Here is a 136,967-nt window from a genome sequence, read left to right as displayed (position 1 = left end):
GAGAAGCCCCGGGAGCCGGGGCCGCGTCATGGGCCGGGGCCGCTGCGGGCGGGAAGGGGGCGGCGGGGGCTCGGCCGGGCCCCGCTCCGGGCCGCTGCCGCGGGGCGCTCGGAGCCGGCGCGGGCGGGCCCGGGCAGCGGCGGCGCCGCGGGGAACGGTGGATTGTCAAGGATTCGGTGAAAATCGGTGCTCACCGAAAGGTGCGGTGCCCCGGGCTGATACCGAACTCGGCCAGACGCAGCCGGCGGGAGCAGCGGGCCGGGCTGCGCTCAGGGGGCTCCTCCAGCCGCCAGAAGTTGGCTCCGCTTGAGACGCGAATTGTTGTGCTCAGGCTCGGTCGGAGAAATTGTTAGCGTGAAGTGCGGCTCGGGAGTCCATCAAAATAGATTCTCCTTTATGGAGCTCCCCCGAGTTCTCATTTGCCATTCTTAGCCCAGACAGCAACATGTAAAAACAAGCAAAGGAGTTGGAAGAACTCTTTTTCAAAAGGAAAACGTTGTTATGAGGAGCTGCCATGACTGCGTTTGATTGATTAATTTAAATTAATTTAGATTTGGACTGTATGTCCTGTATAAAGAACTGCTTATGGAGGGGATCTTGTGCTTCCTAATTCCCTTTTCAGCTTCAAGAGAGGTGCTAGAATTAGACTTTCAATTGCTCTAAACCAGATCTTACTCATACTTGCATATTGGCAAGGAAATTCCTGCTTTTCTAAGTTTGGAGTTTCATGGCTTCATGGGCTACAACTTAAACGTTTCTTCCCTACAACCAAGTTTAGTTTTCTAAGACTCTCCTTCATTTAGTCTGTATACATAATTAACTTTTATACTTTGAATTCAAAAAGCATTGCAAATGTTATTCCACAACTACTTCAATATCTCTTTATTTTGATTTGTTAAATGCAACAAATTCATGGAAACCAATCTCTAGATTTCTCTGCTAGAAGAGGAATAGTGTAATCCCCTCTGTTTAGAGCAGCAGGGTGCTTCATAAACTTAAAATGATTTAGAAGTAGGAACTTGGATTTCCATGAAAGTGTTTTCCAATGGCAATTGGACCCGTGTTTGTAAACATGTGAGAGCAGAATGAAAAAATACAATTTCATGGCCCACTCCACCATAGCATTGTGTGTATCACGGCACAGCTGCAGGCAGATTTTCCCTTTGCAGCGGGAAAAACCTGAATTCATTCAGCAACTGTGACCAAATAATCTGATTAATAAGGGGTGATGGGCTGTACATCACGCTCTGACTCCCTTTGATCTGGTGTTTCATAACCCACCTGAAGGATGTGTGGAGTGCTGATGCCGGGGCTCACCTGGGACAGTCCCTGAGCTTTATTTGCCTCCCTGGCAGGGTGGAGAGCAGGGAGCTGCAGCCCTGAGGTGTGCAGGGGCAGCGGGGCTGGCTTTGGGGAGCAGGCCCTGCTCCCTGCAGCCTTCCCCTCCGCTGGCTTTTCCTGCCTGTGTCACTTCCTTCCCTTGGCTCACACGCACCCAGTGACACAGCGGGGCTGAGCCTGCAGGTTAGGACCGGCTCAAATCCCAAATCCCAGCCCTTCCTTTCACTTGTGGATGAGAAGAGAGACCCTGAATATATCCTGCAAGGATAAGCCTCCTAGAACTCTCTGATTTTTCCTCTCACTCTACAAACCAGGCTGTTTGTGATTTCCTAAGCCTTGCACACAGCAGCATTTTGGTACCACTAAAACTGCCCACAGCAAAGGACTCAAAGTGAAACTCTTTTCAATGCTTTTTTGAGACCTCTAACATAGACACAATTTGTCTAAAATTTCCTCGTTGCCCCAGGATCTGCCAGTCACTCACCCAAACCAGCTATCTGGTAGATAACAAATACACAAATGTGTTCACTTCTTTCTCTTTTACACCAATGTGGCATCATGTGTCCCACAATGACACCATCCAAATCATGATCCTGGATAAGGGGTTTCACAGACATATGCAGATACTTTCACTGTTCTAACTGGGATTTTTTGTTTTCTTTTTCTGAACTGTTTCCATTTCTGACTTGTTCAGACCTGTGTAACAAACCAGGGATTGGTTGAAGTAAATGTTTTGTGGAGAGGAACAACTTTCCCTGTGAGCAGCAGTTTGCTTTTATCGAAGTTATAAAAATCCTTGAGTGTAGTTTTTAAAACATGAAAAGCATTTCCTGGACAACATCTTTCCCGCACAAAGCAGAACTGTGTTTCCCAGACCTACTGGAGACCAGGCAAAACAGGGTCTCTCAGTGCTCCAAAAATTGCTTCATTTTCATTTGTAGCAGCTTCTGCATTGTGCAGTTAATGTAAGGCTGCTCCACGTGCTTCTCCAGGTCAGTCTATGGAAATCCTCTCTTGGGATGGAACTAAAGAAGTATTCATGCTTCTCAGCATTAAATCCATCACAGTGCTGTGACACAGATCCACTTTTTCCCTGTGCAAGCTCAGATCAGTATTTGGTTTTATCCTTTTAAGAGATAAATACTCTGTCATGTCCTACCTCATCAACATAGGGATGGATTACAGGATGTATGGCAGCAGTAAGGAACCAATAGCTCAGTGTAAGACTATTTAAAAATGTGTAAGATTCAAACTCAGCTGAAGTTGTTCCATCCTCTTTGTTAGAACATCAACTGTTCCCATTTTATGAAGATAAATGGTATTTTGGTGTTAGAATGACCACAGTGAATAAGATACAGACCTTGCAGGGCACTGAGTGGGGTTTGTAGAATATCCTGAGTTGGGAGGGACTCACAGAGATGGTGGAGTCCAGTTCCTGGTCCTGCTCAGGACACCCCAACAATCCCACCCTGTGCCTGAGAGCGTTGAGCTCTGGTGTTTTCCAGATGCTGCCCTTCAGAGTTTGTGTTGTCAGTTCACAAGTTGCCTCAGCTAATCAATAAATTCACTTCATAGCCAAGCTGCAATCTGTAATAACACACAGTTGGCTGGATGTGTCCTCTGTGCCACAAGTGGGTGACTGCTGACTCCACACAGCCTGGAACCTGGGCTAGAACACCTGTAGCCAACCCTTGCAACCACTGATCTTTGTTTTCCAGTGATGATACTGTTTAGAGGAGAATTCTTATTCCCAGACCTTGATTTCTTGTCATCAGCCCTCAGCTACAAACTGCTTTCATAGCTCCTTTGCTTCTTGCCCAAAGGAACTCTGCCAAGACAAGCTCTTCTTCATCCTCCTGATATCTGGCCAAACCCAAACTGCACTGTAGTGGAAAACTTGTATCCCAGCTCTTCCCTGAGTGTTTTGGGTGGTAGGAACATCAGGGATGTTCCAGGCCATAGGTTGTAGTATTTTGTTGTGCATGGTTTCAGCCTTTGTCTGCCAGGTGACTCCAAGGCTGTTTTTAATACCATCAAAATGAAAGAATACCAGTAAATTAGAGACACTCCAGTTAAGGTAAAAGGTTAAATGTTCAACTGTAAAGTTGGAAACTTAAAAAAAAAAAAAAAAAGGAAAAAGTTGTGCCATTGCCTACCTGGAACTTTAGCTTCATTCACAGCTGTTTCTTCACATTTTCATCCCACAAGGGGTTACTTAGTGCTGAGATAGATCCCAGCACTTATTTCCTTTGGCTGATGTGCTTCTCAAAAAGCAGCCTCTTGCTTTGGTTGTGTTACTTACACCACTTGCTTCTTTTACATGCAGTTGGAATGTCAAGGAGTGCTCTCCCTTCTCCACTGCCACAATGTGGTTATTGTCTCATTTGGCTTGTCTTGGACAGCAGAGATTTGGTGGGTTTTGATTTGGATTTTTTTCTATTCTCTGCTCTGCATTCCTTCTTTAAGATTTTTTTTCTGTAATTAACACCTTCTGCAGATGCACTGGGAGATTTCTTATCCTTCCCTTTCATAATCTGGTCCAGGCTTGATGTTTCTGGTATAACATTGTGGAGTCCACAGTGGATGTATCTCAGATGTTGGGTGATCTCAGGACCAAGTTAGGACTCACCTTCCAGTGCCTGAAGAGAGCCTGCAAGAAAGATGGAGAGAGGCTTTACAAGTGGAGAGGACACAGGGAATGGCTTCCCACTGCCAGGGGGCAGGGATGGATGGGATGTTGGGAAGAAATTCCTCCCTGGGAAGGTGGGGAGGCCCCTGGATCCCTGGCAGTGCCCAAGGCCAGGCTGGATGGGGCTGGGAGCAGCCTGGGACAGTGGAAGGTGTCCCTGCCATGGCAGGGGTGGCACTGGGAGGGATTTGAGATCCCTCCAACCCAAACCATTCTGGGATCCTGTAAAAGCTAAAACAGACCTGGGCAGAAACTATTGGTTTTAGCAAAGATAATCCTAGTGTGACTTCTGTTCTGACTGGGACTTCTTCAGCTGTTTCCTCAGTGTGTTTTTCCCATTCTGCTTTTAACTTTGAGCATGATCTGCTCCCAGCGTGCCTTACAAGCCGTATGTGTCCCACATCTGTCATCTTTAAAGCATTGCGAAAATCTAGTTTGTTATTCAGACATTGATTAATTATGAAGCCAGTCTTCTGCATAAAACATAAGCTGACTGCTTTGGAGAGACTGGTGAACAAATGCACGACATGAAATTGCAGAAACAAATAGTCCCACTGAGTCCCTTTTACAGGGAAGTACCAGTGTGAGCCAGTGCATCCTTTGATGTTCAGCAGCTGTTCCCAGGACAGCTCTTCCAAATGCAAGTGATTACCTATCAAACCAGTGCCATGAATCAGGGATGAGTGTATAGCCACGGTGGATTCTTAAAATGAAGTTTCAGTTATTTACAAATCAGCTTCAGAAATGCTCATTTCAATTCAAACTTCTCAAAGTGATATAGTGAGGGAAGAAAGGAGGAACTGTGATAACCTCATCTGGCTCACATCACTTCCAAAAGTCCCAATTATAGAAAAAAAAAAAAAGGTTTTGTTTCAAATCTAGGGTTCAGGTCCTCCCAAACTCTTTTAGAAAGGGCAGATTCTCCTGGGCATGTCCAGAGCTGATCAAATAATTGCTTCAAATTCCATGCCTAAATAATGCCTTCATATCAGGAAGGATTTAACTGAGTGTATTATTTGCCAAGGAAACAACACTTTATCCCTAAAACCTTTTGGAGTCTTGCTATGTGAGACAGCAGCCAGGCAGTCCAGAGGGCAGGAGTGTGCCAGCAGCAGTGACAGCATGAGGTGCTGCTTTGTTGGCTGTGGCACAGTGCCTGGCAGTCCCACTTTGGACAGAACCTCACTTGGCAACTTCCTTCACCTTTTGCAATATCAAGGAATTTAAGGTCCTTACCCTTGCTCAAGGAAAGGATTCATTTCCATGGCTTTCAGACCTTCATTTACCATCCATCACAACTAATGTGCATTTCTCTCCTTTTGCATCTTTGTTTTTTTTCTCTAAGCACAAAGTTCTGCTAAGTACCACTTCTCAAAATGAACAGGCACTGGGAGAGAATACTTCAAATTGGTCACATCAGGAATCTTCAGAAAGTATTTCTTAGTCAGTGGAACATACAAGGAAAAAATCAGTGTGTGTTTTTATATTGCAGACTTGAATTGAACCTGCTGAATTGCACTTTGCCAGCAGACAGTGTTCCTAGTGCTGGACAACTTGAACCTGTTCAGCAGATCTTGAAATCTCATGAAATGGTTTGAATTTTATTCCATCAGCTTGTTCTGAGGGAAGAGAGGAACGTGTTGGGGCAATCAGTGCAAATGGATTTGTGTTCACAGATACTCCAAGATGAATCTTCATCCAGATTTTCATTTCTCTTTCTACTGGCTGTGGTTTGTTCCACTAGCAGGCAAGAATTCAGAGTTAACAGGATAGAAAATGGGAAAGAACAGACTTTTACCAGGTTTTCCTTGGCAGAAGCACATCAGTTTGGCCTTCCTAAATGACCTGTGATGCTCTAGCAAATCTGTCCGTGTTTTACTGTTTGTTGTGAAGACTTTTGAACAGAATTAGGGGCTGGGGATATTCATTCTCATCTGTACTCTGCCCAGATCCTTCTATGATATTGGACAAGTGATTTAACATTTATCTGTCAATTTATTATGTCGTGATATTCAGTGAAGTTTGGCTTTTTTCATGACAAAATTAAATCACAATTTGCAAAGATCCTAAAAAGGATCTCAGAAAACCAGTGTAGAAGTGTCAGAGCTGCAGAAATGTCATGGTTCTCCCCCAGACAACTTATTCCTAAAATTCTTGTGCATCACAGATGAACAAGAGGCCTTGAAGTCCATCATGAAGGACCTGGTGGCGCTGCAGATGGGCCGGCGTCACCGCCTGCCTGGCTATGACACCATGAAGAATAAAGACACTGCTCACTCCAACAGACAGGTAAAATGGTTTGGGAGTGCCTGAACTGGGGGCAGAAGGGACAGAGCAGGTGGGCAGAGGATCTGACTGGCTCAGATCCTTGGCTCTGTCCTGTGCTTGCAACAGCCAAAGCATCAGATGGGAAGCAGCTCCTTGATCCTGCTCAGGCTGTGACAAATGTGGTGGCTTTTATATTTTTATATAAGATTAATGAATATCATGTCATATAAACTGTCTATATTATATATTATACATTTATGTCGTTGAATAAAATATTTAATAAGTATAACATTATATATGCTGCATTATCCCCATTATGGGGTTTGGTCTGCACAGCTAAAAAACTTAGCAGGTGGCTTTCTCATTTCACAGTCATATTTCCATTTTTTAAAGTGATTTTATTCTTTTTTAAAGAAAAAACACAATGCCAGCAGTCCCCCCCTCTTGGGCAGCCCTGCAATAATGAACCAGTGTGCCTCTGCAGTGGAAGAAAAAAAAATTCCAGTAAGAAAACTGACTTCATTTCCATATTAGCAATTATAAATTAGGAGTATGTCTTCAAATTGTGTGCAGTGACTTCATGTTATTCCTGTGCTGTGTTTGCTGCATTGTTCCTTTTCTGATCAATTCAGATGAGTTCTCTAGATTTTTTTTTTTGTTCATTTTGGAGTAATTCTAGACTAAGTTCTTTCTCTTTCTACATCTAAAAAACCACTCTTTAAAGTGACATGTGAGTGCCCCACCTGCAGCTGGTCGTGGCTGGGATTGGGAAGGTCATTTTCACTGCAGGAATTCCTTGTGCTCCCAGGGACTCAGTGGGTCCTTTTGAACTGCATTCTTGACCACTGGGCCTGCCAGAAACTTCCTCCAGCTAAAGAGCATTTCCTGGCCACGTTTTTTTTGAAGTTCCTAGATGTATGATTGCCTATTGTCTGAGGCTTTCACAGATGGCTTAATCTATTCCAATCACATAAATTGTGCAGCAGAAATGATGGAGTCTTATCAGAGTAGATTTTTTTCCCTTTTATTTTTATCTTTCTGACCTAAATTGGGATTTGAATTTCAATGTCCAGAGTTGAAAGTTCAGCTTGTTGACCCTTGCATGCCACCCAGCATCTTCTGAGTTTACAGTGACTGCACAGGTTGCAGATGGTGGTGATGAAACCTTAGACCTTTAAAAGGTGACATAGAATCAGTCTGACTTTCAGGGGCTTCATTTTTGCAAAAGGAGAGATTTAGCCCATGTCTTAAGAATAAAGAATAATAAATAGGAATAAAAATTCAAAAATAGAAGTAGGAATAAAAAATGTAGCACATTCCCTTTGTGTTTTCTGCCATGCATGCTTTGAGATTAATATGCTCAGATTAATAAGCAGTTAGGACTGAATTTCAAATTTTTCCCGTGCAGTTTTAAAGATAGATTAACTTTTTTTCAAAGTTTATTTCAATGTCCTCTGTTTAAGTGTCAATTTACAAAAATTACAGCTTAGTTTTTACCCCTTTTCTTCTCTTTCTCCTTCAGCAGTTTCTCCATTCCTCACGTGCTGTGTTCATCAGCCACTTGTTTTCCACAATCTGCTTCAGCTTCCATGGAGAAAGTTAAAATACTAAAATCACAATAATGCTGCATTTGTGTGCTGTTGTGTGTGCCAGGATTTGATTGTGAGCTCACCTTTTGTTCTTTCTCCTGCAGAATGATGTCAGGATAAAGTTTGAACATAATGGGGAGAGAAGGTAAGTTGGCCTTCACTGCTTTGATTCTTTGCTTAGGAGACTATTTAATCATCAGAAATTTAGCTTAAATATTTTGTTGGCTTTGCTTTTCTTTTTCCTGAATGCAAATCACACACTGAAGGCAATAGCAAACAGCTCACACACAACTTGGTTATTTTTGGAGATCAGTGTGTCATAAAACACTGATTTATTTCCATAATAAGTGAACTGCAGCATTTTTAAAAACTGTCCAGCCTGAAAAAAATTCAGCCTGAAAATCTTATTTCAGATATGTACCCATTTTTTCATTTAACTGAAACCAAATGAAGCTGATCAAATCAGCATCATTCTTTTCTAGTTTCTCACTTCCTGATGCCCTGTCACTATCACTGCCCTGCTGTGATTGAGCAATAGGTACAGCAAGATTTTTTTTTCATTGGTGTAAAAGCTTCTTTGTTATTTCCTCTGATATTTGGTTTTGAGAGACATTCTTTTACAAGAAAAAAACCCAGAAATAACTGAAATAGCAGTTTCAGTTTTTACAGCATTGTTTACAATGGATAAAATTGCTGAAGTATTTCAGAGTAGGTCCCAAAAATCTCTTATTTGCCATCAATTCAAGAGGAACTCTTGAAACATTTAATGACTCGTGGCTGTGTGAACACTCAGGAGGGCTCCAGGCTTGTCTGTGGTCTCTGGGTCTGCTCTCACTGAGGGCAAACATGATCTGGATGCTGGGCTATAATATCTATATTTTGGAAGATATTAATTGGGTTTTTTGTAAGCAGGAATGTATGTGCCATCTTCACAGCAAAATCCTTTGGTTTCTCCCAGGCCAGGCAGTACTTCCAACATGAAGTAGTTCACAAATTCATGAAAAAATGCAAATTTAATGTCAGTGGCACAGGACAAGGTGTCTGTAGTGATCCTCACAGCCTGTTCTAGGTTCTTGGCCAGGTTGTTGAAGCTCCTCCTTTGTCAGATTTTGGAATTTCTGTTAGGAAAGCAGAAGTGTTCTTTGTTGGCAAAGCAGGCTGTGGAGAATGATTTCTACTCTTCCTCAAAACTTGAACTGTTTCTTTGACTGAAATCCTCTGTGATGAATTCTCTCAGTGACTTTTTGTGCTGTGGGAGAAATTTTACAGGTAATCATCACTGGGATTTGCTTCCTCCTTTGTCAGCCAGGTCTGCTCAGCACTCTTCTGTGTCAGGGGCTTTGTGGGGACAACAAGAGAGCCACAGTGGGACATGTCACAATTCCTTGTCACACTGTGTCAGGACAGGGGAACTCTCCTGTCACCACAGGCTTATCACCTTGCCTGTCTGCTGGGTGCATTCCAGGGGGCAGAAGGGTTTTCTCTTGGTTTTTTGGGTTTTTTTTTTTTCCCTAAAATGAAAAGGTTGATTGTGTGTCAGTCTAATTATGCAGTTGTGCTGGCCTGAATTCCCTGCTCCCAGCACAGTGTGCAGTTCCAGACAGGGAGCTTGCACCAGAATGTCAGAGTGTGTGCTTGGTTTCACAGGAGCTGCCAGATCTAACCACAAATATTTAAGGTGGTCAGGCAGGAATGGGCTCCTTAAACCCTGCAGTCCAGGATTTTGTGTTAGAGGAGTGCACAGAGTTTTTAAACTAATAAAATTTGTGGCACCTGAGAACAGCTCTGCTTTTGAAAGCATTGAGTGTAGAATGGGAGCCTTTATAAGGGACTGAGAGCCACATGGCATTTGTGTGGTGCCAGAGTACTGTGATTTCATGGATGGGTTTCTTAGGAATATGTAGAAAATGTTATTGTGGGCTGCTTTTTAACAAGGACAATTATTTCCAATCAGCTGAATGTTGTAGGTGTGACAGCAAGATAAACTTCATGGGAAGGGGCTGAGGAACACAAGGGTTAATTTCAAACAAAGCTGCATCTCTTGAAAGGATACCCAGGGTTGATGGATGACTGGGAAACTAAGCCTTCTTTCCAAAGGTTCATCACAGAGCCATAGAATCCCAGGATGGTTTGGGATGGAAGAAAGACCCAGTGCCACCCCATGCCATGGGCAGGGACACCTCCCACTGTCCCAGGTCACTCCAAGCCCCAATGTCCAGCCTGGCTTTGGACACTTCAGGGATCCAGGGGCAGCCACAGCTTCTCTCTGTGGCCCTTACACAAAGCCCCTTTCTCTCCCTTTCCCCACAAACTCCTGTGAGATAATTCAGGGTCTCACTGAATGAGCAAGAACACATCTTGAATTTCCATGGTCCACTCAGTGACTTGGAAGTCCAAGCAGTCCCTTGATATTTGTAGTGTGCTGATGTAGCAAAAGAAATAGGAGGAAGATAAATATAAAAAAACTGAAAGTTTTTGCATCGCAAAAGATTTTTTTTTCTGAAAGTTAACCAGCAGAAATTGCATTGGAAAAAACACAAATCTTCCAAGTGAGGACAAAAAGTATAACCAGATATTTTAATAGTTTATGTGTGAAGAGGATCTTGGGTTGTTTAGCCTGGAGAAGAGTAGGCTCAGGGGAGACCTTGTTGTATCCTGTTATTTCTGCCTCGTGACAAGTTTGTTAATTGGTGCTCACAATCCAGCTCTTTGTGGCAGTATCTCATCTGTGCCAGAGCAGGTGGTATTTTTTAAGCCAAGGTGCACAGGGCATTTGTATCCTGTTATGTGAAAGACATTTATTCAAAAAAGGATTCTTTTTCTGCCCAGGGACAAAGGGATTCTATTTGAAATCTCCAGCTGAATATTGCATTTTGACAAACTGTATGGAAATGGGCCAGAGATCAATAATTCCTTATTGAAATAATACATAGAAATTTAAATTTGAAAGGTTCCCTACTTGCTGGTGGATGAAAAGAGACCATTCAGATGTGGTTTTAATGGTGCAGCCATGTGATTTGATTGCATTATCAAGTGTATCTCTGGAGTGAGGCAGTGGCTGTCTTTCCCCCCAGGATTATTCCGTTTGTCCGTCCCGTGCGTTACGAAGACGTGCAGCAGAAAGTGAAAACAGCCTTTGGGCAGCCCCTGGACCTCCACTACATGAACAACGAGGTACTGAGCTCTCAGTGCTCTCTGCATGACACCTCCTTTCCCCAGCACCAATTCCCTACCCAGAAATTGAATTTTGGGGTCTTTCTTTAATACAAACTCTTGTTGAATCCCTGATCCAAATGTGCTGATCCTGATAAAGCATCTCACAAACATCAGCATCTTGTTGCCTTTTTCTGGTCTTGTTTAGGACACTCTTTCTACATGAAACCAAATTTTCACTTCATTATTCTGGATTCATAGTATTCTGAGACCATTTTCTCATCAGAGAGTCAGGGGCTGACAAGTCTCTGTTCTTTGCAAGCAGCAAATCCAGGTAGCAATTCATACTTTTGTGGGTGATGCTTTAGAGGAATTTGCATTAGGGTCAGCCATCTCTCTGACTTGGGAGGAAAACCTCATTAAAAAGGACAGTAAGACAGCATTGGAGTGAAAATTTGGGGAATAACTGAGCAATCAGCATCTGGTGTTTTTCTAATGTTTGTTTAAATACCTATAGTAGAAGTAGACTGTTTTTTGGGGGTTTTTCCCTGTCTTTTCTAATGATTTTCTTCCATGCTCTTTATTTTGCAGCTCTCCATTCCTTTGAAAAACCAAGATGACCTGGATAAAGCTGTGGATCTCTTGGACAGGAGCTCGAATGTGAAAAGCCTGAGGATACTGTTGCTGTCCCAGGACAGAAACCATGTGGGTAACAACTTCTGGGACTGCAGCAAAATCGAGGCTCTAAAGCATGATGGAACATTAACTGAGTGGGACAGGGATTATAAAATCACTCTTGCCAGGCACAAATGCATGTGTTTATCCTCTTTGCATTGGCTCAGCTATAGGTGTCATTTTGTGTTGGGTTTTTTTTCCCTGACTTCAGCAGCTGTTTGGGGGCTAAAACATTGCAGCTTTTTAAGCAGGGTGACCTCTGCACCCTTTATCCAGCTCCCATGGACCTGCCCATGGTGGAGTTTATGTGACTTAGATCAGTCTCTTTCCTTACTCCTTTCAGGTGTATGCACTCATTAAATGTGCAACCATCCAGTAATTTAATGTTGAATTAAAGTATTTGAATTATGGCACCTTCTTTGCCTGTCATGTTCAAATAATTTTCAGAAGTCAGAATTTATTCCCTTGAAGTGTCTTTGGTTATGTTCTTTTCAAATAAGATAAATTCTATAACTCAAGAGGAGGGGAATATTGCACCTTCTTGTAAAACTAGGTGTGTTGGGTCAGGGGTAAAATTGAAATGTCTGCAGGTATTGAGCCCCTGCTTTAACACAAAATCTCAGTGGCTTGGGGGAGGTTCCATGTGTCTCATTCCTCTTCTTGCTTTGAATGAGATGAGGGCTCTGTGGAAAAATTACCTTTAATTAGATAATATCTAAGTTCAGGGGAAGGATGAATAAATTCATCTTGGCATCTCCAGACTGTTGGTGCTATTAAACTCTCCAGAATTTATTTTTACTTAGTCTGAGTTATGAATTTACTTTTTAAAGGCTGTGGGGAGTCAGGTTGCTTCTGAAACAGTGCAAGATTCAGAATTTATCTCTGCTGGCCAAGGTGACTGATGGAAATTGGAGGTGCTTCTGTATTCTGGTCTCAGGGGGGGACAGGAGCCCCTTGTGTTTCACAGGTGGTGTCAGACACAGACCTGCAAATCATGCCCTTGAGCTGAGCTGCACTTGTTCTACTTCTCTGACTCCTGTTTTACACCCTCATTGTAAACCTGGCTCTTTTGCTGTCTTTTTGTTTGTGTTTCCTGAATTAATAAGATTTCAGGCTCTAGAACTGTTGCTCAGCACTTTCTTGGTACTAAGCATAATATTCTTTTAAACTGTAGCCAGACTGCTTGAGCTCCTTCATCTCACTTTATTTTGCTTTATTCTTTTCATTTTACCCAACAGAGCAGTTCTTCACCCCACTCTGGACTGCCCAAGCAAGTCAGGATTAAAACTTCCCAATCTGTGGGGGATGTGAGCACACCCTACCAACAACCAGAACCCAGAAGCAGGCATCTGTCTGTCAGTGAGTATTTTTGCCACTTCTAAGTGTTTTTGTTTGTTGAAATGTAGCTTTTGGGCACTAGTGTTTATGGTACAGCATTTAGGAGAGCCATGAGAAATTGAAAGGTTATTCTAGGACAAGGCAGTTCATTTTCAAAAGCTCTTAATATGTTTACAGTAGAATGTTTCAAAGTTCCTTGCTAAGTTGTGGAACAGCTGAGGAGCTGCTAAAGGGGATGTCCTAAAGCCAGAGCCATTGTGGTTAGAAGTTTGGAAAGCTGATGTGAGTCTATGAAGCTTTTTATTTAGATTGGCAATTTCAGTTCATGTAACCTAGATTGGATTTTTTTTTGTGTTGGGCTTTGGAATCTGTCCTGACTCCTGTAATCAAGCATTTTGCTGGGAATTACTATTGCATATCCAGCTAGTGTCCTACATTCTGAGTTGCCTCAGCTTTCACTTCTAGAATTATCAGCACAAGGCAAAATCACAGGTGCACAAAAGAAAATCAGAAAAATCGGAGTGATATGTACCTTTGTCTCATTTCTTTGGGTTTCTCTTAGCCCAGTGAACTCCTGTTGGAGGAAAAGTTCATCTAAGACTTCTGTAGTTTTTATGACTTCCATCTCTGGCAGATTTGTCTGATTTCTCCCAATTTCTGTGTTACAACATACTCTTAAATGTGCATCACAATTCAAATCTGTTCTTGAATGATTCTCAAAGCTGTTAACCTTTATATGAAAAACTAAAACATGTAAAACACCTTCAAGGATTTATGGGCCAAAAAAAACCCAGCAAAGTCTGTGGTTTAGGGTTTGACTCCTTGGTGTGAAGCTCAATGAGCAGAGGGAAGGTGAGAGTGTGAAGGCCAGAGCCTGAAATGCTGCTCTGCATATTTCTGCTTCAGAAAGGAGAGAAGGTAAATTCTGCTGGAAGCAGAAGCAGAGGATGACTCTGTTTGTTACAACAGCTATTTTGGGGCTTGTCAGAGCTAATGCCTGAGGACAAGTGATGCCAGTCACACAGGGCAGTACCAGGAGCTGGGAATGTCAGAGTTGTTTTGTTTGCAAAGGAGTGCTTCAGTTTCATGAACTCTGTGATCTTGAGGCAGAATGATTGCATGATTTTAGATCAGTATTTGCAGTGCAAAGTATCAAATAATAAATCAGCTTAAACCACAACAGTCTCCATATTGGGGGGTCAAAATCAGAGTTGGATCCACACTGCCCTGAGCAGAGGTAACTGAGAGAGTGAGCTCAGAGGGAAGGACTTCTGGATAGAGCAGCAGTTCTCAGTGTGGCACTTGTCTAACAAACCTGCTTGTATCCTGTGGAGAGTTTGCTGATACCCTTCTGTACAATTTGCTTTTATGAAGCAGCAAACAAACAAAGTACTTGTGAAGTATGTGACTGAAATGGGGGCAGAAAGACTTTTACTATTCTTCCTAGTTTGAAGTTAATATGCATAAAAGGAGCAGCATTCCTTGGTCCTGAGAAGTGGTATCCATGCATGTCTGAACATCATGTTTCTTCTGTAACAGACAAATTGAATGCCAAAATAATTTCATTTAAAATATATCTAGATACATATTTTTCTTTACTGATGTTCTGAGGTATCCAGATAATGGTGCCAAAGCCAACAGACTGTAGCAAGTGTCTGTCATGGCTAAACTGTACAGTGATAAGGGGCCCCAGTTACACACTCTTTCCTGAATAACTTGTCATTCATCAGTCAAGAAACCTTTGCTTTTATTTTCTGAACGTGTCAGTACCAGACTGTTACATTATTAAGAGGTCCAGAAGAGTTCCAGTTGTGTCAGAGGTCTGCTGGTAATTTGGCAATAGCTTGGTCTTGCATCAATTTCTTCTTCCTTCTCTTTTCCTCTCTTGGGTTTGGAAGGGGAATGTGCCCTGTTTGCTGGTGTTTCAGCCAGAGAGACTCTCCAACTCCTACCATGTCATGCAATTAGAGTCCACAGCAGTGTTCAACTGAAGCTTTTTGCAGGAGGGAGAGGGGACCTGTGTAGTTCCTGAGCTCCAAACATCCCGAGCCCATTGTCACCAGTTCAGCGCTTTGGAAGTAAAGATAACTTTATTTAAAAGAAAAAAAAAAAGTTACTAAGCATTCTGGCAGAGCTTGTGTTTTTTCCACTCACTTCCTTTGATATACATGGATTTAGTACTTTAGGCTTCCTTTTCCTGCCCAGGGATGGGGCCTTTCCACAGCAGCAGCTGGGCCGGTGCCAGCAGCGCCGGGCTGGCTCTGCCCGTGGCATCTGTCGGAAGGAGTGAAAGTGCTCCCAGGGCTGGGGCAGCCCAGGCACTCCCAGGGTTATCCCACCCCTCCCAAGGGCTCATCAGCCCTCAGAGCTGCTTGGGACATAGCTCTGAGCAATAGATTGTGGACTTGACAATCTTGGAGGTTTTCTCCAGCCTTAATGATTCTATGATTTTATTAATCCCTTTTTTTTTTCATGTAGTTCACCCCCCTTGCGCTCTAAGTCATTTTCCTTCTGCAGCCCCCTGAAAGGTGTGTGCTCTGCTTTTCAGTCCACTTCTCCCAGCTCTTCCCTCTTTATTACAAATTCTATAGAAAATATTTTCCTTGGGAGAATATTTGCTGATCTTTACCCATCTTTCCTAGCACCTGAGTACACACAGTTAATTAAAGACAGTGTTGTGAGGGGCACAGCTTGAGAGCTGATCTCCACCTGCTGCCTCTGGCTTCATGTGTGACCTCAGGCAGATTGGCCTGGACCACAGCAGTTCTTGGAGCTCACAGTGGGAATTGGTGACAGCTGCAGGTGGATAGGTCACTGCAAAAAGGGTTTTTTTATTCTTGTATCTAAAGTTTCATCATCTTTGAGATCTGCAAGGAAGAAATAAACCCTAAGAGTGAAGTTTCTCTCAGTAGGTAGCACAAGAGAAACTCTTTAGGTAGTGCCACTAACAGATGATTAAACTGGAATTAAGCTCAGAAGGTTGAGCAGAAGAGGTTAAAATAGGTGACTGCTTTGTCAGGAGCTTCAGCAATAATCACACAGCATCTGAGACATCAGTACAGGTGCACATCAGACAGTTTGGTTTCCCTGGTCCCATGTCTGTAGGGTTCACTCTGGAGTTACTGGGGGATTATTGTATTTGCCCGTTGCCCCCAGACAAAGGAAGGAATGATGAATCTGACTGCATGTTCTCAGAAGGCTAATTTATTATTTTATGATACAAAATTATATTAAAGAATACTAAACTAAACTATACTAAAGAATACAGAAAGGATACTTACAGAGGGCTAAAAAGACAATAATGAAAACTCGTGACTCTCCAGAGTCCCAACACAGCTTGGCCCTGATTGGCCAATGAGTGAAAACAATTCACAGAAACCCAATGAAACAATCTCCAAACACATTCCAAAGGAGCAAAACACAGGAGAAGCAAATGAGATGATTACTGTTTTCATTTTTCTCTGAGGCTTCTCAGCTTCCCAGGAGAAAAATCCTGGGCGAAGGGATTTTTCAGAAAATGTGAATGTGACAGGGGATAGAGGTGGTGGGGATGGTGCTCATCAGACAGTTTGGTTTCCCTGGTCCCATGTCTGTCCACACTCTAGGGTTCACTCTGCAGTTCCTGTGGGGGGACAGAGGTGTGCTGTGGTGGGGGTGGCTGCTGCAGCAGTGTCCCCAGCAGCAGTGTGTCCCTGTCACAGGTTCCCAGAACACGGGCCGCAGCTCTCCCCCTCCCGGCTACGTCCCCGAGCGGCAGCAGCGCATCGCCCGCCAGGGCTCCTACACCAGCATCCACAGCGAGGGCGAGTTCATCCCTGAGACCAGCGAGCAGTGTGTGAGTACCCACCTGCCAAGGGGTTCTTGCCAGCATCTGGGCCTTCCTTTCCTCTCCCAAATATTCACTGGTTGTGGTTGCATCAACACCTTGAAGTGGTGAGGCACGCGTGGCTGCCCCGTCCCTGGAAGTGTCCTCAGAGCCTGATCTAGTGGAAGGTGTCCCTGCCCATGGCAGGAAGTAGAATTGGATGACCCTTAAAGTCCTTTCCAACTCAAGCCATTCTGGGTTTATAAAAGTGCTGCTTTGTGCATTTAAACAGCTTCAGATTGTAGCTGTGTAAGTTCAAAGCCTTTGTTGGGCTGCCAAAAGCAGTTCCCTGTTCTGGGCATTGCCCCTCCACCTCTGACTGAGCAGTTTTGGTGCTGTCACACATGTGACAAGGTTTCCTATTACCAGGTTTGTGTGACCCTCTTGCTTTTGAAATTCTGCTCTCCATTCAGAAAAGTGGGAAGTGAGGCCAAAGGGCGACTTGCAGGTGGAGGCAGCAGCACCAGCAGAGACTGTTCCTGAAGCCAGTTGGGATCAAAATGCAGCACAAGGCTGCTAAAGCTTGCATTTTTCACAGCGGAGTCCTTCAACAGCTAACAACTAAAGCAGTGCCTCATATTTTATATGAACCTAATTTCTGTGGGAGATAAAGGAAAATTATACATTTAAATAGGCCTAGACTCCCTTCTTCAGCTGGAGGCAAGCAGTCGTGGGCTCTGCTCCTCTGTCACAGCCTCTCCTGGGCCTTGGGCTCCACTCATGTTGCTGTGTGGTTTCTTCTGTGTTGCAGATGCTGGACCCTCTAAGCAGTGCTGAAAACTCGGTGTCAGGAAGCTGCCAGTCCTTGGACAGGTGAGCAGCCAGGTACAAATGTACAAACTGGTGAGAATGTGTGTGCTCAGGTGGAAATGCCAATTGTACTTACATAAAATCCTGTTTTCTATCTCATGCATTTTCTTGGAGGGAAACAAGGGCATTAACAAGAGCATTAAAGAGCATTAACTATGTCTTAAGGCTGTGTTATTTTCTGGCACAACCACAGACCAGCAAACTGGTGCTTCAGTAGCTTTAAGTTATAAATACAAAGTTCTGAAGCAAGCAGCCTGTTTGGAGCCGCCCCTCTGAGAACATCTGGCTGCAGGGTATTTAAACCTCTTTTAGACAAGGCTCTACTTGTTCATTTAGAAAATAAAACAACAACAACAACAAAAAAAAAAAACCCAAACAACAGCAAAACTTACTCTTGCCTTCTTTCTCTGTCAGTCCTTCTTTTCGGAAGTCACGGATGTCAAGGGCACAGAGCTTTCCTGACAATAGACAGGAGTTCTCAGGTATGTCTTTGCTACAAAGATTATTTGACCCAGACACTTTCTGCTCTTGGCTGGCTGCCCTCCCTGCTTGCTGGGATTGTATAAATAGAAGAAGTGGGGACACGATGATGGAAAAGCTATGAAGTTATTTATTGCCCCTTCCTAAAAACCTGCTGTTACAGGAAAATTCTGTTATTAGAAGTTATGTTTTTTTGAAAGAGCCTCACTTTTGTCTTTGCTTCTCCTGGCAGACCGTGAGAATCAGATCTATGACAAGGCAGGCAAAGGTGGCACCTACCCTCGGCGCTACAACGTCTCCATGCAGCACAAGGACTACAACGATGGTGAGTTGGTCTCACGGCTGGTCTCACACCTCCCATTCCAGGCTGGCAAAAAAAGATGAGACAGTGGCAGCCTCTACACGAGGGTAACTCCTATTTGGAGAGCCTGGAAGTGCCCTGCTCCTTGCAGTTAGTGCTGAGGTTGATGCCACATTTTCATGGAGACCAATGGTTGTTTGTAATTCTTTGTTTACTTTGTAATTCTTTGTCCTTTCTGGTGTTATCCAGGCTGAGTAGGGGATTGTGGATGTAGTTGTTAGACTTGGCCCTATATAAGTGCTTTCCTACCACAGAGATTCGTTATACTTTGCTAATTTGCATTGCAAACTTGCTTCTGGGTCTTTTAAATATAGCAGGGACTTAAAGAATTACATCTCTGCTCAGTCAGATGGCTTTATGCAAAATAATCTCTCAAAATTTCATGAGGTGCAAGTTGGCATAATCTTTCTTTGTGGTTTTTATTTGCAAGTCCAGGCACGTTATCTAGAAAGTCATTTTGTATGTAGTTGTTAACAAAACTCAGAGCTTGTGCTTAGAGCCTGTAAACCAGATTTTTCCTTTGGAAGGTAAGTTTAGATCTTACAGCACTGAGGGCATTACAAAGTGTTCTCTGCCTTCTGCTTTGGGAATGATCCAGGGCTGTACTGAACTCAGGCAGCACCAGCCCTGAGCTGTTATATTTTTGCATCTCGTCTGTTTGGCAGCAGATTCCGCTCCATGGGAACAGAGCAGAACTTGGGATTTCTCTCCCTTCTCCCTGCTGCTCAACCCCCAGCCATTACCTCCCACTTGCAAGCATTTATTTAAAGATATTCCTTCTCCCCAGGCCGGAGGACGTTTCCCAGGATCCGACGTCACCAAGGGAATCTCTTCACCCTGGTGCCCTCCAGCCGCTCACTGAGCACCAACGGGGAGAACCTGGGGCTGGCGCTGCAGTACCTGGAGCCGCGGGGCCGCCTGCGCAGCGCCGACAGCGAGAACGCCCTGGGAGTGCAGGAGAGGAACATTGCCACCAAGTGTAGGCTGGGCTCCTGGGGAGTGCCACAGGGAGGGCTCCAGAGCCAGGGCATTGCCAGAACCTGCCTTTAGCAAGCCCTTCCAACCACCTCATTCCCTGCTTTGAGGCTTGTTTGTCACACACTCAGGACGAGTGTTTTTGTCTTGGTTAGGAAAGAGAGGTGCCTGCTAAAGGAGACAGGAGCCTCCCCTGAAATGGAGAATGCAAACCTTCCCTACCCTTTCGAATTGCTATGAATTTTAAATTAAGGGGCTCTCAGACAAAAAATATGGGAGCAGGAAATAACAGTTCTTTAATAGGGAAGGAAAAAAATTAAAAAAGGATAAAATAAAACAATGCAATATATTAGAACAACACTGACAGAGTCAGAACTCAACCTGACACCCTGTGGGTCAGGGTGTTGGTGGCAGTCCAGTTGGAAAAGGGGCTGCAGTCCTCCTGGAGTGTCAGGCGTGGTTCTGTTGGAGCAGGGGGGTCCTGTAGGAAAGGATGTATTCTTCCTCCACAGATCCCTGGAAGAAGAAGCAGCTGCTGTTCCTCTGGGGAATGCAGTGGGAAGCTGTGCTGGTGTGTCAGAACCTCCAGATTATATCTGGGTAGCAATGCTTGGCTCCTCCCTTTGGGCGGAGCATCTCACAATGGGATGTTACAGTTCTTATCAGCCATGGGGTGACGTTCAATAGCCTCTTATCAGCAGATGTCCCCTGCCAGGGAGGAGTGACTGTGATCACTCAGAGAGAGAGATAAGGAGAATTGCCCACTTGACACAAGACAACTGCCATACAGATGATAATAGAATACATCTTGCCTTGCAATCTGGAACAGTTTTTCTTCTCAGATTTCTTCTGGGAGCTGGCCTTTCCCTTAAAAAGCGTTGCAAATTCAGCTAAGAAGTAAAAATTTGCTTGATCTAGATGATGTACAGGGTTCTTAAAACAGGCAGACAAGCTTGTTTATTTTCTTGCTATGTTAACATTTTCAGTCAGGCTTTTGGGTTACAGTTATTCTATTCGTTGGGAGCTGTATGTATTTCACTTGCTCCTTAGTAGAAGGATTTACTCCTGTATTAATGGCATCCTTGAGCTGTTTTGTTGAGCAGCTTTCTATTATAAAAATAAAAAAGAAGTGGAACATAAGTCATTATTGAAGAACTTTGTATATCCCATACAGTAATTTAAGGATCAAAATGAAGAGTAAGCTTGGTAGCAGAGTAAGGAGCATACTAAAATACTGACTGGCAGTAAATCTGATTAAATTAGTCATGTCAAAGCAAATCTCTCAGCTCTTCTGTATTTTCACACTGTTCAGATGGCTGGTTCTTGTCTTTGTTTTTAGAGTTTCTTGTTAGATCCAACATAATTGGATCCATTGAACTGCAGGAGTCTGGTAGTGTTGCTTTCAAAATTGGAGCTAAAGCACTTGTCTTTGAGTAATATGCTTTGGGATTAAGGGCAGTCTGAAAAACTGGGCTCAGATATTAATCCCTGGGTCAGGAGACTGCTGCTTATGAATGTGAGAGCTCCCAGTGCCCTGAGGATGGAACTTCCTGCTGGGGTGTTGGAGATGCTGCTTTACCTGGGTCTCATGGGTGTTTTTATAAAGTCTAACTGTTTAGCAGGTGAAGAAGATGCCCCCACAGTGCTAACACAGTCCCTACTCTATCAATGTCTAGTGGGTAATCATGACTTCTAATCTTTATGGTTAGAGAGAGCCTTCCCACAGAGGTTAACCCCAAACTAGCTTGGCAAATAAGCTCAGAATAATGTCCTTCAAGTTGTCCCAGAAGTTTTAAGTCATTCCCAGCTGGCTGGGATTGATTTAGCAAGGCTAATCCAGCTCTTCTTTATCTGATGCATGTGATAACTTCAGATCAAGGGTTGGAAGCTGCTCTTTAGTTGCTGCATCATCTCTTAAAGTAATGTTTTCATAGAATCCACCTGGTGGAATGAAATTTCACCAACCCCATTGAATAACTGGTCTGTAAAAGACATTTGCAAAATGTTTTGTGGTGTCATATTAATGGAACATCAGTCAGCAGATCCTTGAGTCTGGACGGTTGGATTCTGCTCAGAGCTCTGCCGCTGACACCCTACTCATGTTTATTCAACTACAGAATACCTGTTCAGTCCCAGTATGATGGAGATTGATCCTTGAAAAGCCCACCTTTGTTTTTAAAGAGTGTAATGAGAAGAGAAATGACTGGTGTTCTCTTTTAGCTCCGAGTGCTCCGATAAACTGGCGCAGGGGAAAGCTGCTGGGCCAGGGCGCCTTCGGCCGCGTCTACTTGTGCTACGACGTGGACACAGGCAGAGAGCTGGCAGCCAAGCAGGTCCAGTTTGATCCAGAGAGCCCTGAAACAAGCAAGGTAATTCTCATCTCAACCCTCTAAGATGCTGTACAATGTCTCTCTCTGTCTGTCCTTGAAAGCTGGCGTCTTATTTAGTTCCTACTAAGGTTTCGAGTCATGTGGAGAAGAATAGGAGTCATTTAAAAGTTACTTTTCTGTGTTATTAACTTCAGCTTGAAACTAAAATCCATTTTCTTGCTTCATTCTTGGCTCTCCTTTCTCAGCTTTTTGGGTTTTTGCCAGATTGCTTGAGGAATACTAGACTGCCCTGTGTTCCTGGTTAGACATGGATGTGAATGAAACTAAATCCAGCAAGAGTAGGGTTTTTTTTTCTTTTTTGAACAAAAAAAAAGCTGCTTGCACATGCAAAACCCACTTCTGGGTTTATATGGTGCACCCTGTATCAAGTGCATTAATTACCAATTTTCACTTCTGAATTCTCTGTGTTCTTAAAAACAAATGGAGCTGTGGGTTGTAAATTAATCAAGAGCAGTGATGTGACAACACTGGAGATGGGACAGGCACCTTGAAATTAGGGAACAGCACTCAACTTCCTGCACAGAGGATGCAACTGGAATGGCTTTTGGGTTCTTTGCTAGTGTTTTAAGAGTGTACCAGTTTCCCAATATTGAACAAATTCACTTTGAGCTAGAATAACTGATCCATGAAGATTTAATTATTCTGATTTTATATGGGATATTGGTGCCAAGATACGTCCTAAATTGGGAAGTTCTACTATGTCTGTGTTGTAAATCAGACAGTAACTCTGAGCCAAGGAGGAACAGGCTGAAATATATTTTGAAGGCACTAAAACTCCAAACCTTATACTATTATTTGGTCTGATGAAGCAGCTTCCACTGGTTCCATGTGTGCCTACAACACCCAGGTTCTTGCTCTAAGGTTCTGCATCCTCTCCCAGAGTGAGAGAGCTGAACCTGATACCTTCCCATGGCAGGGCTAGAAAGGTAAAAAATGGGGCTAATCTGGGGAGAAAACATTGTTCCTTTTTCTGTAAATCCTCATGCTTCAGTACCTTTGATGTTCCTCCTGTTCAGTCCCTGGATTCAGCAAGAACCTGATACTTCTTCTGAGCAGCAAACATTTGTGATTCCATCTGAAATTCTTGGAAAACTTCTTTGCACTGTGATACCCTGTTGTCTGTGGCAAGAGCAAAGCAAAGGATCAGTTTCATGTGCAGAGCTGCAGATTCTTTGAAGTAAATAGGAGAGGAAGCTGTTTGTGGGGCTTGATTCCAGTAAATCATCAGTGTGATCAGAACAGGACTGGGTGACAGAAACTTAGCAACTCTTAGCACCTGTTGTTTTGCTCTCCAGTGGTTTGTGGTTCCAGTTCTGTAACTGTATTCAGAGCTGCTTCATAATGACACTCACAGCTTAGTGAGAGAAGTGAGGTTATACCTGTGTTGTGGGTGGAGAATCCTTTCAGCCACCCAGGATAAAGCCATGCACATGACAGAATCAAGGCAAGAAGCAAAGTTTTTCTGGTACTAAATCAGTGTATGATACAGCCTGTGTTCTATCAAAGCTTCCACACCAACACTTACCTGCAGATAATGCAGCAAAAATGAACAGGAAGCCCTGGTAATGTTTGCCTTTTCCAAGAAGCAGATAAATGATGTCATGGATTACACTTCTCAGTGTGGTAGCGGTCTCATCCTGCCAGTGACATGACAAATTTATTATTTTTTTATATTTATTATATATTTCCTGGGGCTGCAATCTTATTTTCTCCTTCAACATCCACAGGAGGTGAGTGCTCTGGAGTGTGAAATTCAGCTGCTGAAGAATCTCCAGCACGACCGTATTGTGCAGTATTATGGCTGCTTAAGGGATCGGGCAGAGAAGACCTTGACCATCTTCATGGAGTACATGCCAGGGGTAAGAACAGCACAGAAGGCTTTGTTAGTTGCTCTGATCCCCCTAACTGTGTCATCTGCCTCAGACCCTCTTAGAGCTGTGCCTTCTCAGGCTCATAATGTCACCACTTTCATTTTATTAATGCCCTCTTTGGTTTTTTCCTTCAGTGTCTTCTACTTGAAATGCATTCTCTGTAACAGTCATTAAAGCCAGTTATTTTTTTCAATCTAAATTTGTTCTACCAAAGTACCCCAAAGGACTTGGGCCAACCTGTAAGTCCTGGTAACTGAATTTCCAGAATCATGGGACAGTGAGGCTAAAAGTAACTCTCCAAAAAACGAGGCTTTTGACCCAGATAAGTCTGCTGAGCTATTTTATTGCTTGTCTTCACAACAAGTTGTACCAGCAGACAGAACCTCCTTAGGCTGTTTTTGCCATGAAGCCTGTCCTTGCTGTCCTTAAAAAGAGCTTCTTAGGGCAAGATGCTCATAGAAAGGCTTTAGCAGAGGGCAGAGTTCATTGCAGGGCCAGCTGGTGTGTAACACCCAGGGCTTTTGGGAGTTGAATGGACACTGCAAGGTCTGTGCTTTGTCACCTCTTTGCCAATTCTTTCCCTTTCTTTGTGGCAGGGGTCAGTGAAGGACCAGCTGAAGGCGTACGGGGCGCTGACGGAGAACGTCACCCGCAAATACACGCGGCAGATCCTCGAGGGCGTCTCGTACCTCCACAGCAACATGATCGTGCACAGGGACATCAAGGGTGAGAGCAGGGCCAGAGAGCTCTCCCTGTCACTTTGAGAGCAGAGGGGTTTCATGTGGGCACCTACAGTGGGGTTCTTGAGCTCGTTGCAGTTTTGGAGGAAGAATTGGTTTTGGTGTCTAAACCTCAGTTTGTGTCCACATAAAAGCTAAGCTCTAAAGTTTGCTTTTTCCCTGGTGCTTCGTGTTCAGGACCAAGTGGAGATTGACTTGTTTATTGTAGGAGTTCAAAGTGGTTTAATTAGCTACATCTGTTACCCAGCTGACCAGAAAGCAATGCTTGCACTCACCAAAGCAGCATCCCAATAAAATCCTTCTCTACACAGCTCTGTTCTCCCTCAGCCCTTGGCCTGGGGGCCCTGCTAGGCTGGTTGAGCTGTTTACAGGCACTGTAACAATGCTGGTGCTGACTCAGCTCTCATTTCCCTCCCCCCTTCACTTCCTTGTGTTTTTCCCTGAAGTTTTTCCCATTTACAGCCATTAGCAATTGGCTTGTCTACAACCTGAATTAAAGAAATGATGTTTAGCAGGTCACCTGAGGCTTAACGGGGAGAGAGCCATACCATGAGCACGGCTATTTGTGCTTGGATATCCTTCTGTCGGCTGCACATCCAACAGCTGGATCTCATGAAAACAGCTGTCTTGGGTTTTTTTTTGTTTTTTTGCTTCTGTCCAGGTGCCAATATTCTCCGTGACTCTGCTGGGAACGTGAAGCTTGGGGACTTTGGGGCCAGCAAAAGGCTGCAGACAATCTGCATGTCGGGGACAGGCATCCGCTCCGTCACGGGCACCCCGTACTGGATGAGCCCGGAGGTGATCAGCGGCGAGGGCTACGGCAGGAAGGCAGACGTGTGGTGAGCCTCTCCCTTGCTGCCCACAGATCACTGCACAGATCTGCCATCTGAGCATCCAGATTCACACCTTGTCTGGATGAAAAGTTTAAAGAAAATTGAAGCCACTGGTTTGAGTTCAAGACATAATCTTCCGCAGGCTGTGCTTGGCAGGGTTGACACCCAACAACTCATTTCGTTTTTCAGGAACAGTTTCCACTCATTCCTCACTCAAACTGATAGCTGTTTTTTTGCTTTCTGGCTGGTGCAATGTTTTTATCCTTGTGCTCTCAGGCACTTGGTGGAATTCCTGGGTGTCCTAAGCAGGGCCAGGAATTGGGATGATGATCCTTGTGGGTCCCATCCAGCACAGGACACTCTGTGATTCTATGATATCCCTTAGAAGATTGTCTAGGGAAAGCCTGTTCATTTAGATATAAAATGAGAGTTATGCTTAAAATGTACTGGAAATTAATAGAATTTTAGCTTTAAAGGAAAGATGCTCAAACCTGGAATAACAGAAAAGATCCAGGTCAGATCACAAGTGATCTGCATGAATGGAAACTGTAGCTGTGCTATTATTGGCATAGCCAAGGAGGAGCCTCTATCAAAAGAGCAAAATGGTGCTGTGCCAAAGTGTTAATTTTGGGGACCTTAAAAAGGTGAGATTATAAAACTTAAGTAAACAACTGGGACAAAAGGTCTGGTTGTGCCTCCACAGTAAAGCAGGACCTGTTTCCTGTCCAAGCAGCAAGTGGAAACACGGCTGAAACTTTTCTTGTCTGCAAAGAGTTAAGTCCTGCAGACTGTCCCAGTTGGGATGCTTGGGGAGAGAGGGGAGCACGTGCCCTTCCCCCTGGGTTGGTGCAGTTGTGGATTTCCTCTTGGTGCTGACATTGGTCCATTCCCATCAAAGAGTGGCTGCCCTTGGCCAGACTCCAGTTCCTACAATCCCAATCATTATTTTGGGGGGGTCACAATTTTCCAGTGCAGCGCTGCTCCCAGGGTGGATGTGTATGGCCCAGAGGCTCAAAAACGTAACAAATCCATCCACCTGGCTCTGTGCCACTGCTGCAGGCCCCTCTCCAGTTTTCTTTTTCCTAAATAGCAGAATATGTGAGCTATTTGTTATTGCTGGAGTGACTTGACATGAAAAACATTCCTGCTGTTTGCTGAATATCTTAAAGAAACCGGATCTGCTTAAACGGTATAAATCAGTCTAAACAATAATATATCCCTGCTTGCTTTTGAGCAAGCCCCCAGCACTTCAGCACACATGGTTTGCATTTTCTGTACTCTGTTCTAGTAAGCCTGAAATGGCTGGAAAACTGTAAAATTTTCACGTTGGATTTTAAACCTTGTCGAGAAATCAGTTCTTGCATATTCACTGCATTTAATTCCTTTCCTCCTTGTCTTGGCAGTTGATGCAAGTCTGCCTCTCACCATGCCTTTTCCTTGCATTTCACCTCAAAAGAGGGTTTAGTTTTAAGGTAGAGGAGGCAGTTTTGCCTTTTTAATGTAAAGACGTGATAAAACCACAGGATTGGATATTAAAAACTCACTAATGACTTTTACTTAATCTGTGGCCTGGAGGAAGCAATTAATCCTTTTTGAATAAACCCCAATCAGTGCAGTGCTACAGCAGCCATCTTCCCTGGGAAGGTGCTGGAGTCACATTGCCTCAGAAAGGTGGCTCAGCCATGTCCCCAGGATCACATCCTTGCCCTGAAGTAGCCTGCAGAGCCCCATTAACTTTACAAGGAATTTTTCCTTAAGGTAATGATGCATCTGTCCCACAGGGATTTAACTTACTGCCTTCCCAGTTTGGAACTGTTAAGATTTCAATTAATTTTTGACTGATGCTTGGTTTCTTGTGGAGATATTATTAGGTTATTTTTTCCCAACGTGGGCATTTTGAGGCTGTGACTGAAAAGAGATTTTGCTGAAATGGCTTTGTGGGGTCAACAAGCTCTGATTCACTGAACCTTGAGTGTTAAAAAAATCTGTTTTCTACCTTGCAACTCAGCAAGTTGAGCCTCTGAGCAGCCTGGTCTAGTGGAAGGTGGAAGGGGGTTGGAACAGGATGGTCTTGAAGGTCCTTCCAACCCAACCCGTGCTGTGACTCAGTGATTCTCCAGGTGCTTTTGAGGTACAACAGGAGCAGCAGCACCTGGAGGACCAGCGAGCTCAGATGTCCCTCTGACCCCTCTCATCCTCTGATAACACAAATGTTTCCTGAGAGTTTGAGCAAAGGGGAGCAGGGCACTTCCCTGGCAGCAGGAAAAGCAGCTGTTGGCACCTCTGGCTCTGAGCACACACTCCCCCAGAGCTGCACCTCGCTGTTGGCTGCTGGGGAGCTCTCCCTGAACACTGGGCATTACTGAGTGAATTCTCATTTGGTTTTTTTTCCTGTTTGCTTTCCAGGAGCCTGGGCTGCACCGTGGTGGAAATGCTGACAGAGAAGCCCCCCTGGGCAGAGTACGAAGCCATGGCAGCGATCTTCAAAATCGCCACGCAGCCCACCAACCCCCAGCTCCCCTCCCACATATCAGAACATTGCAGGGACTTCCTAAAGCAGATCTTTGTGGAAGCCAGGCACAGACCCTCTGCTGAAGAGCTGCTCAGACACCAGTTTGCACAGCTCCAGTACTGAATTACCTCCCTTGCTCGCAGCTCCTGCCGGGCTCTCCGTGCCCTGTCTTGTCTAGTTGCAACTGCCCGTTGTGGTGCTGCATCTTCAAAATGCCAACTCAGCTAGGCCTAGTCCTTTGGGAAGTTCTGCCAAGGAACTTAGGGTCTGCTCTTGTGCCTGATTCCTTCGTTTGCTGGACTGATGTTCATCCTGCCGACAGCTGTCCGAGCAGAGCTGCATTTTTGCCCCAGATTTTGTTACCTGGATGTGACCTTGCAGCTGGCTGGGTGTTTTCTGCAGGAAGGGGAATCTGACAAGGAACATAGGAGAAACCTGAACCCAACTGGGAGCTGGAAGAGCTCCACTCTGTCCAAAACAGAAACATGCACCAGCCTCCAGACCAGCTCTGCCTGTGGGAGTCCCTGGTTTTCCCCTCCTGGGGCTCCAGAGGCATCTCCAGTACCTGAATCCAGCAAAAAGCCATGTGTCATGCTCACTATAGTATGGTATATTTTTCTTCTTGAGTATTCAGCATCTGAAGGTGTTCAGAAGATATTGATTTCAAAGTATGTGAATAGTGTTATTTTATAATGAACCCGTGGATTTGGGGCTGGGGGTGAGGGAGGTCTTTCCAGCTAAATGTCAGGATAATCAGACAAGTTTCAGCAGAATGCAATCACTCCAGGGCCTGAGGGAAGGGCTCTCCCATTAACATTGGAAAATCTGGAGCTAGGTTTGATCTGACAGTGTCATTTAGTTTGTGTCATACCAAACAAATCTGTGCTCCTGCTTCCTCTCTCTGGAGCTGCTGGGTGCAAACAAAACCCCTCTGGAAGGGAATTCAGTGGAATTCAGCTTCCTCCTGCATCTGTCTCTTTGGCTGGTAACTTTTTACCATCCTTTTAACCAAAGATAGCCCATCTGGTGCCCAGGAAATTCAGAGTTTCTTTGAGAACATGGCCTAATGGAAAATGGAGAGTTTCTTGGGGAAAATTACCTGGACACTTGTTGTGTTGTGCACAGGGAGCTGGAATCAAGCTCAACCCTTTGCTGTGCATTGTTTGAATTACAGGTGTGCAAGTGATCATTTAAGAGTTCCATAAAAATGTTACAGTCTAACTTAAATAAGCTTTTGTAGGAGTCAAGTCAAACAGGGAACCTCAGACAACATTTAAAATGGTAGCAAATATCTAAAATTACCTGGAGATCCCCAAACAGGTACCAGCAAAGCATATCCAAGTGATTGTGCACTTGGAAGACGGCACGGGTGAGAGGACTGAGGTCCTGATGGCCTCAAATCCTCTGTGCTGATTTGGGCACTAATAATCTTTATTTCAGTCGGGAAAGACCAGCAGGTTTTAAGTGCTGGGGATTCATGGAGTGATTATAAGTTACCTCTGAGAAATGAAACTAAGAAAAGCAAATGTTAATTAACTAAAATATTGCTTTATAGGGCAACACTGAAGGTGTTCTGCTCTTGTATTGGAAACCATATTAAGGTTCCACACACCTCCACTCTTCTCCCCCATAAAAAATTGAAAATTGCTTCATAATGCAGTAAAATTAAGTTTTTAAGTGAATACTAATAGCAGGATAAGGCAAGTTTTAATGAAACCAAGCTCCTTCAACACATGAAAAATACTGTGTTGAATTAAAAGAGGAAAAAAAAGAACCCTGAAAGCCCCAACCAACCAAAAGTCCTGAAAAGCTTTAACGATATGAAATGTTTTATCTGTGCCAAACCCAGAGCAAAGTGTAGCCAATAAAAACTGGTGTTGGTTTCCTTGCCAGGCTCCCTGCACTACTCCAAGGATGCACTGTCCCACTTGTGGGCACTTAGGGGATCCCTTTTATGAAAGCCCTTGTTCCATAATTTATTTAATTATAATGAGAGCACTTCAACTGATCTTTTCCCAGCCAGGAACTTGACTCCAGATTGTCCAGGCCCTCGGCCTGACTTCTGGCTTGCACTTCACTGTTGCCATGAAGGGAGGTGAGGGTGTGAGCTGGGGAGCTTGTCCCAGCACTCTGCTGGGAGTGTGGGACCATCCCTGCAGTCTGCATGACAGAAGGAGGGGGATCAGCACCAGCTCTTGGAGCCTCGCATCCTGAATGTACCAAAGATTGGAGTCTGCACCCCCTGCCCATCACCTGCAGGAATCAGGAGCACCGTGACATCTGCATCCCTCTATCCTTGGCTTCTCCTCACCAAATCCAGACCTTCTCCCAGGGTTTTTTCTCTTGCTGTCCCACGTGCTGTGATCTGGGAGAGAACAGGGCGCGAGGAAAGGGCAGAACTTCTGTCAGAGCACCTCAATCCTCAGGAGCTGCCGTGGCTTTTACCTCACCCGCATCCCGGGAGGCGCTTCCAGAGCAGAGCAGGAGCAGGCAGGACTGATGGCTCAGCGCTGTCCCCGCAGTGCCAGCCCTTCCCTGGGCTGGCTGTGCCTCCTCTGTGCCAAGGCCAGCCTGGCATGGGAGCAGCACCCCCTGTACAGTGACAGAGAACACGGGGCCAGCTCGGACTGGCGCGTTCGGCACAGGAACAAGCCAAAGCATTACCTGTATGTTTGGAGATGCACTTTTCTGAATGTAGTTTATATCGCTCTTTTTTAGCTCTTTTTACATCATGTAAACGGTGATGCCTCATTTTATTTTATTTTTTTTTTTAATTTATATCGTAAAAGATCATATTTGGTGATTTTTATATATATCGACTGTTATGGGGTGGGGGGGGAGGTGGGGAAATAAATTTGACGCCTTTATGAATTTAAAAAGGAAAAAAAGCAGCTGGTTTTGCAGAGAATTTGCTGATGGTTTATAATGAGTAGAGCCAAGCCAAAATGCCTCTTTGTTTCCTCACAGCCCTCTTGATTATGGAAAAGGAAGATCTGGATTCCTGAGTCCACTGCTCTCATTAATAACTTGGGGCTGACATTAATACCAGGGGCTTTTAACAGCCCTGGCAGCAAAAGAGTTTCAAGTGGACAGAAATGTAATTATACCTCAGAATTGAATTATATCTGGCCTCTTTATCCTGGCAGAGTAGGAAAAAACTGGGAATAAACTCATTTAGGGAAGAGTGGAAGAGGAGGAGTGCCAGACTGACAATAAGCTATTGTGTCAATTCCAAATGTCATGTTGGATTTCCTGCTGTTCCTTCCAGGGAGGGATATATAGGGAATATTGACTGTTGGGGTCCCTGATGGAAGGTGCTGCAGAAATGGAGAATATTCTGTTTGACAAAGAATTTCTTATCAGAGTCCCAGTGTCCTGAAATTATTAAAACTAATCAGAAAAGTGTCCAAGATTCCCATTGGAGAGGAACTTGGGGGAATGTGGCTGTCCCTGAGGCAGTTAGGGAACAAAGCAGACACATTTTGGTCTTGGTGTGACGATTCTGTGCATTCCAGGTTATTTGCTTGTTCTCCAGAAAATCCCATCTTTGCCCATTCTGTGGCAGTTAGGTTGCATCAGTTTGGATGGGGTTTTGGGGTGGGTTTTTTGCCTAATTTGGAATAACATTCCAAAGGACTGGAAGCTGCTCCAAAGAGTTCCCATTGGTACCAGTTACCAGCATAGTCTGACCAGGAGGGAAAAGACAAGTGTGCCAGGAGCAGTTCAGAAAGGAAGAAAAGGATTTTGTTATCACCATAAATGATGCAAAGCAGGGAGAAAGGGCTTTAACCTGGATTGTGCAGAAGACCTTGACCCAGTAGTCTCTATTTACCGACCGGGGGCTTGCAGTGCAAAGCCAGGCCAATGTATCATTTTATTTACAATAAAATTATCATTTATATGAAAGCCTCTTTTGGTGACTGTCCTTTTAAAAAGCAAAAATTCCGAGAAGGAAAGCCTCTGTATTTCAGACAAGTGGAAGATAGCATGAGCTCCCTTGCAGAAATGGAGGTTCCCAGCTGAAGTGGAGGGATCTGGATGGTCTTGCACTGACTGTACCAGTGATTTAGGGAGAATAAGCTTTGTCCCTGAGTAGGGCAGGAGAATGGGAAACCACATCTCCAAATACTTTCAGGTTTGATTTTTTTTTTTTAGCTTGCTGTGTTAGGAACAAACCAAAATAGTGCTGCTATAAAATTCATCTGCTCTCCTTGCTGAAAGGCTGGGTTTTGTTTCCTGTTCATGCAGCTTCTCTCTTCATTGTCACTGTCACCTCATCAGTGTTTGGGTGCCACTCTGTCCCTTGAGGAGCTGGCCTCACCACAAGCAGCCTCCAGCCACCTTTTCCTGGGATGTAACACTGGAATATTTGTCAATGTGAAATGTGAACAGATCAGAGAGGGGGGAACCAGCTGATACAGCAGAAACCCTGCCCATGAACCAAGCACAGGTGTGACTCTGGGGGCTGTGCCAGCACAGATGAGACCCATCAGGGGCAGTTGTCTCAGACCAGAAATGTCTCCTGGAACCAGAACAAACCCCTGACCCCCCCTGTGTGTCAGAGCCACAGCTCCTGCCTTTGCCCAAGGAGGAACTTGCAGCTCTCACTTTGAGCAGGTTCTTCCCAAAGAGGGAGGAGGAGGGAAGGAAAAATCATTATTTTTCTGGTTTAATGTTCTCTTTCTGACTGAAAACCCAACCTTAAAAACCTGGGGGTTCCATGCTTCCCTACCCACCCCCCTAAAATCCTCCTGCATTGTTGAAATGCTGCTGGTCCTGCTGGGCAGCAGCCTAGGAGCTGAGGGGATGGGAAGTGAGGCCAGCCAGAGGCAGGAAGGGGAACCGAGGGCTCTGCTTTCATTTTCTGAGCCTTGTGAAGAAAGAAGGGGCCAGGGAAGGGGCCCCAAGCCTTCAGCAGGGCTGCTCAGGGGTGGCTTTTTTGGGCTGTAAATCCCAAAAGCCCCCTGAGAGCCTTGCCAGGGTCTGTGTGCACAGACCCTGTGGTGTCCCAGGCCATGGCCACCCAGGAGCCCTTGGAAAAGATGTTCAGTGAAAAGGAGAATTAGCTTGTCCAACATCAGCATCCTGTGGTCACTCAACCAGTGCTGTCCCCAAAATCAGATGTCACTGAGATATCTCCACTGTGGAGCTGCTGCCTGGCCTGGGAAGCACCACAGGGACCAGGGGCTATTTCTGCCATCTCTTCCTCCTCTGGACTACCCATCCCCATCTTTCTCCCTCTTTCATCCTTATCTCCTGTTTCCATGGCTGTGTCTGGCTTCTCCCAGACAGGACGTGCTGGGCAGAGCTGATGGCATCAGTCAGGGATGTTGATATCAAGGCTGTTGCTCTATGTGGGGGCTCTGAAGAGCCCAATTCCTGTAGAATTTGAAAGACAAATTGGGGTTCCTGAGCACAAAGTGTGCCTGGAGGAAAGAGGTAAATAATAATTAAAACCAGACTCATCCACTTCCTCTGGTTTTCCTGCATTTGTGTCTCCAGCCTGGCAGGGCTTGTTGGGCTCATGAATTTCCATGGGCTGTGCTATCCAAAGCAGGGGTTGGGAGTGTGCTGGGTCCAGGGCATCCCAGCACTGATCCCATCCTGCCCCTGGCAGAGCCACCGAAGGACAGGGTGTGATGTGCAGGGGAGAGTGTGAGACACGGCAGGGCAAAGGGGTGCATCAAATCCTGGGGGATCCCCAGGCTGCTGAATGCCTTTTGAGGGTGGTCTGAGCTCCATGTGGAAGCTGGTGGAAAGTTCCATCTGGGCTCTGCAGATTGCAGACCAACACTGATGTGGAATTTGAAATCCTGGTTTGGTTCCCAAAAATTTGGGGGCTCCAGGGGGGCTCCAGGTCATGGGCCTGCACCCTGCTCACCTCTGCCCAGTCCTGAGGGTGTGCAGGACCCCTCTGAGCACCCCCCAAAGAAGGGAGGGCTGCCTCTTTCCCTTCCCTGCCTCCCCTTCCCCCCCACACGCAGGTATCCAGGAATATTTCCCTGATCCTGGGCAGTGAGAGGCAGACCTGGCCCCTAGTGCCACCTCCCCAGGCCCCTGGGAACACAGGACGAGACAGGGAAGGCTGGGAAACCTTGTATTACAAAAATAAAGGGTGGAGCTGCCGCGAGGCTCCAGCGCAGAACGTACCAGTGGAAGGCAAATATAAAAAACAGACACTGAAACCGTGGCAGGGCAACATCCTTAAGGCTGAACCATCCCAGCTGAACCGAGCTGATGTAAAGCAGGGACCCTCCTCACCCAGAGCCCCAGCAGCAGCTGGGAGCTCTGCAGGGGCTCACAAGCTGGGTAACCCCCAACTCATGGATCGACAGGGCTGGGGGTGCCACGGGGGGCATCGCTCTGCTCTGATCTCACTGCGGACAGGAGCCTGCACAGAGAGGGCTCCAGGGCTGGGGGCTGCCCCCTGCTCACTCTGCCCTGTCCTTACAGCCTGCAGGACCCCTCTGAGCACCCCCCAAAGAGGGGCTCCCCCCTCTCCCCCGGCCCAGGTCCTGCTCTACATCAGCTCAGTTGGTCCGGCTCAGCCCCTCCGGCTCCGCGGGGCTCCGGGCGGGGCTGGCCCCGCTCACGCCGACTTGGTGCTGCTCTCCACCTCCTTGTGCACCCACAGCTCCTTGTGCTGCCTGCGCCCGAAGCCCTCGTCGTAGTTGCCTTTACTCTTGAAGAGCTGCTGGAAGTGGGGCTTGCAGTAGAACTCGCCGTGGAGCGCGGCGTAGCTGCCCAGGCTGGGGAGGGAGGGCAGGGTTAGCAGGCAGGGAGACTGGGGACACTGTGGGGGCTTGGGGACAACATGCAGGAGGGGACCCTCGGGGCCAACAGCTCCCTCCCACCAGAAGAGGTGCTGAGAGTGGGAATGGGGGTCCCAGGGGAGCTCAGCCTCAGCCCTGAGTCCTCTCTGGCTCAGCTCCGCGTTCCCCTGGGGCTGCTCTCAAGGGGATCATCTCTCCTTCCACACCAGGCAGGGTTCAGCTGTGACCTGGGCCCAGGTGTGCAGATAAACCTTTGCTCTGCTATGATGGGTGGGCTGGGGGGCTTTGGCTACTGGCCAAGCCAGGGGCTGTGATGGGGAGGGGATGGATCCCCACCCCTGTTCCTCCTGCCTTTGGGAGCGTCTGCAGAGCTGCAGTGGCACCTGTGGCACCACGGGGACAGCCTGGCTCACCTGAGCTTGGTGTGGCAGTGCTTGCAGCAGAAGCAGGAGTTGTGGAAGACGAATTTGTCAGCCACCAGGCGCTCCATGGGGTACACGGTTTTCTGGCAGGCAGTGCACATCTCCTTCACCTGTGCCTTCAGGCTGAAGGACTGGCCAAGGGCAGAGCAAAGGCAGACAGAGGATGAGGAAGGAGTTTGGGACACCCTGGATCCCTCCACTGCCCTCCTCCCTGCCCTGCATTCAGCAGAGCACTGGGGAGCAGGAAGCAGCCCCACCTCCCTCACCCTCCCTGGGCCACTCCACAGGTGCTGGGCTGGGTTGGAGCTTGCCCCGGGGGCTTTGGGCCCTTCCACCCTTGCCCAGAATCAGCAGGATGGCACAGAGCAGCTGTGGCTGCCCCTGGAAGAGCCCAAGGCCCGGCTGGACAGGGCTTGGAGCAGCCTGGGACAGTGGAAGGTGTCCCTGCCACGGCAGGGGTGGCACTGGGTGGGCTCTGAGGTCCATTCCCCCCATTCTGGGATGACTCTGTGGTGTGGAAAAAGCAGAGGTACCTTGGAGCGCTGCACTGTGCTGCCTCCTGAGCTGCTTTTGGCCTCCTAAAAAGGGAAGGAGAAAGCAAAATGAGAGCTTGGCACCAGACCCTGCCCAAACCCCTCTGTACCTGCAGCTGTAAACCATCACCTGTGCCCCATGCACCCCACAAAGCAGCTCTGCCCCTCGCAGGGGGTGATGAACTCCTTTGTTGGAGGGGCTCAGGGGGCAATGCTGCCCTGTGGGTGCTGCCCAGGCTCAGGGGGCACTGGCCCATTCCCCCTGGGCACAGCTGGGTGCCCCTTGCTGTCCCAGAGCCTCTTGGGGCTCTGGTTTTGTTTCCAGTTCCTCAGGCTGGGGCCGTGCAGGAAATGCAGCACGCAGCCCCGGGGGTGTGGGGAGGGCACAGGAGGGCACAGGAGGAGCTCTGAGCTCTGGGGCAGCTGCTGCTGCTCAGCCCTGCAGCACCAGGGCACAGCCCCAAGCGCTGAGCAGCCTCTGCCTGTGCCCCAGGTCTCTGCACCGTGTCCCACCTGCAGCTGCAACAGCTCATCCCTTCCAAATCCGCCCTGCTCCCCCTCCCCAGTGCACATCCTGCACCCACCCCACACCTGCTGGCTCCCTGGCAGCCACCCCTGGAGTTTCACCCTCCTGGGCACTGAGGGAAGAGCTCCCTCCTTCCCAAAGTCGGGCTCCAAGGGGCAATGGCGCTCCAGCAAGGTGACCAGGCAGGGCTGGCTCATCCCCCTCACACCTTGCTCCCAAGGTCAGGGCAGTGTCACCCCAGGACGTCCCCCTGCTGTCCTTGTCCTTCCCCTGCCCAGCACTGCCCCTCTCTGCCTGATCCCCACCCCTGCTCCTCCTGCCTTGTCCTTCCCCATCGTTTCTCCTTTGTATTTTTGGAAACAGTTTGTCCAAGGGAGGCACAGGAAGCTCTCCCCTCGCTGAGCTGCCTCCTCAGAGGTTTCCCAGCTGCTCTCACTGCCTGAGGTCAGGGACATGATTTTGTGATTTTCCTCCCAGTCCCACGAGGCTGGAAGCAGGAGCCAAAATCAACAACGGGACATGGGCAGGAGGAGGCTCTGGCTGTGTAAAACCAGTTGCATCCCTTGGCACTGGGAGAACAACCACAGCTGCTCTCCTGGGGTTAGGGTTTAATTTGCTGTTTCCAGGCTCAGCTGACCAGAGCTGAGGAAAAGCTGCCTCTCTGGAGCTGAGACATCCGTTCCCAAGGCTGCAGCAACCCAGGGCTGCTGTCACTTCTCGGCAGCCTCCTGGCTGGCCAGGCACGCTCTCCACTCCGTATCTGACAGATCTTCCCTCGGGGAAGGGCCGTATCCTGTCCCAGCAGGAGATGTTCTTGAACCTTGATGTTTTTCCATCTCCAATCACTCCAGCCCTCGGCAGCTCTCAATTGTGATCAGGGAAAGCCATGGAAACACAAACAAACAGACAGCAGCTCCAGGAGCTCTGGATGGAGCAGAGCCCGAGTCCAGTGTGCTCAGCAAACAGCACCTTCTGCTGGAACATTCCTGTCCCCAGTTCTGTTCTTTGAGTAGCTGTGACTGTGCCTTTGATCACCCCAAAATGTCAGGTCAGGAACACAGCTTCTGTGTACAGCCCTCCCCCCTGAGAACCCAAACCCAGCTGAAATTCCCACGCAAACCCCCGGGTACAAACCCCACGTACATGAGCTGGGGTTGGGCTGGCAGCTCCCGTGGCCTGGAACATGGCTCCTTTCCCTTCTCCCTCTGTTTAATCCTCAGCTTGAAGGCTGTGGGTCGAGGTTCCCTGCAGAAGTGTCAAAGACAGACCTCTTGCAACACCTGGAAAGGAAATGTCATCAGGAGTGGGGTTGGTTTCATCACCAACCCCAGCAGCCCTGCAGGAGCTGGTGTGTGCTCAAAGCTCCCTCCAGGCTCACATCAGCCCTGCTGGCCTGGGGCTTCCTGGGGCAGGGACCTGGATGGGAGATGCAGGTCTGCAGGACTGTGACAGCAGCTGGAGGGTTTGGGGGGCTCTCAGCACCTGGAAGGTGATGGGATGGCAATGATGGGGGGCTCTCAACACCTGGAAGGTGATGGGATGGCAATGATGGGGGGCTCTCAACACCTGGAAGGTGATGGGATGGCAATGACCTCGCCACTGGCAGCAAGGCTGGCCCCAAGCCAAGGCAGCAAAACCAGCACCCTGTGTTTCACTAATGCAGCCACTCAGGACTGGTGCTGCTGGAGGAAGGACTGGGATTTTAGTCTCCTTTTAGCCCAGAAAAGTCTTGCTGATCCCAGCTCAGCAGAGCAAGTGATGGGGATTTTGTCTTCTCGAGGAGCCCAGCTGAGCCCTGTGTGATGTGCCTGGGAGGATGAGGCTGACAGGGCTGGGACCAGCACAGGAAAAAAACACCAGCATTGCAAATCACCTCTTTTGGTAAAAAAGAGCTAAAGAGGCACTGACAGCTCCTCAGGGGGTTTTCCCCACCACACTTCACCCTCAAAACACCCGTGAAAGATGAGCCCTGGTTTGAATACAGAGGACAGAGCTCTGGGGCTGAGTGATGCTGCCAAGGGAGGAGCAGAGCAGAGAAAAGGAGGGTGAAGGGGTGGCTCTGCAATGATGGGGATGAGCTGGAAGCTGGAAAACCAGCACCTGCCTGTGCCTGGGGCTGCTGTCCTGTCCTACTGAACCCCCTTGGCCTCACATTGCCACCCCAAAAACCTTCCTGCTGCCCAAGGACTGAGCTAGACCCTGAGAGAGTCCCCAGGGCAGAGACACGTCAGGATGGAGGGTTTGGGGCAGGGGCATCCCCTCAATGCCCACCTCACAGGGACATTGGCAAACATGTCCTGAGTTTTAGGGGGGCTCTTTGCCTGCCAAACCCCCAGCAGCTCACGGCAGCCTTGAGTTACATCAGCAAAGCACCTAAAATCCATGGCTGCTTTCAGAGCTGAAAGAGCATTTCCCCAGGTCCTGGGCACTTGGTGGGTGCCCCTCTCAGCCCTGGTTGCAAACGTTTCCCAGCCCCAGCTGAGGCCCAGCCCTGCTCTATCAGCATCATTTCCCGTCTCGCTGTGGTTTCGTTGTTATTTCCTGCTCTCCGAGCTTGCTCGCAGGCAGCTGCTGCTGCTGCTGAACCCAGCATCTGCTTGGGGCCACCCCTCCCTGCCCCCATTCCTGGGACAGGACCTTCTCTTTGTGCCTCCAGGGGCTGTCAGGTCCAACAGACCCTGCAGGGAACATGAGGGACCCCAAAAACCTGCTGTCCCCACTGCACACACACCTCTGAGACAGAGCACAACCCTCCCTCCCTCTTTTCACCTGCTTTTCACCTTCACCCCTGCCTCTGTTACAAACATTTGTCCTCTCCTACCCCAACCACCTTCTTTCCCTGGGTTTTTCCAGCCCCTCGTACCCTTCCCCAGGAGCTGCCCCAGTGGAAGGTCCCTGCCCATGGCACGGGGTGGGATGAGATGAGCTTTAAGGTGCCTCCAACACAAACCTTTCAGGGGTTCTCTGATAAATGCATTTTTAATTCCACCCACTCTTGGTTTCTTTGCTCCTCGTGCCCCCCAAACCCCTTTCCCTTCAATTCCACCCACCCAGCCCCTCTGCTCACCCTGCACAGACCCTCTGGTGCTTCCAGCGAGCCCCAAGCTGCAGCTGCTGCCCTTCAGCCTTCAAACCTCCTTCCTGCTGCAGGGCAGGAGGCAAGAGCAGAAATCTCAAAGGGGAAGGGTGTGCTGGGGTGATAAGGGAACCAGAACAAGCGAGAAACTGCAGGAGGGACTCTTGGAGGCTCTTCCCAGGAGCGCAGCTTGGGGATGGAGCCCAAGGCAGCCAGCAGCAGCCTCCAGGAGAGGGGGAATGAGGTGACAGGGGCAGAGCTGAGGACACGCTGCCACACTGATGCTGCAAAGCCCTCACAAGGGCTCAGGGAGCCAAAGCTGTGCCCCACAGTGGAGACTGGCACCAAAACTACCCCAAACCTCTGCTCCCTAAAGCCCTCAGCCACTTCCACAGCCTGGGAAGAGCAGAGCAAGGACTGTCCTCCTCTCCAGGTCATGGCAGCAGTTTTGGGTTTTGGCTCAGGACAAGCTGAGGACCCTTTTGCCTTCCAGCCTCTCTCGTCCTGCCCCTTGTAGGAACTGAGAGCTCCAAGCAAGGAGGAGTTGGAGGGGAGGAAGGCAACGCTGCCCCATCACAGAGCTTTTCCCCAACAGCCTCCTGCATCCCCTCTCGCCTTCCTGCCTGACCCTGGGGCAGATGGAGGGAGAGGGAACATCTGGGGTGGTCCCCTGGGGCAGTCCCCCCATCCTCAGCCTGGAGGATCAGGTTTCCTGCAGCCAGGAGGGTGCAGGGAGCCTTTCCCTGTTCCCCTCTCCAGAGGGGCCAGCAGGGCTGGATCCCAGTGCAGACCTGGCCTGTTCCCAGATCCCAGTGCAGACCCAGCTGCTCCCAGTGCAGTCCCAGCCCATTCCCAGTGCAGTCCCAGTCCATTCCCAGTTCCCAGCGCAGTCCCAGCTGCTCCCAGTGCAGTCTCAGCCCGTTCCCAGTTCCCAGTGCAGACCCAGCTGCTCCCAGTGCAGTCCCAGCCCATTCCCAGCCCGGTGGGTTCCAGCAGGGAAGGAAAGTGAGTGCAGAGGGCGAGGGGCCCCTCTCTGCCAGATGGTTCCCATTAGCAGCCCTGGGAAGGGTTTGTTTACTGCAGGGATCACTGCTCCATTGCAGGAGCCTTTCCCAAAGGCAAAGCACAGCGTGGGGGATCTGGGCCCCCTTCCTCCTCCATCCTCAGAGGACGTGGAGTGACCCCAGAGCACAGCCAGGCAGCTTGGAGAGGCTGCCAGGCCTTTCCCCAGGAAATCTTGGCCTGAGCTGGTGGCTGTGGGGATGGATGTCCACAAAACCCTGTGCAGGATCAGTGAAACCCACACACATGGCAGTGCTGACCCTCCAGCTCCACAGCCATCATCCCTCTGAGCTGGCCAGTGTGGGAGAGAGGTGAACAGGAGCTGGAAGAGCCTCTCCTGAGCCTGGGAATCACCCAGCTCCCAAGGCTCAGTTGACTCACACCATGAAACCAAGTGTGGTGCAAAACCAGCCCCAAAGAGAGCCAGGCACAGCAGTGCCAGGGAAGGGATGATGGAGCCAGCCCAGTGGCCACAGCTCCTGCTTCAGGACAGAATCCCTCCATCCTGCTCCAGGCATGGAACCCCTCCATCCTGCTCCAGACATGGAATCCCTCCATCCTGCTCCAGGCATGGAACCCCTCCATCCTGCTCCAGACCTTGCCTCTTGGATGGCTTTGAGCCAGCCACTTGTCCCCATGGCACTGGGGAGCCAGGGCAGGTCCCTGCTGGCTCAGCACAGGCTGGAGGACTTCAGGGAGGAGAATCCAGACATTTCTGGGGACAGCCCTCCCCTGCTGGAGAGATTCCTGGGCAGTGGGCCTGACCATGTCCCACCCCACAGCCAGGAGCCACCTTCCAGCAGCCTGCTCCACTAATCCCCTTTCCACCCACGTTCTGCCTCTTGAGAGGCTGCCAGTGGGCAGGAAATCTGCAGCCAAAATGCTGAGGGATGCTGACAAGGAATAGCTGTGGGGAGGAACAGGGCTGCCTTTGTCAGGGCAACAATGGGGGACCCACAGGAGTGAGGGGGAGCCCGAGGGAAGCCCCTGCCCACCCGTTCCCCTCTGCCACTTTCATCCCTGCCTCCCCTGAGGAGGAAGTGCACAGCTCTGGAAGCACCAGGGACTGGGCTGGTCCCTGCCCTGCCTCTCAGGGAGGGGCCTGAAGGATGCTGCTGGGATTCACCTGCTTCCCAGAAGCAGAAACTGAGGCAGCCACTTCCTGGGACTGTGGCTGTGTTTAATGGGATCCATTAAAATCATGATCTGAAGGGAGTCTCTGCTCCCTGGGCTCTCCTGTCTTGCTGGGGGTTCAGATAGAGCAGAGAAGCACAGCAGAAATCCTGCCAGGAGGATGAGAAGAGGCTTTTCCAAGCAGAGACAGCAGTGCCAGACAAAAATTACAGGTTGAGAGGTTCAGGCTGGACATAAGACAGAAGTGCTTCACTGGGAGAAACCTTGGAAGCTCTGCAGAAGGGACTGAATGAGGTGCAAATACCAACCTGCTGCAAACAAGCACAAGAGGCAAACAGAAGCTCTTCCATAATCCATGCTCCACCTGGAAACATCACCCTGGTCTCCTACTCAAATGTACAGCAGACATCAGTTCTTCTCCCATCATATATTGGCCTCTCAGAGGGATTAATTAAGATTAACCACATTCAGGAGAAGCAGATTCCTTTTAAGCTGGTCTCACCTGGTGGGCTCTCTGTGATGCAAACAGGTGAGCTGGTGTGGCAGCTCCACAGTGGGAGACCTCAGACCTTGGGATTCTGATACAAAACTCCAGCACCCCTGAAAACCTCAGGCCTGCTGTGTCCTTACATCCCTCCTTGCAGAAGAATCCAAGTGTCTTCCTTCCAATTTGCTCTTTTCCCTATTCTTTTTCCTGTCTCCACCTGAAATAATCATTTCCTTGGGGCTCTACCACGAGGCCCTGTTGTTTCAGAAATCATTTATCATATCCAAGGAAGACACTGAGCCAGCCTGACACAATCTGTGTTCAACCCTGTAAACTGATTACTCTTCCAGAACCTGGTCTAGAAACCAACCTTTCCTTGTGCTCTGGTTAATGGAGCTGTAATTGCCTGTAATTTCCTCCTTCCTCCAGCACAACCTCTCAGTGTTGCCTTGGCTGATTTCCTCTCCTGGAATATCACCTGTTACTCACCAGACTCTTCACTGGCATTTCCTGGGCTGGAGTCCCCATCCCTGGAGGGGTTTAAGGCCATGAGGAGGTGGCACTTGGGGACATGGTTAGCAATGGCCTTGGCAGAGCTGTGGGAATGGTTGGACACTCTGACCTTAGAGAGCTTTTCCAGCCTGAAGGATTCTCTGATTCCATGGGGTGACCCCATCTCCTGAGCCCCAAGAGACCCCACAAAAAGCTTTTGGTGTTTCATCACCTGCAGATGCAGTAAGAGCAGGAGTGGGTCCAGTTGCAGGCACTCCAAAACACAGCACAACCCCTTTCCATGGTCCCTGCCTCCACACAAGCCCTACAAAATCCACTGTTTGCTGTCCAAATGCAGATTGCATAAGAAGAAAACACAACCAAAATCATATTGGTAGTTAAATCTCTGCAAATATCATTCTTTTTGAGCTGCCCCAGCTATTTTCAGCCTTCATCTCTATCCTTCCTTTTAGGATCCAAGGTGCCATAGAGCCCAGCATAGGATCTGGCTCTCTGAAATCCACAAGATTGCAGTGGGAGCAATGAGTGTGCCAGGAAAAGTAATCCCTGGAGAGGCACATCAGAGGATGCTGAGGCATCTTGCCACTGAAAACCCTGAGCTGGACATATGGAGAGGGTTATGGGCACACCACAGGAGTGAGAAATATGTCTAAAGTGTGCTTAACATTGATATTGCAATAATCCTTTTGTCCAGATTTAATGTTTTCCATCCCAGGGCTTTTGCTAAGAGCGAGGTAAGCACTGCAACACCCCCAGATGGCAGATAAAAATGACTTAACTGGGAGGAAAAAGCAGACATGTCTTGGGGGGACATGGCAGCTGCCTGGCAAAACCTGCAAGAGCTGAGAGTGGGAGAAAAGGAAAAGAAAAACTTCATCACCCTCCAGGACTAGAGGGGTAGTTGAAGACTCCAAGGAGTTACCCACTGAAGGAAATCAGAAGAGGAATTTTCCCCTTCCCTAATGAGAAGTCTCCTGGGATTTTTGCTGACTAAAAAAGATCAGGAACCTGGTTTGAGGCTGTGTAAGAATGAAGATGCTTCTGCCACTTTGCAAAGCCCAAGAGGTTGGTTCTGACAGACCCTCTGTTTGGAACTGGGAATTTGCTTCTTGCAGGACTCCCATTTAAAAAGGACATTAACACTGGGGCTGTGTCAGACTAAGCTTGGTCGATTGCCCTGCAATTATTTTGTAATCTACATTAATAATGCTGCAGATGTGCTGCTCCTGGCCTTAAACACACAACAGCTCAGCTGAGGCACCAGATGTCCTCCCTGTGAGAGCCCTCACACGACGCCTTTGGTGGACAAAGCCCAATTTTCAAGGCTGGATCATCGGCTTTTTTTTCAAAACTGATACCCACCATGAAAAAAATCAGCAGAAAATTGATCATAAATATGATCTACAAGGTATCTTAGCTTGCTTGAAGTGATCCAAGGGGATTAGACAGATCAGGCTGGCTCAAAACACAGTAGTTACAGCACCAGACTGGGACTTGGGAGACCTGGGCTTGATTCCTAAATCTGCTGCTAATTTTGGGTGGCAGTGGATAAATAATTTCATTTTTTCTGTTCCCCTTTTCCCCCTCCCCTCGATGAAAACGGAGCTGCTCTCCTTTGTGAAGCCCCGGGAGATCCCTGGCTGTTAAGGGTTATGTCAGAGCCCAGGGCATTTGTGTTGTTATTAAATCTCACAGCCGTGCAACAGCCTCCCCAGGGAAGTGATGAAAGACCTGTCGCTGGAAAGGTTTAAACGCAGCCTGGACGAGGCGGTAGGAGACACAGCACCGGGAATTGGCAGGCATTAACCAAGGGGATAAGGGAGTCGGGATCTAACAGGTTTTTCTACCATCTCTGCTCTTTCTGATCAGCTCAATAAAACGGATCTGTCCAGCCGCCCTCCGGCACGTACTGCAGCACACAACAAAGAGCCGACTGCAGCCCGAACGGGAACGTGAGCCCCCCAACACACCCCGAACCCGCACCCCCGGAGCGGGTCCGGCCAGCGCGGGCCTGCCCGCCCCGCCGGTACCGGCCCCTCCCGGGGGCTCCGCGGGCTCGGGGAGCTGGCCCCGATCCCCGGCTCCGCTCCGGGGCCCCGGCCCGCTCTCCCCCGTTCCGAGCCGAACCTCCTCCCGCCCCCCGAGGCCGAGCAGCTGCCGGTGCTGCGGGGCGAGCCCCGAGTGCGGGGCGGCTCCTGAGCGGCGCAGCCTCTCCCCGCTCCTCTCCATCCCCGCTCCTCTCCATCCCCGCCGCTCTGGCTGCCCCGGCTCCCCCCTCCCCAGCCCGGCGTGCTCGGGAACCGGGATCCCCGGTGCGGCCGAGCCCCTCAGCCCCGCTGCCGGGGCCGGCATTGTCTGGCCGCCGCCGCCTCCCGCCGCCCCCGAGCCGAGCTCACCGCCGAGCAGGAGGGTCCGCAGGGCGGGGCCGTGCCGTGCCCGGGGCTCTGCTGCCGGTGCCCGGTTCCCTGCTGCCCGTGTCCCGCCGCAGAGGCCGCGGCCGTGCAGCGGAGCCGCTTCCTGCGCTCCCCGCGCCGGCTCCGAGCCCTTTTATCGCGGGGCCGCAGCAGCGATTGGCTCTCGGCGTCGAACCGGCTTCCAGCCGCTCGCTCCTTTGTGTGGAGCCAACCTCTAACCCCGAGCCTTCCCCGCTCCCTCGGCTCCCGGCTCTCTCTGCCTGGTCGCCCGCAGCCTCCCCGGTCCCACCGCGCCGGCCCCGGGGCGACCCTTCCGCGCTCTGGCACAGGGTGCAATTACCTCCCCCCGGTAATTAGCTCTTCCAGCCTCTCTCCCTTGAGCTGCGTGTGCAGATTGGCTTCGCCCCAAGCTTTGGACGCGGCCTTGGGATCTCTCCGAGTGGCACTCACGCACCCCGGATCCATCCTGACCCCGGTAAGGGATCCTGGAGCATCCCAAAGGATCCATCCTGACCCCGGTAAGGGATCCTGGAGCATCCCAAAGGATCCATCCTGACCCCGGTGAGGGATCCTGGAGCATCCCAAAGGATCCATCCTGACCCCGGTGAGGGATCCTGGAGCATCCCAAAGGATCCGTCCTGACCCCGATAAGGGATCCTGGAGCATCCCAAAGGATCCATCCTGACCCCGGTGAGGGATCCTGGAGCATCCCAAAGGATCCATCCTGACCCCGGTGAGGGATCCTGGAGCATCCCAAAGGATCCATCCCTCCAGCATCTGCAAAAGCCACATTCCCACACCTCAGCCCACTGCTTGCATAGGAAGGATCTTATCAGGCAGCAGCAGGAAAGGAGGGTTCCAGTGCTCCCCACTCCTCACCCTCCAGCGGGGTAAAACTGATCTGTGGTGGTTTCAGAAATCCAGGGTTTATTCCATGGAAAGCTGGTGAGCCAAGCGTGGGAGCAGGGCTGTGCAAGGTGAGCAGTGGATTTGCCTGAGCAGGGTCCTGTGGGCTGAGCAAAAGCACTGCCCGGACTGTAAGTGCAGCTTCCCTTGGTATTTGGAGGGCTGGGATTTCCTCAGGAGCAGGGCAAAACATCAGAAATAAATATAAATATTAATAGTTAAAACCTGGAGGTGGTTTCATGCTAGCCAAGGAAGCTGGAATGGCCGTGGGTCAGGAGAGAGGCAGCAATAACCTGTAGCTCTGAGGACTTTACCTTAAGCTCTCAAAGTCCTCCAATGGGCCGTAAATGGAGGAAAATATACAATGGAGTGATGGGAATATCTTTGAAAATGATGATGCTGGAACAAATATTCTTGTTTGGCTCCTGAACACAGTGTGGTGCCACTGGAAAGAGCCAAATACTGGCTGGAGGTGGCCTAAAGCCTGAGCCCAGCCACAGAGACAGGTGTTCTGTGTGCAGTCTGCCTGTGATTCCCCGTACAAAAAACATGACTGAGGAATTCAGGGGAGTGATTACTGGACAAGGAGACAGCAGTGATGTGATTCACCACCTCTGTCACTCTGCGTTGCTCAAAGAGCATCTGTGCTGAACAGGCTCGCTGCTATCGAGTGCAAATTAATGAGGAATTCCTCTCCAGATGTGAGCCAGCGGTGGGACAGCCACACTGTAGAGAGGGCAGGGGGCTGTGCGGAGGGCAGAGAGCCGTGCAGAGGGCAGAGAGCCGTGCAGAGGGCAGAGAACCGGGCTCCGGGGGGGCTCAGGGTCCCGAGGAGATCCCCGGGACCCCCGGCCCCGCCCGGGGCGCTGAGTCCTCCGCGCCCGCAGAGGGCGCCACCCGCGCCGGCCGCTCCGGCGCCGCTCTGTCCAGCGCCGCAGTCTCGGCGGCACAGGATGGCGGAGGAGAGCGGCGTCTGCAGCTTTGTGTTCAAGAAGCGGGTCCGGGCCGCGGGCAGCGGCCGGCGAAAACGGCCCGGCAGCGACCAGGAGCGGGGTGAGGGCTGGGGGACCCGGGCGGCGCGGGGAGCCGAGCTGGTGCGGTGCGGTGCAGCGGGGAGGCGAGGGAGGGCCTGGTGCCGCCCCCAGCGCTGCCCACAGCCCCAGGGCGTGAGGGACCCCTGCAGTTGTGTCACGGGGATTGAGGTTGGATATTAGGAGAAGGGTCTTCCCCTGGAAGGCGGTCGGACACTGCCCAGGCTCCCAGGGAACGGTCGCGGCCCCAGGGCTGCCCGAGCTCCGCGGGGAGCCTTTGGACCGCGCTCCCGGGGTGGCATTGTTGGGTCTCCGTGGTGTCCCCAGCCCGCCGGGGCAGCGGCTGCCTCAGGCCCGGGCCGTGCCACTCATGCCCGGCTTTCCCCGCAGAGAGCAGCGGGGAGGAGGGCAGCACCGTGGTGCGCAAGGAGCGGCGGCGGGACGCCCCCAACCCCATGATACAGAAGGTAAGGGAGCTCCGAGGGAGCGCCTGCTCCACCCAGGGCTGCCCGCAGGGGCCTGCCAGGCTCAGCCAGGACAGCGCTGGAGCCTTTCCTCCCCCCCCCAGACCAGGCGCTGCACGAGGGAGAGACCGGACTATGCGCCGAGCAGCAGCGAGGATGAGGATCCTGCCAAGGAGATCGGGGTCACCTACAAATCCACCAGGTCGGCGGTAAGGACAGGCAGCAGGGGGCCTGGGGTGTCAGCTCACGTGGGGCTGGGGATCCCACTCCTCATAGACAGAATCTGCCACTCTAAACATGGGATTGGACATTCTTTCTTATTAGTGCACCTCCCTCTCTCCTCTTAATAGCCAAGCACCTTGTGCTGGGTTTACTCTGACAGTCCCTCCCTCCATGGGAGGCCATCAAAGGTTGGCCTTTCCCTTTCAGAGGTGGGAGTTAAAACTCCAGGATGCCACTGGACTTGCCCAACACTGCAGAGATTTTTCAGGAGAGGGAGCAGTTGGATCAGGTTTGCTCAGCTGTTGGGTTTGTGTTTTTAGCATTAGACCATCTTTGGCTGCTCCCAAGGGAGGCAGCCTTTGTTTTGCCCAGCCTTCTGGAGAGAATGGGAAGGGATGGAAGGAGGTGACAGCTTTGGCACTCTGCAAGCTTTTGGCACTTAAGTTGGATTTGTATCTAATTGAGGCTGGCTGTAATTATTCTCTGGTTTCTGTGCAGCTGTTCTTGAAGATATGATAAAAGCTAGGAATAGGTATCTGCTCAGTCCATTAAAGAGGAACCTAAACCAGATCACTGTGTTGAAACTGAATTTTGGCCATCCCCAGCTGGGTCAGAAGCTCAGTAACATCCTGTGTGTGGGCAGGAGGGTCCGTGATTGAAGTGCTGGGTGAACTGACACCCACCTGAACTGGGTGACATGGGTGAACTGAGTGGGGCTTCTAGCTGAGCTGGGGCTGAGTGTGAAGAAGTAAAATAAGTGTTCCCTGACTGCAGGGAGCAATGAGGAATTAACACTCTGGCCTCTGCACACACTAGGCTGGAGCCTGTGGTGAATTCTCCCTAGGGAAGCGACAAAGCAGATGTGTCCAGTTCTTGCTCTGTGACAATCCTTCAGGTAGACAGGAGCTCTCTGTCTTGTCCAGGTGTTCACTCCACTCTTGCCACAAGCTTTCCTTGCTTTTCAGAAACCTGTTGGCCCAGAAGACATGGGAGCCACAGCAGTGTATGAACTGGACACAGAGAAGGAGAAGGATGCCCAGGCCATCTTTGAGCGCAGCCAGAAAATCCAGGAGGTGAGTCAGCCTTGCTCCTCAGGAACTCCTGCTCTGCAGCAGGAGAGCCTGTGCTTTGCTCACCCCCTTCTGCACACCAAGAAGAGTTAGAGTCTCATCTTCCCTAGAAGTTGGAGAAGCCAGGAGTGTAATCTTGGCAAATAGGGGAGTTTTGTGGCTTTATTGGTGTCTTCATTGGTGTTAAGGAAGGCAGGGTGGGGAGGAAGACTGGTGTCAGAGTGGTGGCAATTAATTCATGTCATGAAGCTCTCCTGATCCTTAATCATCTCTTCTTGCTCTCCTAGGAGCTGAGAGGAAAGGAAGATGATAAAATTTACCGTGGCATTAACAACTACCAGAAGTATGTGAAGCCCAAGGACACATCGATGGGAAATGCCTCCTCAGGAATGGTGAGGTGGGTTGGGATGAGCCTCGGGGTCTGTGACCACAGAGGAGCTCAGGCACCATCCCAAAGGCAGTGTTTGGGGCTGGAACTCTGCTGTCACTGCCAGTTTCTGCCTGACCAGTGTGGTGTCTGGTTCTGGCCAGGGCCCTGCTCCAGGGCCACTTTGCAGCTGGGCTGAGCCTCTTCTCCCCTTTCAGGAAAGGCCCCATCCGTGCTCCGGAGCACCTGCGGGCCACGGTGCGCTGGGACTACCAGCCCGACATCTGCAAGGACTACAAAGAGACCGGCTTCTGCGGCTTCGGGGGTGAGTGCCCCGTGCTGCAGCTGAGCACCAGGCATGCCAAGGCAGCCAGTCCAGCTGTGACCCCGTGTTTGGGGTGCTGAGTCACAGACCCTTCTGTGCAGAGCTGTTTGTGTAAGGTTGTCATTCGTGCCATCCCTTCTGAAAGCCCAGGGCCTCTAATTAGTGGTTATAGGAGTCCTGGAAGGGACCCCTGGGATGTTCCAGTGACCCACATTCTTACAGGTATTGTGTGCACTGAGACCATGTGAGGGATGGGTTTTCCTGCTCCTTATCCCACTTCCCATGTGCATAGCTGCTGGAACTGTCCCTGTGGCACAGAGAGGATGCCACTCACAGCCTGTCAGCACTGAGGGATCCTGTACCTGCTCCAGGAGCTAAGTGCTGCCCTGGAGAAGGAACAATCAGATTTCTCCTGCTGGGCAAAGCTCAGGCTGCCCTGGAATTAGGTGTCCTGGTAAGACTCTGCCCTTGCAGCCTGTTTCTTACTTCCTCTTTCTTTGTGCTGCTCAGACAGCTGCAAGTTCCTGCATGACCGCTCGGACTACAAGCACGGCTGGCAGATCGAACGGGAACTGGACGAGGGCCGCTACGGCGTCAACGGTACGGCCCCTGTGCCCTCACGGGACTGCTGCTCCAGGATCAGCTGAGGGCCAGCAACCACTGACACTCTGAACAGAGCTGCTCAGATAACCCTGGCTCTCTGGGAACGAGAGCACTGCTGTGTGGGTCCCAGCAGCGAGCTGTGTGGAGCTGGGAGATGGGACTGTCTGTCCCCCTGGACAGAGGTGGGGTGTCATTTGTCACTCAGTGTCCAGAGCTGTGGCCCAGGGCTCATGAGTGCTGCTGTGCAAATGGGGGCTATTCTCTGCTCAGTTGGAGCCAGAACTTGGTGGCAGCTGGTTTGGAAGAAAGTCTAAAAAACAGGAGGGTACTGGAGGATGTTTCTCTTTATAGCAGTGAGTGGGTGAAGTAGAAAAGAATTTTCTCCTGAGATGAGCAACAGGCCTGCTGGTTCATTAGCCCTAATTATAGCACAGTCCCACACGTGTTACTGACATCAGCAACACCCAGATGCCAGAGCTCCATTGTTTCCAGCAGAGTTTGAATCCCACCTGCTGTTCTCTCCCCTTATTTATTATTTTGTGCCCCACACGTGGGCTGGGCTAGCTTCTTCTCTCACTCCACTCTGGTTCACTTTCTCTTCTGCAGATGACGAAAACTACGAGGTGAGCAGTGATGAGGAGGACATGCCTTTCAAATGCTTCATCTGCAGAGGTTCCTTCAAGAACCCCGTGGTCACCAAGTGAGTGGTTGTTTGGCACGAGCAGCCACGTGTGCTGTCGATGCAGCTCAGGAGTCACTCATTCACTATTGAGGCAAAGACAAACCCAGCCCACAGGCTGTAGGTGGAACGTGCTTGTTGTCTGCCCTGCTTTTCTGGTGGGTGGGGGAATCCTGTGAGAGCCAAGGAGTCTCATAGCTGCATCTGGAGTATCACCTCGGAAGGGATCTCAAGCACTTAAGCACTTTTTAGGTTTTCACAAATGCTGCTTCATTGCTTCATCATTCTCTCTTAACCTTGAGATTTTGTTTTCATGCCATCATTCCTGGACACTGAATGGCAGATGCACTGCTTGAGCAGAGAAATGTGAATGTGGGGAAGCCAGGAGCTTGATGAGGATGAGGCTGAGGACGAGGCTGAGGACAGCCCTTCCTCATATCCTGTGTCTGGAAGAGCTCACTGGTGGCTCTGTGCTGTTGCTGCACATCAGTGAAGCAATGCTGAAACACCTTCCATGGGGACAGGGATGCCTGCAGCTCACTTTTGCCTCCCTTGGGGACCATGAAGAGTTGTCAGGCAGTGGAAGGGGCTGCCCAGGGAGCTGGTGGAGTCCCCATCCCTGGGGAACAAGGAACAACTGGACATGGCACTCAGTGCTCTGATTTGGGTGACCAGGTGATGTTTGGTCAAAGGTTGGACTCAATGGTGGAGGGCATTCTCAACCTTGATGTTCCTGTGACCAGCAGTCAGTAGTTTCTGACTCTAGGACACAGTGGTTTGTCTGGGGACTTGCAGTGACCTCTGTGTCTCCATCCAGGTGTCGGCACTACTTCTGTGAGAGCTGTGCCCTGCAGCACTATCGCAAATCCCAGCGCTGCTACGTCTGTGACAAGCAAACCAACGGAGTCTTCAACCCTGCAAAAGGTAACGGGCACCTGGGGTGAGGGGCTGCTGGGGGAGCACCTGAGCAGCAAAGGCACCAGGTGCAGCTTCCTGGTGCTGGGCCTGGCCCTGAGCTGCAGTTCACAGTTAGTGTCAGGAAATACTGAATCACAGATGCAACTTGAGCATCTGTACTTGCCCAGGTGGGGAACCTGGGGAGCAACTGGAGAGCAGAGGCAGCAGCTTGTGTGGTCAGTAATGCTCTGAGGGAATGACTGTAACAGCTCCTGCCTGGGCTCAGCCAACAGGGGGGCTCCGAGCTGAGCCTCTGGAGGCAAGGGGTTTTTGGTAGCTGCCCTGGTCCTGGGTGTTCACAGGACCTGGACCCCTGGCTCGGGGACAGCCCCTACACCTGGAGCCTCATTGTGCCTGTTCTGTTTTTCAGAGCTCATGGCAAAACTGGAAAAACACAAAGGGGAGGAAGAAGAGGAGCAACAGTCAGACCAAGAAGGGGATCCACAGTAGCAGAACACATTTTGTACATAACTGAATAAAGTTTTTGTAGGAGAAAAAAAAACTACCAGCTGTAGCCAGGGGTTCTGTATCCAACCAGCAGCTATGAACCGTGTCCACCTGTGCAGGACTCTGCTGCCCTGTGGGGGCACAAGGCAAGACAGGTAAGACATTAAGTTCATCCTTCACCCTAAAAATGCTAATTCAGGGAAAGCAGGCTGGAGCACTGCAGTTACTGGGCATTTATTCCTTCCTGTCTTGGCTCCTAGAACTCAGGGACAGAACTTCAGTGGGCTATACACCTTTTGAATCAAGGTTTCCTAACAAGCCAGGAAATCAATTATCTTCTTACAGTAAGATTAAATCAGGAGCCAAACCTGATCATAGGGAGGAAGCAGAACTGGGCCTGGCCTTAACAAACACTCCTGCAACTGGGAGAATTTTACTGAAACTTTCAGAAAAGAGCAAGTGCAGGTTGCTTTAGTTGAAGTATGTTTCTGAAGCATGAAGGCAGCTGCCATAAACTGGTGAGCTGTATGAAACTAAGGTGAAAGCAAGCATGCACTGCCAGCCTATCACCCTCTGTGATTCACTTCATCATCCTGCACAAACAGCAGACTTAAAAAACAACTTCAGAAATATTTTATTTGTTTTGGAAAAAAAACTAGAGTAACAAACTTTTATCTGGGTTCAAGTACAATTTATAAACACAAGAAGGACCTGTTGCCAGCACCACTACTCCCATCAACTGCACCTATACAAGGATTCTCAGTGCTTCAGTACAGAGCAGATGACCTTCAGCACCACGGTCCTTGGAAAAAAAGTCAAACTAAAAGCCTTAAATACACCTCCAAACAAACCAAACACCACGGAATGGGGGAGAGCTGCCACAGCAGCAGGGCAGAGTCACACAGCCATGAATCACAGGGAGCCACGTGAGCAGCTTTTACCTGTCAGTGAGGGAAGGCAGAACAGCAATGGTAATGGAGAGGTTAAAGTTCAATTCTGTACAGGAGTTGTGAGCAAGAGGATCAGCATGAAAATCAATTTACTTTTCCTCTGTGCCAGGGTTAGGTCACTGAGAACAGGCAGGTAAGAGTGTTTTGTGCTGTGAAACATGAAGTTCAACTGGAAGGGGATAAAAAAGCTGGTACATTGCCCAGGCATCCCCACTGCTCTGGTGACCCAGGAAGCTGGAAGGGGAGCTGGAAGGCCCTGTATGACCTGGAGTTCAGAGTGCTCAGCATCAAGTGACAAGTCTTCAAAAGCCCTCTCCAGATTGGAAAGATCCAGTGCTGCAGAGGAATGCCCAGTGCAGCAGGAGTGCCTGGAATGGCATCAGCTTGTCTGTGATCTCCTGTTTTCCATCACAAAGCAGTAACTAAGAATATAATCCCCTTTTTCCCCCCTTAAAACTTGCCCTGTGACAACACTGTTACAGGAACTTGACTAGTTCTAAGAGAATGCCCAAAACTAAAAGCTGCCCACCTCCCCTCAACTCTAAGGCACCCTTAAATGAGAAAGAACCAAAGAGGGCAGGGACATGCAGCCTCAACTGTGAGGAAGCCAGTGATTTTTAGAAATACATAAATAGAGACCATAACTACACAGACTCACTCAACACCCTCAAGCACTCTACCAGAGCTCAGCTGGAAGAATGGGGGCTCTGGGCACTGCACCTTCTGGAATACTCCACAGCTCCTTGGGTTGATCCTTTTCCAGCTCAGGTCTGTCCATTTGTATCCAGGCTACTTCTTAAGTAAACAGGCAGTTGAAGTTCCTTCCCAAGGACCTGTAAACTCTTCTGTGTGTAACATTCATCAGCTTTTATGAACAGGACCAATAAATTACAATGTCCAGAAAGCTCCTCCTCAGTGTAGTCCCTGTTTTTCTAGAATTCCCAGTCATCCACATCCAGCTGCTCCAGATTTGATACCAACCCAAAAATGCCACTGGGATCCTGGGGCAGTGTCCCTTCCAAATTGGTGATGGGGGTGACAGGGCGCAGAAGTTCAGGGAGTGCTTCGGAAGCACGGCGCTTGATCTGCACAGGAAGGACAGAATGAGACACGGGGCTGCTCAGGTGCTGCTCCACACCCAGCCCTGCAGGCAGAAACAACAGGCAGGAAACGCACGGGGCACCCTTTGGACTCCTTAAGGAGCAGGTTAGAACTGCCTCACCCCAGAACTCAGCAGCCTGCACGGGAAGAGCTGTTGTGGCTCCCAAACAGGCAGATTTAGAATCTCTCTTAGATAAGAGATGCTTCCCAGATAAGAGCACCTCCCCAGATGTGACAATCACCACACTGCACTCCAAATAGTCAAAAATCTGACTTACTCTTCCCGATCACAGGAAATTCAGCAACTCAACATCCCCACCCTCACAGCAAGACAAAGCAAAGCACTTACCTGTAGCTAAATTAGTTCCTTACCTGCTTAAAAAAGGGGTGACTGAGCAGAGTGCCTGCGCTTGGCCTGTGGAAGGGAGGTAGAATGAGGGAAGCAGACAAGAACGTGAATCAGTGCTTGAAGTTGGGTAGTGGGAATAAGAAAAGATCAGGGTCCTTCCTGCCTCTCCCATTTCTCAGCTGTTGGATACTTCCCTATTTTCAGCAGCAGCACTGCTTATTAAGCATTTACAGTCGTGTAATGTTTTATGCAAGGAGTTCAACCTCCTTCTTCGAACCTTTAAGCTACATACTTGCACCCCCTACATCTGGCCAAGGACAGTACCTGAGCAGTGGGGCACCGCTGGAAAGTCTGTCATGGCTACAGGTTGCCCTCACTACAAAGAAAAACGCAGCTTTGATCACTTTCCATCACTGCTCTCTGCTGGCTGAAGAGCAGCCATTTGCAGTGATGGGACCTGGGTAAACACGGTCCCCCAGGGGCCAGAAACACAAGTTGTTTATTTTCCTGATGTGCAGCACCACTCATCCTCCAAGAAAGGTTGCAAAGGAATTCCTCAGGTTCTCATACAGAAAGTGCTCAAACTGTTAACACTGGTTATTCTACACACTTGGACTGCTCTCCTCAACAGATGGGGCACATCCTCACTCCACTACACTTTTGGAAAGAAAACTGTAAACAATATCTGCTAACTAACTCCCACAGTTTAACCAGTCCTACAATAGCACAGGCAGGGAGAGCAGCTTTCACCTGGCTTTACCTGAAATCAGGGTTCCTCTGGAGGCACTGCTCCACAAAGTTATGGAAGTAGGTGGAGAAGGTGCGGAGGTAGGGGTGCAGGGTCGGCTCCCCGTTGGCCGCGCGCGCGTTGCTCACGGCCGTGCTCTCCCCCATGCTGTAGTTTGCGCTGGAGCGGGATGTCTTCATGGTCAGCTCGTCAGCAGGAATCGTGGTGGTGTCCAGCAGGCAGGGAACAGTTCCATTCAGCTTTTCCAAGAGCATCTGCAAGAGCAGGGGCACAAGCAACAGCACAGTTAAGGCTTCCATTCATGCACACTTCTCTGTGCTCACGTGCCAGAGCAGGGAAGCAGTTCCAGGTGCCAGGATGAAGGACGAGAAAGGAGCTTGCAAACCTTACCTGAGTGGAAGGCATGTCTTTAAATGGGACATGTCCATTTGCCAGCTCACAGGCCGTTATCCCCACACTGTAAATGTCAGATTTTGCATCGTAACCCTGCAGATTCTACACAAAAAAGAAAAGAAAAATTAGCTTCAGGGACTTGGATGTGATTGAATGGGCAATACCCATAATTCTGACTGCAAGTCAACAAACCCAGATGATTAGAACAGGAACAGCACAAGCCACAGATACACTGGTTTATAGAGGTGAGGGTTTTTTGGTTTGTTAAAACACACAGTTAAGGGCAACTTTTATGTAACTGAAAACAGCCAGCCTGTAGGGATGGCATCTACCCTGGGAAACTTGCACCTGATGTAACACTTTGTTAATGAGACAACCTGTAGAGGTGCCTACAATTAAACTGTTGAGTCAACTAGATCAAATTCTACCCACTTGCCCATTCACCCCAGATCTGTTTCCTTTAGCCTCTCCACTTCTTTTCCTTGCATTCATGTACCCTTCCCCGTGTTAGGGGTCACTAGTTTTGAGAGAAAAATAAGAGAAAAAAGGACTAGAGCTCATCACAAGAAAGCAACTCTGCAGGTTCTCTCATGTCTCCCACTCTACACCCCTTCAATTTGCCCTAAGAGCTCACAAAATTATACAGATACAACACATCATTAAACATGAGCAGTTTCTTTTAAACACACCTGCTGCAAAACCTCAGGACTGAGCCAAGGCAGCACTTTGATGCTGTATTTGGGGAAGTCGTGAACAACTTTGAGTCGCTGCCCATGGTTGATCATGCTCAAGTTACTCCGCAGGCCAGAGAGGTACACCTTCCCATCCACAGAGATCAGGATATGGCTGGCTTTAACACTCCTGGGCAAAAAAGGAACAAAACAGTCAGGTTCCCTGGCCTTTAGTAAAAAACCCAGTACCTTATCAGCTTCCTACCAGGAGGCTGACACTCCCAACAACCATCCTTGGATGCTGGGCAAAATCAGTTAACAGGATTCTATTCATCACCTTTGCAAGTTCACAAAGAATGTTTCTGTGGTGAGGAGAAATGCAGGACTAAATGTTATGGACTGTGATTTTAGACACACAGTGGTCTTTGGGTAAGTTTGCTCCACAACAACACTTTTGTGCAGCTTAGTAAGAACAGTGATGTCACTTCCCATGAGTATGAAACTGATTTGCTCTAACAGCAAAGTAAAACAAAACTTAATGTTGTTTTGTGTTTCCTGATTCATCCTCTGCTCTACTTTGAGTATTACTTCCAAGAACTCCCACCAGAAGGAAAATGACCAATGTATTTTTCAATACCTATGTACATAGCCCATATGGTGGATGTAGTCAAGTGCTTTCAAGACACCTTGGAGAATGTAAGCAATGGCCAGTTCAGTCATCCCATCCGTAAAATGGGTACAGATTAAATCTTTTGCAGAACCTAGAAAGAAACAAAACACCACCTGTCAGAACAAAAGCCCCAAGCACACTTCAGCTCTTCAATTTCATTTCACAGAACATGAGGGTCAGAAAAGGGTGCCCCTCTCCACTCACCATAGGCCATGAAAGAAGTCACTACCCACAGCTCATTGTCAGCTATGAAAGTTGCTTTGTATGGCACGATGTTAGGGTGGTTGAAGAGTTTGGAAACATGAAGTTCCCCCTAAAATAAAAGATACTTTGATTAAATTTAGTAAATGCAGAAACATGACTGCAGTATTGATAGGCATTGCTCTTGCTGTCTGTCCTCTTCAAGCCTGCATGATGAGTGGTATTACCTGCAAGAATGTGACCATTTCATTCGTGCAGGCCTCCAAGTTCACTCTTCTGACTGTGACATACTCTCCTGTGGGTTTATACCTGGCCAGGTTCACAACCATCAAGTCTTCAAAGCCTCTGCCTGAAAGAGAAAGCATGAAAGCTTCAGTAATGCTTTTGGAAGCACTGAGAACTCCTCTGGCCCCTGCCTATTCAATAATCTTTACCCTCACTCACTGAAACTACTTTTGACCTTGTAAAAAAGAGTAATTGCTCCATCAGATACCACCTTCCTTGGCATGTATCCCACTGAGAGGAATCCTCCTAACCAGTAGAATTATCCTGTCCTTCCAATTGAGGACTGAGGCAAGAAAAGTGATTAGGAGCACCAAGGACAGGTTTCAGGCTGCTTCTCCTGACTGTACTGCACCCCCAGCATCACTGACCCACTACATGTCCCTCTCAGGTGAAAACCTTTAGGACTGGCATCTCATCTTTTATTCAAATGATTTAAAATCAAAGATGCAGACATCCAATATCAAAAATAAGCAATCAATCAAGAAAAGGATAAATCTGCAGAAATTATTTTCTTGACAAAGCAGACTCTGATCCCTCAGCCCTCAAGAATTACCTATGATAGTGAGCAACTCATAGCAGCTGCTGTCTGGCAGGAAGTTGCTCATGGTGTCCCTTTTGGGGGAAGAAGCTATCGACTCGGAGCTCGCCTCATTTGTCTGAGGAAAGAAAATGAAGTCAGGTCAAAGGAAATACAGATCACCTGCTGAAAAAATCATCTGCCCCACATTATCATACACTTCAAAATAACAGGAATACAGAAGAGGATTTAGTTGCTGTTGAAATAATTTTAAATAGTCATTTATCAATTGAAACTCAGGAGATGCCTCATTTCAGAAGATCCAGACATCTGTGTTACAAAACACGTAACAAGTAGATTTTTAATCAATGTAAGTGAGAATTTGTTCAGGAATATTTTTATGAAGCCAATTATTATTCCCCAGGACAGCCTAAACTCTGCTTTACAGTAACTGCCTTTCTCTTATAATTACAAACTTCTGTGCCACTGTCCTGTTGCCTGAGCCAGAGCCAAAGGGAAGCTTTCTTAGCCCTTCTCTGCACCATAACAGTTGGTGTTCCTGGTGGATGCTGCGGGTTTTCAGCTGCTCACCTGGGATAAGCCCAGCACAGTTGAAGCTGCTTAGCTGAATGGTACAAGTGATGAAGAAAATCAGACAGACATGAAAAGAGAAGCTCCAAATGAAAGCAAAAACTGCAAAGCATAAGTGCTTCTGAATTTAAAAAAAAAAAAAAAAAAGGGGAAAAAAGCACCCCCAAACCACACAGGAAAGCAGCATTCCCAAGCCTGTCAGCTTTCCCTCACTCCATCTGACATAAAGCTTTCTGCCTTATTTACATACACTGAAATCTTCCCCTGAAGGATTTTGCAGATGATAAACTTCACTGTTCTTTCAAGTTCTTTTATACCTTCCAACTCCTTCAAATGTCCAAAGTCACAAGGAGAGCTATCTAAAGGGGATTAAAATTTATGTGGTATCTAAAACTGTCTTTAGTTATCTCCAATTTCCAGCACATTAACTCCTCCTGGCATTTGGAACACCAGCTCAATTTTTCCACCTCATTCTTCATCAACTGCAAATGCCCTTTATCAGACCTTTCTCATGGTACATGAAGCAGAAGAAGTTTGTGCCTTTTCCTACAACGACAGCAGACTCTGTTCTTTATTTCCATCACTGAGAGATGGAAATGACACAGTGACAGCTGAAAAACAAGGAAATTGCTGTTCCACCCTCAGCCCAGGGTAAATGCAGTGCAAAGAGCACTGCAGACAGAAGTTTGCTGTCAATTACCTCTGGGTGCCAAGTGTACTTTGGGAGTAAATTAGAGCCACACTTCCCAAGTTCCACCTTTTCAACTGGTTTGAAGATCACGCTGCCTACCTTTAAAATAGGTGAATTTTCCATTAAGGGAAAAGGCAAAAATTAAGATTTGTGGTGCTTTGGTATAATTTCAGCACAAACAACTCAGTCCTATCTCAGCATAGCTAAAGCCCCTGGGAGCAGCATTCCCAGATCCTTTTCTTTAATGAACACTACAGTGCTCTTTCTTGGCTCAGAACAGGCAGCAACTTCCCACTCAGGATTTCAAACTTCTGCTGAAGAGGCCTGTCCATTCTGATCTCAGCTTTATCATTCATTACTTCTTTCAGCAATTTCACACAGTCCTGTCAACAGCAAGATTGCCAGCAGAGACACACAGGCAGATAGAAAACCTCTGAAGCACAAAGGCACCACCAAGGAGATGGAAGCAGGGGGCTGGGAAGCAGTCATGGAGCAGTGACAGCTGGTGAGACACTGAGCAACATGTAAGTGGTTTGCTTTATTAAAGTCCACTCCAGGGACAGCATAAGCCAACAAAACAGATGCAAAGAATTAAATAAATTTAATCTTATTAATGGTGTAGGCTGTGCAGTAATGGAAAAATACTGTGAATTCCCTATTGAAAAGTCTTCCAGTTTGAGGTCTTCACTCACCTCTCCTCATGTTAGCAGTGACCAATAACAGAGTTAATGCAAAAGGAGCTCAACCAGAGATTTATCAACATCATACAACAGTTTAAAAAAAGAAAGTTAAACTGAAATGTCATTTATGAGGTACTGCAAAAAAGCTCCTCAGTGGTTTCACACAGGACAATTTTTGGTGTATGGTCAAAAGCAGCTGCAAAATGAAGTCCCATATGACCAGTTTTATGGCATGACATTCATTTAGAGCTGGCTTTTGGCTTGGGAGTCCAGTTTAATTTGAGATAGATTGAAAGGAAATTAATCTTTGAAAGGCAACTACTGGTATAAATGCCATAACACAATCACTTCTGTGATACTTGCAAGGATCTGCATTTGCCAAATGACATTCATCTGAGACAGGAAGAGAGAGTATCAGTTTTGTTCTGCTGTCTTCCCCTCCATCTCCTCACTCCCTCCCTCACTTCAGCATAAGCAACCAAAATCTTCCTCCCACCCCCCTCCCCAAATTATGTGCCTTTCTCTACAGCCCTGGTGGAAAAAAAGGCTTTTATTTAGATGTAAAAAGATCAAAATGAGAATCAGCATGTATCTAAATCCCAAGAAAACCCTTGGAAAAAAACAAAACAGATGCTAATATCAATTTGCTTCCAGCCAAGCATGTCTAACACTTGGCAATTTAAAAAAAAAAGTGTGAATTTACTCAATTTTATATAAAACATTCCATATACATCTCCTATTTTGAGCTTTGTTTGTGCCAGTAAATTACAGACACTGACACAAAAATCAATTATAAGCAGCTTGAACTGACACAGTTATGACCAAATCACACTTAATTCGTTTTTGTAATTAGCTTAAACTAGAGCAACACCTGCACACCTGTGGTGTGGGGAGGTGAGGAATCATTTAGATTAAGATACTCTGTTGTTAATTGTGATATTTTATGTGTTACATGCTCATTATGAACCAGACAGTGAGCACTCAGGGCCTGCAGAACAAATGCTTTTCAGAAATCCCATAAAATGAAACCCTTCTTTCTCTGAAGGATCAGAACTAAATCACCTCAAAAAGAGACCCTTGAGGGGCTGGGGGGAGGAGAATGACAAACAAGTAGAAATCCAAGAGATGAAGTTTAAATTTTTGAGTTATAGTTTGAAAACCACACACCAAAATCTCCACTCCAGGGTGAAACCTGTTTCCACACTTGTAGAGCTATATATAGAGATGAGATATATAACTAAGATAAAAAGAAAAATCAAACTTCCACAAGGAATAATCTCCATGCAATGAACCACAGCACCACAGCCTGCACAAGTCACTTACTTTTCTCCGAGAGTCACCCGGAGGCTGCTCTGGAGTAAAGAAATTAATTGTTCACCATGTTGTGTTCAACAGATACCCATTCAAATATAATTGGAAAATTAAGTAAATAACCCTGGATGACCCTTTTGGGTCTCAAATATACATGATTTTTTTTTGTTTTATAGAAAGACATTTAATTTGCACAATAAATTGCAGCACTAGTCATACTGCAGCACATGTACAGGATCAAAGAGATTCACAGAGTGCTACTGTTTGTAAATTTGGCATAAATGTAAGGTGACAATTTTTTTTTTACTGTAACTCTAAGTATTAACCCTCTGTCATGTCCCTCATTGCAGGGGGGGAGGGCTTGGTGATCTTTAAAGGTGCCCTCCAACCTGAACAATTCTATGCTTGCAAACACATTCAAAGACGACTCTTACATACAGAAGAAACTACCTAATATTATTTAAAGTAATAAAAATTCCTTTACTCCACCTGGAAGCTCAAAATCTAGATGTTTGTCCTATGCTCTGTTTGTTCTCCATGTCATTGATCAGGAATTCTGCATCCTAGTGGGCAACTTTGTATTTTATGCAGAAGCAGAGCACAAACCTGTCAGCTCCTGCTCCTGGGGAGCCATCAGCAGCTTCAAAATCCATTTTTACTCAAAAAATTTTAATCAACCTTCCCAAACCCCAAATCCATCTTTTGCATACAAAAAAAAAAAAAATGTGGTTATGCTAAGCAATACAGAACTATCTTAGAACTGTTACCAACATGGAAATGATTTCCAAATAACTTCCTACATCTTGGACACTTCCATGTTAAATTTCTGGGCTTAGACAGCTTGAATACATGGATTTACAATGAGATTAATCATCTCCCTTAGTGATAAAATGCATCTTTACTAACAAATTACCAAGCTTTACAGCTGAAATAAAACATTCTAGCAATGTCATTTAACAAGAGGAAAACTTACCTCCAAACAGCTCGAACTCTCTTAGTCCCTCAACAATGAACTTCTCAGACACCCACCGCTGAAAGAAATAAAAATTCTCCACATAATCAGTTATTCCATCTAGAGAAAAGTTTCTTTACCCCTTCCCCACAAGAAAAAAAAATTCAATGAATCTTATGTGTTGTGAAACTGATTGCTATATCACCAGTGACATCCTTATTTTGGACAAGGATATTCCCTTTTTGGGCCAGTGACATGCACCCAGCACCCACACAGGTGCTGCTGTTATTCCCAATCAACATGCACTTGCAATAAAGTTAATATAATTTAATCCATTCAAACAAGTTTTTATACATGCACATACAGCAAAAATAATCAGTATGCAACAACCCCCTCATACAGCCAAATAAAAGTTGGCTTTTTAGGTTTAAAAAAAATGCTTTCACTATTTACAAAGAGGTGGTATCTCTGAGAATTCAAATATTTTGGTTATATCATCAATCACAAACACTCCCATGACAGAATTTACTATTTAGCAAAACTGTTTAATAAACAGCTGATGTTGTTCAGTGCATGAGAAGCCGGTCCTAGAAAGCACCAATGAGTCTTTAGGTGATGGTGACTCAAAACTTGTAAGAATACCATTGAATGCATCAGAAGTGGTTCTGCTGCTGGAAATTTCCTCATTTTCTGCTGAAAAGCAGAATCAAACAAAGCTGTTCTGTTTAGCTTTGCAAGCAAAGTGAAGGAAAATAAACCCCATAAACTGTGACACAGGTGACAAGGCTATTTCTTAAAGAACGACTGAAAATAAGCAGCTTTATGGCCCTTTTTCTTCACTGCAAAGCTCATTAGAGCCCTCTGCACCGCACCCCAAGGAGATACAGGTGAATGTGCCAGCAATAAAGGCTTTAGTGCAGGGTTTTCAACCAGCGCTGGTTGCACACCGAGCAATGTCCTGTCATCAACCCCAAAATCAGCTTTCCTATGCCCTTATGGTGCTCTCCAGGCCCGGCCGCTCTGCACAAGCGCAAGACTCGTTCTACCGAGACACGAGGGAAGCTGGAAGGTCTTCAACACTCACCCTAATGCGCTCGGGTTTACTTACAAGGAAAGACATGGATCCGCCGCTGTGGGAAACGCGCAGCAGAAAGGGCGGCACACCTGCGGGCACAGGGCGCGTCACCCCAGCGAGCACCGAGCCGCCCTCACCCCCGAGGCCCTCCCACACCGCGGCCCGGCAGCCCCGGAGGGCCCCGGGAGAGCGGCAATCCCGGTAAGCACCACCCGGTAACCCCACAAAGCACCGACACCTCCGAACTCCGCCCTGGGCCCGGCAGCACCAGGAGAGCGGTAACTCCGGCAAGAGCTGCCCGGAGCCCCCCAGAGCGGCGACACCACCGGGGCCCCTCACCCGTGCGGGGCCCTCCCGCACACCGTACTCCGTTCCCTGGGCCCCTCACCCGTGCGCGGCCCTCCCGCACGGCCCCGCTCCGCTCCAGGGCCCTCCCGCTCCGTCCCGAGCCCCTCACGGACCCCTCAGGCTGCGGCCGCCGCTCACCGGCGAGAGACGCTGCGTGTGACGTCACTGCGTCGACACGTGACGCGCGGGCGCGCTCGCGTGACGTCACGGGCGGAGCTCCCGCGAACGGTGGGGAAGGAGCCGGCGCCATGTTGGGCCCCTCAGCGGGTCCTGGACCTTGGCCACATCCAGTCGCGCAGCACTGCGGGCAGGAGAGAGAGCCACTGGAAAAAAGCTGAGGGTGATGGCTGACAGGCAGCCGAACGTGAGCCCAGGTGGGCAGCAAGGCCAATAGCACCTGGCTTGTCAAAACGTGTGGTCAGCAGAGATTGACCCCCTGTGCCAGGCACTGGTGGGGCCACACCTCAAGTTCAGTTCTGGTCCCCTCACTTTAAAAGGATACTGAGGGGCTGGAGAGTGTCCAGGGAAGGGAACGGAGCTGGAAAGGCTCTGGAGCACCAGGAGAGGCTGAGGGAGCTGGAAAGGGGCTCAGCCTGGAGAAAAGGAGGCTCAGGGGGGACCTTGTTGCTCTGCACAACTCCTGACAGGAGGGGACAGCCGGGGAAGTCGGGCTGTGCTCCCAGGGAACAGGGACAGGAGAGGGAACGGCCTCAGGCTGGGCCAGGGCAGGCTCAGGGTGGACATCAGGAGGAATTTCTTCACAGAACGGGTTCTTAAATATTGGAACGAGCTGCCCAGGGAGCTGGTGGAGTCCCCATCCCTGGAGGTGTCCAAGGAACAACTCGTGGCACTCAGTGCTCTGGGGCTGGGTGACAAGGTGGGGATCGGGCACAGGCTGGACCATCTGGGAGGTCTTCTCCAAACTAATCAATCCTGTGACCCTGTGGGTCCCTCAGAGAGTGGCCAAGGCTGTGCCCACTTGCCACACAAACCCCAGGGGCAAATCCTCCATGTGGGCCCAGCCCAGCCTGCCCAAGGGGGACACAGCTCCTGCAGCCCTCCCCAGCAGGAACCAGCCCCTCCTGCTGCTTACAACCCACACCAAAACTCACCAGCACAAAGGAGGCTTTCAGAGTCTACTGAAGGAAAGGAACACTGAGACAAGCCAAGTAAAGCAGGAGTGTTTCAATTATATTTTACTCTTCATTAGATTGTTCATTTGAATGTTTGTATTACAAAATTAGCTGCCATGGCCCACAACTGGATGGGACTTCAGGAAAGCTGTCCACTTACTCAAAAGAGCACAAACTAGTATTTCCTTTCAAAGAACTCTGTGAAACAATAACATATTAATCTTTAAAGCTAAATAGTGCTAAAATTTCACATAATCTACATTAGTTTGGTTTTAAATAATTTTACCAACCATTATAAAATTAATGTATTTGCATGTATCAGGTTACAGACATTTGCATTTCAGTCAGGGTGAAGTATCCCATGCTGGAACAAGGAGTTTAAGCAATTGCTGTTTCAACAGCAGCTAATTCTTATTGCCTCAGAACCAAGTTTCCATGAAGTATTGAACAAGAAAATGCGGGACATTGTTTCCCCACAAGTCTGTTACAAGCAACAATAAAATGCCTTCTGGACAGGAAGCATTTATAAAATGCAGAGCTCTCCCAGCGAAGTGCTTGCACAGGGCATTCACTTCATTCTTCCCATTTAGATTCAAAACCCTGAAGAGATCACTGACCAGATGAAGAGGACCAATATCCTCTGAAACGTTTCACTGGCTTGGGGAGATCAGGAATTGCAGGTACTCCACTAGATCTGGCTCCTGGCTGAAGTGAGCTGGGCAGCAGCTGCTGAGATCAGGAGAGAAGGGGTTGAGGCAAACTTGAACTTTTAAAAATACTGAAGGAAAGCTGGCTGAACTGCTAACTCACCATGCACTCACTCCTGAAGGAACACTGCTGACATCACAGATTCCACATTGTTAAGTTTGCACCATCCAAACACACAAGTAGGAAACTGTCCATGTGTTCCAGTCCCTTGGTTCTAACCATCTCTATGTTTTACACAAGCCAACCATGCCCACAGGTGACCTAATACTGCTTCAGGCCTTTGTTTTTTAAAAAAAAAATGAAGATAAAAAAATCTTCTACTTCTATTAGAACTTCTACTCTACTGGGCTTAAATCCCTGAAGAATCCATACTGTGTATGGAAGGCTCTAAGTGTTGTGCCTTGATGCAAATAAATGCACACAGTAAATGTTTATTGTGCAGTCTGCCTCCCCCTAAGTTCTTCCCCTTTCCCCCTTTCCCTCACAATAACTAAAACCAAAGTTTAAAACCAAAGCATGAATATGTTACCAGCACACATGGACAGGTTTACAATCTTCTGTTTTTAAAGAACAAATGACAAAAAGCATTCAAGAATATTGCAATTTTTTTTTTAACAGACAAGTAGCAAAACTTTGTACCACCTGGAACAGAACTGCTGAGACAAAGCTCTCCACACATTTTGCTGTAATACTTAAATAAGTAACACCAATGCAAGAACTTTTCTCTTAATGGGTACTAGTGTTCAAGGAATCAGAGGCTTATGGAGTTATGTAGGTCTTTGTACCCTGTGAATTTACAGTTCCACAGGTGGCACCGAGACACTTCTCACAGCACAGTCACATGGCTTTCACTTTGATTTGCTTCATCTTCATCTGCTTCTTCTCAAGCTTCTTCTGCTCACGCCGCAGAGCAGCTTCCTGTAGGCAAGGACAGGGATCTGAATCAACACAGGTGATCTCTTCAAGGACCAAGCAGATCCTTTCAGAACCAAACAACAAAGCCCTGCAGCAGCCCGTTCACAGCTCACTGGGAGCCTTCGTGTGTTTCAGAAAGGAGCAGCAAAGAGAAATCAAAGTTGCCACTGCTACTATCCCTGCAGGCAGCCCTGGAGATCTCCCAGGAGGGATGTGGCAGCAGCCTGTACCAAGGGGAACGTGCCCTCACCTCCAGCCGACGCTGTTTCTCGGGATCCTCTTCGTTCATGATTCGCTCCTTCTCCGCACGTTTCTTCTCCTCCCGGCGGGACTGCGCAGCCTCCTGTCTCTGCACGTGAGTCAGCTTGAGGAAGTTCTCTTCCACCCGAGCCCTGTTCTTGTCAGCTTTTTGTTTACCCTTTGCACAGAGAAAAGCAAACGCAGGTTGTACTGATTTCCCCACAGGCAGGATGCAGGATCTCTACCAGTCATACAGGAACAGAAGGATCCAGTGGATCCATAAGGGCCCAGTGGTAATGGTTCCAATTTCACACAATGTCAGAAGATAGAAAACCAGGCACTACTTACTTCTCTGTTCAGCCTGAACTTCTTTGCTTTGTCAATGGAGTAGATAACCATGCTCATCAGAGGCAGCAAAGACTCCATGTCCTTTGGGGAAGTGTTGCCTGAACCAGGCACTGAAATAAAGAGTTCCTTGTTCATTCACACAGACTGGCAGTACTCATGTGCTTGCTGTGATGCTCTTCCCTTATGGCTCACACTGTTCATTAAATAAAGATGCTCTTATCCTGCTCTTTAGGAAGCTTCATTTAGAGCTATAGGCTTCAATTTTGAAGAGATTTGAAGATCTATTCTTTTCTAGAATTCTCTCAACAGGCCACTTTTATTTCAAACCAGGGTAAACCAACTGAGCCTGTGCAAGTTCAAACTGCAAGGCTTGTGGTTTAAAAACAAACCACCCTGAGAGAGAGGAGTGTGAGCTGAGGTCAATAACAGCAAGACTGAGTGTCCTGTTATCATGACAATAAGCTGCTCAGTCTCCAGTGTATTGCTGCCTTCTGTTTATCAACCAATGATCCTGCTAAATGCACTGAAGTCACTCATCACACATTATCTTCCACAGGTGACAGATGGAGAGCATGTGACTTACCCAAATAAAGCCACACACTCCCCCAGACACACACAGACAACAGAGCCCTTACCATTAAATGTAAACAAAAGTGTCTTTTTAGTTTCGGGCAGTTTTGTAAGCTGGCCCTCCCTGGAGGAAAGAAACAAGTGTTTGAAAAAAGTAAAGCAAAATACAAAGTAACTACCATTGGTCTGAAAAACCATCAAGAATCAAAAGACACTTGGAAAGTACTTGAATAAAATAAACACTAAAAGCCTGGCTATAATCCAAAGTTAAGTTTCAAACTAATCAGATTCCAGAAGTGTTTTACCCAAAAGCCTGCAGAGAAAAGGGATGAGTGTGAAAACATACAGCACCAGCCTCTCTAAATGTCAAGAGGGCATGCAAGCACTAAGAGAAGGCCGGTATATTTTGAATTACATTCAAATTCACACACCCCCTTGTTGTTTATACCACTAAAGATCTCTAAATATTTTAGGAGAACAAAATATTTTCTCAAGAGTCTAAGTATTCACTGCCCAAAATCCCACAGTATTCTAACGTGAAAATCTCAGGCCTTCATTTCACAGATCCTCAACAATTGTAGTACAAGGTATACACATAAAATGTTTTATATTTAAATAAAAATATGTTCCTTTATGTTCATTCATTTATATGCCTGTGAGCATAATACACAGGCATGAGCAAAAACCTACAGAGTCATTCAGATAAAACACATCACCCAGCACTTGGCAATTCTGAAGCAGCCTCTGAAAGCACCTCTGGACTAAGAGGCTCAGGGAAAAGCAGAGCTGCTGCCTGTGTGTTGCTGAGGCACAGCTGACAATCAGCCTTTATACCTACTCTTGCATAAGTTTTGGACCGGAGAACTGGTCCGAGAATTGGACAGAGTCAATCTTGTCAGCGTAGTGTGTGAGGAAATGGATCATCTGAAAGAGAAATGGGGGTTAGTTCTTCCCAACACCAATCCAGCTGCAGCCTGCCCATGCCATAGGGGTTTGCCAGTTCCCTGCCCATGGCAGGGGGCTAGGACTGGATGATTTTTAAGGTCCCTTCCAACCAAAACCATTCTACAGTTCTGTGTATCACTCAGGAAATTGCTGTGCCCAGCTTGCCACAGTGACACTGATAAAGACATGAATTTTCCCCTTTAACTTCTAACTTTTTTAGAACACACAAGTTGCAAATGCCAGGATTACCAAGAAGTATTTGTATTAATTCATTCAAGTTTACCTTAGCGTCCATCATTCCCTCTGTGACCTCCCCCATCTCTGACAAGATGGCCAGCGAATCTGGAAGCCCATATTTTGCACCAGACTTAGGTTTATCACTGCAGAACTCACTCTGTTTCAAAGAGAACAATGCAAAGGAAAAATAAACACAAGCCTGTAAGCATCTTATCAGACTGAACTGTTCTGGAACAGAGGGACCTCTAAAAGTACCTGAAAAGAAATAATAAAAAATACACTCACTCACTCATCCTGGCTGGGGACATTTCAAACAAAGTAAAGCACACAGCATCAACAGTCTTTAAGCTAGTATTTTCCTTCAGAAGTTAGCACTTTAAGGAAGAAGATAAAACAATTCTAATACATACATACTGGAGTGTTCAAAGTGGATTAAGGCATTTTGCTTACATTGTTTGATAACAGAACAAAAATTGGCATTCTACCAACCACACATCAAGCTATTACTTGAGAGAAAAGATTTTTTTAGTATTACTTGTTATCACTGTCTTTGCAAGCTCTGCAATTCTTTTCATGGCTTGAACATATGGAAAGTTTTAATTTCAGATCATATAAAAACAGATGACTTAAACCTAAATTTTCCACATTACAAATCAGTAATTAAGTTTACTTTTCAATCCTTGAAGATGTCTTTTATGCAAATGAAATGAGGTGAAGTGACACTCATGTTTGCTGACAAAAATCTGCAGCCCCTCTTAAACCAACTATACCCCAAGAGAAAGGTGTAAGCTGCTTTCCACTGCCTCTTTCCCTGCAGGTCTGATGGGGGGAGCATTTCCGATGCTTGATTCCATTAGACTTTTATCTGTAAATCGAAATATCTTTTCCACACAAATTCCAACAGGTCAGTCACAGATTTTCAGCTGTTCCCAAGAAAACAATGAATATGTAGATTAGATTCTTATATGCTATTATTTATCAATGTGCATGTACATACCAGGTCCTGCATCTCTTTCTGAAGCCTCACCAGTGCTTTTCTGGTTCCAACAGCAAACACATACGTGTCCATATCTTCATCATTCATTGTCACTTTTATTTGCTGTGAAACAGAATGTTATTAGCCCTGGTCAGATTTCAATGTTTGTCTGATACTTTGATTCCTAAGAACAAGGACAATGCAAGGACAGACACAGCTAAGAAAAAGGTGGTTGATTTAAAGATTTTCAGTATGTCTTAAAGCTTTTTAATTAGACTGAGCACACCAATCAGTATCATGCTGTAATGACTAGAACAGCAGAGTTGTAAAAATAACTTGCAATTAAATATTTTGATGTAATTAAATACAATTACAGATGCATGGGAAGATGCAGTGCACACAGTCACTGTTCTTCCAAATGTAACCTCTCTTGGCACTTATGGTCTCTGAGAGCAAGTTGGAAGGCAAAAGGTAACATTAACAATATAATATCCGGACCAACATATAGGTTTAAGCAGTCCTATTCAGGCAGAGTGAACAGACAGATGAACAATCACTAAGTATTTCAGATTGTAAAACCACTTTTATCAATATGACCTCTTGAATCATGACAGACTCACAAAACCACTCGAATGATAAAATCCACAGATAAAGCAACTTCCAGTCATCAGCAGTTTGCATTTTGCAGGCAGGAAAGAAATACAAACAACTCTTTGAGGTTGTTTCAATAGTTACTGAACTGGAAGATATGGAATACTACAGAAATCACCTGGAACAATCAAAAGCAGCAGAGCAGAACTGAAGGAATGCAACAGTTTATCAGAGCTAATCTGAAGGGCTGAGTACGCACCACTTGGTCTGACGCCGGCCTCATCATGCGTGCCAGGACATTCAGCAGGTCCTGCCTCTTGAGAAACTAAAAACACAAGGTGGTAAACACAGAAAACAGCTGAACAGACAACACTAAAAAACTCCTTCCTAATATCTAACCTGAGTTTTCCCTGTGTGACCAATACAGCTCAAAAGCAGGCCCACTTTCTGCATTGCAGGAGTTTCCCTGAAGTCAGAACATGAACTGTGGGACTGGTCCACCCAGGTCCAGGGCTTTGTATTTGTCTTTGCTGTACTTCATTGGAATTCCTGCTGGTCCATTTATCCCTCTAAGTGGCAAATGGGCGCTTCAGCCGACAGTTACCTCTGTCCACACTACACCTCTGGTTTTTATACTCCTCCTGCAAGCACTTGCTCTTTGGTGCCAACTTTAAGAGCCAGAATACAGGTCTGTACAGACCTTCAGATGACCAGTTTTTCCTCATGTGTGTGTACTCAGAACTCTGTGTATGAATGTGAGCACAGATGCCACGCTGGGATTCCATGCTGCCCACACAGGAATGGAAAAGCCTCTAGAACCTGACAACTGGTGACACAAACAGCACCACAAACTCCCTCATTCTTACCTTTAACTGGATGAGCATTCCTTCACAGCACACCCTTCCAGAGCACCACAAGTTATATATGTGTTCATTTTCTTGATTTAGTTTCCCAGTGCTTGTAGCTTCTTTATTAGTGCCATCATCCCCTGGGGAAAACAACAGTCAAAGAACCTCAATCTAAACTCACAAATTGAGACACCACAGTTCAGCAGAAGGCTTACAGCTCACAATACCACACAGAAGGATTCTCTGCAGCCTAAATGCCAGACTAAACCCAGCTTTATTCAAATACTAAAACCAGATCCTTGTCATTATGGAACTCACCAACAAGAGCAAAGTTACTTTCTAGCAGCTCCCTGTGAGTGTTGAACCAGGCATGAGCCAGGCGGTTGTTTTTGTTCTTCCCAATGATGTAGTTCATGATGTAAGCCAGGAGACCTGTTACCATCAGGATCTCCATGTAATAACTCTCCCAGCTGTTTTGAAGGTGAGCAGGGACCTGTGTAAGGGAACAGAAGCTGTGATTTACATATTGAACAAGTGGATTTTATACACACAAAAATTTGGGAAATATAGAGAAGTTCCATCCCCATCACAGCAAAAAGCTCCACAAAGGCAACAGGAGAGAGCTAAGCCTACATAAAGCACTTGGCTTACTGGGGCACAGTAATCATACAGGAAACAACTGATAACAGCATTCCCAAAATACCTGCTTAACAGAAAAAAAGTACTCACTTCCAAGTGAGCCTGGGCTAGCACACATCCCTCAGAGGAAACAGTCCAGCACTTCAATTCACTGAGCATTTGAGCTTGATACCCTGCCCATCACAGCATGATCTGATCATCATGTAAATTCTTTGCAAATCCAAACACCCAATGCCCAGGAACATTCTCAGGATGCCAGCAAGAGCCACAGATTCTATGGGGCAGCAGGGAAGCCTTGCTGACCTTGCCACCTCAGAGGCTAATTAGCCATTCTGCTATCACTGAACCACCCTTGAGTCATAAAAGTACCCAGATGTTAATTTTCACTGCCAAGGTCAGCTATAATACCTAAAAAGAGATCTCAGGGGTAATAAAAAGGCAGACCTCGAGCACCTGATCATTCTGTGAAAGATTATTTTGGGAGGCAAAAAGGTGCTGCAGGGTGGGCAGAGAGATTTGCTTTAAAAACCAACCAAGCTGACAAGTTCTAATCTGACACTTAAGCCACAGACAAGCAAAAACCACACTGAGTTCATTGTCTAATACCCCAATGACATTCCTGGCATACTGTGTTAAGAAAATAAGTGATGAAACTACAAATAGACACTGGATCAACAGTTATACCTACATTAACTATTGTTATGGGGTCTTTATTTTTGCTATGAGATGCATCTGGTTTCTCTTCATACCCTTCAAACTCCTCATCATCATATGGCTCACTCTCGGTGTCACCTTCCTAAAGGATGAAATCACAAACAGCATGAAAATCCAAAGCCCAGCAAGTAAAATCCAAAAAGAGAAAGAAAGTTGCAGAGACACTATTAGGAAACACATTGAGGAAGGAGGCAAGGCCTTACCTGTGTGTCTGCATCATCAAAGTCTTCCTGATTTTCATCCTGACCTTCAAGCTCTACAGTGGCTTCTTCTTCATCATCTTCTGTAGTGATGATCCTCTGAGGAGACTCTGTGACTGTATCTTCACTCACATCTTCAAATTCAGCAAAGTCATTATCATCATATTCCATAATATCATCTCCATCCTCAAATTCATCATACTTTGCCAAAGAAAAGCTCCATGGGATGAACAGGACAGCGATAAAAATATATAAATTCTTCATTTTCACTGGAAAAAAAAATTAAATCATTGCAAAAAGTCCTCATCAATTCTGTTACATCACACCTCCAGTAACCCCCAAGCCACAGTGCACAATTTGAAAACACTAAAAAAAGAGTCAGACCAGCGACAGAAATAAACCTGTGCCTGATCTTGCCACCTTCTCTATAAAGTGACTGCTGGTACAGGAACAAAGTAACTCTGAAGGAGAGGTTCTGGACTCTGTTCCTTGTGGCAGCAGCAAATTCACATCTGGCCACACTGTTCAAATGAGCTGAGATGAAAAGCAGGGATGTTCTGCTACAAAATTGACTCTGCAATAGCATCTCCCAGCCAGCTCTGCCAGCTCACTTCCAAGACCACATTCTGTGTCTACAGTTGTTATTAATTAGCAATTAGGCACAGTCGGAGTATTGAATGTGTAACAGCAGCAGTAAATCTTAAAATGCACTTGATTCACTTAAACAGCAATGCTCTGACAGCCTCTGCTAGTCCAAAAGTGCTCATCTGTGATTTTCTAGGCTGCACACTCAAAACTAAGCTCCCACAGTGTCCCATCATATTTCTGCCTACAGACAAGATCTTTTGCTGGAAGTTGTGCCAAAAATAAAAAAGGAAGAGGACAGATATTGCATTGCTACCCCTTATCCCAAAGGGGTAAACTGGGGCTCACGAGCCCAGAGCTCTCCCCACATCAGCCAGAACCCTGCAGAGTTTCCAGTTCCCCTTCTTTTGCCCCCAGCTTCCTGTCTCTTCTGCTTGAGTTCAAAACAGTCCCAACCTCCCCTTCAGGTCGGAGCACCTTCTCCAAGGTCCAAAAAAGGCAGCAACCCCCCAGCTGCACTTCACAACCAGGCACAGAGGATCAGCTGCATCAGGCTCTGCTGTCAGGCTCATTTTACTCCCTCCCGCAACCAGATCCGAGTGGGAACCTGAATGTTAATCAGAGTGTTCTCTCACAAACTTAGAATAGAAATGATTTGTTTCTAAATTTGACCAGCATTCCTCTGAGTGCCTCGTGCAGGGAACCCTGTTATGAATGACAAGGACGACTGAAATAAACACCTTTGTCAAACACTCCTCACTCCAGCAAAAACCTGCACAGAACATGGTTACCAAACCTTAATTAGGATGGAAAGTTCAGCAAGGCCCAGGAATTTGGAACATTGTGAGGGAGCGTCACAATTTTATGTGAGTTTAAGCAAAAAAAAAAAACCCTAAAATATTATTTCAATAGGACAGAATTTACACACTGTTGAAAATGACAGGACAACAGAGCCACCTGTTTGACCAATCTCTAACATTCCACAGTAAGAACTCCAATTCTATTTGAGCACATCCCCCTTCGGAAGACCCAACAATGCAAAATAAGCTTCTGCACCCAATTCGAAGGATACAGTTGAACCAGAGGTGGGTGAAGATGGAGCACCCCCTTAGGTCAGAAGTCTGTCAGAATGGCTTCCAAGTTCAAATTCCAGGAAGCAGAACATCCTCGGCAGGCCCTCCACGACCCACACGCCACCGACTTTCCCTTGCCAGAGGAACCGATTCATTCTCCAATTCCACACCGGCTGCCCAGACCCCACTGGCAAGAGAAACTCCTTCCAACAACCCGAAGGCAAACACTGCTGCTGCTGCCTGTGCTGCACAGTCACCAGCTCGGGCTTGCTCAGTAGATCTCGAGCCCAGAGCCGAGCTCGGAGGCAGATTTTGGAGAAGCGCCCGTCCGCAGCAGGTCGGGCCCTCACCGTGACCCCCGCCCGCAGCGGGGACACCACCCTAGGTGCTCGTTATCCCGCCGCTCCAGGGACGCTCCCAGCTCCTTCCCGGAACACGAGTCAAGGTTAACAAGATAAAATCAGCGATCTGCGCCCCCAGCCTCGCCGCCAGCCCCTCCCGCCCCGCGGGGCGCAGCACAGGCCGCGCACGCCCGGTGCCCTCGGCGCCCGGCTGCCCCTCCCGGGGAGCCTGCCGGTACCGAGCACGCCGGAGGGAGCGGGCCGCTCCCGGCAGCCCTGGGGAGGTGGGAGCGGGGTGTCCCGTCCGGCGGGGCCGCGGGGGCCGGAGCAGCGTTACCTGAGTCACGGGCCCGGCCCCCACCCTCCGCTCCGCGCCCGCCGTACCGGGGCGCCTGCGCAGCGCGGGCCCCGCCGCATGTGCGGGGGTGTGCGGGTACACACGCGTGGGGGGGGGCGAGCCCAGCCCTGCAGCGCGGGAACCACCCGAGAACCAACCGGAAACCACCAGGAAAGCAACACGGTCCCGGGGCCGCCGCTGACGTTACCGTCTCCCGGTTTCGCTCGCGGGGTCTCGCTCCCGCCTTTGCCCGGTCCCACCGCCCTCACTCCCCGCCGCTTCACCTGCGAGCGGTGCGCGTGCGCCGGGGCACGCGCGGCCGCCGCGCGTCACTCACGCACAGTGCGTGGGCACGTCGGTGCGTCCGTCCCCACCCCCCGCCCCGGTAACCGGGGAAGTGGCGGCGGCGGCGGCTGCGGGTGAGTGCGGGGGGCTGAGGGAGGGGAGCGGGGCCGGTCTGGGCATGTCGGCGGATTCTCCCTCGCCGGCCCGCGGGGCCTCTCGCGGGCGGCACCCGCCGTAGCCGCGGCCTGGAGCGGGCGCGGGCAGCCCGGGCCTGCCCGGCACAAAGGGCCCGCCCCGCACCGCGGTTCCGCGGGCGGGAAGGGCCCCGAGCAGGGCCCGGTGTGCCGGGACAGCGCCTGCCCGCGGCTTCTGTGCCCCCCGGCCCGGTCCCTGCCGTGCCCTGCGGAGGGCGGTCCCGGCGGGCGGGGGTCCCTCCGCCCTTCCCCCGTGGAACGGGAGCGGCCGGGGCGCATCGCGGCCGTGCCCGCGGGTCTCGGGCGCCGCCGGCGGGGTCCGTGTCCCGCGAGTTCCCTCCCGCAGAACGGGGCCGCAGGCCAGAGAAGCCCTCGGGGTTTTCCTGCGGTCTCTGCGTCCTGTGGGAATCTCTCCCTGCTCGCTCGCTGCTGGCGAGTGGGCGAACTGACCGTGTTTTGTACTTTTGCTGCTGTATGACAATCAAAAAGCGGTCCTCCTTATTTTTGGAGATAGCGGAAGGGGGAAAAAGGTGGATAAGTAAAGTGAGAGAGAATTCTTACAATCAGATTTTAAATTAACAGTTTTCAAACATTCCCACTGTGCTCTGACAGCAGAAATATGGTTCCACCTCTCACCCCTCTATTGTACTTTTTGATCTCCCAGTGCCACGGATCCGCAGGTGTAAAAGCTACAGGGTGTCAGGACAAGAGGGAAAACAGGACTCCATGGTCAGCTGCTGCCGTGGAGAGCTGAACAACAGAGTTTCCCCCAAAACCTACTACTGAGCTTTGGTCTTGACTCAAGATTTATTGAGCAAGCCCCAAGTTGGTAAATGTTCAGCACAGGAACCAGCTGCACTATTTACCTTTGGATTGTTTTGAAGTTGCTTTTTTGCCAGTGAGTTCTGATCTCATTGAAGATCCTCAGTGTGAGGATTTGTATAATAAGACTTGTAGCCTTTGGACAGTCAGTTATAATGCCTTGGAAAGCAGTGGCTGTCTTGCTCTCTTTCCTGTCTTGCAGGCATGATTTGCTTGACCATGCAGGTAACTGAATGACTCAAGAATGGAAACTGTAAATATTAATATATCAGTTCAGTCATCATCTTAGAAAATCAAGTTCTGGGCAGACACTGTTATGTGGAATGTTTAAAATATTGTTTGAAAAACAGAGATGGGGGAGCATATAAATACATTAGAGATTATATATATGGCTGAAGGTGGTTTAAGAGGCAAAGGGAGCTGGCTTTTGGCACAGATGTGCCTGGGCTCACACAGGGCCTTGTGCTGCTCTGGGCCCATTTCTCTGGAGGTTGCTGGGTTGCAGGAGTGAGGTATTGACAAGCCATGAAACACTTAGAGATGGGACAACATGGACATGCAAAATATGCACTGAGCTGCCTTTTCTTCTCTTGTTCCTCCTGGTGTTCAAAGTTCTGGCCTTGGGTTTGTTTGTCTTAGACTGCAAACAGGACAGGTAACATCTTAAATGTGTTTAAGCAATCCTTGAAGGACATGACCTGTTCTGGAAGACAACCACTTTGGTTTTATTCTTCTTTGGAATTATGGGTATGTTCCTACTACTGACAAAAGACCAGAGCCCCATCCTTTTTGGGAAACAGATTAAACTCTTGTCACTCACAGTTCCACAAGTCCCTGTGTCATGACTGCAGTGATCAGCTAACAAGAAAAATCATGCCAATTACCTATAACTGCCTGAATCAGAAAGAGCATTAATTTGTCTTTTGTTCTTTTAACAGGTACATCAGGGGCATCATGAATTGGAATAAGGGTGGACCTGGTACAAAGAGAGGCTTTGGCTTTGGTGGCTTTGCCATAACACCTGGCAAGAAAGAGGAGCCCAAGCTGTCTCAGCAGTCCCACAGTGCTTTTGGCACCGCCGGCTCCTCGGCAGCGTTTGCGAAATCGGGGCCTCCTCAGCTGCCTTCCTTCTACAAAATTGGGTCAAAGAGAGCCAATTTTGATGAGGAGAATGCGTGAGTGCATTCACTTCTCGTGTATATGCAGCTCTAGATTTTAATGTTTTTATGTTTCTGAGGTTGGGGGAAGTATCTGTGACATTTATGTAAATAAATACAGAATAATAGAAGACTCTGAGATGCTACAGTAGCCTGCAGGAGCTTTCCTCCTCCAGCTTTCCCCTCTCGAGAACGTATTTTATTCACTCTGTGAGTTGAATAAAACTCAGAGTTGGAGCCAAGTAGGATAAATTTGGGTGTCTTTTGCACAGGAAAATTTTGGTCTCCAGAGTTCTTTACTAACCCTTCTCTTGGTTGCATAAATGTATAAATAAGGCAGAGAAAGTTGGGATTATTCAGCCTCGAGAATTTGGGGCTGACCTAATTGTGGCCTTCCAGTACCTAAGGGGAGCCTACAAGAAAGATGAAGAGACACTCAATTTTATGATATCTCTGCCCTGCCATTGGTTCCAACTTTTAACATGAATAATTGTAAATAAATAAATCTCAACATCTTCTCTTGGCCATGTGGGTACCTTGACTCAACCAGAAACCATGAAAGACAGCACAGTGCTGTAAACCATGTGCTGACTGGGCTGTTGTTCACTTTTTTCCAGGTACTTTGAGGATGAAGAGGAAGATTCCAGCAATGTGGAATTGCCCTACATTCCTGCAGAGAATTCCCCCACTCGGCAGCAGTTCCATTCCAAATCAGCAGACTCTGACAGCGATGATGATCCTCTGGAGGCATTCATGGCTGAAGTGGAGGCAAGAGCCAGCTTGGGGAATGTTTATTCATTACTGTGGCTGTCCCTTTGTGCAGTCAGGGGCAGCAAATGTCACTCAGGGCTTTGGCAGCTGCAGTAAAAATGCCACTTAACTTTGTGGTTTATGTAGGATGGTGTTAGTTAGACCTCAGAAATGGATTAGATAAAGAGTGGATGTGACTTACAGTAATTTAACTATTTGACTGCTTTTAGAACAATACAGCATAAAGCTCTGCTTGTTTCTGAATATCAAACTAAGGTTTTCTGTGTTTTTCACTACCTAAATGGAAATTTATGATGAGCTGATTTTTAGCTACAGTTCTGTTATTAGTTGGATTCAGGAGGAATATGGGGAATTTATTTTTTCAATAGCACTGTCACAAGCTTAGAGTAATATATAAATTCAAAGGTGCTAGTAGGAGAATTTATTTAGCATAATCAGATATGGAACAAGACAAGTCCAAGAAGTGTTGTCTCTGTGACATAATGGTTTAATTATTCAGGAACATTTTTCCCTTCCTTGCTTTACCATCTTGGTCTTTTTAACATGTGACAACTTTATGACCTACTAGGATCAAGCTGCTCGAGACATGAAGAGACTTGAAGATAAAGACAAAGAAAAAAAGAACGTTAAGTAAGTTCTCCTTTATCATTGCCATGCCTGCCTGTGTCTTGTATGGTGCTCAGAGAATTCCAGTGCATTTTGTTGATGGTGGTTGTTCATTAGGCAGTGTAGTAGATACCTAATAAACATCATTAACCTGTGCATGAGATGCTGTGGGTAATGATTTGTGCTGTAAAAATGGGGAAGAATCCATGGCAGCATCCCATGGCAAACTGCAACAATACTGAGAGTTATCCCTTGCCAGAAGCCTTTCTAGGTCACAGAAATCAGGGCAACATGTTGTACTCCTGCCACTTTCCAGATCAGCCTGGAGAGTTTTTCTGCTTCCCACACCCTTGGAGAGATCAGAATGGTTTAGCTTAAAATTGCATTTTTGTGAGTAAAATAAGTCAGTGCTGCTGTACCTGGACTACTGGAGACTCTTCTAAGCTTGGACTAGGTTTTAGACATTAAAGCTGATAGGTTAGGTAGCACATGATGATCAGGGTACTATATTTGGAGTTTAAAACAGTTTAAATTCGTGCAGCTTATCTCTTTTGACTAAGGAATATAATTATGCTGTTGATTCTTGATAGAAATGTCAGATGTGTTGGTAGAGGTTACATTGCATGGGGTTGATCAGATTATACGTGGTCCTGACACAGAACACCGGATCCAAATCACCACCTGGGCAAGTTCTGAACTGGATTTGCACTTCCTGGCTCATATTCCTCTTCAGTTATGGGACTTCTGTAGCATCAAGAGCTTAGACCAGGATGATCTTTGATGTGGCTGGGAAGATGGAATCCTAATCTTTCAGTCTCAGTACTAAAGAGAAGTCTTTGCAGGGTCACTGCTATGGTTGGCAGCAGATATGAAAACTCCATGGGTTGGGAATATAAATGTTGCCCTGTTGATAGTGTTGTGTCTTCCACAAAATCTGGAGCTCAGCACTAATCAAATGAAACTATTGAGCTGAGTCTGTGGAACACTTGCAGGGAAGTTTTTTCTCCGCTTGTTTTTCCAGGGGTATTCGAGATGACATTGAAGAGGAAGATGACCAAGTGAGTTCCTATGCAGTCTTTCTATCTTCTTTTTTGTTGTTTTGTATTTTTTAACTTTCCCTCTCCAATCACCTAACTACTAGGGACAAACAAAATTCCAGTGTCATGCACAGTATCAGGACAATTCAGCAGGAAGCTGTACTGGTTTCCCTGCTCTCTACCCTTCCAGGTGTTTTAAGAAGAGTATTAGGCAATTGCATTCACTGAAGAAGATATCTTTCAGTCAGTTTGAACTTAAGTTTCCTGTACAGGTTGTCAGTGTCTGAGGATCTTACACCTTGCAATTAGCACAATCAGCTCCAGCAGACACCAGGGAGAGGCTGTTGGACTGTGGAGGGTCCTAGCAGTGAAATGTGGGGTCTGTTCAGGGCAGGAATCAGGCTTTTTGTTCCCTGTTGTCAGAGGAGCTCCAGTTCTCATTGAGCTTTATCACTGTAGCAGAAATACTAAAGAGAAAATACTTAATTTCAAATTGTACCTTCCTACTGAGTTGTAGTTACTAACACTTGTGTTACTTGTATTAGTGCAGAGCTTGGCAGGGTTGTCTGGCCTTGAGGGCCTCTGCTCCCAATGTGGTGGGTGTAGCTGTGCCAGAGTTGGAGCAGAGGTGACTTTAGGCCTGGGGGCAGCTGTTGTTCAAGTGTATTGTGTGCTTAGCTCTGTGACTGGGGAATAATTGGCCAGAAAAATGGAAAATCCAGATGAGTATATATGTGTATTTGTAACTGAGCCTTGCTTTATGAATCTGATCTTAAATATTTGCTTCAAGTCAAGGAAGAGTGGTGTTTTCTCTATGAGGAAGTCTCACACTGGTGTACCAGTGAGAATCTGGGAGACACAAACATCTTTGTGAGCTGTGAGGATGGCACGTGACAGGGTGACAGTGTCTTAACTCAGGCTTGTCTTGAAGGACTCTTCTGAAATACTTTCTTTCACATTTGTTGTTGACTCTCTCAATGAAAAATAGATATCTCTTCATTTCCTGAAGTCTAGTTAGGGAAAGTAAAGGAACTATCTTTGGCATAGCATTTTTTAAAAAATCAGTATCATATGCTTAGTAATAATGTGTTTTCTGCTTAGAAACCTACAGTGTTTTGTGCTTTGTTCCTGTGGAAATAGGAATAGATCCTTCTGTTGGAAAACATAACAAAACTTGGTAGAAGGAGTTGTTAAACAGGCACAAGAGAAGTTTGGCTTTTAGGAGCATTTTGTGGTGTAGCTGACACTGGAGTTGTTTTCTTCATTTATACTTCTTGTCCTTCAGGATGTATCTGTTGGTGTTTATTAGAAGAATCAGTTCTAGTGAAAGTAGTTACCTTTTTCCTCAGTGGTGGATGTGAAAGCAGACAGCCACTTAGCACACACATCACTTCACCAAACAGAAGTACTTTTGCATCCTATTGTATGTGAGTTTGCTGATCTGTTTTGCTGCAGGAGGCATATTTTCGCTACATGGCAGAGAACCCCACTGCTGGTGTGGTGCAGGAGGAGGAGGAGGATAACCTGGAGTATGACAGTGATGGGAATCCGATTGCACCCTCCAAAAAAATCATTGATCCTCTTCCACCTATTGACCATTCAGAGGTAGGAGGGACTTCTCTTCTGTTCTGTTTGAGGCACTCCAAAAAGCAAGTGCTGAGGGGCCTCTGTAATATTTCAGTGCTTTCTTAGGTAAGTCTTACTAAATTTCCTTGAAATGGCTTCATTTAAGCAAATGTTCTGGCAGACAATTAAGAACTTTAGGGAAAAAAAATAATTTTGCATCTGGACTAACTGAGTAATGAATTAATTACATTGCAGATTGAATACCCTCCATTTGAGAAAAATTTCTATGATGAGCATGAGGAGATCACCAGCCTGACCCCTCAGCAAGTGGTGGAGTTACGGCATAAGCTGAATCTCCGGGTAAGCTGGCCACAAAACTGCTCTCCCAGCAGCTTTGAACTCTCTTCCAGCTTTGGGCTATCTTAGTTTAAATGAAGATTTCCACTGGGAGCTCCAGCTTTTGAATCCAGTCCTCTCAGAAACCTGCAGTGACGTTGATTTCTTGGAGGTCTGCTATGGATTTGTGAAAGTGGGCAGTGAGAAAAGCTACTGGGACTAAAGACCTCCAGAGCTAGGAGTTAAAACTGGAAATAGATGCAGGAATTAGTTCTTTGCCATTTCTGATGTGTTTGTGGGGTGACCTTCTGTGAAGGGAATTATTTGGGGTAGAACATCAGTTAAACACAAGGAGGTAAAAACGATGTTTAGTAGCTCATGGTGATTGACAGATAATTAAATTTTTATACCTGAAAGTCGTATTTACACAACACATCTGGAATTTGTACCCAGTTAAATTTAATGTCCACTCAAAAAGTATAATTCTTTTTCAGAGGCAGAAAGACCCTTTTTTTTTCTTCTTTTTTTTTTTAACAGATTGCTCTTTGTTTTTCTCTCACTGTTCATGAACAAAGATCTTTTTCTCTTTCCAAGGTCTCCGGGGCTGCTCCTCCAAGGCCTGGCAGTAGTTTTGCTCATTTTGGGTTTGATGAGCAACTTATGCATCAGATTAGGAAATCTGAATATACCCAACCCACTCCAATACAATGTCAGGTGAGTGTTGTTACTTCTCAAACTTGTAAAGGGAACGAAAATAACACATGCAAAGCTTCCTCATCAACATGAGGAGGAGACAAATGCAATTCTAGTTGCCTGCAGAGTGGGCTTTTCTAGAAAAATGGCTTTGGTATTTTTTAAATAGAAGTTTGGCCACTTTTTTTCTTGTTGAATGACCACTGTAACTATATCCACATTCCTTTTTCATTGTTTGTTTTGGTGAACAAAGAACATTCAAGTGATATCTTTTGCCTAGAGAAATGTATGAAAAGTTCAGGGGTTTTTTGGGTTGGGCTTTCCTCGTTACCTGAGTTTTCCTGTACAAGGATGTGCTAGACTGGGCATAATGTGGGCTTAGAATCTCCTTTTTTTTAGGGTGTCCCAGTGGCACTAAGTGGCAGAGACATGATTGGGATAGCCAAGACTGGAAGTGGGAAAACAGCTGCTTTCATCTGGCCAATGCTGATCCACATCATGGATCAGAAGGAGCTTGAGCCAGGGGATGGTCCCATCGCAGTGATCGTCTGCCCGACCAGGGAGCTCTGCCAGCAGGTAGGTGTGTAGCATTCCTGGATCTACCAGCCAGTCTCCTTGGAGAAGGAGGCAAAATTCTTGGCAGAAATTATCAGACAACATCAGGAAAGTATTTGAAAAAAACTGCTTTGTGCATGAGTAGCCTGGGTCCAGCTCACAGCTCTTTCTTACCATGGTTTTCTCGAAGAATCATGACTAACCTAAAATTTTAAATTTTTGCACCATGCTCCTATATTATTTTTAGGTATAAGAATGCTGTGTATGCATTGTGACAAATTGTATGTGCAGAATGATAAAGCCTGCAGGTTAAATTATTGTTGGATGCCTAAGTAGGTTTCTCAAGTTGTTGGAAATCATCCACATATGTCGAAGTATTCACCCCTGAGGAGTTTGGAATTGAGTTAGTAGCTGAAGAGTGCATTTCAGGCTCCATGCTGCATTCCAGGGTAGGTGTGTTGTCTCAGAGCTGTGTGATGTGAGCTGTGCTGTGTCTGTGTCACACCCTCAGATCCACTCCGAGTGCAAGCGCTTTGGCAAGGCCTACAACCTGCGCTCTGTGGCCGTGTACGGAGGAGGGAGCATGTGGGAGCAAGCCAAGGCCCTGCAGGAGGGGGCAGAGATCGTGGTCTGCACACCAGTAAGTACCTGTGGGCACCAAAAACAGAGTTTTGCACTGTTCAGCTTGAAAAAAAGTTGTCAGAATCTGTTCTATGATGTGAATATTGACACTAGACTGAAGGCTTAAGATGTTTTCTGTTGTAAGTCTCTGGTAAGTCAGGATGCAAAGGAGCTAGGTGGTTGTATATATTAACATATGGAGTTTTTTCTTACTAGGGTCGTTTGATTGATCATGTGAAAAAGAAAGCTACAAACCTGCAGAGAGTCACTTACCTTGTGTTTGATGAAGCTGACAGAATGTTTGATATGGGGTTTGGTACGTATTGAACCAAAGTCACTATTTTGGAAAGCAGTGGTGCCCAGTCCCAGCTTAGGGGGTCTGTAAAATTAAATAGTGAGTGAGAAGCACTCATTCTTTCTGTGATTATATGTTAAATAAAGCAAGGAAACTGCATTTTGACTTAGTTTTTCTAAACAATGAGTTTACAGGGTTGATGAGAGCATTTCTTCTCCTTTGCAGAATACCAGGTCAGATCAATCGCAAGCCACGTACGTCCTGACAGACAGAGTGAGTAAACAGTGAGTCTGGAGCAGAGCTTGGATTTCCAGTTCTGGACACAGCCACACCAGGAGACTTGTGCCAAAGTCCACTGGTGTTATTCTCAGCGTGGGCTGTTGGGAGGGAGCAGTTGTGACATGTGGGCATTCAACTCATCTCTCTGTAATCCCTCCACCAGCTGCACTCAGAACAAAGATGATTAGCTGAATTCATGTTCATATGCCTTGAAATTCAGTGTTCTGAGGTGCCATGAGAGAAAGTTCACAGCAGAGCCCTGTATTATCAATATTTCAGATGCTATGAAATGTGTTTCCATTTTGTGGTATTCTAACAGTGGTTGGTAATTTCCATTAGAACCCATAAAACCTCAGCTTCAGTTCACTGACACTCAGGAATCCAGGTCCTCCTTCACAACATCTGTGCAGTGTTTTTACAGTTCTGAAAGGAAATTTCTACTTCAAGGCATTTGAAGCCTGTTTCTCTTCCAGCCCTCTTGTTCAGTGCCACGTTCCGGAAGAAGATTGAGAAATTGGCTCGGGACATTCTGATCGACCCAATTCGGGTTGTGCAAGGAGACATTGGAGAGGTAATTCCATAATACTTGAGGCACTCAGAGCAAGGAATTGTTCTGTTTCTGTTCTCTGAAATTTAAGTTAAACTGCAAGAATCATCATTTATAGTTAGTTTTAAATAATTTGTGCTTAGCAAAAATAGAAAGTTTTAGAAATAGTGGGTTTCTATTTTTATCTTGTTGACCTTTCAACCGTGGTGGTTTATTTTTGTTACTAGGCTGAATCAATGGTTGCATCTCTCAGTTTTATCTCAGAAGCGTAAACAGAGCTGCAACTTCTGCAGCAAAGAATTTGAAAGTTAAAATCTCTGTCCTATGGTTTCCATGGGAATGTTGATGCTGGACTTGCTTGACAGTAACAGCTGAACTATCAGCAGGCTGGGATCTGGTAGGAAGCTGATGAAGTGGGCAGATATAAACTTGCTGGGAAGAAACTTTGCTAATAATATATTGAAACTGTTGAGAAATTTCACAAGGTGCCTTGAGAACATCCTTCTTTCAGCCAGTTCTCTGTATTTTTTGGTTTTTACATCAGGTCCCTTTATAACAAAAGAAATTACTTCCTGAAGCCCCTTCTTTCTGGGAAAAAATATCCTTGATTTCGCTTAAGAAAAGCACCAGCTTTCACAGCTCAGTCACAGGGCCTCTATTCATTGATCTAAACTATTACTGTATAATTGGAGCATCATCCTTGTCATATTAAAATGTGTCAAAATTAAATCTGTCAGAGAAAACTTGCAGGTAGTGCTGTAAGCTGCACTGCACTGTATTACTTGTGATGCAGAATGTGTGGGAAATCTGTGTGTTGCTCCCACTTTCCTGACTCTGAGGACATTTCTGCCCTTAGGCAAATGAAGATGTCACTCAGATTGTGGAGATTTTTCCTTCTGGGCCCAGCAAGTGGAACTGGCTGACGCGGCGCCTGGTGGAGTTCACGTCCTCCGGGAGCGTCCTCCTCTTCGTCACCAAGAAAGCCAACGCAGAGGAGCTGGCCAATAACCTCAAGCAGGAGGATCATAACCTTGGGCTGCTCCATGGGGACATGGACCAGAGCGAGAGGAATAAAGTCATCTCGGAATTTAAGAAAAAGGGGATCCCCATCCTGGTAGCTACTGATGTGGCAGGTATGTGACCTTCTGGAAAGCAGCTCAGACAAGCTGTGTGTATCAGCAGAAAGGCAAGCATGTTTCAGTGGAAGGCAACCAGGTTGACTTCTGCACCTGCAGGACGCTGTGTTCCAGGTGCTTTTCAGAACCATGGAATATCCTGAGCTGGAAGGGACCCCCAGGGGTCATGGAACCCAACTCCTGGCCCTGCACAGACACCCCCAAGAGTCTCACTCTGTGCCTGTGCAGTACATGGCATTGGCAAATGAGGTTGTTTTTAGTCTCTTAATGATGCCTAAATTACAGCCTGACATTTAATATACAGAAAGAAAAGCTGTGTCTTAAGGAAGTGGTTGCTGTTCATTCATCAGCTGACATTCCTTTTGCCTGCAGGACCAGAGCAGGGTGATACCCTGGTACCAGAGCAATTGCTCTGAGTTAATTGGGATAATGACACTTCCCACCACATTGCTTTTTCTTCCAGCTCGAGGGTTGGATATCCCTTCCATCAAGACTGTCATCAACTACGACGTGGCTCGGGACATCGACACCCACACGCACCGGATCGGCCGCACCGGCCGCGCGGGGGAGAAGGGGGTGGCCTACACCCTGCTGACCCCCAAGGACAGCAACTTCGCTGGTGACCTCGTCAGAAACCTGGAGGGTGCCAACCAGCACGTCTCCAAAGAGCTGCTGGATTTGGCAATGCAGGTATGAACCAGCAAAACTTGAGGTGAGGAAGTTTCGCTCCAGATTCAGCACAAAGTCAGCCAGTTCACGTTGCTGGCTCCGTCGTGTGTTAGCAGTGACCTTTTGGGGATCTGTCCTGGTTTAAAGTAGGTTTCCTAGTGGTTTTAATGGCCTTTGAAAGAATCCATGAAGATTTTGTAACACAGTATGTGATCTATTTTGGGGCCAGGCACTGTCTAGGAAATTAGGAGCTGTAATCTGCTGATGCCAGCAGAGCATTCCAGTGTCTCATTACAGTCAGATTTATAGCAGGCACCTGGGAGATGCAGCTTAGTTGAAAGCTAAACTAGAAAACAATTACAGGGACATTCCCTCTGTGAAAGGGCTGTTGCTTGATCATTCCACCTGCTTGGCAGTGCTCTCTGACAGGTTTGCTATATATAGGTCTGACAGGTAGCTGCAGCAATTGTGCTTGTGCCACTGAACTTACCAACTCTTTTAATTTCTTGTCTTTTGCTGTCTGTATAGCTGCAAGAGAGCCCAGGCTTTTTGGCAACTCCCAGATTCAGAGATGGATTAGCAGGCCTGTGGACATATTAGCAAGTAGCTTGGACAGCAGCTGCCAAAAGTAAATTTTCTGACAAAGGCAGCATTTTCAGAAGGGATGGAATTAGTGAGACAGAGCTCCCCTGACTACCTTGAGAACAGCATGTAGGAAGCCAAATGACTTACATTTGGAGAGACTGTAGGGCATAAAAAGAGGTGCAGCCAACTATTATTTAAACAGCTAGAAACAGCAGGTCTGGTTGGGCTGACATTCCCTGGCCACTGCTTGGAGCAGAAAGTTTTGCTGACAGACCCTCATTTCTCGTTAGCCAAGCACTGGGCTAAATCAGTGAAACCAATGTATGAGCAAGAGCAGAGCTCCCAAGTGATGGCATTGGAAACTGTGTTTATTCCTGGGTTTATTAGAATGCAAACCCCCAAAACCTTAACTTGAATGAGAGCTGAAGGTGTAAAATTAGTTTTCATAGAAAGCATTTGTAACTTAAAGCATCAGACCCACATGGCACAACTGCCTACAGCAGCTGTGTGGTTAAATGGAAAACAGTACTTATGTTTCTCTTCTGAAATGCTCAGTATCCCTTTTTTCTCAGCCTCATTACATGCATTTGTGAAGCTTTTTGTTCCCTGTGTTGAGAAGCACTTGTCCCTCTCTTACAGAACCCGTGGTTCCGGAAATCCCGTTTTAAAGGAGGGAAGGGCAAGAAGCTGAATATTGGTGGTGGTGGCTTGGGGTACCGTGAACGCCCCGGGCTGGGCTCAGAAAATACTGTAAGTAGAGATGCTGAAGAGGTTGTTCACAGATTCTTGGAACTTTTTCACTTAGTATTGATTACTCTTTAATTTAAAAAATCTTGCTACTGGATTACAGTGTCTGCTTTAAAAGTTCTCATAGCTCAGCATCTTTCAGAGTTAGGATCATATATCTCAAGTGAAAGTCTCCTGTGCTGTTCTTCCCTTGTTAAGAGCTGCTTTTTTTTAGAGCTGGAATGATCCAGAAGGTTTGGAGATTCCTCATAAAATAGACTGTCGCTGTAAAATAAATGCTAATAAATTACTTCAAAATTCCCAGCCATTTCCAATCTGATTCTTGGCAGAAAAAAAAAATGGAGCAAACTGTTCCACTGCTCAGGGCTCTCCAGAAGTCTGTCATCCTTAGTGGATGTATTTCCTGAGTGCAGAGAGAGGATAGATGTGAGCAGTGGTTGAATTGAGTGTGTCTGTGTGGGATAAACCTCTGCAGCTTCCCTTTCTGTTTTTGCACAGGACCGTGGAAACAACAACAGTGTGATGAGCAACTATGAGGCCTACAAGCCATCCACAGGGGCCATGGGGGACAGGCTGACAGCAATGAAAGCAGCTTTCCAGGTTGGTTTCGTGCTTGGACTCCTTTTCTCCCCTGAAAATGCAGCAGGCCTTTTATTTCAGGGAAGTTGAGGGTGGTGGTTGTGGCTGTGTCATTTGCAGCACACTCAGCATGGCAGTCCCAAGTGGTGGAATTAGGTGCAGGCTGGACTGAACACATTTGCACAAATTTGCCAAACTTACTTTGTTTTCTGCTGCCTCTTTTCTCTTTTTTCTTTCTGGATTCTGCACTGGGCTTGATTCTGTGGAGGTTGCTTTGCAGCAGTAGTGTAATTGCAATCAAAAGGGGAAGCAGAAGCTCTTTCTCTTCAGTGTAAAAATTAACCCCACAATGTAAGAACTCCCTTGTTGGTGTTGTCTAGTAGGAGGTGCCTGTTACTAACTCTGTGTCCATAAGCACAGGAGGAATGTAATCACTCCAAGACTGACTTTTTCTAGGAATTCTGTTGCCCCAAAATCCAAGGTGGGCTTGTGAACACACGATGATTCCGTGTTCTGTGGGACAGCACAGAACCAAACCTGCTCTCTCTTGTCTCTCCCTTTCCTGCAGTCCCAGTACAAGAGTCACTTTGTTGCTGCAAGTTTAAATAACCAAAAGACTGGGAGCTCTGCCGCTGGTGCCAGCGGCTGGACCAGCGCCGGGAGCCTGAACTCCGTCCCGACGAGCTCAGCGCAGCAGAACGCCGCCGGTCCCGAGAGCCCCATGGCAGCCACGGCGGCGGCCAAGGGAGTGCCGGGCTTCACCAGCACGGGCAGCCTGAGCAGCGTGCCCCCCTTCCCGAGCGCCGGAGCGCAGGGCTTCAACAACGCCAACAGCCGGGAGGGCGGCGGCGGCATCGGCAGAGAACGGTACAACGACAGCCGGAACAGCCGGCACGGCGAGGCCCCGCGGCGCGCCGAGGGTGGCGCCGGCCGAGGGGAGGGCGCTGGCCGAGGGGAGGGCACCGGCCGAGGGGAAGGCGCTGGCCGAGGGGAGGGCGGTGGTGGCCGCTTCAGTGATGGTCAGAGCTTCGGTGATGGTCAGCGCTTTAACGAGGGTCAGCGCTTTAACGAGAACCAGCGCTTCAGTGAGGGCCAGCGCTTTAACGATGGTCAGCGCTTTAACGATGGTCAGCGCTTTAACGATGGTCAGCGCTTTAACGAGGGCCAGCGCTTCAGTGATGGTCAGCGTTTCAATGAGGGTCAGCGCTTTAACGATGGTCAGCGCTTTAACGATGGTCAGCGCTTTAACGATGGTCAGCGCTTTAATGAGGGCCAGCGTTTCAGTGATGGCCAGCGCTTCAATGATGGCCAGCGCTTCACCGAGGGCCAGCGCTTCAATGATGGCCAGCGTTACACCGAGGGCCAGCGTTACACCGAGGGCCAGCGCCACAGCGAAGGCGGTGGCCGGCACAGTGACCCCTCCCGGCACGGCGACAGCCGCCACGGCGACGTCCATCGCCACGGCGAGGGCCGGCACTTCACCGACTTGCCGGGCGGCAACCGCAACAACGGTGACAGCAGGAACAGCGAGAGCAGGAATGGAGAGAACAGGAAGGAGGCCAACAGCCGAGACAAGACAGATGGTTTTGCTGTCCCAGAGCCCCCAAAACGCAAGAAGAGCCGGTGGGACAGTTAAAAGCTGGCGGTTCACAGCCTGGAATCTCTGCAGGTAGTGTTGTCGTTTTCCAGAGGATTTCTTGGGGTTGTTGGTAACTGGTTGTTGAGCAGCTGGGGCAGGAGAAGGGAAGCAAGAGAACCCCCATGCAAGTTCATCTGCGGACAGATTCACCCGAACGAGCGAAGTGCACACAACACATAGTGAAAGAAATCATTTTGATAAAGCTCCCTGGGTTCTGCTTTGAAACCTTCAGTGCTCGAGTGACTCTGCTGGATTTAAACAGATCTTCTCGACAAAAAGAGGCCGTTCCACATCCTTGGAACATTAAGAAACTGTTGTCCATAGAAGTATAAATTAGTCTTTTCTTAACCAGCGTTCACATTTACAAACCAGTCCAGTCCACCTAGAGATGCTCAGGACCTGCCTGTTAGACATTAATCTTGCAACAGTTTGGTCAGTATGGTGAGTTCTTCCTCCATCTCCTTTTCACATGTTCTCCCCAAATAATTTGGTCTCCAGGTTACCCTTTACCTCTCTCCCCATCAACTAAGAATGTATCAATTTGCTTTGCTGAAGGTGGGGCAGAGCAAATTGGTTTCATTGTTTTGGGGTTTTTTTTTTGTTTGTTTTTTTTATTTTGGTGTGTGTGGCACTGTTCCAGGGATCCTTCTCCATCCCAGCAAACCACAAATTCACTTGTAGTGTAGGTTGGACTCCCTGGCTTGTTTGTGATCAGTACTTTAATTCCAATTCCATTGCCCAGATATTTTTTCTTTTGAAGAACCTTCTGTTTTCTAATATCCTTCATTCTGGTAGAAGCCTGCATAGCAAACCTGTGTCTCTGCTGTGCCTATGCACCCTCTGTTCTGAGAGGATTGAGTGCTTTCTTCAAATTAAAAACAAAAAAGGGAAGACAATGTAGATAGACCACAACAATCAGAGGCTGGAGCCCCCCAGGAAGTGTGGCTAAAGGAAGAAGATTCAGAAATTCAGGGATCTGTTGCTCAGAAGCCTTTAGGAAGAACTCAGAAAACAATTAATGAAAAGAAACAGTTCAAATCTGGCCTTGTTTTGGACACATGTAGTAAATCTGTAAAATCTTGCTTGCCCATTTTTAACTCATTGTGTGTATTCCCATTTTTTAACTTCCTTTTTTTTTTTTTTTGCCACAAGGTAGGGAAGAACTTTTCAGTTGGGACATGTCAGCACCCACCGCTGGCTCGTTTCCACTGGAAGATGTACCAGAAGCTGTCAGGGTTTTGTGACATTGTGATGTTTTCTTTATCAGCTGTGCATTTACTTTCTGCTTGCTCTAGTAAATGTTTTATTACTGGTACAAAAATATGCAGCATGTGCTTTTTATTCTCCTTCCTTTGGCTGCCCTGGTGTGTGGATGGAGAACTGACAGTCTGGAGATCTGACTGTGTCTGTCTCACCAGATACTGTGGATTGTAGTTGATAAAATACTTCCTGTGGTTTTTCTTAGTATCTTTCACCCCAAAATGTTTCACAAACCCTGTTTTAGCTTCAAGGTCTCCTGGGAAATAGATTTTCTTCTGCTTTAGAAGAGGAAAGGATACAGCCCAGGACATGTGATTCATTTCCCCCAGCTTTTTGTGGAGTCATGGGCAGACCTGAAAAGAGAGCTCAGCGACAGCCCCAAGATCTGACACCTGAACTGGCTACAGTTCAGACACCACATGATTATTTGGGCCCCCTCAGAAACCAGCTCTGATCTGCTGGAGTTTTTTAAAATAGTTTCCAGAATTCCCTCCCCACAGTTTGGGCAGGAATTGTTGCCCTGGTTTGAGCTCTGCACATTCGGTGTGAAGATAAGGGTGTTTCAGGGCAGACTGGCAGGGCTTTACAAGCTGTTGTGTTCCCCTTCTCACCCTGAAGGTTCATTGCTGCAATTAAAGATTGGAGTTTCAAAACAAAACATAAAAATAGCCCCATAGTCTGAGCTGCCATCTGCTCCCTCCCTTCCCAGATCCCAGCTCCCTGCCACTGGGAACTGGCCCCCTGTGAGGCATATGCTGGGGGTTCTCCCTTTCTTGTTAACACTTCCCTCTGCTCCTTGTAGGATTATTGGAATTCCTCACCCCTCTCCCACCTCCCAGGAGCCTCTTGGGAAGAGAGTGATTAAATATTGATCAGTGACAGAGAGCACAGATGTCAGCTTGCAGGGCTGTGTGAGGTCCATGGGAGGGCTGGCTCCATCCCTCAGAACAAGGGAGCAGTGTGAGCAGCATTCCAACTGCCCTGACAGGGGATCTGGCCCTGCAGTGGCAGCTGTGCTGGTGTCCTCCAAAGAGACTAATTCCTTCCAAGAGATGATTTTAAAACTGTGCATCCTCGAGCCCTTCCCTGACATGGCTCCTGGCTGTTTGTCCCTCCAGTTCCCTATGCCACCATAGCTTTTCACTGGCAGAGATGGGAATGCACACAGTTATTTACCTGGTCCCTGGCCTTAGCAAGAAATTCCTGCCTTGAGGAGCTGTGTAGGAAGAAGATGCTCCATGCTACCACCACCATGCTGTTTAATTTATCTGCCCTCTACACAGCTCCTTGGGAAAGTCTTTTCCCAACGAGCTTTCCCAGCAGTGCAGGGGGCTGCTGTCCATGGCAGGGGCAGAGGGCAAACAGGCCTGGCTGGGAATTGGGGACAGGGTTCCAGCCTTTCCCCCACTGCTGTGTCCAGGCTGGAATACAAGGATGGAAACAAGCCAAACAGACTCTCTTTATTCACTTCTTAGCCTGCAATGAGATGACAGGGCCATGACAATTGCATGCAGGGGCCTTTGTGGTAATGGATGAAATGTTGGGGATTCAAGTGTTCCCTGCACCCTTCCCGACCATAAAGTTTGTCTCAGTCACTTGCACGTGGAGGAGAATGAGGTTTTATGGCTTGTTTTTGGGCCGGGGTGGAGGAGGAGCAAGAGTAGGTGGTCCCTGGTTCTGATGGAAAGGGAGCTGGGTTGTTCTGGCTGCTATCCCAGCCCTGGCTCTCCATGCAATTGCAAGCAGAGTGTGAGGATCAGCATCTTTCCAGGCACATCTGCATGCCCAGGTGGAAAATCCACCCTCTGCCTCACAGCATCGTCTCCAGCTCCTTGTAGGGCTTGGTGTGACCCTGAGTCAGCTCTGTCAAATCCACCGTGTTTTCCCCCCGGCCTTTCTGGCTCAGTTCCTGCGCGGGGCAGGGCAGGAGCTGGTCCGAGGCCCCGGAGCCGGGGGCGTACCCGGGCAGGCGGGGCCGGGCCGGGAGCAGCAGCCCCCGGGTGCCTCCTGCTCCCCGCCCCGCCAGGCTCGTGCTGCAGCTTTGGGGGGCCTGGGAGCCCCGGCCGGCGCAGCAGCAGCTCCCGGGGCGCGCCTGCTGCCCCAAGTGCAGCGCCAGGAGCCTCCGGAAATGAGCCTTCTTGATCTCGGCCTGCACCTGCGAGAGCAGAGGGGGCTGCTGTGCCCAGAGACAGCAAAACTGCCTGGCCTTGCCTTGCCTTGCCCTTTTCCCTTCCCTTTTCCCTCCCTTTCCCGTTTTCCTTTCTCTTTTTTCCCCTCCAAATCCTATTGAGAGGGATGGATCTGAGCTTTTTGCTCTGGTTATCACAGCCTGGGGCTGGAACAGGGAGCTTAGCTCCTCACTCTTCCCACTTACCTCCCCATTGCAAAAGCAGTAGATAAAAGCCACAAAGAAACCCTGCCAAAAGACCAAAAGAGGTGGAGTGTGAAGTCCCTGAGCCTCCCTGGATGAATATCCCTCAATGCTGGGAGTGTCAACCCACCTGGGAGGAGTTAAAGAGCATCTCATAGTGCATCTGGATCTGCCACAGGAGCCCAGAGACCTCGGTGTAGGGCATGGCCATGAACACCACATAGTGAACTCCAAAAAGTGGCATCAGCACCAGCGTGGACTTGAGCAGCTTCCTGAAAGGAGAGACCTCAGAGCCATTCCCCAGGGCCTGCAGGACAGCCCCCAGCCCCACAGTGGCCAGGCTGGAGGTGGGAGCAGGAAGAGCTCAGATCTCCAGAGCCAGGCCTCAATCCAGCAGAGCTGCCAAAGGAGCTGGCTGCCACTGTCCTGGCACCCTTCTTCACTCCTCCAGCCCCTCCCACACCTCTGCTCCTCCTCCATGGGGAGCCATCCTGACTGAACAGGCAGGACACGAGGCTTTGATGCTGCCTGCACTTGCCTGTACTGCTGCCTGGGGTCCAGCTTGCCCGTGGTGGTCTCCCAGAGCTTGGAGGCCAACACCCGGACGATGTTGAGGAAGAGGAAGAAGTTCACCTGCCAAGAGACACCCACGGTGGTGGTGGTGCCCACTGTGAGCTGGGGTCTGCCCAAGGAGCCCCAGGGACACAGACAGGTGGCTCTGGGTGAGGTGCAGGCAGGGACATGGCAGTGATGCTGTGGTCAGAGCAGGAGCTCCTGGATCCCTCTGGGCTGTCCCTGGGTGCCAGAGGGGCCGGGACAAAACTCCAGCGACCACAAGTGAACAGCTCTGGTCTCTATCAATCCTCTTTCCCCAAAAGGAACTAAGAGGTTCATCCACAGGATTCTTACCACGACTGCAGCCAGGATGGGGACCTGATAAATCCACTTCATGTTCCCTGCACTGAGGTCCCAGCACCTGAGAAGACCAGTAAAGAAATTCCTTGGAGAAACCTGACCCCACTGGGAAGGATGGCTCCCTGTACCCCCAACCACCCCAGCACCCCCAACTCCCAATCTCCACCCCCTTGGTGGGCTTTGTGAAATCTTGAGCTGTGGCTACAAGCATTTGTAACTACAAGCATTTGTAACTATCATGGTGGGGCAAAGCAGGTTTAAATGAGCATTAATGTTCCCAAGGGCTCCTTGACCCCCTCATCCCAAACTCCTGTTGTTCATATGATGGCCTTTCTCCTTTTAAAATGCCTCACTCCAGAATATGCCCTTTAGCATCCATCTCTGCTGTTTATTGATCAATTTATGCTGCAAACCTGCATCCACCGTCCTCCCAAACGCAAAACAAAACCACTATCGCTCTGCATTACTGACAATTCTATGAACAAGCCTTGAATGTGGGTTCCATCCTGTTGTTCTTTTTGAAAATTTTCATTTCCAAAAAGCTCTGGTGCCCACAGATACTTTGCTACTTTGCTGGCATTTGCAGCCACTCTTCCCCTCCCAAAGGCCCTGGTGAAGGTGGGTGTACATACTGTGTATCTGCCAGCGAGGCCCTGACACTGGCCCAGATGGACACAAACACAGCAGGGAGACCTAGAAGGGCAGGGACAGAGTGAGGAGCAGGGTTGGAGCATCACCTTAGCAGATCCAACCAGCTCCTGCATCCCACTGCCCTTCCCTGGGTGCCACTCGGCCATGGCCAATGCCTCAGCTCCCGGCTGGGGCTGGGTCTGTGCTCACCCCAGCCGATGATGATGAGGACCCACAGGTAGTTCTTGTTGGAGAGGAAGGCCATGAAGATCAGGCTGTGCAGGTAGAGACCTTCCACCAGGATCCAGTAGTGGTTGGTGGCCAGAAAATAGAGGAAGAGAGTCACCACCACCTTGCAGCCAACCTGTGGGCATATGGAGATGCCTGTGTCAGGCTGGCCCCAAAAGCAAAACCTGGTGGCTTTTGCTTTCTGGTCACCAAAACCCATCTGTGCCCCATGTTCTTCTTGCAGAGACCTGCATCTCCTCTGGGATATTCCAGCATCTTCCTTCCCATAGGACAGGTATTCCCTGTAGACAGGCCAAGGTACTCTGTGGCTCTGGTCTCTAGTGTGGCTCCAGGACAGAGAGGAGCTGGGCAGAGCCAAAGGTGGACCTTCATCCCCTCCCCCTGAGCAGCACAGCCCCGGCCTGGGAGGATCCCAAGCACATCCCATTGCATCAGAGCTCCTAAATCCCCCTTTCCCCCCATCCACCACTTGCCAGGTGTCCCCGCTGTCCTGGCAAGGGTCCCCTGAAGTCGTCCTCCCGCAGCCTGTCGGCGTCGCTGGGCGCCGTGCCCGAGTAGAGCACCACGTCCTTCAGGAAGATGCTGAGGGCCCGGCAGATGAAGGAGGTGAAGAGGTGCACGTGGATGTAATTCCGTGTGCAGTGCAGGCGCCTGCAGAGAGGAGATGTGACATGAACCAAACCCCAGCTGCCCAACCAACTCACCACACTTGGGCTCAGGGAATGGGGGCTCTCAGAGTGGGCTATGGGGTGTCTGGGCAGGGAAACCAGATCTGGGAGCAAGTGGGGTATCCATGCTGTCCATGGGCAGGGTGGAGAGATCAGGAGCTGGTCACACTGGGGATGTTTGGGGCTTTGGGAAATTGGCTGATGTTTGTTTGGGTCTGGGGTTGTTCCCATTCCTTTGGGGGCTGCCCCCTCCCAGGGCTCATGTGCATGGACAATGGGATGGGTTCCTGTTCTCCCACATGGGAGGGGCTTTGGCCTCTCCTTACTTGAAATAGGAGAGGATGCAGACAGCAACGATGAGGGAGGCCAGGGAGATGGAGTAGCCCACAGTGTACATGAGGTGCAGGCGGTCAAACACCTCCTGGAAGAGAAGGACTGAGCTCCACCTCCCTGCCAGAGCACAGGGGGAGCAAGGCTGGTTTGAGGAGCAGAGAGGGAAGAGCCCCTGCCCCCAGCACTTCCTCTGGCCCCCATCCACACCCCTTTCCCAGCACCTTTGACAAACAAGGTCACCTTCTGGTGGCTCCGGCTCTCGGAGGAGAAGAGCAGGGCACACTCCGTGTAGTTGGCCCAGGTCTTGTTGATGCTGAGAGCCATGGCCCAGGTCCCATAGGCACTGCAGTACCTGTAGGCATGACCTGGGGACAGCAACGAGCACTGTGGCAGCAGAAGGACCCAAGGGAAGCCCAGACTTGTCCCTACCCCGTGGATTGTCACAAGGGTGAGGTCGCTCTCTGCCCAGGTACAAGACTTGCCTTTGTGGTTGAAGTCGTAGATGTAGTCGGGGCAAGGCACTGACACCTCCTGGCTGGGGGAGCCCCTTGGCCAGCAGATGATCCCATCCCACTCTGGAGGGCAGCTGGGGTCTGGCCAAAGAGCAAAGACACATCTCACATCTCCAGTCAGGGCCTCAGTATAACCTCTGCCTTCCCCAGGTGTGTGCTGGACCAGGGGGAGGAAAATGCTGCCACAGATCCCCCTGGGCTGAGAGAGAGAAAAGCTGCAGGGGGCCAGGAAAGGGGACACATCCCACCTCTTCCAGATGGGGCAAGGCCCCTCCACAGCTCTCTTTTGTGGTGTACATGGAGCTGTCTGGAAAATGCTGGAGCCAGTGCTGGCTGCACCCAGAGCACAGATGGTGCCATGAGCTCCACAAGCCCCCTGGAGCTGGGTGTCCTCAGCCCCATCCCACCCCAACAGAGAGGACAGCATTCCCCACAGTGCAACCAGCTCCACCAGGGCTGGCTCACCCAAGCACAGGGGGGGACCTTTGATACCTTTGATCTTCTCCAGCTGGGCCTTTATGTCCCTCTGACACTTTTCCTTGGCCTCCACCAGGAGATAGATCTGCTCTTCTTTTGTGAGAACATCATCAGGATCGACCTGCCCAGACAAAACCCAAGTGAAAACCCCTTGGCTCCAGTCATGGCATGGCTGTGCTCTCCCAGCCCTCTCCAGGAGAGTCAGGTTTGGGTGGCTTTGGGTAGATTCAACAACACAGGGAAGAAAAAAGCTCTTCCTGCATTCCTGCTCTCATTTTTCCCTCTTCCAAGGCTGATGCTGACCCCAAGCCCCTTCCCACCCTCTCCACAGTCATTTCTGCTCATGGTTATATGCAGAAATCAGTGGCCTGTTGGGCTCCTGCCCCATCTCCCTGTCACCCATCACCAGCAGTGCTGGGTGTCCCTGTTGCCCATGCTGACCAGGATGAGGACACAGCTTTGGAAGTGAAGAGGAGCTGGGATGCAGAAGGGTCACTTTCCCCAGACCTGCTCCAGTGAGCACAGCCAAATCCGGCCCCAGAGAGGAGATCCAGGACTCCCATCCATGCACTTCCCAAAGCAGCATCTGGGTGGGTGAATGGGGGGCAGGAGTGGGATCCTGGGGGTGCATCAGCAAGATGGGGGCCTGGCTGTGGGAGTCTCACTGGCTGTGGGCCCAGCTCTGCCCTCCAGCCCCTCCTGCACTGCTCGTAAACCACCCACTCTGCTCCCCCAGTCCTCCGAGGCACTGACCCCTGCCCTGGATGTGTCCAAGAAATGGAAAAGCCATCACGCTGCAGTGCCTCCATGGCTGCTGGAAAGCTTTTAGCAGCAGTGGAGATGCTCTCCCCTCGTGCCCAGCAGCTCTGCAGAGCGGGATGTGAGTCGGGAGCACAGCCAGCCCTGCCCGGGCCAGCAGCACAACATTTAAAGCCAGGAGAGGGAGCAGAGGAGCCCCGGGGCCACGCAGACTTACCAGAGCCGAGCTCAGGAGGCAGCAGCAGAGGAGAGTCACCATGATAGCTCCCACAGGGCCAGATGTCCCCATGGTGCCACCGTGTCACTCAGACAGGGACTTCAAGGACCAGAATCGCTGCCAGTGGTGGAGAGGGCTGGCGTGTTCAGCAGGACAGAGCATCTTCTGGGAGCGCCTTCCTGGCTGCCAGCCCCACTGAGGTGAGGTGGCACTGGGGACACAGCCCGTCCCTGGGAGATCAGGGCTGGGTGAGTTCCTTGTCCCTGTGGGATCCCTATAGGGATCTGCTCACAGGCTCTCCAGGCAGGGGGTTTTCTCCCCACACCATGCTTGATCCTATTCTCTCTTTGTGTCTTGCTTGCTTTGAGCAGCTCCAGGAGCGTGTGCAAACAGTTCCCGTTCAGATGGGGATGGCAGAGGTTTATTGGCTTAGCCCAAGGTGCTAAAATCCTCTTCATTCAAGGCAGATTCCTCTTCTCTTTTCAGAAACTTCTCTCGCTGCTCAGTGGCTCATTTTTCAGCTGTCACAGCATTCCCCCACTGCCCCCATGCTCCTAAGTCCCTTCTAGCCCCAGACTGGTCCCAAGTAGCTGGAGGAAGGAGAGGAAAATCTCAGTGAGGTGGCTGGAGGCAGGGAGGCAGAGGGTGCAAGCACGTGAGCAGCACCTCCAGCTGATGCTCCTGCGATGGGATGTCTTTCAGGCAGATGCCAGTTTAACCCTTTTCCTTCTCTAGGGCCTGGGATGTGTTTTGGGGAGATATGCTGGGATCTGTCCTGCTCTCCCAGGCACCCACAGTGACCTCAGAGCACATCTGCATTCACTGTCCTCGGGAGAGGGGCTGGAGGCTCCATCCTGGGGCAGGGGGGTAGAGGGAGCAGCCACCCAGATGGGGTCCCACACCATCACTGGGCATCAGGTCAGAGCTGGTCCCACTATAGCTGTCACTCTCCCTTGTCACCTGCATCTCCCTGGCATGGACCCAGGGCTGTCCCCTGCCTTTCAGGGTCATGCTGATGCCCAGCTTGCTCCCACCACTCAGCCAGTTCCAACACCCTGTGACCCCCAGCAGCCAGAGCGTCCCCCTGGGCACAGAATGAGGCACAAAGAGGGGAGCCCTCTTTCCCCAGGCAGGTTGTCATTAGTAGGATGAGGCTGGAATTCAACAGCCCAGTGCCAAATCCCTGGAACAGCAGCTCCCAGCCTGGGCCCCTCCCCTGGTGCACATAATCCATGTCCAGACACAGCTCTTGCTGCCTCTGTGAGTGCCCCAGTCCTGCACAGAGCTGCAGAGCCCCCAGAGCCTTCCTTGGGGTTTTCCTGGCAAGGCAGCTCACTCTGCTCCCAGCCATGAGCCCCTGGGACTGTGTGATAAGGGGCAGAGAGCCCTGCTGGGCTCCTGGGGGAGGGGAGGCCAAGGGAACACGGCAAATCCCAAGGACAGGGCTCAGGAGGGGCTGCTGCTCCTGCTGATGGAATCAGACAGCAAAACAAGCCCCACGGTGGCCATCAGCTGAAAATCAAGGAGGGACCGGGGACATTGTCTGCAGCTGCCTGTCTCCACTGCCCGTGCCACAGCGTGGGTGTGACACCAGCTCTGCCAGGGCTCCTCGGGATGCTGCACAGGCATGGAGGGTGAGCAAGGAGCAAACAGTCAGACTGCAATATGAATGTTTTCTGAAGGCTCTGCTGGGTCTAATTTCTGACCTAGAAGCTGCTGGGGAGTAAAGATGGAGTTAAGGTGAGATTATTTTGGAGTCAATGGATGCTGAGGGGGAGGCAGCTCAGGGCCAATTTAACTCCCTTGATTTCCCAGACAACACCTGACCCAGGTTCTGAGTTCACACTTAGCAAAACATGTTGAGGTTTTTTGCTAAATGACTCGTTATATTCTAGAGAGCTCTGGAAAGCAATGATTGCAAATGACACCCATCCAGCCCCCTCAGCTCCCCAAACCCTGCTAGCAATGATGAGATGATGGCACACAGAGAATTCCCAGCAGTTTGTGGCTGCTCCCTCCTCTGGAATGACCCCCGTAACTCCTCCTTTGCCCTGGTGCCCCACACATCTTGTCTAAGTTGATGGTTTAGAATGTCTCAGTAAAACCCTCAAGCCCCATTTTCTGGGATGCTGAACTTCAATGAGTTCTGTGCCTTTGTGAGTCTTCAGGTGGGAGAGGAGGGTGACAGCACGAGCATCTCCCACCAGAGCCTGCCCAGCCCCTGGAGAGGAGCCAAACGGAGACTCCATCTGCCCTGCAGGTTTTGGAGGTGCTTGGGATGGGTTGTGCAAAGCTGGGAAAGATTTGTGCCGATGAATTCAGTTGTGGCTTTGGCCATCACTTCCATTTCTTCATTAGCCACCCTGAGGGAGGTGAGCACCTACACTGGTCTTTTCCAGGGCTCAAGCTCAGCCCTGGGGAGAGACTGGGACAAAGCAGACCCTGAGCACAAGACCAAGGGAGTGTTCAGAGAGCTGTGAGCTCCTTTGAAGCAGCACTTTGTAAATCCTGGTCTTAAAAAGGCTCTGCAGTGCTGGCCCTCGCAGCCTGCCTGCAAACAGGCGCATTTCCCCGTGGGTATCATGGCAGGTTTATCAGCCATCCTGTTGCTATTTTCTTGCCTGGCCCCCGTGGCCATCCGTGTTTAGGTTTCAGTGATCATTTAGCAAGCAGCCCCCATGCAGCCCACCTGGTGCAGGTGCTGGAGGGGGACATGTCCCCCCTTGTACAGCTGGGGGGGGGGCGGCTGGTGGCTCCGTGGAGCCAGGAGCCGATGACAATGGGCAATTGTCAAATTGGGGCCCCTCTCGTTTGAGTTTTCTTCCTTTTATAGTAAGTAGCAGTTGCTCCAGCAGCTGGCCTGCCCCTCCAGGGTGAGCACTGGGCTCCGTATATAAGGGAAGGAGCAGCCTTTGCCTTTCATCCCTCCGTTCATTTCCCTCGCTGGGCGGCAGGACTCATCCCGCACCTCAGCAAATCCCAGCGCGATGCCGCTCAAGAAACCCGACCCGAGGAAGGAAGCAGCCAAAGCAGCTCCCGGCTCGGAGCCTGCCTTCGATCCCAAAAGCGTGAAGGTGAGTGAGGAATGAAGACGTCACCGTGTCTCTCCCTGCCTTTCATCTGCCAGGCACGGGCGATGCAAAGCGCTCTGCAAATGGCATTAGCCAGGCTGGAAGCCAGCCTTGGGAGGGGAAAATTATCCGATTGTGTGGATGCAGCAGGCTGGGAGTGATGCTGCCCTCGCTGGGGAGATGTCTCCGTGTTGCCCACCCAGCCCTGCCAGCACTCACTGCAGGGAACCAGGACCCCGCTCCCGGAGCTGCGGCTGCAGTCGAACTCCCAGCTCCTGCTGAGACCCCATCTCGGGGCCTCAGGAGCAATAAAAAGCTCCTCTGCCACCCACTGTCTCCATCCTGAAGTATTTTGTTGCCTGTGTTGCCTCCTCCCCATAAGAGCATCCTTTATCCAACAGCTCCACAACAGGAACTCACTTTTTCCATGATTCCTCAGGATACTTACATTTTTAAGCCATAGCTGTGGCAGGAGAGTTATTAAGAGCAGGCTCAGCATGGAGGCTGTTTAATCACTTGAACTTGGGATCAGACCCTAAAATAACATCCTTTCCACCCAAAACAGTCCTGACTGTGGTCTGAGCATCCCTCCTGCCTGCCCACCCTGCTGCTGCCAGCTGTGCTCTCCACAGGGATGTCAGCTCCACAGCAAGGGCAGAAGCAGTTGGGGACATGGCTCAGCCAGACATGGCATAGATGTGGGACATGGCATGGATACAGCCTCCTGCCCCGAGCCTGGGGAGGCAGAGGTCCAGAGGGGAGAGTTCCTTTGCTCCCTCCAGCAGCAGTCCACTTCTCATGCCCAGCTCTGATTCCTTCTCTTTACAGATTGAATTCACGGCAGAGCAGATTGAAGGTAAGTGCCGAGTTCAGCTTCTCTCAGAGGTGGCTTTAGAAAGGGGGAATCCTTTTTTCAGGTAGTTTTTCACCACAGACATAAGAGCTGAGGCCCCACACATTAAATCCCCTCTTGGGAGAAAGGCCAGCAGGATCCAGAACCTGGCAGGGAAAAGGTATTTTTCATTCATGGTGTGAGATGCAGCCTGGGTCAAAGTCAGGGTGTCTGGTGGGAGGAACAGCCTCTGACGACACAGGGACAGCCCTAGAGAGTGGAGATCCGAGTGGAAAAGGGATAAGTATGGATGTCCTGCAGCAAAGCCAGCTGCTGAGAGTGCAGGGATCCAGCAGGTCACCCAGCCAGTCCTGCAGAGGTGACAAAACCTGCTCGAGCAGCCAAGTGACTCGTCTGAGGAGTCTGGCAAACCTCAGCCCGCATTGCGCAAGCTCACTCGGGGCTGGATGAATTCAGAGGGCACAACGTGCACGTGTCTGTCCCTTGTCCCTTGTCCCTTCCCTGCCTGCCAGGCACGACGTGCTGTGCTTCCCTGGAGTGGGAATGGGGCCGCTCTGAGCTCTTCTTCCCTGCAGAGTTCAGAGAAGCCTTCGGGCTGTTTGACCGGACACCTGGGGGGATGATGCAGATCAGCTATGGACAGTGCGGGGACGTCCTCCGCGCGCTCGGCCACAACCCCACCAACGCAGAGGTCCTCAAGGTGCTGGGCAAGCCCAAACCAGAAGGTGACAGCAAGCTGGGGACAGGGTGGGACAAGCAATTCCTGTGCTCCCCGTCAGCAAGTAAAGGGTAACATTCCCTAAGGGAAGAACCCTGCAAGGTGAAGGAACTGGGAAGGAAATTATGCAGACAGGCTTCATTCCTGTGTAATTCCTGCACTCCCTTCCCCATACCATGGGGGATGACATATGGGATGGGCAGTCCTCACACAGGAATGGTGGCAAGTGATGCTGAGCAGACTTTATCCTGAACTGGTGCAAACTGGTATAACCAGACCAGTCCCAGTGCGGCCACATTACTGTGGTGACAGACAACCCACCTGATGGTGTAGTTTTGGGCTGATATCAGGGGTCTCTGTGCAGTCCCCTGATGTTAATACTTCATGGATCTCCAATCTCAAGTCCAATATAATAGTTCTGTCTCCTCACAGGGCTTCTCCCCTGCCCTCTGATGGAAAAGAGACCAAGAGAGTTAATCAGGAGACCCTCAGAGGCTTAATTCAGCCCCCTGAGGGTTCATCTCTGACCCCATCTCCTCCTCTTCCAGAAATGAACACAAAGATGCTGGACTTTGAGACCTTCCTCCCCATCCTGCAGCACTTCACCCGCAACAAGGAGCAGGGCACCTTCGAGGACTTTGTGGAAGGGCTGCGTGTCTTCGACAAGGAGGGCAACGGGATGGTCATGGGGGCTGAGCTGCGCCATGTGCTCGTCACGCTGGGTAAGGCTGGCCCTGGGGGACAAGGCATGGGCCCCCAGCTCTTCCTGGGCTCAGGTAGCTGCCTGGTCCCACATATCACAGAGGACCTTTTCACTCTGCTGCTCACGGGCTCTTTTAGGAGTCAATAGCTGTGAATGTGTGGCCATTTCCACCTCATGCCACAGCTTCATGCATGACCCAGGCAAGATGGAGACTCCAGAACAGCCTCAGTAATCAGGCAACAGTTGCAGTGTGGTCCTCTCTCCACCCTCTCCCACCAGCATTCCTCAGTAGTGGCACACAGCTCTTCTTTAAACCCCTTCTCCTCCCTCTGGTGTCAATGGTTATCTGGAAGAAGGACAGGAAGGTCCTGTCAGGCTGAGAACCCTTCCCCTCACCTCTCCATCCTGTTCCAGGAGAGAAGATGACAGAAAGCGAGGTGGAGCAGCTCATGGCAGGGCAGGAAGATGCCAATGGCTGTATCAACTATGAAGGTAAGGGCAGAAGATTCCCATCAGGGCCATCTCAGACACGGCTCTCTTGTCTTAGGGTACAAAATGAATCCTCTGCAAGGGCTCTAGTTGGACTTGCTGTTCCTAATGGTCTTTTCTAACCTGAATGATTCCATGATTTTATAACACTGGTGAGCACTGGAAGGGAGGTGTGGACCACCCTCCAAAGCCTTTCCAAAAAAGCACTGAGACATATTAGCCGGGGTGGGAACAAGGTGGTTGTGCCAGTGATTTCCAGGAAAAGCAGCTGAAGACAGCATGTTTCCAAGGAGTTCAGGGCTGTTTTATCCACAGTTTTGGCACTGTTTTGTTGCAATCTATTGAAAATAAACAAAGCCAGCATCTTTCCCAGCAGAGGCTAATTGGGAACATTTGCAGACCTGGATCACTCGCTGCTCCAAGAGGGTGAAAATCTGGAATAGGAGGTGGTTAAATTTAGGAACCCCTAAAATTGGAGAGCAGTGAGGAAAAGAGGGGATCCATTTCCCTTGGCCTCAGAAAAATGAGGATAACGGTACTGGCTCATCTCCAAGGGTTGGCATCACTCTGACCAGGCTGGGGATGGCAGGCAAAAAGTGGGAACAGAGAGAGGAATACTAGCCCTGGCACAGCATCCATTTCATCCCTGGGGGGGTCCGGGCTGGGGGTCCCCCCTGCTGCCTCTCCACCTGCTCCTCCCAGCTCACAGCATGTCCTGACCCCTCACGCTCTCATTTCTCCTCAGCTTTTGTCAAGCACATCATGTCTGGCTGAAACGAGAAACTTCAGGTGAGTTCAGTGGCGTCTGCGGCTGCTCACTCCAAAACTGGAAATCCTGCAAGTAACAGCCAGGGGCAGGGAAGCCAAAACCCAAACCTGCAGTGGATTAATGCCACAGGAACAACCCCAGCTCTGAAGGCACAAAAGTTATGTTGATGATAAGGAATTTCATTTGTAACTCCTGCCAATTAAAATTTATCAGGACAGAATCACAACTAAGATGGTCCTTTGTGGTCTGGGTAATTGGGTGGAGTCTCTGCTCAGAAAGAAAGAGGTGGTTTATGGTGCCATGCTTTCTAACCTGCCAGAAGCTAAGGGGGTCAACAGCAGCCAGTGGAAATCAATATTTTTAAACCTGCATCAGTGAATGACTCAATGCTAAGAAAATATTTAATACTTAGAGAGGAAATTTCTGAACTGAGAAATATCAACATTCCCATTCATGTTACAAAGAATAAGGAAAATGTATCACAGATGTTTGTTAAACTTTTTCATGTTCCTTAAGATCTGCCTGAAGAAAACAGAGAAACCTTGCTGAGGGGATGAAGTTTCTTTGAGGATGAATTATCCCTCTGAAATCTATTCAGTTGAAAAGAAAATCCAAATTGATGCCTGGCCCCAGCTTCCCCACCAATTTCTTATGATTTCATTATCTATTTACTTTTTTAAACATTTCTCCTACCCCTCAGCTACGTAAAAGGCAGGAGGCAGGGGAAAAAAAAAAGAAGTAAAAATGACCTTCAGATAGTGCTAAATACACGAATTAAACATTTAAAAATCTCTCTCCACCCAAAATCTCTTTAAACATCAGAAGGTTAAAATGCAGACAGATAGAAGTCTGAACTTTGAATGTTCAGCATCCTTTTTATCTCCTTTTTAATCCATTTCTCCCCGGTTCCTGTTCATCAGCTCAGCAATATAGATGGTTGGGTGGCAAATGCTGACAGGAGATTTAATTCTTCACATAACTATTTGCATATAAAACTCTTTTTAAAATGGTATTGAATTACAGCTTTTAACATTTTGGGTTCATCTGAAAAATAATATTCTGAATATTCTCATCCCAAAGATTCTTTGCATTCAGACCTCTCCCACTTGTCTCCCAGAAATGCTTGAACCCACCTGAGCACCATGAAGAGCAAGATTCCTCCATGCATGTCCTTTCCCTGGGATGTTTTGTCTAAGCCATCGTTGGCCACCATGTGTGTGTGCCTGGGCCTGGTACTCAGTGACATATCTGCAACTAGGTTTTAAATCTCAAGTTACTCTTGTCAGGTTTTCCCTGTGACATTTGTCTCATTAAATTTCATTCCTTCCTCCCTTAAATGGTTTGTCTGCCTTGGCTTGGGGCTACTTATTGACACGGTGGGTGGAGGGGACCCCTCAGTCTCCACCAACTCTCAGAGGTAATGGTATTTCCATGGAGAGGAAGAGTTCAGACTTGTAAGTGAGGATCATCATCCACCCTTGGCATTGGTCAGGAGCTGGGCTGCAGCCTGGTCACCTCTTGCTGATGCAGACCTGGAGCAAGGAGAGCACAAGGGGCAGGTTGCATCAAAGACACACCCTTTGGTTTTGGGAAGTTCTTAATTTCCTCTCTGCCCTAAAACCAACCCTTTTCCAAAACTGTAGGCCATCCATTCTTCATCTTCCCTCCAGGTCCAGGCTGAACAGCACTATGAAGCAAAGAGGGCCCTGCTGGCCCTGCCACTGTCCCTGTCACAGAGGGACCTACAGGCACTGCTTCACTGCTTGTCCCAGCCAGGAAAGGCCCTTAAAAACCCCAAAACATCAGAAAAGCATGAAAAACATTCTTTGTTCCGTATCAATGAGACATCCAAAAGTCTAGTTTTGAAGGTTTTCAGAAAGTTGACTCCTGCTGAATCAGCAAGGGTGAAGAAAAACGGGGAAAGAACAGGTATTTCTGGGCCAGGTCCACCCTCATGGGGTGTGGGTAGTGTCCTGCTGGGGATGGAGCCCAGCCAGGATGGGCTCTCTGGATGGCTCTTCTCCAGGCAGATGGTGTGTTCCAGCCAAGAGCTGTCTGGGGGCTGTGTGATACAAGCTGGTGACTCTCCCCCTCTTCCTACCTGCAAAGCAATCTTCAGAGCATCACCACAAGCGGTGAATAATTCATGATACATAACTCAGCCTTCCCATCAGCAGAACACCTGGGAGCAGAAAACACTTTCCTTTGATTTGTTCCTGATTCCAACGTCCTCCCTCTGCCTTTGACTAGAAATTGAAGGCACTTTGCTCCGATGTGTTGACTTCAGCTGCCACTTGCTCGTTCCTGTGCAGTGACTGAGTAACAGCTGCTTCCAATTCCCACTGTTTGATTCAACTGCTCATAAAAAGCAACATAAGCTGTTTATAGATGCAAGATTAGATTTGAGCTCCTCTTTGTGCTATTCCCACAGCTTCCATTAGGCAGGACGTGGGCACCTCGTGTTTTTAATGTGCTATCTGTGCTTTAACCTCCTAAAGCACCGTGGTGACGGGGCCAGAAGGGACCCTGCTTGCTGCACACTCGCTCTGGGGTCACGTTTGTCCTTGTCACTGCTGTGGCACTGGCTCCTGCAGCAGAACGTGGTGTGGCAGAGAGGAACGGAGCAGAGAAGAGGTGGGGACCTGCTTCAGCTCACAAAGGAAATCCACGGCAGGGACTGGGGCCCTGGAGCTGTGGTTTCCCTCCTCTAGCCACGATATTCCTGCTGTAGCCATGATATTCCACGAGATCCCTACTAGCCTTGATATCTCTGCTAGCTGTGATATTCCTACTACAGCTGTGACATCCTTCCCTGCAAGCCGAGAGGCTGCACTCTCACTCCTCTGTGCAGAGCAGAGGCCTTGTGTTTGAGCCCCCAGCTTCCACAGTGAAAGGAGTAACACCAAATTAAAACCAAAGTGAGACCTGCAAAGAGACAGACAGAAGGCAAGCAGTAAGAAATGACAGAACTACAGGAAAATGGTTTTCCATGGGAAATATCCAGCACTTGAAGCCCCCCTGAGGGAAGAGCCATCCACACTTTACTTTAGAGACCTGTTGTGTCTCTTTAAGATAAAGCAGAGCTGGTTTGCAGCAAAGCAGGTTGGAATGATGCACTTGAACAGGCACAGTATGTATGTCTGTACCTCTGCTTGTGCCTCCTCCTGGCAAGGCTGCTCCCCTCCTCCTCTGGAAAAGTTGAGGATTCCACAGAGAAAGCAGCTTTAGTCCCATGGACATTTATGGGTGCATCTGTGGGTGCCAGTGAGTGACCCCACAGGCAGAACTGCACTGTAGGACTGAGGAGCCTCTGTAAATCCAGATGTTCCGAGACAAGAGCAAACACTGACCTTTTACAGTTTGGATGTTTTACATGAATTCCAGGGGACTCTGAGGAGAGGTACAAGGAGCCCCCATGCTCCGAAGGGCCTGTATCTCCTCAGGCTGTGATAAGACAGATTCTCATACCAAAGAAGGTCTGGATGTCAGTTCTGTGCCCTGGGGAATGGGAGAGACAGATGGAGCCAGCTTTCATGCCTGGGAGGAGTTATCTGCAGTGCACGAGATCAGGAGCAGGGTGAATATGGACTGTGCTCCTTGAAAGGCTCCTTCATGGGAGCCCCAGCCCATGTACACACACCACCATCATCACCATCAGCAAGTGAGGCCAAAGGCCTTCAGAGGAGGAGACACTTCACTGTCATGTTACTCACACCCTCCTTTTTTCTGACAAAATGACTTGGATAGACCTGATTAGGAAACCAGGTGTCCATCCCAGGGGACAGCACTGCTCTGCAGTTAAAATTTGTTATTTGTCTCAGGTGAAGGATTGAAGAAAGCTTTGCCTGCTCACACCCTGAATGCAAACACGCGCAGATTTGCTGCCAGTAACAAATTTCTAACTACACCTTTCAGAAGTGCAGAGAAAGAGGGGAAGGAGGCAGGCTGAGCCCTCCTGCTCCACACACAGCTTTTGTTCTCGCATAAAGATACAGCCCCTGCCCACGTGTGCTTGGCAGCACATCAGGATCTGACCTTGGGGCCCGAGTGCAAGTGCAGAGCACTGAACAGAGAGAGATGGAGCACAGAGTCCGTGTGTAGGTGTGTGTGCATTGGGGTGCTGCTATGGCTGATTCAGCAAGCCCACTGAAGGGTTTGGAGCAGGAAGGCCTCTGCTAGCTGCAGGTGGCTATTGATAGGTCAGTATATTTCATAAATTGAGGTTTACTTGTGCATCTTTATTCCATTCTTTTGCTAAAGCTCTGTGCGGCAGATATCGCACTTTCAAACACATCCAAGCTGCAAGGCAATTGGCAAATTACCTGCCTTGTACTTACACCCTGCTCTGCCAGTTTTACACCTGTATATGAGGACATAATGAGGAATTTCTTCACAGAATGGGTTGTTAAACATTGGAAGGGGCTGCCCAGGGAGCTGGCAGAGTCCCCATGCCCGGAGATGTCCAAGGACCGACTGGACGTGGCACTGCGCCTGGTCTAGTGACAAGGTGGAGATCGGTGGGTCACAGGTTGGACTCCATCATCTGTGAGGTCTTTCTCAAGCCGCATGATCCTGCGATTTTGTGATATCGTGGCTGAGCCTGTGTGGGGAGCACCATCAGCACGGACCCCTCAGTGACGGGGACAGGACCTGGGCTGTGCTGACCCCGACACTGGGAACGGGGACACGGGGAACACCAGCCCAACCCGGCGCGGGGACCGGCTGGCTCAGGACGCACTGGTGATGGCAGGGGGGAGCCCTCGGACCAGCACCCTGAGAGACGCGGGGGCTTTCGACAGACCTGGGGATCCCCAGAGCCAGCTCTGTGGCACCAAGTGCGAGTTCTGCATTCCATGGGTGTTCTGAGGGACGAGCCACAGGCCCTGCCGGGCTTCACCGGCCTCCTCAGGCTCGTCCATCTCCGCCTCTGCTCGGCCATCCCCGTTCCAGCTCGGCCATCTCCGTCTGGGCTCGGCCATCTCCGTCCCTGTTCGGCTATCTCCGGCGCCGAGTTTCCTCCCGGCTGCCGAGCGCGGCTTTCCCAGCTGTTTTCCGTCGTCGCTCGGCTCTTTCCGCCTGCGCCTTCGGGTATTTCCGGCGAAGGGTTCGGCTATTTCCGCCGCCGGTTCGGGCGGACTCGGCGCCCGCCGGCCTCGCTCGCTCCGGTAACGGTCGGTGCGGGTTCAAATGAGCCGCGGCCGGGCCGGGCCCCGCCGTGACTCTCTCTGAGCCGGGCCGGGACCGGGGCCGCCCCGCTCGGGCTCAGCGACCAGGAGGCGGAGGCCGGGGAGAGCAGGATGACGGTGCTGCAGGAACCCGTCCAGGTACCGACCCCCGAGCGGCTCAGGCCCCAAAGCCTGGCCCGGCCCGGGTTAGGCCGCCCCGCCCGCTCCGGAGCCGGGGCCCCGGGCCGCTCCCGGCGGCTCCTCGGCCGGTGGGCCCGCAGGACCTCCAGCTCCTCCGCCCTCCCTCCTGCCGGAGCCCGCCGGGCTTCCCCTTCCAGCCTCCCGTCCCCATCCCCGGGCCGGTCGCTCTCGCCCCTTTGCCCCCCGGGCCCCCGGGGGAGCTGTCGGTGTCCCCGCAGCTCCTCAGCCGGTTGGGCTCCCCGGACAGGGCCCCCGCGGGTCCCCCGGGAGACCTGTTGATACTTCGCTCACCTTTCTGCTTTTGCTGCCGTGTCGTGTTTAAATGCTCGCAGCGTGCTCGGATCCCTCCGTGTCGTGCGAGTGAAGGACGTTCCTTCTTCCCAAGGAGTTGGTTTTTTCGGGTTGATGGGAGACCTAGGAGAGAAAATAATGTAAATTTCGTTTTTCTCTCGTGTTTCAGTCTCGCTGCAGTTACTCTGATGGGTTTCCTGTTCTTGTGCTCAGGCTTCCCATCCAAAAGTCGTGATTCACAGAATTCAGAGCTGCTTTTTCTTTTTGCAGTTCCTGTATGCCCATTCTCTAGCTATTCATAATCTTCGTTAATCAGTCGTCTCATTCATATTCCCATTCTTTTAAAAAATATATTTTTAGCGTTTTAACAGGATGTTTTGGGCTTTTTTTTTTCTAGTTACAGCAAGAGGTTCCTGGCAGCAGTGTCTTGTTAGAACATGATTGTGTTCTGTAATGAATATTGTGAGAATTCTTGCTTTTGGCTCTTTTCTTTCTAATGAAAAGGTGGAAGGGGAAGGAAGGCTCCTGTGGAAAACCATCCTGCTGACTTGACTCTGTCTGTGGAAGATGGTGACAGTGAGGGCATTCTTGTAGACCAGGGGTGTGTGTCCTTGATGCCACCACTCTCATTCCCTCTTAGAGCAGGGGTCAGTGCAGTGCTGGAAATGCTTTTGGCCAGCTGGTCCCTCTCCTGCAGAGGCCATCCTGCACCACTGGTGTTAGCTGTGGAGCTGGGCTGGTTGTTTTGCACCAGTTGGGCATTCTAGGAAAACATGGGATTACAATAGAAAAGGAAGCAAGAATGCACTGCAGTGTGAATGAGTGAAGCTGACAGGAAACAATACCAAATGTTTCCAGTGCTGTGCTAACTAGGCTGACCAAGTGGAAACATCTGCTCTCCTGAGAGCTCCCTGATAGAAATGTGGGGTCTTGTTGTGGTATTTCAGCAAGGTAAAGACCCCTCTAATGCTTTCTCCATTCTTAACCTCTTCCCAACTTGGATGTTTTGATGAGGCTTTGCTGTGTTGAATATATCTATTTAGATTGACTACATCTATTTAGATTCTGCTTTTAAATGACAGATCATTCCTTTAGCACTAGTTCTGCTGCTGTCAGTTTTACTGCTGTTCCTTGCTTACAGGAGTGCTGGTAAGTTTAGGAATGATTTGTGACTGGGTAAAGTCCATTGTGTTTCTAAATTCCCAGTTTAGCTGAAGTCCACATACTTAGCTCTGTTTTTATAATTTACTTAAATGAAATTATTGGGAAAGCTGACACTAGTTCTCATTTTTGTCATTGCAGAGATTTTTTCCTGTCTATTTGTCTGTTCTCTCCCAGCCTTTCAGATGTCTACAGGGCTCAGCATTCCAGGAAGAAACTGTCATCCTTACATCCTCACAGCTGTGATGTTACTTATTTGTCACAGTGTGACAGATAAATAACAGAATTTGTGTTTGTTTGTAGCCTTATAAATGTTGTGCTTTAATTACATGAAATTCGTGCCCCAGAAGGCATTCTGGCCACTGGTTAGGTTTTTGCTAACTTTTAAAATTCTTTTAAGTTGAGCAGAGTGCCAGAGTTTACAGCCCTGTGCTGTACTTCCTGATACGGTCGATTTAAAACCCTTCAGCTCCAACATAAAACTGTCCCATGTGCTAAGAAACAGGCTGGATGCCTTCCAAATACTTTTGGAAAACATCTTGGAAAGAAAATGAGCACTTTACTTGGAATTTAGCTGTTCAAGGTGATCGTCTGCTGTGACTCACTGGAATGCTGCTTGAACTTGGCTGCAAGCTGCAGGACCAACGTGTGCTTGTTCAGTGGGCAGAGTTTGTGTAACTGGGGAATGCAGCACAGCCCATCCCAGAGCTCTCCTCCTCCCTGCCCACCCTGAAGGCTGAAATCATGGCAGAATCTGCTTAGCATGGCAATATAGGCTAAAGAGCTTGGAAAACAATTTCCAAGGTTGTATAACTGTCAGAAGAGAACATCTCTTAATAGCTCTTTGGCTTAGATATGAAGTGACACTTGGACAATGCACAGGATTTTCTGGGTAGAAGATGGACCTGTCTGAATCTGATTTTATTTTCCTGCTCTCCTTTCTGAAGATGCCTTGCTGCAGGGTTGTGTATGGTAGTTTTGGAATTCTCTGGTCATTTTGCATTTCAAATTAATTATTTTTAAAAAGAGTGATTAGGACCTAGAGGTTCATCCTCTCTGCAAGCACACTTGAATAAAATGTGGAAACACTTCCAACTTTTCTCCTTCCTATGAGGCAGCCCTGAGAACACTCTTCTGGTGTGGTTTAGCAACTGTATACCACTAGTGCTGTGTACATGCATTGTGCTTCTTTTAGAACAAACTAAATTACTGTGCTATATTGAGATTATTGTTCCTGTCCTAGACAGTGGGCAAGAAAGCCTCTCTTTTGAGGCACAGTCATGGTCTAGACTGTTCTCATGGAAAATTGTTGCTGCATAGGTATGGCTGATTCCCTGCTGCTTTCCTTTCCTCTTCCTGCTCTTTTAGGAGAGTGTGTGTGAGGATCCAGACTCCAGCGAGGGTCAGTTGAGGGCAGGAGGCACATTTTGGACTGCAAAATGATAATTGCTAGAGAACAGGGGTTCTACCAGCTCGTTTCTTGCTTTCACTGGGACTCTGCTCCACAACAATTGTTATTTGAGCCAGGGTGTAGTGTAACTCTTACAAAGTGGCTGTGACACAGCCCCAAATCCCTCGTGTCCCCTCTTAGCCTTTGGCAGGATTGTTCCTGGCAACTTGCTCTGGTTTGAGCAGTCAGATGACCCTGATTTTCCCACTCCCACACCTTTGTTTTGTAAGCTGGCTGAGTTACAGCCCTGCAAAGACAGGATATTTGCCACAGCTTGGCTGGATTCATCTAAAAATCACTTGTGACCTGGTGAAGGAAGAGCTGGTTTTGGGAGCAAGAGAAATGAGAGACCTTGGGCTGCTCTGGCTTCAGGATGCCTTAAAAGATTGTAACCCTGACCTTCTGTCTCCCTGTTTGTCCTGCTCTGTCTGCAGGGCGTGGAACCACCTTCAGCCTGGGATCCTTTCAAGGCACCAGGGAGGAATTCACTTCAGGAGGCTCTGAGGCTCAGTTATCTGAAATATGAAATACAACCAGAGAGAAACAATAGTGTGTTTGTATTGTAATGATCAGACTAAGAGAATTCACTTTTAAATACATCCATATACTTTTACACAAGCTTAAAAGCACCTGTTGACTTCTTGAGCATATTTTTGGGATCTACTGATAGGAGAAAACAGATTCTCTGTAGAGATTTGTTTATAATATTCCCTGTAGTACTTGGGAGCCCTGGTGTGTGCTGTTCATGACGGCTGTGTGGGCTTCCTGTGAAGAGAATTTGCACAGTTTTCACACCCTGTGTTTGTCAAGTTTGTGTTGGAAGAAGTAGCATATGGTACATGTAACTCTGTGATGTTTGGATTTTTTAATTTTTTTTTTTTTTTTTGATGAAATTGGCACTTGCCTTTCCAGCTGGGGGAATAGCACTGCAGGACAGTATTACAGTATTGCTTTCCCTGTGGAAGATTTCTTTTAGTTTTGGAGTGTCTTATGGGTTTTAGAAGCAAATTCTATTTGTCTTTGACTGCTGATGAGTATTAGAGAAATCCTAGATCACAGTGCCTTGAATTCATAAGTTCAGATCTTGTTTGGGATCAGTAATAGCAAAACTACTGGAAAATGGCTCTGTGCAGCTGATGGAAAAGGGCTTTGAAACTGGAGCGAAGACCCCAGATGGGAAGGAACTGCTGTCCCAATCCCAGCCCTACCTTCCTTGGAGCACAAACTCTGATAAGCATGCACAGTACCTTTGGAGTGGGTGAGGAGGAAAGGCTGAACAGATCTTAAATGATTTTTCAAATGCCAGCCTTCTTTTATAGATAACAGACAACTTTTAATGCGATCTGAAGAAAGTTGGCCGAGCAGTTTGTGTGAAACCCTCTTATCCCAGCCCTGGACAGCTCTTGTTTGTCAGCTACTCAGGTGACAGCAGTGCTGGTAAATGACACACACAGGTTGTACACCTGTGTGCATGTTTATTCCACTGGAGTTGTGCCATCCTTCCAGTCTGCACAAATATTGGTTGTCACAAACCCAAACTTGATGCTTGTGGAAAAGAGTACCTGGGAGCAGGATTTGGCTGAGTGTGTAAGCAAAACCAGAAGTAGGTGGTGTTCATCTGTGGCTGTAGAATACAACTTGTCTGTTTCACTTGCATTGCACTTGTTCTTGGGTGCTGCTTCACAATTGGTGACAGTGAAGAGGTGGCTGAAGACCCTGCAAAATGCTGGGTCCTGTCCACCTTGGCCCTTAAGGGAGCACTGCAGCCTCTTCAGGGAAGATCCTTTATACAAAGATGTTTAATCAACACGAGTCTCATCTTGACCAACCCTGAGAGGTTTCTGGGCCTGTTGGGCTTTGGTTTGGCATCCTGGGCAGATGCTTTAATGGGATACTCTGACCAGTTGGGGTTGGATTTTGGTTTTATCTTTACTGAAGGTGTTGTTGTGTGGTGTTGAGTTGTGCACCAGGCTGAGACTCAGTAATTTCCAAGGGGTTTGGATGATTGTGGCTGGTAACCAGTGAGAAACACTCTAAGGTTGATACATGACTTCACTGCAGAGTTTGGTGGGGTTTTTTAAACCTCCTTACTAATAGCTGAAACAAATACAACTTGGCTGGCATGTTAATCCTCCCCTTTCATTTTACAGCTCTATAAAACCAAGCTGAACTTTGCCTTTTGCCAGTAAGAGGTAATGAATTTTTTGCATTTTCAGAGCTAAATGAAGATGCTTTTCTTGCCTTGCAGGCTGCTATCTGGCAAGCACTGAACCACTACGCCTATCGCGATGCCGTGTTCCTCGCAGAAAGGTTGTATGCAGAAGGTGTGTACTTTACAATTACAAATCTGATGCTTTTTCTCAATTTGAATTTGGGATTTGTCAGCCTCTGCTCCTGCTTTATTTTCCTCCTGTTCTGATAATGAAGTTTGCTTGGGGAAAGCAGAGGAATGCCTTGCAATTAGGTTGGAAAATCAAATCATGTAACAGCAGCAATGTTATTTTACAGTAAAATCTCCTTAAAATTAAATTCAGATTTGTGTGTTTAAGTGCAGTGTTTACAGTGATCTGGTTTATGGTATCAAATGGGAGAATGTTGGGGGTTTTTTAATAACCCTCAAGCGTTGCATTCTTCCAAGGGCACTTGAGGATAGATGCAGCACACAAATTCTACAAATTGGCTTGACATTGAAAGCTGTCTTTGCTGATAATGCTGCTCAGATATGTTGATTGGCTCAAAGAGAGTCTTGTGATGGTGAGAGAAAAGCACTGTGAAATTGAGACAGTGAGAATCAGAACATATGGAACAGGTATCTCCTGCTGAATCCCTGCTAATTGTTCCCTCAGCCCTGACAGCTTTACAGTGAAGTATCTTGGACAGTGAGCAGGCAGCAGTAACACAAATCTGTACTTTCTCTGGGTCCTTCAAACACTTCTTTGGTGTGTTCTAGCACCTTTTATTTCTTTAACCTTTTCTCCATGACCTCAGATAAGCTTTTTGTTCTTCTGTACTTCTTTCTCCTTGATACTGGTGGTCAGCTTTCCTTCTCTGTTTTGAAAGGCTTTGTTCCCTAACCACAAACACAAAAAACCCTCAATCCTTAAGCTAAAATACAAGTGTCATGTAATTTCTCATGTTAAACAACCTGAGCTTATAGCTTGAATTAAAGTGTATAAGCTATTTCATGCTCTGTTTTGTAATAAAATATTGTGCCTGCCATGCCCACAGTGCAGGTCTTAAAAATGGAAGCACAAACCTAAGTTTTGAGAAATAAAGGCTTCTTTTTCCTTGTGTCAGAGTTACAAATGGAATCTGGGGTGTTTGATCTGGTGCTGAAATGAGAAAGATTGTGTAGAATATTATGGAACCTAATAATCCAGGTGTTTATGAAGAAAATAGTATTTTAGGTATGACAGAGCTCCCCTGAGCACAACACACTGTGAGGTGCAGGGAAATGGTAGATTGAAGGTAACAAAGAGAATCTACTTTTTGCAGCAGCCAGGAGAAAAATACCTGACTTGATAGTGACACATCTTTACAGAATAATTCTCTGCAAGAATACTTCAAACAGCCTTTTTCAGTGGCCAGCAGTGCTGAGAGAAAGCAGCATGAATGCTGACACTTGGTGCAAGCAATTAACTGCTAACAAAACATCTGGCTCCTGGTTAAAATAAGTGGTTACACTGCAGAGTGGAAGCTGCAGAACTTGAATACAGTGGCTCCATGTTGGCAGGAGTGATTCCACCCTGAGAAAAGCTTCTTTTAAGTCTACCTGCAATTACTGTCCTTGATGGGACATCTGTGGCTTGGTTGTTTCTCAGGACTCTCAAAGTCTGTTAAAGTGGTGGATAAAAATTGATTTAACTTGAATTTTCAAAAAGGTCTTCTGGTGTTTTTAGGATAAAGCTAATAAAATGTCCTCTGTTTGGGTCTTCTGTTTCCATTGTCACTGTTCAGGTGATGACAAAAACTTAAAATAGTTTTCAGTGAAGCAAAGGATTTGGGCAGATTCCCAAAGAGGTTTTTATACAGTGCTCATATTGATTTTTCTAAAGATTTCCCTATAGGTGGGTGAACAAACATCAAAATTGTTTATTTAATGCTGAATTCCATTTGCAGGATAATGTCTTCTGAAAAGTATAAAGGTAATGTGGGTTTATTAAGTGGTTGGAGTTTAAAGTTGCTTGTGTTCATACACAGCTTTTGATTTAAAATATCATTGTGTGAGGGTGATCTGAGTGTAACATTTGGGGAAGCACAGAGTGGGTTAAGCCATGGATGTACAAAATCTGTGAGTTTCCAGGATTAAAGTTACTTCAGGAGTTGATTCTGTCCTTTGTGGTGTAACCATGAGTGGGTCTGACCTCAGTCTCAAACCTGGATGTCAAGTCAAGCTCTTTGAGTAGAACCTCAGTATGGTACACAATTGCAGTGGAAGAAAATTTGGGAACAGACATCAATTCTAAATAATTCCAGTGTGGTGACACTCTGAGCCAAGTCAGTCTTGGTGTGGCCAGCAGGTTGTTAAAGTAGCTCTGGCCTGGCTGCTTTCCTTGCCTTGCTGCTGTTCTCACTGCAAGCTGGCTCATCACTTATTCAGGTTAGGTAGCCAGAAGGATCAAAGTTCCTTCAAAGCTGTTAAGAGTTCATCTGACTGGCCAAGGAAATGGCATAGGAAGATAATCACCAACAGATAAGGAAGACTTCATTCAGGAATGAATTTCTAATACCAGTCCCCATTTTATACCATCTTTATTCAATTTTATTCCATCTTGTCCATAGCTGGCTTTTACTCCCTGCTCCTAATTTTTTTGTACCAAAATGATTAACATCTAACTGGTGATTTTCTTTTCCAGTTCACTCAGAAGAAGCACTGTTTTTACTGGCAACGTGTTACTACCGCTCAGGAAAGGCCTACAAAGCTTACAGGCTCCTAAAGGGACACAGCTGTACCACCCCACAGTGTAAATACCTGCTTGCAAAATGTTGTGTGGACCTCAGCAAGTAAGCAAATCCTTCATGTTCTGTCCAGGGTTACAAATGGATTTTTTTTTTCTGTTTGGATTTCTCTTTGGAAGATGTTGTCTCGTATAAACTAGAAATTCATTGGTCCTTCAACACAAAAGATTGAGTTCAATTTATTTTGCTTTCAGATATGGATCTAATGAGCATTAACCCATGTTGCAAAAACCTCTAAAAGTTGTTGAGTAACTTAGACAGGAATTGCCAAGCTGTGTAGAAAGAAAACAGATCTTTTTTGGGTTAATTTATACAGCTCTGCCTTATTTTCTTGTGGGGATGGTCTGTTCTGATAGAAGCATCCATCTACAAGTAAAATTTCAAGTGGTGGCAAGGAAAGGTGATTTGTTTGTTCAGGTGTTTGGGCTCAGATGCCTGAAAAATGCCTCCCACCCCAGCAGTTGTAAAAAGTCATTTTGAAGCCTGACAGCCAGTGGCCCATTCTGTGTGAGTGCTACTGCTCCTGCAGGTGGAGGAGGTGCAAATTGAGCCTTTGTTCTCCTTTTGAGCCCTTCTTGCAAGAAAGAAAGGCATTAAAATCCATCATCTCTGCCATATTCCAGTATTGGCTCTTAACTCAGTGCATGGGGGCCTTACAGATTGTATTTCTTTGGGAAACAAAGCCAAATTAAGCTCTGTTTTTGCTTAGATAAAGCACCTTCAAAGATCAAGTGTCTTGATTCTCTTGTCCTTCATGCTAGGATTGATCACTTTTGGAAAAGTCATGCTGAATTTTGTGCCTCTGCTTTTGGGTTTTTGTTTTTCTTCCCTCCCAGTAGAGCTGTTTGACTGCAGAGTCCTGAACCTCCCTGTTGTAGAGGAATCCATGGGTTGCTTAATGTTCATTTGCAGGAACTGGTTTGTGGTTTAAAACCTGTGAACACTGACAGTGGATTTCTGTTTTTGTTTGCAGCAGGGTGAAAACACTGGAGTGCCAGTACTGTGAGCCTTGTAACCCCTTTAAACCTCTTGTTTTTTAAAAAGGCTTGCAGAAGGAGAGCAGATCTTGTCTGGTGGAGTGTTGAATAAACAGAAAAGCCATGATGACATTGTTATGGAGTTTGGTGATTCTGCATGCTTTACACTCTCCTTACTGGGACATGTCTACTGGTAAAGTTGCTTTTTCATTTTGCCCAATAAAGTTGGAAGGTTTTAACCAAGCCCAGGTTTAGTCAAACATATCCTTAGTCATTACAGGAGACACCTTTCTCTGGGTTACACCATTTTGGAGCATGATAAATTCAGGTGGATAGTTGTAGAATCAGTCTGATTTGGGAATGGTTAATTTTAATTTTCACCCAGAGACTGAAAACACAAATTCCTCTTTTCTGGGTGGATAAGAATACAACCCAAAAGTCGGGGATTTTTATATACCTTTGGATTTGCTCTGTATTCTTCCTTAAGAAAAACTTTCAGCTTGTTTCTCAGTGTTACCATTTAGATTTTTACTATCAGTGTTATACACGTGTAGCTCTAACCCTCAAATCAAAGTTCTGGGGGTGCCAGGCAGAATAACTTGACAATTGTGTTTTGATTTTGCTATGATGCAAGAAAGGTTTCAGTAAATGTGAAGGATTGATAGAATAGGAGTAGTTGGGCTCTTGGATTCTTCTCTACTAGATCTATTCTCAATTCTTTTCAAAATTTTTTCTTTGTAGCCAAACACTTAAGTGTTGAGTTTAGCTGCTAATTTCTTTGCATAAATATTATCCATAGATACTTAAGATGGCTAGAAGGCTGGCAGTCAGGTTACTGTTGGCAAAAAGGAAACAAGCTGTTGCAAAGAACTGCATCTTCCTAAAAATGAAAATTCTCAAGCTATTCTAGTGCTTATGTAACTTTTTTTGACAACTGTGTCTAAATATGTCAAGTAACTTCAAAAGAACTCAGTATTTCTTGGGCTTGAAAGATGAGGAATGTTTCTATGCCTCTCAACATGTTTTTGTTTTTCAACTCCTCTTCTGGAAAACTCTTGAACAGAAATGCTGTTCTGAAGTTTCCCTGTGAACTGTTTCATTCTTTTTGCAGCAAGACAGACCGGCTTGCCAAAGGATCAGAATGTTACCAAAAGAGCCTTAGTTTAAATCCTTTCCTCTGGTCCCCTTTTGAATCACTATGTGAAATAGGTGAGTCTGCAGAACTGTTTTACTCATGTAATTATTGGGAGAGATTTTTATGAGCAACAATTAATTTAAATTACTTTGTCATTGTTTAAAACTTCTGTCTTGTTTTCTTCCATCTTCGTTATTTATACGTTTTTGGATCTAACAATCCAAATGTGCTTTCCAGCCTACATTTAGTAGACACTTAGAACCTGTTTCTGAGAATAGCTTGAAAAAAACAATATATAAAAATTATTAAAATATTGATTGTCCAGGGTTTTGTAGTAGAAGAATGGAAGAATATTTCTGCTTTAGTACCAAGGGCTCAGAGTGACCTGGTCTAGTGAAGGGTGTCCCAGCTTATTGCAGAGGGCTGGAATGACATTTTCATTAAGGTCTCTTCCAACTCAAGCCAAATGTTCTTCTAAAATCCTTTGTCCCCTGTCCTTGATTCAGACTGAATATTCAGTGTATAGACCCAGCAATAACTATTAAATCTCCTTCCACTCTTACAGGTGAAAAGCCAGACCCTGACCAAACATTTAAATTAACATCCTTACAGAATTTCAGCAGCTGTCTGCCCAACACTTGCACAACAGTGGTGTCTAATCACAACATATCCCACAGACAGCCCGAGAGTGTCCTCATGGAGACACCCCAGGACACAATTGTGAGTTTTGCTCAAATCATTGTAAAATCATTTACTGAAATCAGTTTATCCAGCTTAACTGAAAAACATTAATTGAACTATACCCTGAGTACCTAAGAGCTGTCTTTTATTCTTCAGGAGTTGAACAGAATCAACCTAGAGTCCTCCAATTCAAAGTATTCCTCCTTGAATTCAGATTCCTCCATGTCTTACATTGACTCAGCTGTGATTTCCTCAGATTCTGTCCCTCTGGGGTCAGGAACTGCCATATTGTCCAAACAGGCTCAAAATAAACCAAAAACTGGACGGAGTTTACTGGGGGGACCTGCAGCTTTGAGCCCACTAACTCCAAGGTAAGTCCTTGGGATGGCCAACCTCTGGCCAGAGCTGAGCTGCTGCTGCTCTTTGGGGTTTGGAGCAGGAGGGCTGGGGCTGCACAGCACACTCAGACACATGGTAGGAGAATTTCTGTGCAAGGGAAACCCAAACAACTTCAGGAACTGCTCTTGCTCCTAGTATTCATCTCTTCTGGTTTTTAAACCAGCAGTTGGTTATTTGGAGAGGAATTGTTGATTCAAGATATTGCTTATTGCCATGTTCTCACTGGAAAAATCTCTGAAGGGATATGCTACTGCTCTGGAATAAACTTTATTATGAAGAAAGGCCACTGTAAAGAGCTTTTCTTGAAGTCCAGCTCCTGATGATCCTGTGGGTCCCTGCCAGCTCAGGATATTCCATGCTCTGGGTCTGTGTCTTAACCCCTGCATCAGACCAGCTCTCCAGGTCTAACATTCACACACTGACCCTTCCTCTCTGGTTTGTTCTCAGCTTTGGAATTTTACCACTAGAAACCCCAAGCCCTGGAGATGGATCCTATTTACAGAACTACACCAACTCCTCCTCTGTCATTGATGTGCCATCCACCGGAGCACCTTCAAAGAAGGTACCTTGCATTCTGAGCTCAGCTGCTCTGCTCACAGCTTGCCATTGCAGTGCACTTTGAAGAAGAATCCATAATACAGAAGAAAAAACATGGGAGCTAAGTTTTCCCCCCAGATGCCCAGGCTGTAGTTGCTGGACTAATCTAGGGAAGATCTCTCGTGTTCTGTCCACCTCCCATCACAGAGGGTTGTACAAACAAAACTTCCCAACAACAGCAGATTCAAACTTTTCAGTTTGCAGGGTGGAGTGTGAAGACTTGGAATTATTTTATTTATTTAATGTATTTTCTGAAGCCTCAAGAGAGCTGAAGCTACTGATCTCTTGCAAGTAGTTCTTGAGTTGTGGTTTACAGTCCAGGGTAATAAAAATCCTCTCAGTGTGAAGGACTGAGAGAATGGTGCTGTTTCACTCAGCAAAGTCTTGCTAAAACTAAAAAATGCCTGCTTTGCTCAGGAAGAAACTACTGTAGTTGCCATAGTGATAAATGAGAGGTGGAATGTTGGTGACAGTTGAAGAACTATTTGTTCCTTTCTAAAAACAAAAACCTGAGGATTTTTCCTTGTATTTTTAGTAAATCTACAAGTTGCATGAGGGGTGTTGGTGTTTTATAGGGGGCACTGTTTTGAAACAGTGTTGAATCTCTCAGAATTAGAACTTGAGCTGCCACATTTGCTCTGGATAAATCTTGATGCTGTGCCATTCTGAAAGGGAGATTTGGGGCCAAAACAGTCACTTAGGAATGTGCTTTGTTTGGCTGATCCAGTTCCTACCCCGTGCTTGCTGAGGACCATTTGCAAACAGTGGCTTGTGCTGGACTGTGCACATAGAGGAAGGTAAATTTCCATGAGTCTGAAAATGGAAATAAAGTTAGTAAGGTGCAGCTCTTCTGAGAGCTGAAGAGCTTTGGGAAATCCAATTGGATTTGCTGCTGTTTTGTTGCCTTGCTGAGTGTGACGCAGCAGCACTGAGGTGTAAATTTCACTACTCCACCCTTAGGCCCTACCCAGATGGAGCTGTGCCACTACCAAAACACAAATATTAAATACATTATTTTTAATAAACAACTTAAATTCTGGTTCATGCTTTGTCCAGTGCAAGTAGTGAGTGTGCCAGTTCCACTTTGCTCTTCCAGTTCTGTGTCAGACAAGGTTTGGTGGAGCTGTGGCTGAGCAGAGGCAGTTTCCTAGGAAACACTTACATAAGTGAGTGAAGCATTAGGATGAATCCAAGGGCTTCCTGTCTGAGTGGGCAGGAAGTTTCCTTGCCACCTAAACCATCCTCTGGTGACAGAATCTGGGAAAGGAACAGAAGGACAGAGCTTTAGGGGCTGGATAATGCACAAACTGACATTGCTTGTGCTGGTGTTGATCCACTTGTCCCTTTCTGGTGTCTCCTCCAAACAGCTATCACTGAATTGAATGTTAGTTTCCCTGGAGTAGGCAGAAAGATAATTTTTTTAAGCTTTTAAAAAAAAATATGAAGAGGAGGATCTGTTCTGAAAACAGGCTGAGGTGCTGTGCAGTTTGTGAATAGCTTCTGAATGGGATTGTAATAGGATAATTTAAAAATCTTTTTCTTTCTTCTTTTTTTTTTTTTTTGTCATTTCTTTTTTACAACTTTCTGCAGGAAAAAGCCTTTAAATATGATGTATTTTAATTCCCTTTTGTTCTTGCACAAACACTTTAACATACAGTTTCTTGCCATTAGATGGAGATTCTATATCTTCAAATAATGTGCATAAGCTTTGTAGACTTGCTGTTATCAACAGGTAGAAGGAGAAACACTTTGGATGGTTTTCCCTGGGCATGGGGGAACCCTCTCCTTTATTCAAATAATTCTCCTTCTCACGCAGGGTTTGGTGGGTGGAGTGGGCTGGGTTTGGCACAGCAGAGATGGAGACTCCTGAGTGACATAATAACAAACCTGTAGAAACTCTGTGTTGTGCAGGCTGTCAGCAGGATCAGCCAGGCTGGAACAAAATCTGTCTTCTCCCAGAGTGGGAATAGCCGGGAAGTCACTCCAGTTCTTGTTGCACAAACACAGAGCTCTGGTCCCCAGACAAGGTAAAACAATCACAGTTCTGGAGCATTTTTATTTAAAGCAAATCTAAAAGCTGTTACTATTAAAAGTGGAATAAAGAAGCTTACCTTCCAATGTGTCATTTTTCAATTTTCCTTTTCAGTACAACACCTCAGGTATTGAGCCCAACCATTGCTGCTCCACCCAACGCGCTGCCTCGGCGGAGCTCTCGCCTGTTCACCAGTGACAGCTCCACAACCAAGGTACCAAACCCCCCAGTGCTGCAAATCCCTGCCCTTCCCATCCATGCCACTGGGCCAGCTGTGAATTTCCACATATTCATAGCAGTTTTAGCAGCTTAAGAACAGATTCTACAGTGAGCAGGGCATTGTTGTTACACATAATTTTACACAATTCACTCTCAAGTTTAGATTTCTGCAGTGAGCAGGGCATGGTTGTTCCACATAATTTTACAAAATTCACTCTCAAGTTTAGATTTCTGAATTTAAAAGACTTTTATATAACATATATAAAACTTATATTTATGTATATACATATGTATACATATAACTCTTTACTTTTCTTTTTTGCAGGAAAATAGCAAAAAATTAAAAATGAAGTTTCCACCTAAGATTCCAAACAGAAAAACGAAGAGTAAAACAAATAAGGGAGGAATAACTCAACCAAACTTAAATGATAGTTTGGAAATTACCAAACTGGACTCTTCCATCATTTCAGAAGGGAAAATTTCCACTGTTGCACCACAAATCCAAGCTTTCACGCTACAGAAGGCAGCAGCAGGTCTGTTTGAGCACTGTTGGTCTGTAGTAGAGTAAAATCTGATAGATATCTGTGTTTTAATGTTGCTTCAGTATTTGCTTCTTTCCCATTTTATTTAGCATGCAGCTCTCACCTTTGTATAGTGATAAAAACTGATTTAATTCAAGACTTTGTTAACTTAGAAACATATGAAGAAATATCGGGAGTTGTAATTGTCAGCAGATAAATCTTGCAAGCTCTGGTCCTTATTAATGATTAAAGTATTTTCAAAGTATATAAAGTATTATAAATTGTTATGCAATGTATAAATTATGATAATAGAATAACTATTATTATTATTATAATTGTGTTACAATGTTATAAAGTATAATTTCAAAATTTTAAAGTATGTCATTTATGACAGTATTATCATTGGAAACTGATTCAAAGGAGTTACTCATAACCCAAACACCTCTTAACATGGGCTTTATGTGGTCTGTTCTCCCTTGATGTTTCCCATTTGTTTAAAAACAAGTCTTTATTCAGATTGTCAGAAAATCCTAAGCAAAATGCTGAATTCCCCTCTTTTGGCTCAGTAATGTTTCCAGGCAGCAAGAGGATGTATCCATGGCTACCAGGCTTGTGGGAACTGCTCAGACCTAAAGAAATGTTTGAATAGCTGCTAGAAATGCAGAACTCCACTCACCCTGAGCCCCAGAGTTTAAGTTCTCATTACTTTCTGGTTTCCCTTACAGAGGCTGATATTCAGAATATCATGCTCATGTTAATTAAGTGTATAATGTTAAGAGTATATAAACCTTGTTTGGAAACTCCTGAAAGGTTTTCATAGGAGGAGTGCACAAGGGAGAGATTTTGGGATTAGCACTTCCAAGTAAATAAGTCTCAGCTGTTTTATTTATTTTTTTTTCCCCACTTTTATTTATTGTGTTTTTCTCCTAGAAGGTTTGATGAGCCTTCTCCGGGACATGGGGAAAGGTTATTTAGCCTTGTGCTCATACAACTGCAAAGAAGCCATCAATATTTTGAGCCATTTGCCATCCCACCACTACAACACAGGCTGGGTGCTGTGCCAAATTGGGAGAGCTTACTTTGAGCTGGCAGAATACATGCAGGTAGGAACAGGGGCCAGACCTTCCTCTTCTCACTTTGCTTTGGCAGTTTTACACAAAACCTACAGATCTCCTGGAAAATCCAGGAAAACTGCAGTTGTGGTAAATGCATCAGTATAAAAGTTACACCTGGAATGGATTTAGGTCTTGAATCTGCTTCATTAGAGCTTTCTCATTTGAGCTTTCCTAAAATTTTTTCTTAATTCCTCTTGTATCTTGTAAGTTGGGGTTTCCTCCTTGTGTGTCCTGTCTCTATCTCGTGCTGTGCTGATGGAATTGTTTGCACTGCACTGTTTTAGAATAGATCACTCAACAATTTGAGCTCTAAACCAAAAATCTTCTCTCCATTCTAGTTAATTCTGATCACATCAGTGACCCAGTTTCCTTTCCAGCCTCACAAATGAAACATTGGCACAGCTGAGGTGATGCCAAACTGCTCCAGAATCAGAAGTGAGCAGTTGAGGGTAATCCCACAGTTCACCTCTCCTTGGCACTGTTGTCCTGACAGCTGATGTGCCTGTTTTCTAAGTTTTTAAAGCACTCCTTGGCAGAATGTGTGCAGGAGATAAAGGAGAGGGAGGTTTTGAGCTGTGCACAGTCTGTTTCAAGATGGAACATGCTGGGTGCTTTCATAGTTTATTTAGAAAGGTGAGGTTAATCACAGAATTCCAGGGTGGTTTGGCTTGAAGGAGACTTCAAAGCTCATCCAGTCCCACCCTGCCATGGCAGAGACACCTTCCACTGTCCCAGGCTGCTCCAAGCCCTGTCCAGCCTGGCCTTGGGCACTGCCAGGGATCCAGGGGCAGCCACAGCTGCTCTGGGCACCTGTGCCAGGCCTGCCCACCCTCCCAGGGAACAGCTCCTTCCCAGTATCCCATCAAACTCTGGCCTCTGGCAGTGTAAAACCATCACCCCTTATCCTGTCACTCTTTATTGGGATGGTTAACAATCATAACTGGCCTATAAAAGTCTGTTGCACTCTCTCTGATTTTGTGGATGATGTTTTTGCCTCATTCGAGCATGGATAGAAACAGGAATGCAGCTGAGTCAGCAGGAGGGAGAGCTGGCTGCATTCCTGCTGGCAGAAGTATCCTGGGATCCAGTCACTTCCTTCCCTTGAAAGGAAAGTTCAGGGCTTTGCAGCTCTGTGTAGAACACTTAAAAAGCAGAGAGGATGCTCAGGCTGGATGTGAGGCCTTGGACCTTGACCTCTGTGCTCTGCCTTGGTGGGTGGAATTTTATTTTAAGTTTCATTTCTGTTCTCAGGCTGAGAGAATATTTTCAGAAGTGAGGAGGATTGAAAACTACAGAGTAGAAGGCATGGAAATCTATTCAACCACACTCTGGCATCTGCAGAAAGATGTTGCCCTTTCAGTTCTTTCTAAGGATTTGACAGACATGGATAAAAACTCACCAGAGGTATAAAAATGCTGTGGGCTTGAATGAGAAGAGGGGAATTGTGTGTAGTAAAATCAGTGATTCAGAACAGAGCTTTGAGGTCTAATCCAGTGTACTCTCCAGTGGGAATACACCTGAACATGGCAAAACTGGAGAGGGAGCTGGCAGGGTTGTCTGTTGAACTGCTGATGCCTGAAATGGTTCCTTAAAATTTGAATATCAGCTTATGTGGAACAGGTTGAAACCTTTTATCTGTTAATGGTTATTTAAATTTGCCTTGGCACCATTCAACCAGGAAGATCATGGGTTAGTCAGTCACTCTTGCTGCAGAGATAAGGAATATCTTTTTCCTGTACCTTTTAATTGCTGTAGCTAATTCACTGGCACTTAAAATATTTGTTCTAGAATTTATTTGCAGATGTGATGTTGCACATTTTTATCCCAAAGTCCATTAAACTGCAGGGTGTGTGGTAATGTAGTCACAAGGTGCCAAAACTCAGAAATCTTTCAATGAGTGCCACAGTAAAAATAAAATATGTGAGTTGATAAATGTGCTCTCAAGAATTGAGCAAACTGTAGAGGATATTGAAAATCTTTTTTGTAGAAGAGGAAATCCAATTCCTGTTGTCCTGTTAGTTTGTCTAAGAGTGGAAAACAAACTCAATTGAACAGCTGGTGGTTGTAGAAAGATTAGTCAGGATAGAGGGAAATGCAGATTCTAATCCAAGCAGTGGAAAATAGTTATGTGCTTTGGCAGTGATGCTAAAAATTTGGGGAAGTTGGGGACCCTGAGCTGTGGTATTTAAAGTCTTGATGGGTGCTGAGCAGCAGGAAAAGAGGAGGTTGTTGCTAAAATTCTTCCTCTGCAACTTTCCAGATTTGTCACTTGGAGGGAGCTGAAGAAATAAAGTACTATCTCCCCTTTTGTTATTCTTAAATATCAAAGATGTTTTATTTCTGGCCTTTTCAACACCTTCAAAAGCTTTAGTCATTAGTCATCAAAGGATCTAATTGGTGCAGACTTGTTGGGTGTCCATGGATTCTCCCTTTCTGTAATTCAGCTTGTTTATTTATTCATTTATTTATTTTAGAAAGTGTGTTTAGCCCTGCTTGCCTCACAGGAATGAGCCTGAACTAGCTGTTGATTTATTCCTATTTTTACTTTTTAATCTAGAAGTTATTTATAATTATTTAAAGCAGTAGAGATAAATGTGTTCAGCTCAAACTTAAGTCACTCAGAGTAGTATAAAAGGTTCTGCTCCTGTTGTTCCAGGCCTGGTGTGCAGCAGGAAACTGCTTCAGCTTGCAAAGGGAGCATGACATTGCCATCAAGTTCTTCCAGAGGGCCATCCAGGTGGATCCAAACTATGCCTATGCCTACACCCTGCTGGGCCACGAGTTTGTGTTGACAGAAGAGCTGGACAAGGCACTGGCCTGTTTCAGAAACGCCATCAGGGTCAACCCCCGGCACTACAACGCCTGGTAGGTCTGGTTTTATCCCCTGGGACATCCCCCTGCTGCTCCCTGGGCTGCAGAATTCCTGCTGGAGGAACATCTCCTGGGTGCTGCCACTGCTGGAGCTCCATGGAGTCTGTCTGGTTTGGGTTGGAAGGACCTTACAGCCATCCAGTGCCACCCCCTGGGACCACCTTCCACCTCCCCAGGCTGCTCCAAGCCCCATCCAGCCTGGCCAGGGACACTCCCAGGAATGGGACAGCCACCACTCTTCCCTCCTGGAGAAGAGCAAAGCCATTCCTGCAGAAGATAAGGGGCCACTTTCACAATGAAGGCCAAAAATTGACTTTTTTTTTTTTTGTTTTCACTGATTATTTAGTCTGTATTACCCCAGCTGTTTTGTCCTGTTGGGCAGCATTCTTTGTGCATTATGTGTCCTCAGTTGCAGTTGGAGAGATGAGATCTCAGCCTCTTCATAGCTTAGGACACATTTAATTTCTTACAGCTTTTTAATACATAAAGCAGTAAAAGTTAGATCTGTGAGTGTGATAGTGTTAATAACTTTTGTGTCCTTTTGTTTAGCAGCTCCTTAGCCAGTCTTGCTGTGTATCACACATCAGTTCTTCAGCCACCCAATGGATAACAAAAAGAAATAAAATTTTAGACAGCTTTTTCCCCCAGGAAATTCATTCCCACCCTAGATGGGGCTGGCAAGGCTACAAACCATTCCTGCCACGTCACTTCCACTGACAGAAACTAATTTGGTTAAAATGCAGTGCTGCTTACCAGAATTGTTTCTCTGCTGCAGGTACGGGTTGGGAATGATTTATTACAAACAGGAGAAATTCAGTCTGGCAGAAATGCATTTCCAGAAAGCACTTGATATCAACCCTCAGAGCTCAGTCCTGCTGTGTCACATTGGAGTAGTAAGTACATGGCACTTAACTTGGGTGAGGAGAAGGTTGGGGTGGAGAGGAGGTGAGGAGGATTTTTCTTCCTGTAGAAATAAAATCAGACTTGGTCTAGAAGTGGGCAAATACTTTTCTAAAGGAGCAGATTGTAAGTAAAGGGTTTGTCCTTGCCCAGCAGATGAGCTGTTATTTTTCCCCTTTTGGAATTGTTCTCTCTTTGTGTGCCAGGTCCAACATGCACTGAAAAAATCTGAGAAGGCTTTGGACACTTTGAACAAAGCAATCAACATCGACCCCAAGAACCCACTATGCAAATTCCACAGAGCCTCGGTGTTGTTTGCAAATGAGAAGTACAAGGTCAGTCTGGGTGCTTGTGGCAGCCTTGAAATTCCTGGAGCTGGGAATGGGGGTGCCTTGGGAATGTTTGCAGCTCACCCTGGGGAGCACCAGGGATTGCAGGAAGAGCCTGGGACATGGGAAGCATTTGCTTTGGCAAGTGCCACTCTCACCAGGGTGGCATTTTGATTGTAATAAAATCTGGGGCCATCAGGTGTTGCTTCTTAAATTATTATTTTAGTCTGACCCACTATCATGAATTTATACCAAATTATTAAAAAAACTCAGCCAGCTGCCTCATATCCAATTACAGCAATAAGAACCAGCTGTTTCCAAGGTTGTGTTGTGGAGGGAAAAGTCAGAAGTGAAGCAGTTTTGGGCTGAACCCTGCTTAGACTAAGAGAAGATCTTCCCACAGTGTTTATCCAGCAGCTTTTCCTCTGGCCAGTGTTTTTTGGCTCCAGAAGACAAGCCAAGTCGGTTTTGAAACTTGCCTCAGAAATGTGTGTGCACACTGAAAGGGAAAACTTTACTTAAAAACTTATTTTTTATTTCTAACTGCAGACTAAATATTTTTCAGTTGAATTTCTTAATGATGCCAGGTGACTCTCACAGCAGAGTAAACAGCTCCAGCATCAAGAACTAATTGAAAAGTAAAGTAGAAGTTTCACTAAAAGTGTTTGGTTACAAATGCCTAATAGAAACACTCTTTCCAACCTTTCAGTCGGCTTTACAAGAACTTGAAGAACTGAAACAGATTGTTCCCAAAGAGTCTCTTGTTTACTTTTTAATAGGAAAGGTAGGTAAAACTTCACTGTGATCCTAAGTTCTTTGGTTTCCTTTGCTGCTTAATGAGGAAATTTGATGCCTGTCACTAAGATGCTTCCACTTGGAGCAGTATTCTAAAAATTCCCAAAGCTTTAAATAAAGCTTAGTGCTCACAGCTGTATTATGTGCCAGCTTTTAAATGCAGAGGGCAGTTAAAGAGAGCTGGAGATCGTAGTCCATCCCCCAGTGAGCAGGGCTGGTTATTTGCACATGTAACTATTAAAATATTGAATCATTCTCATGCATTGTGTCAGAAATACTGAACGAGAAGCAGCTCCATTCCAACCTTTCTTGTGTGAAATGCCAGAGCAGTGCTCTAGTGACATAAATCCTCCTTCCCATCACCACCTCTGCTGATAAGCTTTAAATAATTTCTGCTGGGTAGTGTCTGGTCACTTGGAAGCACCAAGGCAAACTTTCCTCTAACACAAAGAGCTGGAGAACTCTCTGTCAGCAAGATTTCTTTATTTTGTTTGAACTGGAGAGAGGTGAAAGGATTTGTGCTAAAATGTGTTCACTGGTATTTGTCCAGGAGTAGCTGGACCTCTAAACTGACATGAGTAGCCATGTCTAGAAAAACTGAAGTATTTTCACTATTTAAATGCTCAACACAGATAAATAACTTCCCCATCTGCCCTTAATGATAAAGAATCTCTTAACTGCTAGTTTATTTCTTTCTATTTGTAAATAGAAACACTTGCTCTTTCTACACATCTGTGAGCCCTAAGGGAAATAAGTTTTTCATGTCCACCCTCTGTTGCTTTCCATAAAACATCACTGAACTGTGGAACCAAAGCCCAAACCTTCAAGTAGCAGCTTCATGTAAATGTAGCCTTTTCTGCTTTTTTTTATGTTCAGGTTTATAAAAAGCTGGGTCAGACACATCTGGCCCTAATGAATTTCTCCTGGGCAATGGACCTGGATCCCAAAGGAGCCAACAACCAGATCAAGGAGGCCATAGACAAACGTTACCTGCCCGACGACGAGGAGCCCATCACGCGCGAGGAGCAGATCAGCGAGTGCTACCCCTACGAGTCAGGTCTGTGCTCCAGGAGCCTCTGCCCTGAGCCCTGGGGACAGGGCCAGCTTTTACAGCACATTTTGTGCTCCAGGAACCTCTGCCCTGAGCCCTGGGGACAGGGCCAGGTTTACAGCACATTTCTGTGCTCCAGGAGCCTCTGCCCTGAACTTTGGACAGGGCCAGCTTTTACAGGTGAAACATTTCTATGCTCTATCCCAGGAGCAGCCTCTGCCCCTGAGCCCTGGGGACAGGACCAGCTTTAATAGGTGAAACATTCTGCCCAGTGAGTAGGAACTCTGGAGGCTCTTCACTCAGAATTCATTCATTGTCCAGTGATAGTGGCTTCTTTGAGTCAGGTCTCATAAGCTCTTGGAGGTCTATTACTCACTCAAGGTAGCTCAGCTACTTTTGGGGACATAAAATCAGCAGGATGGCTTTGTTTCAGTGTTGGAAACAAAAAGGTTTAATAAAAGGCAAAATAACAAACAGAGAAAAAACTGAGGTGCAAGAGGTTTTTGCTCTTGGCAAAGCACCTCACAAAAGTGATTTGTTTCTTTGTTCTCTTTTTTTTCTAGTAAATTGCCTAGGTGAGACTTTTTGGCTTTTATCTAATCAGCTATAAGTTTGAGGTGAAGTCCCCAGGCCTATGAGGTGGCTTTTTCACCTAATCAAGGAGAGAAACTTTTGGGCTTCTTTGTTTTTTGTTTTTTTTTTTTTGAGGGGACAAAGGATAGTTTTTTCACTCCCTTAACAGAGGGCCCATCCCTATATTGTCCCTGCAGAAAAGGTGGCATGAAGGGTTGTCAAATTCCTTTAGATGTAGTAGGACAGAGATCATGGTAACTCTATACAAATCATGGATGGCTTTAAGAGTGTGCCAGGAGAGCAGGACATTCCCAGGGCTGCAAGTATTCCATCATAAAGCATCAAATAACTTCAGAGTAAATGAATGGCAGCTAAAGTTGTCTGTAGATGCTTTTTCAGAAGTTAAACTGGATGTTGGATCAAAATACTTGGTGTCCTGAATATAAAAGGTGGATTTTGATGAAGGTCATGGAAGCAGTTTGATTTGGATCAAGAGAAAATAAAACACTATGGGGAGTAATTCACAGAAAGGAACAGCCCAGGTTTTTCTTCTCTCAGCTTTTGATTATGAACTTAAATTCCATAAAGCATGGACAGTCATAAATATTGACTTATCTGCAGGCTGAAATGGAGATAAAAAATAAATGCTAATAAGCAATTTAATTGTCTTCCCACAAAGAAGGACCTACAGCAGGATTTGGATTCTTACTAATAGACAAATGGCTGTGTCCTGCAATTCCAGATTTTCAACTGAAAAATAGGGAAAGGTGACAACTGTTTATCACGTTGGTTTTTATTGGTCCTGTGTGCTTTTTAATATGGGAACTTTACAGTGCACTGCACTTCTGGAAGTACCAGTTTTTCTGTCCCTGCTGTTGTAATTGGGGTGATTTTGAGCCCCAGCTCCGTGGGCTGAGCCCGTTCTGACCAGGAGATGGAGACAGAGACTGGAACTGCTCAACCACACCTGAGCAGTGCAGAAAAAACCCAAAGACCAACGAAACAAGAAAAAAATTTAAAAAAGGAAAAAACCTAACGGCCTAATCTGTCCAATAAGCATAAAGAAAATAAGTGCTGGGCTGTGTCATGTTCAGCTTCCCTGGCTGTGCAGAGAAAGTGTGGAAGAGTTCCACAGCCTCAGCTGAATGACCCTCTCGGGGTACATGGGACAAATAAAAGTAATTTAAGGTAATTTGAGGGGGAAGCAGAATTTTTCTGTGAGTGCTTTGGCTGCCCTGCCTGGGCTGGGCTGGGCTGGGCTGGGTGGCAGGGGGAGCTGTGCAGTGGGACAGCCCCTGACCCCGAGGTCTCTTTGTCCCCACAGTGGGCACAGACGAGTCCCAGGAGAGCAGCATGACGGACGCGGACGACACGCAGCTCCACGCCGTGGAAAGTGATGAATTTTAACCTCCAAGAGCCAGTGTCTGAGCTTGAGTGTGTGTGACTGGTACTGTCGTGTTCTCCCCTTCCTTGGCATCCTGGGTTCTACATCTCTGAGCCAGCACTGTCGTTGTTCTCCACTGACACCACGAGTGCACCTCAGACCTGAACTTAGCAGAGTTCATGGCAGTGCAATATCCAGCTGCTGCTGAGTCTGACTAGTTGGCTCTTACACATTTATGGCAGTGACTGAGGAGAAAATGCTGGTTTTGAACTCCCCCTTGCTGGAAAAAAATATCATGGAAGACAGACTTGTGCTTTGCTGTATGGAAGCCAGTAGATGTGGGGATAGTACTAATGACGAGGTGTCTTGTTCTTTTTCCAGAAATGTGTCTTAGTTTGGGTCTTTCTTGGTAAGCAGAGTGCTGAACCTCATTTCCAAGTTCTCCAAGGACAGTGTTGACAAACAGGCTGTTCAAGACTTTTGCATATTGTAGTGTAACTTAAATGCCAGGGAGTGTCAGTGACCTTAAAGCTGCAGTGTCTCCAGTGAGCAACCAGGACTGGGCGTGTGTCAGGCCAGGTGAAACAGCCCTGTCCCTGCCCAGGGTGCAATTGCAGGAGAATCACATTGCAGGATCAGAGCTTTCATCAAATGCTTTCATGTTCTAACCATGAGTTAATTTATTCACCCGGTTTTGGAAAGGTCAGTGTTTACTTCGTATTTCTGTCAGCACCACCTTGCTTCATTTTTCATGCACCCCTTGACTTGTTCTTCCCCTTTGAAGAATAAAAATTAATAAAGGGAAAAATCAAGAGAGAAATGTAGATACAAGTGTAATGTGAAACATCAAACCCTTAATCCTGTGAGAGTGGGAAGACTGGAAGCCTTAATACAATCAGAACCTTGGTCAAATGCATCAAATAATTGTCTCAGATCAGTATCTCCTTAGGTCTGCTATCACTTTGAAAACTATTTTGTAAAGTGTGGTCCAAGCAGGATGCAAAAAATGTGCAATTATTTGTCTTTTTCCTTATTTTTTTAAGCTGTTCTTTCAGTTTCCCATTCTAGGAACACTTTCCTTTCCTCGAGGGTCTGTTTCTGAGAGGAGAAAGCTGTGCCACGTTAGTGAGTCCAAACTGCTCTCTGTAGCATTCTGCAGCAGCAATTGGTGCCCTTTGTGCAGTGATGATAAAGAAAGTGTATGATACAAGCAGTTTTAAAGAGCAATTTATGCCTAATAAATTGGGAATGATACAAATTTCATAGCACCGTATTTGTTGTGATCAGTCTTAATTTTTTTTTTTCTTAATCTATTGGTTTTTAGGTGTCTCTTAGTTTCCTTTACACTTCAATTTCTTTTGAATTCTGTCCTTGTCCACTTGGCACCTCTTCTGTCCCAGCTTCTCTCTGGTCAAGAGCCACGTGGACACTTTTATCCTTTGAAAAATCATCCCCAAGTTCTGAGCAAAAATAGAATTCTGTGGTGTGGTGGGTTTTATTTTGAAGTAAGAGGATGGGCAGTGAAAAATAGGCTTCAATTCCCCTCATAGGGTGAAAAAAACCCTCTAAAATCTGAGGAATGAAAAGAGGTTAAACGAGCTCTGTGCCTGTGCCCTGCACTTTGATCAGCTGGGTCTGGGGATTGATCTGGGCTGGAGTGAGGCTCTCACAGGGATTCCTGGGGTGCTCCGGGTGATTCCCCTTCCTGGAGAGCCTTCCCTGGGGAAGGCACAGGGCTCAGGTTTCCCTGGAGCTGCTCTCACCCAGGGCAGAGCTCCCAGGCCCTGCTCCTGAGGCTCCTGGGTCTCCTGCTGTGGTTTTCCAGCTCCAGCTCATCCCTCACCAGAGTTTGAGCAGCACCTCCTGGTAAGGTCTGCAGGCAGCACTTGTGGAATGCCACTAATTACCATGTTAATTGGCTTCCTTTTGGTTCCCAGCATATTTTTCTAAACAAAAAGCAGGAGGAAGCAGGTGCTATTTACTTTTCCATAACAAATGTTGTTCTTGTGGGGACCAGAGATCCAGGAATTGTGGGGCCTTTTTTTTCTTTTTATTTGTTCCCTAAAAACTACAGTAAAACTTTCGAGCCCTTGGAAAAAGCTCTTCATTGAGCTGGGATGTTCAAAGGATGTTTGTGCTGTTTGGAAGATTTAACACATAAAAACATTCCTGGCTTTGTATGTTCATCCTACCTTAAAGGTATTTTCTTTCTTCCCAAGAATCCAGGGTCACATTTAGCCCTTGCTGCTATTTTACATTCTAAGGAAAAATACAAAATTAGTATTGAAGGACTAAAATTTGGCTCTTGAGGAGGGACAGAGAGGAAGAGGCTGAGCATAGAGGCACTGGCAGGGAGGTGAGCAAGTGTTCACAGAAGAGAATTAGGGAGCTATCATTTTCTTACAACAAAACTATGGAAGAATGCAAAGTGTGGGTGTGGTGTTACTATTTGCATTGAAACAATGTAATTTGTCCTTTTTTTCTTGATTTTTTTTTTTTTTTTGCTTTTCTTGATTTTTTTTTTTTATTTCAAAAATTGTACAGTCCTAGGGGGAAAAAATTCTTTTCTGTTAATATATTTGCAATTCATGAAAGGATGTGGAAAATCCAAATAAATTACTTTTAAAAGCAGGCTTAGCCCCAGGTGCTTTGGGTCAGGGGTGGGATTTGCCCTTCAGAAGTTGGGCAAGTGCCAGAGGTTGGGAAAGGTTTAAGGGCACCTTGGGCTGCTCAGGGCTCTTTTCTGTCCTGTGCTGCCTGAGCCTCCACGTGTCACCTGTAAATCCACCACAGCCTTCCAAGTGGGCTGCAGGGTCCTGGCTGGAGTTGTGGGTGAGGTGGGAGGTGTGACATGGGTGTGACAACCGGGTGTGAGCACCTGGAGCCAGCCTGGCAGAGCTGGGGGTGCTCCCCTGGAGAGGAGAAGCTCCAGGGAGAGCTCAGAGCCCTGCCAGGGCCTGAAGGGGCTCCAGGAGAGCTGCAGAGGGACTGGGGACAAGGATGGAGGGACAGGACACGGGGAATGTGTCCTGCCATGTGTCCATCCACTGCCCAAAGGCAGGGATGGGTGGGGTACTGGGGATGGATCCTTCCTGGTGTCCAGAGAAGTTGTTGCTGCTCATCCTCACTTTCCATCCTGCAGCAACAGGAGATTGAAGAAGCTCTCAGGTATGGAGCAGGTTGGTTTTATTTTCTTTTTTTTTCTGCCTTCCAT

General features: G+C 47.5%; 9 protein-coding genes across 21 annotated transcripts in view; 5 read left to right on the top strand and 4 right to left on the bottom strand.

Moving 5' to 3' along the window:
• The window catches only part of MAP3K3 (mitogen-activated protein kinase kinase kinase 3), a 32,074-nt gene extending 288 nt beyond the window's left edge, over positions 1-31,786 (top strand). Inside the window, exons 2-17 of one of the 2 annotated variants that reach the window (XM_084222094.1) lie at positions 6,198-6,319; positions 6,713-6,802; positions 7,992-8,032; positions 10,962-11,061; positions 11,632-11,745; positions 12,954-13,074; positions 16,755-16,888; positions 17,670-17,731; positions 18,143-18,210; positions 18,441-18,533; positions 19,357-19,548; positions 21,765-21,913; positions 23,662-23,793; positions 24,402-24,531; positions 25,207-25,384; positions 27,785-31,786. In XM_084222094.1, the coding sequence (XP_084078220.1) occupies positions 6,198-6,319; positions 6,713-6,802; positions 7,992-8,032; positions 10,962-11,061; positions 11,632-11,745; positions 12,954-13,074; positions 16,755-16,888; positions 17,670-17,731; positions 18,143-18,210; positions 18,441-18,533; positions 19,357-19,548; positions 21,765-21,913; positions 23,662-23,793; positions 24,402-24,531; positions 25,207-25,384; positions 27,785-28,013 (1,955 nt within the window). In that variant the 3' untranslated portion in view covers positions 28,014-31,786. The remainder of the gene's footprint in view (positions 1-6,197; positions 6,320-6,712; positions 6,803-7,991; positions 8,033-10,961; positions 11,062-11,631; positions 11,746-12,953; positions 13,075-16,754; positions 16,889-17,669; positions 17,732-18,142; positions 18,211-18,440; positions 18,534-19,356; positions 19,549-21,764; positions 21,914-23,661; positions 23,794-24,401; positions 24,532-25,206; positions 25,385-27,784) is intronic. The other variant, XM_084222095.1, reaches the window with a different exon arrangement.
• Positions 31,787-33,973: 2,187 nt separating this feature from the next.
• LIMD2 (LIM domain containing 2) lies at positions 33,974-44,936 on the bottom strand. Of its 4 annotated transcripts, none has more exons than XM_084222092.1 (5): positions 44,813-44,936; positions 37,288-37,389; positions 35,619-35,663; positions 35,077-35,216; positions 33,974-34,639 (listed from the first exon to the last, which is right to left on the bottom strand). In XM_084222092.1, exons 2-5 carry the CDS (start codon positions 37,327-37,329, stop codon positions 34,480-34,482), a joined length of 387 nt encoding a protein of 128 aa, XP_084078218.1. In that variant the 5' UTR covers positions 37,330-37,389; positions 44,813-44,936; the 3' UTR covers positions 33,974-34,479. The 4 variants fall into 4 exon arrangements, with proteins under 4 accessions (XP_084078218.1, XP_084078216.1, XP_084078219.1 ...); XM_084222090.1 differs by having other exon boundaries at positions 37,288-37,424; positions 44,813-44,934; XM_084222093.1 differs by lacking the exon at positions 44,813-44,936 and adding an exon at positions 39,212-39,292.
• Positions 44,937-46,659: 1,723 nt separating this feature from the next.
• On the top strand, positions 46,660-51,976 carry LOC311163329 (E3 ubiquitin-protein ligase RNF113A-like). Its single transcript, XM_084222144.1, has 10 exons — positions 46,660-46,789; positions 47,158-47,234; positions 47,336-47,440; positions 48,419-48,526; positions 48,811-48,920; positions 49,109-49,215; positions 49,726-49,815; positions 50,425-50,518; positions 51,315-51,421; positions 51,825-51,976. The coding sequence occupies exons 1-10, from the start codon at positions 46,690-46,692 to the stop codon at positions 51,902-51,904; spliced, it is 978 nt and encodes a 325-aa protein (XP_084078270.1). The 5' UTR covers positions 46,660-46,689; the 3' UTR covers positions 51,905-51,976.
• A 541-nt stretch (positions 51,977-52,517) lies between these two features.
• Positions 52,518-63,589, bottom strand: STRADA (STE20 related adaptor alpha). 6 transcript variants are annotated; one of them, XM_084222254.1, is made up of 13 exons: positions 63,548-63,589; positions 63,096-63,175; positions 62,033-62,090; positions 61,072-61,100; positions 57,823-57,925; positions 57,212-57,333; positions 56,988-57,096; positions 56,751-56,874; positions 56,132-56,303; positions 55,440-55,544; positions 55,062-55,303; positions 54,325-54,367; positions 52,518-53,936 (listed from the first exon to the last, which is right to left on the bottom strand). In XM_084222254.1, exons 2-13 carry the CDS (start codon positions 63,129-63,131, stop codon positions 53,784-53,786), a joined length of 1,296 nt encoding a protein of 431 aa, XP_084078380.1. In that variant the 5' UTR covers positions 63,132-63,175; positions 63,548-63,589; the 3' UTR covers positions 52,518-53,783. The 6 variants fall into 6 exon arrangements, with proteins under 6 accessions (XP_084078380.1, XP_084078382.1, XP_084078381.1 ...); XM_084222256.1 differs by having other exon boundaries at positions 63,120-63,175; positions 63,548-63,574; XM_084222255.1 differs by having other exon boundaries at positions 63,475-63,548.
• A 1,028-nt stretch (positions 63,590-64,617) lies between these two features.
• CCDC47 (coiled-coil domain containing 47) lies at positions 64,618-75,132 on the bottom strand. 2 transcript variants are annotated; one of them, XM_084222431.1, is made up of 13 exons: positions 75,043-75,132; positions 72,502-72,767; positions 72,273-72,380; positions 71,264-71,438; positions 70,964-71,085; positions 70,357-70,422; positions 69,528-69,629; positions 68,577-68,687; positions 68,187-68,272; positions 67,414-67,472; positions 66,779-66,888; positions 66,441-66,608; positions 64,618-66,193 (listed from the first exon to the last, which is right to left on the bottom strand). In XM_084222431.1, exons 2-13 carry the CDS (start codon positions 72,760-72,762, stop codon positions 66,113-66,115), a joined length of 1,449 nt encoding a protein of 482 aa, XP_084078557.1. In that variant the 5' UTR covers positions 72,763-72,767; positions 75,043-75,132; the 3' UTR covers positions 64,618-66,112. The 2 variants fall into 2 exon arrangements, with proteins under 2 accessions (XP_084078557.1, XP_084078558.1); XM_084222432.1 differs by having other exon boundaries at positions 74,993-75,050.
• A 59-nt stretch (positions 75,133-75,191) lies between these two features.
• Positions 75,192-91,272, top strand: DDX42 (DEAD-box helicase 42). Its single transcript, XM_084222430.1, has 18 exons — positions 75,192-75,253; positions 77,074-77,310; positions 77,910-78,060; positions 78,632-78,693; positions 79,691-79,727; positions 81,162-81,311; positions 81,528-81,632; positions 82,203-82,322; positions 82,701-82,877; positions 83,368-83,496; positions 83,694-83,793; positions 83,998-84,045; positions 84,525-84,622; positions 85,455-85,731; positions 86,198-86,424; positions 87,628-87,738; positions 88,234-88,335; positions 88,883-91,272. Exons 2-18 carry the CDS (start codon positions 77,090-77,092, stop codon positions 89,948-89,950), a joined length of 3,183 nt encoding a protein of 1,060 aa, XP_084078556.1. The 5' UTR covers positions 75,192-75,253; positions 77,074-77,089; the 3' UTR covers positions 89,951-91,272.
• Positions 91,273-93,023: 1,751 nt separating this feature from the next.
• Positions 93,024-101,059, bottom strand: LOC311163232 (parathyroid hormone/parathyroid hormone-related peptide receptor-like; the record flags this gene model as incomplete). Its single annotated transcript, XM_084222002.1, has 14 exons — positions 93,024-93,368; positions 93,588-93,629; positions 93,715-93,852; positions 94,119-94,217; positions 94,494-94,560; positions 95,132-95,192; positions 95,340-95,493; positions 95,852-96,029; positions 96,373-96,496; positions 96,601-96,744; positions 96,862-96,972; positions 97,357-97,489; positions 99,245-99,428; positions 101,034-101,059. 14 exons carry the CDS (start codon positions 101,057-101,059, stop codon positions 93,024-93,026), a joined length of 1,806 nt encoding a protein of 601 aa, XP_084078128.1.
• A 272-nt stretch (positions 101,060-101,331) lies between these two features.
• On the top strand, positions 101,332-104,952 carry LOC311163433 (myosin light chain, embryonic; the record flags this gene model as incomplete). Of its 2 annotated transcripts, XM_084222284.1 has the most annotated exons (6): positions 101,332-101,418; positions 102,244-102,271; positions 102,844-102,993; positions 103,535-103,708; positions 104,104-104,181; positions 104,924-104,952. In XM_084222284.1, 6 exons carry the CDS (start codon positions 101,332-101,334, stop codon positions 104,950-104,952), a joined length of 546 nt encoding a protein of 181 aa, XP_084078410.1. The 2 variants fall into 2 exon arrangements, with proteins under 2 accessions (XP_084078410.1, XP_084078409.1); XM_084222283.1 differs by lacking the exon at positions 101,332-101,418 and having other exon boundaries at positions 102,121-102,271.
• A 5,063-nt stretch (positions 104,953-110,015) lies between these two features.
• On the top strand, positions 110,016-136,524 carry CDC27 (cell division cycle 27). Of its 2 annotated transcripts, none has more exons than XM_084222063.1 (19): positions 110,016-110,271; positions 115,464-115,539; positions 118,072-118,219; positions 119,219-119,344; positions 120,263-120,360; positions 120,852-121,006; positions 121,124-121,338; positions 121,814-121,928; positions 123,875-123,990; positions 124,110-124,209; positions 124,540-124,747; positions 125,669-125,838; positions 127,102-127,254; positions 128,507-128,715; positions 129,497-129,614; positions 129,828-129,956; positions 130,660-130,734; positions 131,622-131,802; positions 133,694-136,524. In XM_084222063.1, exons 1-19 carry the CDS (start codon positions 110,245-110,247, stop codon positions 133,774-133,776), a joined length of 2,502 nt encoding a protein of 833 aa, XP_084078189.1. In that variant the 5' UTR covers positions 110,016-110,244; the 3' UTR covers positions 133,777-136,524. The 2 variants fall into 2 exon arrangements, with proteins under 2 accessions (XP_084078189.1, XP_084078188.1); XM_084222062.1 differs by having other exon boundaries at positions 110,017-110,271; positions 125,666-125,838.
• The last annotated feature ends 443 nt before the right edge of the window (positions 136,525-136,967 follow it).

This window comes from Fringilla coelebs, assembly GCF_963513975.1.
Source record: "Fringilla coelebs genome assembly, chromosome: 27".
Classification (NCBI taxonomy): Eukaryota; Metazoa; Chordata; class Aves; order Passeriformes; family Fringillidae; genus Fringilla; species Fringilla coelebs.
Note: the sequence above shows the minus strand (reverse complement) of the source record. Positions and strands in the feature narration are given on the sequence as shown.

Coding starts and splice junctions, on each gene's coding strand:
- LIMD2 (XM_084222092.1), bottom strand. CDS start 37,329: ATGTTCCAGGCCACGGGAGCTGCCAGCCCAACCCCAGCTCAT. Junction 35,664..37,287: donor CCAGCCCAACCCCAGCTCAT/GTACGTGGGGTT, acceptor TTCCCTTTTTAG/GAGGCCAAAAGCAGCTCAGG. Junction 35,217..35,618: donor GCACAGTGCAGCGCTCCAAG/GTACCTCTGCTT, acceptor GCCCTTGGCCAG/TCCTTCAGCCTGAAGGCACA.
- LOC311163329 (XM_084222144.1), top strand. CDS start 46,690: ATGGCGGAGGAGAGCGGCGTCTGCAGCTTTGTGTTCAAGAAGCGGGTC. Junction 48,921..49,108: donor GCCTCCTCAGGAATGGTGAG/GTGGGTTGGGAT, acceptor CTCCCCTTTCAG/GAAAGGCCCCATCCGTGCTC. Junction 50,519..51,314: donor AAGAACCCCGTGGTCACCAA/GTGAGTGGTTGT, acceptor GTCTCCATCCAG/GTGTCGGCACTACTTCTGTG.
- STRADA (XM_084222254.1), bottom strand. CDS start 63,131: ATGTCTTTCCTTGTAAGTAAACCCGAGCGCATTAGG. Junction 57,334..57,822: donor TGAGTTGCTCACTATCATAG/GTAATTCTTGAG, acceptor TTTCTCTTTCAG/GCAGAGGCTTTGAAGACTTG. Junction 54,368..55,061: donor CAGAGGAACCCTGATTTCAG/GTAAAGCCAGGT, acceptor TCCCTTCCACAG/GCCAAGCGCAGGCACTCTGC.
- CCDC47 (XM_084222431.1), bottom strand. CDS start 72,762: ATGAAGAATTTATATATTTTTATCGCTGTCCTGTTCATCCCATGGAGC. Junction 67,473..68,186: donor GGTCCAAAACTTATGCAAGA/GTAGGTATAAAG, acceptor TCTTTCCTCCAG/GGAGGGCCAGCTTACAAAAC. Junction 66,889..67,413: donor ACTTTTGTTTACATTTAATG/GTAAGGGCTCTG, acceptor TCTTTATTTCAG/TGCCTGGTTCAGGCAACACT.
- DDX42 (XM_084222430.1), top strand. CDS start 77,090: ATGAATTGGAATAAGGGTGGACCTGGTACAAAGAGAGGCTTTGGCTTT. Junction 82,323..82,700: donor CCACTCCAATACAATGTCAG/GTGAGTGTTGTT, acceptor CCTTTTTTTTAG/GGTGTCCCAGTGGCACTAAG. Junction 86,425..87,627: donor TGCTGGATTTGGCAATGCAG/GTATGAACCAGC, acceptor CCTCTCTTACAG/AACCCGTGGTTCCGGAAATC.
- CDC27 (XM_084222062.1), top strand. CDS start 110,245: ATGACGGTGCTGCAGGAACCCGTCCAG. Junction 121,929..123,874: donor CCGGAGCACCTTCAAAGAAG/GTACCTTGCATT, acceptor TGTGTTGTGCAG/GCTGTCAGCAGGATCAGCCA. Junction 129,957..130,659: donor TTGCAAATGAGAAGTACAAG/GTCAGTCTGGGT, acceptor CCAACCTTTCAG/TCGGCTTTACAAGAACTTGA.